This window comes from Zea mays, chromosome 1 (assembly GCF_902167145.1).
Source record: "Zea mays cultivar B73 chromosome 1, Zm-B73-REFERENCE-NAM-5.0, whole genome shotgun sequence".
Taxonomy (NCBI): Eukaryota; Viridiplantae; Streptophyta; class Magnoliopsida; order Poales; family Poaceae; genus Zea; species Zea mays.
In genome coordinates this window covers 11,011,657-11,155,835 of record NC_050096.1, presented here as the reverse complement: position 1 = coordinate 11,155,835, position 144,179 = coordinate 11,011,657, and the positions used below count along the sequence as shown (strand labels likewise).

The 144,179-nt window shown below is 44.8% G+C and overlaps 6 protein-coding genes across 6 annotated transcripts; 3 read left to right on the top strand and 3 right to left on the bottom strand.

Annotated features, from left to right (window-relative positions):
- Window positions 1-10,367: 10,367 nt before the first annotated feature.
- LOC109943592 (uncharacterized) lies at window positions 10,368-11,448 on the bottom strand. Its single transcript, XM_020547094.1, has 3 exons — window positions 11,288-11,448; window positions 10,911-10,969; window positions 10,368-10,559 (listed from the first exon to the last, which is right to left on the bottom strand). The coding sequence occupies exons 1-3, from the start codon at window positions 11,408-11,410 to the stop codon at window positions 10,451-10,453; spliced, it is 291 nt and encodes a 96-aa protein (XP_020402683.1). The 5' UTR covers window positions 11,411-11,448; the 3' UTR covers window positions 10,368-10,450.
- Window positions 11,449-70,406: 58,958 nt separating this feature from the next.
- On the top strand, window positions 70,407-77,270 carry LOC100283546 (proteasome subunit alpha type 5). Its single transcript, NM_001156446.1, is given in 9 exon segments — window positions 70,407-70,628; window positions 70,749-70,830; window positions 73,427-73,507; window positions 74,049-74,162; window positions 74,248-74,349; window positions 74,832-74,890; window positions 76,057-76,159; window positions 76,839-76,904; window positions 76,983-77,270. Coding segments are annotated over 9 exon segments (714 nt in total). The 5' UTR covers window positions 70,407-70,614; the 3' UTR covers window positions 77,076-77,270.
- A 1,988-nt stretch (window positions 77,271-79,258) lies between these two features.
- LOC103631727 (ethylene-responsive transcription factor ERF096) lies at window positions 79,259-80,044 on the bottom strand. The gene has a single exon (XM_008652880.2). It carries the CDS (start codon window positions 79,765-79,767, stop codon window positions 79,375-79,377), a length of 393 nt encoding a protein of 130 aa, XP_008651102.1. The 5' UTR covers window positions 79,768-80,044; the 3' UTR covers window positions 79,259-79,374.
- Window positions 80,045-90,050: 10,006 nt separating this feature from the next.
- Window positions 90,051-91,790, top strand: LOC103631726 (RING-H2 finger protein ATL1). The gene has a single exon (XM_008652875.3). The coding sequence runs from the start codon at window positions 90,437-90,439 to the stop codon at window positions 91,343-91,345; it is 909 nt and encodes a 302-aa protein (XP_008651097.1). The 5' UTR covers window positions 90,051-90,436; the 3' UTR covers window positions 91,346-91,790.
- A 5,273-nt stretch (window positions 91,791-97,063) lies between these two features.
- On the top strand, window positions 97,064-98,340 carry LOC100273252 (putative RING zinc finger domain superfamily protein). Its single transcript, NM_001147694.1, has one exon. The coding sequence runs from the start codon at window positions 97,196-97,198 to the stop codon at window positions 98,135-98,137; it is 942 nt and encodes a 313-aa protein (NP_001141166.1). The 5' UTR covers window positions 97,064-97,195; the 3' UTR covers window positions 98,138-98,340.
- A 6,480-nt stretch (window positions 98,341-104,820) lies between these two features.
- On the bottom strand, window positions 104,821-108,803 carry LOC100274432 (uncharacterized). Its single transcript, NM_001148791.1, has 2 exons — window positions 107,222-108,803; window positions 104,821-105,078 (listed from the first exon to the last, which is right to left on the bottom strand). The coding sequence occupies exons 1-2, from the start codon at window positions 108,751-108,753 to the stop codon at window positions 104,874-104,876; spliced, it is 1,737 nt and encodes a 578-aa protein (NP_001142263.1). The 5' UTR covers window positions 108,754-108,803; the 3' UTR covers window positions 104,821-104,873.
- Window positions 108,804-144,179: the final 35,376 nt, after the last annotated feature.

Here is a 144,179-nt window from a genome sequence, read left to right as displayed (position 1 = left end):
GAGTTTGGAAGAAGCTCAGTCAAATGAACGGGTACACATGGCCTTATGACCTAGATTTATTTTGATCTTATAAAGAAATGGCCTACCTTGATGGCTTTCTAGACAATCCGTGCTCTCTTTCTGATTTGCATACACTTCTATTCTTGCTCTCTGTAGACAGAGCTTATATGTCCATCATATTTGGAGGGTCTGTGTAAACTGTAATTGTAGTTGTTGAAGCCTTTGTTAAATTATTGTTTAACATTTCTTATTTTTAGGGAGATAATGATTATCTTGATATGGTGTTTACTCAAGTGTCCTTGGAAGGTTACCTGTTTATTTGTCTTATTTGAATGTAAATGTGAAGTGAACATTTTTAGATAACTGAGTTAAACCATGTCTAAGTTCTAATCATTTTCATCTCCTTTATCGTAATAAGGTCTCTACTGACCATGTTATTAATAATTACCACATATATATTTCTTTGACTTAGCATGACCAAGTGTTCTCTTTCGCAGAAGTAGAAAACTTGTGCCGGTATGAGCTTCCTAATGAGAGCTGGGAAGTAAATTTACCTGCTGAAAAGGTGTCTCCTGAACTCCTAGAACCAACATTAGGCATAAACTTTGCAAGAGATGGAATCCAGGGAAAAGAGTGGTTGTCCATGGTTGATGCACACAGTGATGCATGGTTACTTTATGTTGCATTTTACCTTGCTGCTCGATTTGGTTTCAATAAAAATTAAAGGTTAATTTTCATTCCATCTTTATGGAATATGTACTACAGTCTCTTTATCTTTTACTGCCTGCCTTTTTTTGTTTATCCGTGATGTTTTCCTACTTTATGCAAAGCTTTCCTACATGCTTGCTTTGTCCTGCAAAATATTAGACCTATTTTGATAGGCAACGGGTATAGATAATATAGTATAAATTATAAGTACTACTTAAGAACTGTGAATAAAAATGAATTTGCACAATATCTCCACTTGGAATTATTTGTCTCAGTGAAGGAATAAGATAGTCAAATCACATAGAGTCTGCACTGCTCATACTACTCACCACATCTAATGTGCTAATTACTTTAATGTTCTCATTTATGCCTTTTCAGTAATGATGTTGCCAATCTCAACAAGACGCTATGAGCGATTTCCTTTAGCATGAAACAATGTTGAGCAATTGTAGCCATTTTTGGATTAGCCTTGATTATTTTATTATGTTTAGCTTTATCATTTGTTTTTCTAAAAACTACATATTTCAGTGACTAACATGACAATGCAACCGAGGATGATAAATGGTGAGCATGCGGCACTTCGTCACACTGCCCAACTACACCCAATTTCCCTCCTGGCTTCTCTGATTATCGAATTTTTGTCTGAGCGCGTGCGAACGCTGGAGCCGGAAGAGTTCCTGTTGAGGAGAAGCTTGTCGCGGTCCAAAGAGAGAGGAGGCATACATGTGGACGCGAGATGGCTAGAGCCAGAGGAGGAGTGCGCACGCAGAAGAGCGAGGAGGACAACGAGTCCTCACACCTCACCGCTAGGACGTCGTAGGTACAATTCTCATCCCAACCCAGTTCAATTAATCTGTTTAGGTCCACTTTGACCACTGCTTATTATTAGTATGTTACAATCAATTTGTATCATCTATCTCAATGTATCTGTGTGTGACTCGATTTGAGTTCTTATCTGAAGAATGTCCAGTGTTGCTCTTACAACTTAAATTAAAGTCTTTTCTGATCTCTTTTACTATGCTTTGTTCTCAAATTTTAGTTGGTAGTACCCTAACTTCGGTCTCTAGGAACAATTTGCACCAGCAGTGCTTCTCCTGAAACAAAGACAATAGGGTCATCATCAATATAATTTCGCATTGCAAATGTTTAACTGGAGGCAAATTCTATTTATGATTTCTATGCAGCAACAATAATTTCATAATGCAAATGCTATGTTTATTATGTATTGTTTGCATTTCTTAGTACACTGCTATAGTTTGTTTAATTATTGGATCTCTTAAATTGTTGTATATTAGAGCGTTGGCTTGTGTTTTTGTAGTAGCCAAATAAGCATTGAATTTATAAGTTCTAGAAAACTGAAGTGGTAGACTAGACAAGTTCCACATGACTAAATAGAGCGAATTGAGTTACAGTCGAGAAGTATATTCACCTTGTATAGTGACTGAATCATAACTTTCTCATCAAAACACCAGCTACAGTTTGCGTCACTTAAATCTACATAAGCAAAGATGAAGAACTGTAAGACACTTCTGCGCCATATAGTCCTATAGTTCTACTCTAGCAAGAAGTACTACTGTATTATGTTTATTTTTTAAAAAAAATGTACTACTACTGTACTAGCACCCTACTATTCCATTCAGACATGTAAAGATTAGCAATTAGTATGTGAGACTTTGATGCAATTTCGTCCAAGAAAACAGAGAGTGGATATAACACATGCCATTTATACGACAAAACTAATATCGATATGAGCATAATCATTTTAGCTTTACAACATTAGGATATAAAAATTATAACCAATTAAGACAAATTTAAAACATAAACCAAACTATTGCAGATGCTTAAAAATGTAGAGTGTTTGGGACAGAGACTGGTCATCTGCAAAATGGTCAGTTATTGACTATTTCAATCAGACAAAAATCACAAGCTTTAAATTTATTGTAGGGAGGAGTGTTTCTTGTGTTTTTTGTAGTAGCCAACTAAGCATTGAATTGATAAAACACTAGTTGACTCGCTGTGGTTCCACTACCACCATCGCCCACTTTAGTGACCCATTCATTTAGGCTATCCTTGAGATTGATAATTTCAATAGCGCTTGCTTCACTAACGGCCTCCAGGATACACCCTTGCTTGCTCTAATAATAGATGTGTTTGTGTCTTTACACACGTTTTCATACTCCTAATGGGCATGCTTATGGACCGTGAGGACTAACATTCTTTGTCTATTTTCTCTCTCTTAGGAATGGCTTTGTGATTTTATAGTAGTTCTTTAACATGAGTGGATTAGGCGGTGGCGAGGATTTGGCTGCGTTGATTGGTTTCTCGAGAGAGTAAAGCACTTACGTTGTTCCCGATTAGCACAACACCATGCGACCCGCACTCATAGATAGAGATATTATTGGTAATCTGAATAATTATTAGTGAACTAGGGTTACTACATTAAATTTTCTTGTTAAATCTTATATAATACATTGTCCTATTATGGAATCAACATGTTTTTATTTGAGATGTTGATTAATATCGCTACATATTTATTATTTTTTTATCAACAAAGCATAGGTACAACTTTATATATATCTTTTAAGGTATGTAAACATCTACTTTTAGTGATGCGAACAAAAGTATAGAATAACAATTAGTGTTTTGGCATATCAATATATTTTATCATCGCTCCTTGTCATAGACCACGCTACGACTTTCTGCTCGTGCTTCGGCTTCCATGCTACCCCTCGTCTGAAGACATCAATCGCGTCGTCCAACCTTCCTTTTCAGATTGTGCTATCGGAGAAAGTAACTGGGCTGATGGTCCAACCTTCCTTTGTAGTTTGTGATATCGGAGAAAACCACTAGGTTAATGGTGCTGGCATAGAGATTGTGAAAGGAAGTTTGATTATATTATTGTTGGTTGTACGTGGGAGGAAACAAATGAACTATGTAATTATGGAATTGTAGATAGGGATGCAATAGACAACTATGTAGGTTTTGGTATATGATGCTTTATAGTAGTGGAGATTAGTTGTTGCCAAAGAATTGTTTAGATATTGAGGTCGATGATTATCTTGTTTGTTTTCATGTATTCGTTTTGCACCAACATCTTATCGAATAATTTGTATACTGTTGCAACGCACAACATTGCACTATGTAGTGGTGAAATAGCTAGATTAAAATAACAAAATTTATGCATGGCTAGGATCACAAACGGGTTACGAAATATTTTCTCATAACAATATAGTACACATTTATACACAAGTTATCATGATATTATATGTTTCCGTTGTAACGCACGAGCACTTACCTAGTAATATATGAAGCATTTTATTACTTTAAAATATAAAAAGCTAAGGTTGATAATCAATTAGATAAATAATCAAAAGGTTAAGGTTAGATAGTGGTGGAGAATATTTGTCAAATGATTTGTCTCGGTTTTGCTCTGAAAATGGAGTCATACATGAGAGAACACCTACTTATTTGTCCTAGTTAAATAGGGATATCAAAAGGAAGAACCACACTATTATCAACTCAGTTAATGCTATGTTGGTTGTTGGATACTGCAGGTTTATCTAAGGCATGAAGGAGGCTATTCTAATAGTGAATCATGTATTGAATAGAGTTCCCATGAAAAATAGTGAGGTAAGTCAATATGAAGGGTAGAAGGGGAGACCACCGACTCTTTCATATTTGTGTACATGGGGTTGTTTAGCGAAAGTCAGTGTCGAAAGCATCTAGTTCCTATTTGGTTTTGGTAATTAATGGCATCCCACGATTATTGTGAATATCATATGTTTTGTAGAGATATGGTAAGTTAATTCACAGTTATGTAGGATGATTGGGCTTAAAAGGTTTTCATGTCCTTGTTGATGAACATCAACAATCCATTTTAAAAAGAATGGTTAAAACAATTAAGGATTAGTTAGTTCTAAGTGTTAATGGAGATGTCGTACACTTAGAGTAGTGATAAGATATTTATTTTCTTTTAGCCATACTATAAAGGGTTGTATGAGATGAGTAACTTGACCTAGACAAGTTTAGTTAGAATTGGTCATGCACACTTGTGAAAAAAATAGTGCTTGTAACCCAGGAGAGCCCATAGGAAGTTTGTAAGAAAAAACAATTAAAAATAGTTAAAAACATAATCTGGAGGGTCTGTAGTTGTAAGTGCAATCAAGCCTTAATTGTGATTTTTTTGTGATAACAACCATGCAATTAGGGAAACAATGAGATTTATCGAGTGAAATGGTAGATTAAATGAAAAGGGGTTAATATGTTATATGGTGGATCCCCCAATCATCAAAGGATACGACAATCAAATTAAGAAGATTTAATTCCATTTTACATCTTGAAATTGAGTATAAGAAAGCCATAATATCAAGGTGGATAACTCACGAGATTGAATTGCAATTATATGCTTAATCTCCACCACAAATATCTTAAAGGACCTAGCAGCAACAACATGTGCCAGTCAATACAGACTTAGCTTAGCGGCACTACGCCTCGTAGACGTCGGTGAAGAAGCCCATGGCCGCCATGATGATCGCCGTGAAGTGGTATGCGTCTTGGCGGCGTCGAGGTCGAGCGTGGTCAACACCTGTCGCTGTCGTTCTTGCCTCCTGCCTCGTCATGGCACTGCGCGGTGTTGACGTGCTGCCACCATCGCCAAGCGCTTCAATGCATTTGCCTATTATAGATCATGATTCGAGATATCGCAAAGGCAGATCCGGGGTGTGTTACGCATAGGAATGGCAATGGGTTGATTTTGGGTCGGGTGGTGTAAAAACCCTCCCACCGGATACGGATATTTTTGTTCGGATTGCGGATACGGATATGGTAGGACTGATATCCGTCAGATATCGAATATTCAGAAATTTTCTCGGATTTATCCGACCAACTATACGAAAATTATCCGGTCCATATCTCAACTCCACTGGAAATTCCATTCTCATCAGTAGGCCCACGTCTCAACTCAACTCAACTCTCACTCATGGTCATGTACGAGACCCATGTGGTCGAGTCCAAGTTTCCAAGGCCAATGGCCCAACACCGCACGGACTCCTGTCTCTGCCTCTGCCTGCTTCTGTCTTTAGTCCAGCGTGTGGGCGGAGAAGCACAAGCCACAACCCTAGCTCGTGTGGCGGCCGGGCGGCGAACTAGCAGAAAGCCATACGGTGGTGGCTGGTGGGTGACGGCCAACAGACGGCACCACATCCACCTCAACACATTGTGCCCTTCGCAGCCGCTACAGCGTCAAGATGTGTCCCCGCAGGAGCTTCGCCGACTCAACAACCTTCCTCGTCACCCATCAGGCCATCACATCGGCGCTACACTACATCACCGGTTCGCCACCATCACATGCACCTGGCAAGTGTAGTCCTTATTTCCCCCCATTTTGATTAACACAATGTGCTTTCTTATGTTGGTTCGTATATTAGTTGTGTGAACCAAGAATTTGATCTCCAGGTTATTTTCTCTGCTCAGATCATTTCTTTCGTTGTTTGGTATAGGATGGCTTCTAGAAGCGGTAGTGTTTGTGCAAGTTACGGGCGCATCACCTGCCTCTCATGGAACACCGGTTGGTACTAGTCAATCAGCACCGAAGCCACCACTACCTATTGTGATGAAGGAAACATCTACAGATCCCACAACAGTTGTTGTTGGTGGAGGCTCAGCACCTGTTATTCATGTTGATAAAAATGTCGATGAACCATTAGAGCCTGCTGCAAAGAAAATGAGAGAGAAAAAGGCTACATATGAGGTTTGGGAGCACTTCACCAAGTCCATAGTGGAAAAAGGGAGATAATGGCTACGTTGAGAAGGAAGTTTGGGCAAAATGCAAGAAGTGCTCGTTCAAAACTCGTGGTGAGTCCTCAAGGGGCACAACTGTCTTCTGGAATCATATGAAAGCAAAGCACCAATTGACTAGAGGGCAACAAGAATTGCATCTTCAGAGTGGTGCAGGTAATAGCACAATTATTCAAAATTTCAAGTTTGATCCTGAGGAAAAACTAACTAAATTCTATAAGGCAATCATTATGCATGACTACCCCTTTAAGATGGTTGAACATGAGTTCGTTGTTGATTTCATCAAGTCGTTGCATCCACACTTTGCATTCAAATGTCGTACAACAACTAGGAATGATATAATGAAAATATACTTGGATGAAAAGAAAATGTTGTTTGACCATCTTAAGTCGCTTTCTTGTCGATTTTCTGCAACTATGGACATGTGGACATCCAACCAAAATAGAGGTTACATGTGCATTACCATCCATTGGATTGCTGATAGTTGGGAGATGCAAAAACGTATAATTTGTCTCACTCATGTTAAAGGACATCACACAGGAGAAATATTGGCTCATGAATTTGTCAAGGGTGTGATGGATTGGAACCTAGAAAATAGTTTATTTTCTCTTACCCTAGACAATGCTGCAACCAATAATAAATGTGTTAGAGTAGTTGTGAAGGAGCTGAATAATCTTGCTAAGCTTCGAAAGTCTCCTCCCTTGATATGTGGTGGTGTGTTCTTTCATGGGAGGTGTTTGTGTCACATATTAAATTTGGTGGCTCAAAATGGTTTGTCGGTTATTTCAAAATCAGTTAAGAACATTAGAGCAGTTATTGTTATTGTGAAGAACTCTACAGTGCAATGGGAGGAATTTCAGAAGTGTGCAGAACCTTTTGGTTTAGATAATAAGTCTAGACTTCCACTGGATGTTGCTACAAGATGGAATGAACATATGATACATTGAGCCATGCTATATATTATAGGAGTGTTTTTGATAGGCTAGTATACTTGCACAAGGATAAATATGGTTATTGTGCTCCTACAAGTGATGGATGGGACATGGCTGATTCATTTTGCAAATGTTTGAAGGAATTCAATGATGCTACTACGTTGTTTTCTAGTTGTCAGTATCCAACGACAAACTTATTTTGGTGGAAGTTTTGTGAGATAAAGTTAGCACTTAGAGAATGGTGTAGAAGTTCTAATATAAATATTGCTTCTATGGTTGTGGCCATGCAAGAGAAATATGACAAGTATTGGAAAAGGTCAAACATAGCTCTTGTTGTGGCTTGCTTCCTTGATCCTAGGTACAAGAAACTGCTGAAGTTAGTCGCTTCATGGAAGTTGTGACACATTTGTTCCAAGCATATTTGGATAGTGCACGTGAAAGCACACTTGTTGCTCCAAATGAACCTATTGCAACTAAGACACTTGGTGTAAATACAGTCGTTGAAGATTTTTTATATGAGGATGGAGATGCAACCAACTGCGAAATAAGTGAATTGGATGTTTACATAAAAGAGAAACCATTTCGGTGGGTTGATCCTAGTGGTAAAGGTGCACGGTTTGACATATTGTCATGGTGGAAAGTCAATCAAGTGAAATATCATGTTCTCTCGTTGCTTGCTCATGATGTACTTGTTGTTCAAGTCTCTACTGTCGCCTCAGAATCTGCTTTCAGCTCTAGTGGGCGCATTGTTACCAAATTCCGCAGTAGTTTAGAGCCTGAGGTCGTTCAAGCACTAGTCTGTACCAAGGGTTGGAATATCGCATCTAGGAAAGGTAAAATTTGATGCTTCATAGTTCATAATTTTGATATATGTCAATTATTGTTGTGGTACTAATTATTGAATAATTTTAGTCTTAGATCGCAGGGTTGTGATAGGGTCAATTCTTGATGAGTTAGATGATACAAAATCTACCTTGACAAATGAGGGTTGTTGAAACAATGACATTGTTTAACAAGTTGTAAACCTTTCGTACTTGACAAATGAGGTTTGTTGACATTTTGTAGGAGGAGAACCTGGCTGATGATGAGGACAATGGGAAGGACAGTGACATCGACGACTACATGGAGATGGATATTTGAAACTCTAAGGACCTGTGATGGCTATTACTAGCTCTCTGATTTTTTGATGGCTCTAGTTCTGTAGACTTTAGCCTCTTGTTTTGTTGATGGCCTTTCTTTTGTAAAATATTAGAGTGTTGGTGGTTTTGCCACCATGCTGTTGATGCCTTCATGGCCTTGTTGTTCATACTAGTAAGGTTTGAGTCCCTTGGAACAATTTTAATAGTAAGACTTCATGGCCTGACTTCATGGCCTTGCTGTTGAATGTTGATGCCTTCATGGCCTTGTTGTTGATGCCTTCAAGATGGATTTATAAACCCGTTTTGGATGACATTTGTAATTGTTTATTCTTAAGTTTTCTAGTAGGCTGCAATTGCTTCCCTGTAGACTGTAGTTGGGTCTTGTTGTGTTTAGCTATTTATTTGTCTATACTACTAGGATGTGTCAAATGATGTATTACTCGGTATCCGACAAAAATATTCGCTACCGATATTATCCGTGTCCGATAAGTTCCGTATTCGACACACATCTATCCATATTTGCATCCGAGAATACTCGTATTTGTATTAAAATCCGAAGCTATCTGTATTCGAATTCGAATCCGAAGAAAAATATGAAAACAAATATGGTTTTAGTGATATCCGTCTGTATTCGATCCGATTACACCCCTAAACCACCGGGTACATGATTACACACATATTTCATCAATATGTACATAAATATATTTATACACATATATAAACATACACTAGATGTTTTCAAGCGTGGTCAACGATGTTCATTCACCAAGACAGGAACGAGTACTACACAAACATGCAGTGCAACAACAGAGGAGGAGACCAGAGCTCCTAGTTCCACATCTAGAGGTGGTAATGGATCACGCAGGGATGGACACTTTTTTACCATAAACCAAAAACTAAACCGAACCAAAATTTCGGTTTTTTCGTAGTTCATTTTGGTTTTGGCTTTTTTGTCTAAGAAGTTCGGTTTTCGGTATCGTAATCAGTTTTCACCATATACCGAACCGAAATACCAAAAAAACTGAATATCAAACTTTATCAATTCTAAACTTTGACTATTCGATTATGTGAACTAAATGTGTGATGCAATTAAATTGTTATTCACTTATTTATATGTGGTGTACGATGTATCCCTAAATATTTGTACCGATATAATTTTTATTTTTTAAAATTATGTGTAATCTATCATGTAAACTTGTTGTATGTGTTGTCTTGAGTATAAGTTTGGTATTCGGTTTTACCGAAAAATCGAAGTAAAAAACTGAAATCAAACATCTCGGTTTTCCATTTTTTTAGAAAATCGATCGGTTTCTAATGTCTAGAAAACCAAAGTTTTTAAAGCCGAAAAACTGAATCGATTTTTTTTAAAAAAAATTGAATGCCCAGTCCACGTTCCAAATACCCCTTCACAAAAAGTTATGACCCTTAAGTAATTTTAGTTCTAAAATGAATAGAAAATAGAAATAGTGCCCAACCCTAATTCGATTCGATCCTTAAAGTTTATAGTGTAAAATCTAGAGTACACCACCCCTATCCATATCACATGAGCAGCAGCAGATAAGGATACCGGGGCTCCCAGTCCCGCATCACATGTGCCTGTTGTGTCTGTATCCTGACTAGTGTTTAGCGCGCGCCTGGGCGCGCGTGACCACATATGGCTTAAGGGTTTGGTGTGAGTACCCAGGTATGTAAAACAAATTTAAACATGATATGAGTAGATAATGCGTAGGCAAGAAACCAAAATATAAGTAGATAACATTGTTTTCCCTAATAGTTGATACCAGTTGTAGAGTGAATTTAGACTACAATACATACTAAGTAGCATTCAACCACCATACATCAACACTTAGCAACAGTGTGCTTGCAGGTGTTAAGTCAATATGTACAGATCCACAAATAGTCTACCAGTAGGTTCATATCTACAGGGAAGCATTCATGGTCCAAAAGTGATGGTGCTCTTGATAGGTGCGCAAAAAGCAAATACCTGTGTACAAAGGAGGAAATAATATTAGAGTTGTTGGAAGTTTTTTCCGAATAGTTTGCTAATGTTGCTGGGTAAAAGGGTGAGTGGAATACATTATGTTGATTGCGTATAAGTATATTTGCAGTGTATGAATATGGTTTGCACATGGTGTTATACCTTCATGAAGTTGATGACGATCTAGGAGGTTTTCTTTTTGGGGTCTGTAAGATCTGGTATGCCTTTGCTAGTGTGGCTATGTTTATCCTATATAATATCATGAATGTTGTATTAGCGTGGAAAATAAGATCTAGCATTTAAAAGAAGGTCGTCGTTGGTACTGCTATTATGTCCAACTATCTTTGTAATACATACCTTTTCGGTGGTGACGATAATTCTTGATTGTTGAGTTCACTTATGCGTTGGTCATCACCCTGTGGTTAAGTGCATAAAATCTATGAATGTAGTTTGCTATGACAAAGTGAAAGTTCATTTTGCCTTGGTTTATTTATTCTGTGGGTATTGCTTGTATTAATTTATATCTGGTATTAAAATGCAATAGATATGTAACTTTGTGAGTGCATGGAAATTAAGTATTTAGTAGTACTAAAGGTACCTCTGTGTCATGTGGCATATCTGGATATATTAAAACGTGTCGTGCCTGTTGAATAGACTTCATCAAGTTGTATGCATGAAGGAATGATACGTTTATAATAGGTTGTACATGGCAAGAAAAATAAGAAGTTTCATACCTCGTTTCTTTCGTTGCTACAGGTAGATAGTTTCACCATTGATGTTGCTGGAGAGTCTTGTGTGGTCGGAAGGCTAGGTATTTCATCTTGTGTATGCAACTCTTGTTGAGGATGGCTAGGCATGTTAGATGGTATGAAGGTCTGTCTTCCATGATTTGTTAAAATAGACATAATAAAGAAGACTCTATTTGTGACTGAGTAGGCTGACATATTGATGGAAACTGCAAGGGTAAATTTCAGACACATAATAGTAGCTAGGGCTGCTGTGGGACCCTGAGAAGTTGTAACTGCTATAACAAGGTTGTCACAAGGTTTTCCTACTATTTTTCTGGCTATGTTATCAAAACAAAAGAGCTCTTCTTCACATGTCCCATCAGTAGCAATGAAGCTGAGCTTGTATCTGTCAATTGAAATTATGAGTATTTCGAAGCAGCAATTAAGTTTGTAGTAAAGATAAGACTTTATCAAGATGAAATAAATGGTAGTAAATCAAGTGTGTGTGCTAAGATTTACCTAAAGTTAATATTTGTGCAGCCACATGATGTGTAGTGATATCCAGTTGAAGTTTGAGATGAAGATTTGTGGCACCTGGAGCAAGGTGGGTACCACCATTTGCTATTTTGCACAATGCGTGAGATAGTAACAGTGCATTTGTAGCCTTCTGGCTGCAGTATAAAAGAGAAAAAAGATGTAACAAGTCATAAAAGCATATTGTCGATGTGTTAAATAAGTAAAACATAAGAGGATTTAGTAGTGAATACGGGAAACATGTCCGGATCTATGTTGAGCAGCTCTTCAACAGTCTTGTGTTCCAAATTTGGGGGTTGAGAAAGCTGGATTTCTTCTTCGGCTGTTGTGGGTTGTATTAGTTGGAGGTCATTGTTTTGCAACCTTCAAGTGATGTCACAACCATGATCAAATAAGACTTTGTTTTAGTATATATTTTTAAAAAGTTTCTCTTATGTTTTCTATTTTGACGTAAACTATGTGATGTGAACGATTGGCTCTACATCTAAATATTTTTTTTTGGTTTTCTAAAGAGAATAGAGTACCCTAAGTGTTAGGAGAGGGTGTTTGAAGGAATTGTACCCAAATTTTATTTTGTTTTACCCGTTGCGGTAGGTCTGTGCCTCAGGAATTCCAGGATTGAAGTACCATGAACTTGTTGTAGTACCGCTTAGGTATGGTTGACCTACATTACATGTAGAATATGTGTTATCATATTTGTTGGAATAAATAATTCAATTGTTCTTTTGAAAAGCTTGGATCATAACCTTTGAATCGTTTAGCAAGAAATCCAACGAGCAGTATGACAATAGACTGGTTGTTGCTTTGATTGTAAACATCACTAATAGAAAAGTTTGATGCTTGATTTCCCCAAAGAGTAATTTTCAGAGACATGTCACTGAAGAAATAAGAACAATATAGCTAGTATGAATACACAATCTGATATAAGGATTAGTGGTGCAAATATTTTGTAGTACTTGTCACGCATTTTATGTGGCAGGATTTTAGCAGTAATACATAAATGAGAATTGTGTACCTTGTATTCTTGATGAAGACGTCTCTGATGATTGTTGAGTTGTAGCCAACTAGATGTGGAGGATCAATTTGTGTCAACATTCCAAGGACATCTATATTATTGGAGAAGTAAATTATTCATTTGTAAATGATGTGTATATCGTTGTAACCTAAGTGAGTGTACTATAATTTATCAAAATGTTTCTTAACAATCAAGTAAGTTCTATTATCAATGTTATCTTCAATGTTTTCAAAGGATGTGAGCTTGTAGATATATCTTGGAAACATTTGTGGTGGATCTTTGACTACTTTGGCTTGAATGTACAGAGTGAATTGTATCATGAAGTTATTGTCAACAGGTTTAAAATAGTTTCTGGAAGGCGTGACACGAAAGCGTTTGAGCTCATATACTTTTTCAATTTCTATCAGTGAGCCTTTGTCAACTGCCAGAGCCGCTGCAATCTCAGCGTGGATGGGTGTACCCTGTCATCATAGTAAGATAATAAGAATAGATGACATGACATTGCATGTCAAGTAAGTATTGTGGTTACTTATCTTGAAACACATCGAACTTAATTATATATAAAATCAATGAGGAAGTGGCCTAAATTTAGGGAGAAGACTATGAGAGACATTGTTTCTTTTACACATTCAATTCATAACATCTCTTTTCAATCCATAATCAAGAATAATTAGGATTTCTAAAAAAATAGATGGTCCATTCATAGGAAAACCTAACCTTTCCCCACATTAGGCACTAATCTATTTTAACGTCTAATTAGATCGGGGAATCCTTCCAATTAACCAATTAAGAAGTTAAGCTCGTTGATTTTTTTATTTTACCAGAATTAGAGCCAGGCTCTATCCATTTATTCACTAGACCCAGAAAATCAGGATTTTTTTATTAAAAAAAGAAATTGATTTTTCCCCTAATTCTAATTGGGTGGGGTATAAAGGAATTTGCACTCTTCATATACCCCTATGGCTGGATAGCAATTTTCAGTGATATACTTCTTATCTGTTTTGGTGAGAGATTGAAACAATTTTTAACAGGCATCTTTTGGAAAAACTTTCGATTCAAAACTTTTTCATTTTTCTTAAAAAGTTTTGGACGGATTTGTTGAAACGATTTTCAACAGGTACCCCTTGGAAATGGGGTACTTGACTATTCTACAAGGTAAGTGATATTGTATGTATAAATAATATGAGGTTTATATTCATCATTGTACCATTGTGGAGTACAATTGCATATTTAGCATCATGGCATGTTGCTGCATGGGAAGGTGATAATGTTGTTTTAAGTTTAAAAATATTTGATCTAACTATTTATTCAATCATTGAAAAGATAGCCTAAATGCATAAAGAAATTTATTCAATCATTTAGTTTATTAAAAATGTTCTGAATAAATAACATGCAAATGTTCTCCACGAGGATAGCATGTTGTTTAGGTGTATAAGTTGTAGTTTACGTGCAAATGCTCTGAATAATGGCAATGATATGGAAAACATATAGAAGAATTACATTGTTTTCATGTAGTTTTGTTTAAAGCAGATTATTTAGTTTAGTATACGCACTCGTTAGCTAGTATTAGTATATGTGCAAATGGCCTGAATAATGGCAGTAATTTTGAAACATTTAGTGTAGTACATGTTCGTCAGCTAGAACCAAATTAATGTGTTGCAGAGGACCGTCATTTGTTGCACCTCGGAATTCCCATTTTCTGATCACACACACTCTTTTGACAACATTGGTAGATTGAGGATGTAATTCTGCCATAGGTGTGAATAACATTGTGTAACGCCCTGAATTTGGGGGTAGAATTTTTTTCTTCTTTTCTCTCACCAAATTCAGGCGTTACCCTTTTCTTTTCTCGTTCCCTCGCTAAACCTTGATCTTTTCCAAAGTTATAGCGGAGTTTGGTTTGGAATTTCCGTGTAAAGAAAAAACCCTAAATCACTTTATGTTGTTTGATGCACCATGCCGAACTATGCATTCTTTGATTGCTTAGAAATATAAGTGCATTCATCTAGGAAGATCGGATTTCGAAAAGGAGAAAAACCCTTTTTTCCCTTTTCTTTCTTTTTCTTTTTCTTTCTATCTCTCCTCTTTTTTTCTCTCTCCCGCGCCGTGGGCCGCCCCGGCCGGCCCAGCCGCCCCCGCGCGCCCCCCTTTGGGCCCATTGGCCCAGCCGCCCCCTCCCTTCCCCCCAATTTCCCCCCAATTCCCCCAATCCCTCTCCCTCCCTCTCATTCTCTCTTCCCCGCCCAAGCCGTCGCCCCCTGCCCTAGCCGCCGCCCCCTGCAGCTCGGCCGCCCCCTGCAGCTCGGCCACCCCGCCGCTCGGCCGCCCGTCCCCGTCCCCGGTGAGGTCCCCCTCCCCCTCTCCTCCCTCCCCCATTTCCCCTCCCCTTTCCCCTCGCCGCTCGGCCGCCCCCCGCGCCCCGGTCCGGCCGCCCGCCGCCCAGCTCGGCCGCCCTTGCCCGCCGGCTCGGCCGCCCCCGCGCGCCCTGCCCCGCCCTTGGCCGGCTCGGCCGCCCCTGCCCGCCGGTTCGGCCGCCCCCTGGCCGGCTCGGCCGCCCCTGCGCCCCCTGCCCCGCGCCCCCGCCAGCTCGGCCGCCCGCCACCGGCTCGGCCGCCCCCGCCCCTGCCCCAGGCCGGTTCAACCGCCCCCCCTTTTATTTATTTATTTATTTTATTTTATTTTATTTTCTTTCATTACTGTTATTTATTTTATTTTAGGCAGGTTAATCATTGTTCATATTATTGAAATAGGAAACTTAATTTAGAATTTCGTTACACTAGTTAGTTCATATAATTAATTGTTATCCAGTTCCATGTTGATCAACTACAAATGACTAGGTTTCCATTAGTGCATATAGCTAAATTCTTTTGTTAGAACCAATTGTAACTAATCATTAGTGCATAAGCTTTAAACCCCCCCCCCCCCCGCGAGACCTTTTCCCGTTTCTTTCTAACCATAATGAATGCGATATCGAATGTCATACTTGATGCATATTCACTTTATTTGTTCCCCTGTATGATGTACTGTTTGTTTCCCAATTTGAATGGATGAATGTATGTATGCTTGCAATCGCATAGAGAACGATCCGGTTGAAGAGCCCGAGGAACTCGCAGGAGAAGCCCCTGAGCAGCAGTCGGTTGGTGGAGGCAAGTGTCCCTTGACCTATCTCTGTCCTATTCATTATTTAATTCACCTCCCGCTTTACACATTTATACCTAAGGATTGACTAGCTTTTGTTATCCATGTCCTTGTTTACCTATTTGGGTTGGATTATTACTGTTTAGCTTTATGCTATTGCTTAACTCTAATCAATGAACATGATGAGATTACCTATGATACGCTGTTTTCCCTTCTCTTATTTATGATGTTGTACTTGTGGCCTTTAAGGGGGCTCGAGCGGTTTCTCGAGTGCCTCTCCGTAAGGACCTGTTCTATGGATGACCGCCCGGGAAAACAGTGCAACCATGAGGGTGGAATGGGGTGCCCTTAGCTGAATAATTAGAGGATCCGGGGTGTAGTTCACTTAGCCGTCGTGCCGTCAATGGGGCTCGGTGTATGCGGCTCGCTCTGCCAAGTTTGGGTTCGCCCCTTGGGGAGGAGTGCGGTGCATTTAGGAAACCTAACGGGTGGCTACAGCTCCGGGGAATCTTTGTAAAGGCTACGTAGTGATGCCCTGCTGGGTCACCTTGGTAGTGATCAATGGAGAGTCATGATCTCCGGGCAGAATGGGAATCACGGCTTGTGGGTAAAATGCACAACCTCTGCAGAGTGTTTGAAAACTGATATATCAGCCGTGCTCGCGGTTATGAGCGGCCAAGGGAGCTCCAGTGATTAGTGGTACTTGATCAGAGATACTTTGGTTTACAGGTGGTTATGAGATTGATGGTTTTGGTTATGACTATGGTGCTGGTAAGTGGTACTCTTTCCGTTTGGAAAGGGGTACGTTTGGGTTAATAACTTGGGTTAATGCTAAAACTTGGCTTTCTACTAGTAAATAATAATCTGACCAACTAAAAGCAACTGCTTGACTTATCCCCACATAAAGCTAGTCCACTACAGCCAAACAGGATACTTGCTGAGTATGTTGATGTGTACTCACCCTTGCTCTACACACCAAACCCCCCCCATCCCCAGGTTGCCAGCATTGCAACCACTGCTCAGGCGAAGATGAAGCTGTGGAAGGAGACTTCCAGGAGTTCCAAGACTACGACGAGTTCTAGGTGTGGGTTAGCGGCAACCCCGAGTCGGCTGCCTGTGAAGGCCGCGGTTATCTACGTTTCTTTTCCGCACTTTGATTTATTGTAAGGACTATATGGACGTCTCAGACGTATGATGTAATCGACTATTTCCCTTCTTAATACTATTTGAGCACTGTGTGATGATGTCCATGTTATGTAACTGCTGTGTACGTGAATAACTGATCCTGGCACGTACATGGTTCGCATTCGGTTTGCCTTCTAAAACCGGGTGTGACATAAGTGGTATCAAAGCCGTGCTGACTGTAGGACCGCTAACCTAGAGTAGAATGGTCGTTCTAAGGACTATAGACCTCTGTCTCTGCCTTGACTTTGATATCCCTTCAAAAGTTGGTCATACCGACCAAACCTATGTTCTACTATATATTATACCTTGCTGAAAATCACGTTTTATTCTAATCCTTCATTTACTTATGATTCATTATTTGTTGGTCATATTAATTCTGTTCTTACCCTTTTGCTTGCGATGTCTTTTGTAGATGGCTCGACTTAGACACACTGCACGAAAGTCAGTCATCCCCTTCTTACCCTCCCGCCTTGCTGAGCGTCCGCTTCGCCGTCCCGTGGCCGGACAGTCCAGCCACTTGGAGAGACTGCACCACCGCCTGCATGAGGAGCAGGAACGTCGACGACAGGAGCAGCAGGGCTCTTCTTTCTCGCTCCACCAGGAGATAGAGTCCGTGAGGAGCTGCTCCCCCGTGCTTCCCCTGGAGGCGCCCCCTGCACCACCACTAGGCGTCCCAGCTTCTGGAGTAGCTGCTGGAGGAGACCCAGACGACGGAGGTGGCGACGACAGCTCGAGCCACGACACTGACTTCCCTGCTAACCTTGAGCCGGAAGGATGGGTTGCTCGACCCATCACTCGCGACGCTGCTCGCGGGTGTCACTTCCACGATGCGCTCGACACCCTGCTACGTCGGGCATTTGACCGGCATACTTGGTCCGTCGAGTATCGCTGTGTGGTCTACCAGCATAGTCGCGGGGTCTACCCGGACCGCTGGGAGGCAACCTGCTTGGTGCGCTGCCTGGAGAACAGTCTCCAGGGTGCAGAGGCCTGCTCAGAGCACTATTCTATCTCTGAGCGGGACTCAGCTGAGGCAGCCATGCAAGATGCTGCACGGCGTGCGCTTTCGCACTACTGCTCGGTTTTCGGTGGGGCAGCCGATGGTCTTGACCTGAAGTATTACCCCCGCCGTCCATCTGGCAGCACAGGAGGCGTGATTGTCTCACCTGTCGGTGAGGGCAATCCTAGGTTGAGCAGCACAGTCAACCTAGCCGCCGTGCTAAACACGGAGCTGGACCATGCATTAGACGAGCTGAGTAGGGCTCGTGCTGAGATCGCCCTGCTGCGGGCTGAGCGCGCGGAACGTCGTCACCTGGATGGTGGTTCCCCCGCTCCCGTCAGGACTCAGCACCCGTACCGCTCACCTCAGCGTGGACACCAGTCTTATGGCAATCCCGACTGCAAGACCAAGATAACTCTAGAACCATAGATCGTTAGAGTTGGATCTTGTAATTAATACGAAATATATACATAGAAGCTTCAGTCTTAGCGTTAGTCTCAGTCTTAGTTAGTCTTAGTTAGACAGGGTAGTTTGCTATATCCTGTGCATCTATGTTTGTCATGATGAACTATGTTTGGTTTGGATCTTTGTAATGACTGTCACCAGAGTGTGGGTATCCCCTGCATTTTGGTTTACCTATTATGTTAATGGAGTTAGTTATATAGTTGGGAAACCCTTTATTCCACTTTCCTCTTTATCTGAGAAGCTGTGTGGTCTGTGTTGGAGATCAGTGAAGATGCTCATCTGTTCAGTGCTGTTGAAGGATTCTATTCTCTTTTCTTATGCTGCAAGATTTGCCAGATCAGTTCTGATGTGTGGTCGCATTCTGCAGATGTCAGAGAACAGGCGCAGAGGAGGAAGGCGTGCTCAGCAGGAGCGAGCCGCTCAACAGGAGGAGGTGCCCCAGCAGCAGCACCTGCCGCCCCCGCCCCCGATGTCGATCGAGCAGATGTTTCTGATGTAGACTCAGGCAGTTCAAGCCATCGGTCAAACTTTGGCCGCCATTCAGCAGCAGCAGCAGCAACAGCAGCAGGCCCCACCTCAGCCTCAGCCTCAGATGCCCAGAGACAAGCGTGCTGAATTCATGAGAGGTCATCCACCAACGTTTGCTCACTCTTCTGACCCCATGGATGCTGAAGACTAGCTGCGCACTGTGGAGCGGGAGTTGCATACCACTCAGTGCGATGATAGGGAGAAAGTCCTGTATGGTCCCCGTCTGTTGAGAGGAGCAGCCCAGTCATGGTGGGAGTCTTACCTCGCCACCCATGCCCACCCTGACGCCATCACCTGGGAAGAGTTCAGAGGTAGCTTTCGTCAGTACCATGTACCTGCAGGTCTGATGACAGTGAAGAAGGAGGAGTTCCTGGCTCTCAAGCAAGGGCCATCGTCTGTCAGTGAGTACCGGGACAGGTTTCTGCAATTGTCTCGCTATGCTCCTGAAGATGTCAACACCGACGCCAAGCGGCAGTACCGTTTCCTGAGAGGCCTGGTTGACCCTCTGCAGTACCAACTGATGAATCACACCTTCCCGACATTCCAGCACCTGATTGACAGAGCAATCATGACAGAGAGAAAGCGTAAGGAGATGGAGGATCGTAAGCGCAAGATCAGTGGATCCCAGCCTGGAAGTAGCAGTCGTCCTTGTTTCTCAGGCAATCAACCTCAGCAGTTCAGGCAGAATCAGCGTCCACCTCAGCAGCATCAGCAGTTCCAAAGGCAGTATCCTCAGCCTCGGTATCAGAACCGTTAGAGCAATCAGTCAGGAGGTCAGTTTCAGAGGCAGAATCAGCAGGCACCTCGTCTTCCTGCCCCAGCAAACCAGCAGAACAATCAGGCAGCACCAGCTCAGGTTGGAAACAGAGCATGTTTCCACTGTGGAGAGCAAGGCCACTGGGTGATGCAATGTCCGAAGAAGGCAGCCCAGCAGCAGTCAGGCCCCAATGCCCCAGCAAAGCAGAATGTGCCTCAGCCTGGAGCAGGCAATCGCTCTCAGCCGCGCTATAATCATGGAAGGCTGAACCACTTGGAGGCTGAAGCAGTTCAGGAGACCCCCGGCATGATAGTAGGTATGTTCCCAGTCGACTCCCATATTGCAGAAGTGTTATTTGATACTGGAGCAACACATTCTTTCATTACTGCATCATGGGTAGAAGCACATAATCTTCCAATTACTACCATGTCAACCCCCATTCAAATTGACTCAGCCGGTGGTAGAATTCGAGCCGATAGCATTTGTTTGAATATAAGTGTGGAAATAAGGGGGATAGCGTTTCCCGCCAACCTTATAGTAATGGGTACTCAGGGAATAGATGTCATCCTAGGGATGAATTGGCTGGATAAGTATCAGGTAGTTATCAATTGTGATAAAAGGACAATCAAGTTGGTGTCCCCACTAGGAGAGGAAGTGGTGACCGAGTTAGTCCCGCCTGAGCCAAAGAAAGGAAGTTGTTATCAGATAGCTGTTGATAGCAGTGAAGCAGACCCAATCGAGAGTATCAAGGTTGTGTCCGAGTTCCCGGATGTGTTTCCAAAGGACTTACCGGGTATGCCACCAGAGCGGAAAGTTGAGTTTGCCATAGAGCTTCTTCCTGGAACCGCCCCTATCTTCAAGAGAGCTTACAGAATATCTGGACCAGAGTTGGATGAACTTAAGAAGCAAATTGATGAGCTGTCAGAGAAAGGTTACATTCGGCCAAGCACCTCGCCTTGGGCCGCCCCTGTCCTATTTGTGGAGAAGAAAGATGGCACCAAGAGGATGTGCATCGATTATCAAGCTTTGAATGAGGTCACGATCAAGAACAAGTATCCCTTGCCCAGAATAGAAGATCTGTTCGACCAGTTGAGAGGAGCCAGTGTGTTCTCCAAGATTGATCTGAGGTCAGGTTATCATCAGCTCAGGATCCGACCTTCGGACATTCCGAAGACGGCATTCATTACCAAGTATGGTTTGTATGAGTTCACAGTGATGTCTTTTGGTTTGACCAATGTGCCAGCGTTCTTCATGAACTTGATGAACAGTGTATTCATGGATTACCTTGATAAGTTCGTGGTGGTATTCATTGATGACATTCTGGTTTATTCTCAAAGCGAAGAAGAGCATGTAGATCATTTGAGGATGGTATTGCAAAGATTGCGAGAGCACCAGTTGTATGCAAAGTTGAGCAAGTGTGAGTTCTGGATCAGTGAAGTCCTGTTCTTGGGTCACATAATCAACAAAGAAGGATTGGCTGTGGATCCGAAGAAAGTGGCAGACATTTTGAACTGGAAAGCGCCAACAGATGCTCGAGGAATCAAGAGTTTCATTGGAATGGCCGGATACTATCGGCGATTCATTGAAGGGTTTTCGAAGATTGCGAAACCAATGACAGCGTTGCTAGGCAACAAAGTTGAGTTCAAGTGGACCCAGAAATGTCAATAGGCCTTTGAAGCGCTGAAAGAGAAGTTGACTACAGCGCCTGTCCTAGTCTTGCCTGATGTGCACAAGCCCTTCTCGGTGTATTGCGATGCTTGTTACACAGGTTTGGGATGCGTGTTGATGCAAGAGGGAAGAGTTGTGGCTTACTCATCCCGACAGCTGAAGGTTCATGAGAAGAATTACCCAATCCATGATCTAGAGTTGGAAGCAGTGGTTCACGCACTGAAGACATGGAGGCACTATCTGTATGGACAGAAATGCGATGTTTACACAGACCACAAGAGTCTGAAGTACATATTCACCCAGTCAGAGTTGAACATGAGGCAACGAAGATGGTTAGAGTTGATCAAAGATTATGAGTTGGAGATTCATTATCATCCAGGCAAAGTAAACGTAGTGGTAGATGCTTTGAGCAGAAAGAGTCAAGTCAATCTTATGGTCGCTCGTCCGATGCCTTATGAGTTGGCCAAGGAGTTCGACAGGTTGAGTCTCGGATTTCTGAACAATTCGCGAGGAGTCACAGTTGAGTTGGAACCTACTTTGGAGCGCGAAATCAAAGAAGCGCAGAAGAATGATGAGAAGATCAGTGAAATTCGGCGACTGATTCTAGATGGCAGAGGCAAAGATTTTCGAGAAGATGCAGAAGGCGTGATATGGTTCAAAGACCGCTTGTGTGTTCCCAATGTCCAGTCCATTCGGGAGTTGATTCTCAAGGAAGCTCATGAGACAGCCTATTCAATTCACCCTGGCAGTGAGAAGATGTATCAGGATCTGAAGAAGAAATTTTGGTGGTACGGAATGAAGAGGGAAATCGCAGAGCATGTGTCTATGTGCGATAATTGCCGAAGAATTAAGGCAGAGCACCAGAGACCTGCTGGATTGTTGCAACCGTTGCAGATCCCTCAGTGGAAATGGGATGAAATTGGTATGGATTTCATAGTCGGATTGCCTCGCACTCGAGCCGGCTACGATTCCATTTGGGTAGTAGTGGACCGCTTGACCAAGTCAGCCCACTTCATACCTGTCAAGACCAACTACAGCAGTGCAGTATTGGCAGAGTTGTATATGTCTCGGATCGTTTGTCTTCATGGTGTGCCAAAGAAGATAGTGTCAGACAGAGGAACGCAGTTCACCTCTCATTTCTGGCGGCAGTTGCATGAAGCCTTGGGCACGCATCTGAATTTCAGTTCAGCTTATCATCCGCAGACAGATGGCCAGACCGAAAGGACCAATCAAATTCTTGAAGATATGTTGAGAGCATGTGCGTTGCAAGATCAGTCCGGATGGGACAAGAGATTGCCTTATGCAGAGTTTTCCTATAACAACAGTTACCAGGCCAGTTTGAAGATGTCACCATTTCAGGCGCTTTATGGAAGGAGTTGTAGAACTCCGTTGCAATGGGATCAGCCTGGAGAAAAGCAAGTGTTTGGGCCAGACATTTTGCTTGAAGCCGAAGAGAACATCAAGATGGTCCAAGAGAATCTGAAGATAGCGCAATCGAGGCAGCGAAGCTATGCAGACACAAGAAGAAGAGAGCTGAGTTTCGAAGTCGGAGACTTCGTCTATCTGAAAGTGTCACCGATCAGAGGAGTCAGAAGATTCGGAGTGAAAGGCAAGCTAGCACCCCGCTACGTTGGCCCGTACCAGATTCTTGCAAGATGTGGAGAAGTGGCCTATCAGCTCAGTTTGCCAGAGAATTTGTCTGCTGTGCATGATGTCTTTCATGTGTCTCAGTTGAAGAAGTGCTTGCGTGTGCCAGAAGAGCAGTTGCCAGTGGAAGGTCTTGAAGTCCAGGAGGACTTGACCTACGTTGAGAAGCCAGTGCAGATCCTTGAGGTTGCAGACAGAGTCACCCGAAGGAAGACCATCAGAATGTGCAAAGTTAGATGGAATCACCATTCAGAAGAGGAAGCAACCTGGGAGCGTGAAGATGATCTGATGGCTAAATACCCTGAGCTCTTTGCTAGCCAACCCTGAATCTCGAGGGCGAGATTCTTTTAAGGGGGATAGGTTTGTAACGCCCTGAATTTGGGGGTAGAATTTTTTTCTTCTTTTCTCTCACCAAATTCAGGCGTTACCCTTTTCTTTTCTCGTTCCCTCGCTAAACCTTGATCTTTTCCAAAGTTATAGCGGAGTTTGGTTTGGAATTTCCGTGTAAAGAAAAAACCCTAAATCACTTTATGTTGTTTGATGCACCATGCCGAACTATGCATTCTTTGATTGCTTAGAAATATAAGTGCATTCATCTAGGAAGATTGGATTTCGAAAAGGAGAAAAACCCTTTTTTTCCCTTTTCTTTCTTTTTCTTTTTCTTTCTATCCCTCCTCTTTTTTCTCTCTCCCGCGTCGTGGGCCGCCCCGGCCGGCCCAGCCGCCCCCGCGCGCCCCCCTTTGGGCCCATTGGCCCAGCCGCCCCCTCCCTTCCCCCAAATTTCCCCCCAATTCCCCCAATCCGTCTCCCTCCCTCTCATTCTCTCTTTCCCACCCAAGCCGCCGCCCCCTGCCCTAGCCGCCGCCCCCTGCAGCTCGGCCGCCCCCTGCAGCTCGGCCGCCCCGCCGCTCGGCCGCCCGTCCCCGTCCCCGGTGAGGTCCCCCTCCCCCTCTCCTCCCTCCCCCATTTCCCCTCCCCTTTCCCCTCGCCGCTCGGCCGCCCCCCGCGCCCCGGTCCGGCCGCCCGCCGCCCAGCTCGGCCGCCCCTGCCCGCCGGCTCGGCCACCCCCGCGCGCCCTGCCCCGCCCTTGGCCGGCTCGGCCGCCCCTGCCCGCCGGTTCGGCCGCCCCCTGGCCGGCTCGGCCGCCCCTGCGCCCCCTGCCCCGCGCCCCCGCCAGCTCGGCCGCCCGCCGCCGGCTCGGCCGCCCCCACCCCTGCCCCAGGCCGGTTCAACCGCCCCCGGCCGGTTCAACCGCCCCCCTTTTTTTTATTTATTTATTTTATTTTATTTTCTTTCATTACTGTTATTTATTTTATTTTAGGCAGGTTAATCATTGTTCATATTATTGAAATAGGAAACTTAATTTAGAATTTCGTTACACTAGTTAGTTCATATAATTAATTGTTATCCAGTTCCATGTTGATCAACTACAAATGACTAGGTTTCCATTAGTGCATATAGCTAAATTCTTTTGTTAGAACCAATTGTAACTAATCATTAGTGCATAAGCTTTAAACCCCCCCCCCCCCCCCCCGCGAGACCTTTTCCCGTTTCTTTCTAACCATAATGAATGCGATATCGAATGTCATACTTGATGCATATTCACTTTATTTGTTCCCTTGTATGATGTACTGTTTGTTTCCCAATTTGAATGGATGAATGTATGTATGCTTGCAATCGCATAGAGAACGATCCGGTTGAAGAGCCCGAGGAACTCGCAGGAGAAGCCCCTGAGCAGCAGTCGGTTGGTGGAGGCAAGTGTCCCTTGACCTATCTCTGTCCTATTCATTATTTAATTCACCTCCCGCTTTACACATTTATACCTAAGGATTGACTAGCTTTTGTTATCCATGTCCTTGTTTACCTATTTGGGTTGGATTATTACTGTTTAGCTTTATGCTATTGCTTAACTCTAATCAATGAACATGATGAGATTACCTATGATACGTTGTTTTCCCTTCTCTTATTTATGATGTTGTACTTGTGGCCTTTAAGGGGGCTCGAGCGGTTTCTCGAGTGCCTCTCCGTAAGGACCTGTTCTATGGATGACCGCCCGGGAAAACAGTGCAACCATGAGGGTGGAATGGGGTGCCCTTAGCTGAATAATTAGAGGATCCGGGGTGTAGTTCACTTAGCCGTCGTGCCGTCAATGGGGCTCGGTGTATGCGGCTCGCTCTGCCAAGTTTGGGTTCGCCCCTTGGGGAGGAGTGCGGTGCATTTAGGAAACCTAACGGGTGGCTACAGCTCCGGGGAATCTTTGTAAAGGCTACGTAGTGATGCCCTGCTGGGTCACCTTGGTAGTGATCAATGGAGAGTCATGATCTCCGGGCAGAATGGGAATCACGGCTTGTGGGTAAAGTGCACAACCTCTGCAGAGTGTTTGAAAACTGATATATCAGCCGTGCTCACGGTTATGAGCGGCCAAGGGAGCTCCAGTGATTAGTGGTACTTGATCAGAGATACTTTGGTTTACAGGTGGTTATGAGATTGATGGTTTTGGTTATGACTATGGTGCTGGTAAGTGGTACTCTTTCCGTTTGGAAAGGGGTACGTTTGGGTTAATAACTTGGGTTAATGCTAAAACTTGGCTTTCTACTAGTAAATAATAATCTGACCAACTAAAAGCAACTGCTTGACTTATCCCCACATAAAGCTAGTCCACTACAGCCAAACAGGATACTTGCTGAGTATGTTGATGTGTACTCACCCTTGCTCTACACACCAAACCCCCCCCATCCCTAGGTTGCCAGCATTGCAACCACTGCTCAGGCGAAGATGAAGCTGTGGAAGGAGACTTCCAGGAGTTCCAAGACTACGACGAGTTCTAGGTGTGGGTTAGCGGCAACCCCCAGTCGGCTGCCTGTGAAGGCCGCGGTTATCTACGTTTCTTTTCCGCACTTTGATTTATTGTAAGGACTATATGGACGTCTCAGATGTATGATGTAATCGACTATTTCCCTTCTTAATACTATTTGAGCATTGTGTGATGATGTCCATGTTATGTAACTGCTGTGTACGTGAATAACTGATCCTGGCACGTACATGGTTCGCATTCGGTTTGCCTTCTAAAACCGGGTGTGACACATTGTTACTTGGTATATCTGCACATAGAGAAGTAGAATTGCTTAGCAAGTTATTGGCAATGTAGAGTGACAGATACAAAATTGCATTGCATAAAGCGGATAACGAGATTGTTAATGTATGCGGTACAAGGCATACCTGTCATGTATATAATGGTCTGTCCGTACATGGTTATATATACATACACATGATTGTAAACAAAATTTTGTGTATATATATATGTACATATATGGCATTATAAACACGTCTTGCTATTGGTCGGAGCTTTGCTCAGCAATACGTGCGAAAACCTCTTTGTACACTATGTTTTGGGTCTTATAACTGCATTTGCCTAAGTCATCTTCAATAAGCATTGAAAGACCTTTTTTAGATGTAACTCTTGATATGGCAACATAGAGTTGTCCATGTGTGAAAACAGGTTTTTTCAAGTATACACCAACATTTGAAAGTGTTTGCCCCTGACTTTTGTTAATTGTCATTTCATAGCATACCTTTATAGGGTATTGGCGTCTCTGAAGAACAAATGGTCGTTTTGTATTCTTCAGTGTTAATGATATACGGGGAATAAGCACATTTTGTGACTTAAATATCTGTCATAATTTGACCTTCAATCACTTTGTCACACAAGGAAGTTATGAGCAATCTTGTACCATTGCATAGACCTTCTGATTGGTTCAAATTTCTGAGAAGCATGACTTGTGTACCTTTTTTGAGAATTATTCGATGTTGTGGAAAGTTGTTCCCGTTCAATGTATTCAAAAATTCAATAGGATATAAAAGACCATAGGATTCATGAGTGTTGGGTGCTTTGATTACCTTGTCACAACTTAGATACTCTTTTGCGTCTCTAGGGTTAAGAGAGACAATGTACTCATTTATCGAGTCAACTATATCATTTGTTGGAGTCAATATGGCACGACTTTTTAGATACTCAAGTCTCATATAATTTCCATTAAGTTTTTCATAAATTGTATGAACTATACAAGCGATTTTGTCACCATGAGGCATTAGGAGCAATTCTTGTGGAATCTTTATCCATGTTTGCTCATCTTCACCTTCTTGTGATGTGGCGTCTATTTTGCCTTCCCCAACATCGAGCATCCACTTGCTAAATTGAGATAGTTCTTGTCGTTCTTCTTGTGACAATGATGGCATTAGAAGTCTCATATTCTGTGTAAGATGTAGGATGTGCACATGAGACCAAAGAGAAGAATTGATTATTGCTGAATTAACAATTTGTGAGTGGTTGCCTCCTTCAATCACAAGCAATGTTTGTCTGAGATCACCACCTAGAACACCAACCTTTCCACCAAAGGGTAAGTCCTTAGCCATAGGTGATGAAGATGCCAAGATATCACGGAAGGACCTTTCTAGAGCCTCAAAAGCAAATCTATGTGTCATTAGCGCTTCATCCCATATTATTAATGATGCAACTTGAACTAACTTGGAAAGCATCGTGCCACGTTTGATGTCACATACTGTTGTTTCTTCTAATTCACATGGAATTTTGAAACGAGAGTGTGTTGTTCGTCCTCCTCGTAGAAGTAAAGAGGCCACACCAGATGAAGCTACAGATAGAACTATTTGTTTGCGACTACATAGGAATGTTATGATGGAATTCCATAAATATGTTTTCCCTGTACCGCCATAATCCAACACGAAATAGAAGCCTGCTTTGTTTGCCAAAACTGTTTCTGTAATAGTCTTGAATGCATGCAACTGGTCATTATTTAACCTTGATGTCAACATTTCGGACTCAGTTTGCATAATGGAAATGTCATATGATAGTTCATCATCAATAAAGCGATTTGAATTCACTAAACAAGGTGAGTCAGATCTAGTTGATAAATTGAAATCATGTATTCTACTTCCTCTTCTGCTGAATAATGTAGTGAGTTCTTCTATCAACTGATTTTTAGGGCCTCATCACTCATTTGATAGGCTGAATGATTTAGTATTTGTCTCGCGTTGTACTGAATATCATCAGCCAATAACATCCAGACTTTCAAAGAAAGTAAATTCATCACCTACTTCACAAAAAAGAAGCATTGTGACAAATAGATCACGAAGTTGACTGGACGTTGCCTACGAAGCGGCCTCATCAAAGGCATTATACCACTCTTGGTCAACCTCGAGGAGCCCATGAGCTCTACACGTCTCTTTGAAGCTGGGGTATAAAACATTATTGTATGTTCGTAAGGATTCAAAATTTTGGGCTCCTTTTGCAACCATTAGAAGCATTCTAAGATAATATATTTCCCCTCCAGATGGATGCACAAAGTGTATGCGACCTATGTTACCGTGTCTATGTATTTGTTCCCATGATCTTTTTTCGTCCCATCTCCACTCGGATGGAAAATCAAGGTAAGTTAGGGACCTAGCACTTTCATGTAATTGGTTAGCAACAAACCACTCTGTTAGCATTGTTCGGCGTAGGAATTCTTGTGACAAGATTTGTGACATGTTGGCGCTGGCATGATATGTAATGTAATTCTCATTAGGCAAATGAACTGACAATCTAGCAACAGGAGGAAAGTGCCTATGGATTTCGTAACCAAGAATTCTCCAACATGAATCATATGGGCATATGAATCTAGCATCTAAATATTCTTTGACCTCATTCCTTATGTTTGTCTCCTCATCAATAGGAGTGTCTTGACCATCTAAAACTCGTTGTAGGTAAAGTTTGCTCCGGTCCGGACCTTTTTGTCACGTACTTGAATAGATATTTAATGAATATGCTTTTGTTACACCATTCTACATTGATGTGTGCTTGATATTTCTTGAGCAATGTCAAGTTATATGGAACAATCCATCTGTTATCTAGTTTGATGTTAGACTTCATGACAAATCTATTATTGTTCGATCTTTTGTAGACCGCAAATCCATTTGTATCAACTACAGTTTCATTTTGAAATTTTTTGGGATAGTGTTTTGAACATTGACCCTTTTTCACGCAAGGTGAGCTCTGATTGTAAGATCCACATGGCCCGTGAACCATATGCTCTGCAATCAAAGCATATCCTAAGGGATCAATGGTTGGATCTGGTATCCCAGCAGTGATAAAAGAGTCTATAAATCTAGTAGTTGGTTGTGCAGTGTTGGTGGAAACCCAGAAAATAATATGTGCATGGGGGCAATCCAAGTTTCTGGAACTCTATCGTGTACAAAACTGCATAGGGCAAATAATAAGTTGAATCGAAAAAAGGATAAAATTTTCGTAACTAAGGTGGCAGGTGCACTACAGTAACAATATATTAGTAGGGAAGGTACTACTGGAACCATGTCTGACAATAAAGCAAGCAACATTTTTCCATTGTAATTCTAGAAATATCTATGAAAAACCTATTGTGAATGTTTTATAAGCCCATTATTTATTCTCTTATAAAAAGAAGAGGGTGCATATCTTCAATTAATTGAAACAATAAACTTGTGGACAAGCAATATAAGCAATAACTTCACCAAAAATATGTTTTTGTAAGTACTAATTGTGTGTAGCAACATATCTTTGTTGTTGTAAAAGAAATCTATGATAAGCCTGACATGAATGTTCTATAAGCACATTATTTATTCTTTTATAAAAAGAAGAGGGTTTGTATGTTCAATCAATTTTAACAGTAAACTTGTGCACAAGCAATATAAGCAATAATTTCACCCAAAAAAATAAGGGTTTCTTGTAAGCACTAATTGTATGAGGCAACATGTCTTTCTTGCTGTAAAAGGAACATGTGTATGTGATTATTTCCCGAAGAAGGAATATTACGTGTGGTGGTTGTAATGGAACAAAAAAGACCATTTCACTACAACTGACAAGCTATAGTAGAAATTATGCAATATCAATTTCAAGCAAAGGAAAATAAAATGCCATAAGAACCAAGGAAGCAAAGGACAAAGATGTTATTAAATGTGTTCCGGAAAGCTAATCACAACAACTTGTAAAAGAGATGTGCGGATGAGCAGCATGGGCGGTATTAGGCATACAGTTATGTCTAAATCCCAATTGAAAAAACACAATGCTATAGGAATGAGCCTTTTAAAACATATTGCAGAGATGAAACCAATGTTTATAGTACGACCAATAATCCAATTGATGAGCAGTAGGATCAATATTAGACATACAATCATGCTGAATTTGATAAACACAATGTTAAAGGAATCAACCTAAACATAAGATATAGAACCGAAGCCAGTACTCATAGTATGATCAATAACATACCATCCAAAATTTTAGAAATGGAAATGTTATTTGTAGGTAATGTTTGTGGATAGATATGTGAAAAAAAGAAATGGAGGGGATAAAAAACTTTTTAATCATGAAACATGGCAGAACGATATCCGCACCTGCTTTGCATGGAGCCATGGACCAAATATATTACCGGATTTTATGTCTTGTAACAACTCCTCCAACTTCATATGTAATATTCTTACTGCAATATCCGGTGCATCTAAATTTTTTGGCCTGAGTGATAAAGACTTTCAACAATTTCAGGCCACTTTGCATTACATGTGAATGTTACGAAAAAATCTGGTGGCCCATGGACTCTACATATGGCTATGCTATCATGGTAATTTTGAATCATATATCGTCTTCCACCGATATGTGAAGCTGGAAGTACATTTGTTTTTCCCATTTCATCACCATTTATGCAACCTCTGCTAACAACATCTGATATACCTTGCAAGTTTTCTATTCACAATCTATCCTGATTGTGCAAAATGTATGTAAGTCTATTCTCATCAATGCAGGCACGAGCATCAACCTTAGCTTGGTTTGACAATGTCCCGTACGACAGAAATGGATTTGGCTGGTTAGACTTGCAATGAAATTGATAGCAATAGTAGTCTTGCATGGTCATATGTGTTCTTGAATTTGTTTCTCTGGCCTCTAGACCACTATACACAACACCAACTTGGAATCCACGTTCTCCATATGGGAATAGAAAGTGGATATTGAAGGGCCATATATGCTGGATGCAATGATGAAATGCGCCTCAATTCTGAATTCCTTGTCTCTATGATAATGTCTCATTTAAAGGTATCAAGTGAGAAATCACCAATAACAAGCATGGCTAAATCATCAGTTGTTGGCATATTGTACTGCACGGGATCTCCCTCTCTAGCTCCAACAATTCTGATGATGAATTCTTCGTTTGTGTGTTCATTAAGTCTTTCTCTAGCAAGTCTATTTTTTTAGCAAAGGGATTGTGCTATCTAACATCTTTAGCAATTCATGAACAATTTCTGGTCGTATAGGAGAAGCAGGAGCATCAATACTGGATAACGATTGTATTCGATTGTTAACCTCATGTGCCATATCATACACGTAAAGCTGAAGAAACTTCGGAGGATCATTAGTCATCGGTAGCAATGATCCTATTCGATGGTGGACCTGACCACATACCTTAAAAATGGTGGACCATGGCCGTCATTCATTGATCTATCAACATGAGCACCCATGAATGTAAATGCAAACAAGTAGTTGTATTGCCTAATATTTTGCATGAAGGCCTTCGATATCGAATCTCCATCAAATCGCGCTAATGATAGTAATGGATCAGGTCTAGGGCCATAAGGAGGAAGACAGACTTTTTGCCATTTTTACAACAATTGTTGTAGACGATCGCGCGGGATCCACCTAATGATCTTATTCTTTCGTTATACCAGAAAAGAGCAGAGCAGTGACTACACTGGTATGATGGTGCTCCATAGTAGGATCGAGAATGGTATGAAGCTGCATTTTGGCGCACAAATTAGGAAAGACAGCGAAGTATAAATAGAGGATAATGACATTTTTTGGTTCCCTACTTTTCACAAATTAGGAAAGATAGCGAAGTATGCCTAGTAATGTAAACGTTTAATGGATTATATGTCCATACGACCGTACCTTTGAGTGTTTTAATAAATTCTGGGTCAAAGTGACCACACTGCAATGTCGGAGCCTATTGAGCAGATATGCCAGTACCTAATACAATTTATTCCCTTTCTCATCACTAGATAGTCATGGAAATCCTATTTAAAAATTATTTGCTGATGATGCCACCTGCGGATAATAACCTTTGTTCATTCAATAAATGCCTACGTATACGACGAGCTTCGCCAGGAGGTATAGCTGATGGGGCACAATATGCATTACTATGATCTGTTACATTTAATGTGCCATGAGCATATCACAATCCGTATGGTGGAAGGGAAAAAAGTTTGTGGAATAGTTCTAAGGCACTTACTCCTTCTTTTTCTGATATTTGGATTATTATGCCCCATTTTGGATACCACGTTGTAAATATGGTTGTAAATTTTTTATCGTAGCAGCATACACTGCCTATGATATGAATCTTCAATTTACTAAGATTATGTAAATTAATTATATGGTTTAGACATATAATCAGATGTCCATATAGGAATGCGGTAGATGAAACATAGGGCAGTCTTGTACACAAGATTCATGTGGAGTGGACATATTTCAAACAAACCAAAAAAATCTAGAATGATATCTCTTATTTTTAAAAGTGTTGTGTATAAATGTTTATGTACGCCATACAAGATTGATTGCACGTATGACAAATCTAAAATGTTTAGGATTAAAAAAATGTGGTATGGGCCAAATGAACACTATGTGTTCTGGACAACTTTTAAGAAAAATGTGCCAACTAAAAAATACGTATTCTAGCCAATACGTGTTCTAGACAGATTTTCAAAGAAAATATATGTGCCGACTAAAAATATGTGTTCTGGCCAACAGGTGTTCTGGACAGTTTTTTTTAAAATGTGCCAATTATCTCTGCGTCAAAGTTCTAGAAAAGAATTTGCAGGAGAAAAAATTGTGTGCTAGGTCAAATGAAACGCAAGTTATAGTCAGATTTTAAAATGAAGCAAATAAATAGGAGATTAAATAGAACAACTAAAAGTAGAAAAATAACTAAACCCCAAACATGGGTGGATTTCAGGAGTAGAGACCGTCAGTCAATGAGCAACACATCTGAAAGCATCTATGCCCCTGGTTGGTTTTAGTAATTAATGACAACGTAATGTTATATGTGACTAACGTGTGTTTTGCAGAGACAAATGGTAAGTTAGGTCGCATTACAGGTAAATGTACTACAACGGTGAAAACAATCCCGGAGATAAGAACTTGAAGCGATGGCTAAAGCGACAAAACAAAAAGTGAAGGTCTTCGTATTCCGAGTGTCAAGGAGTTGTGGACACTCATAATATAGTTAGGTCTTTTATTTTGTTTTAGCCGTACTATAAAGAGGGGTTGTCGATGAGTAGTTTGACCAAGAGAGTTCTAGTGTAGTGTTGGTGCATATTCACACTCACATATAGTGCTAGGTGTCACTCTAGAACATACTCACGAGTTAGAACGAAAATCGAATTGAAAAACAACATAAAATAGAAACTAGAGTTTCTGTCTTTGGGGCACCAAACTGTCTGGTGTGAACTGGACTATCCGGTGCACCCTCTACAAGTGGGGCCAGCCTGGAACAGGGAAGGTATTTCCTTCTGCGCAGAAACTTGAGAGCACGCTGTTCACGAGTGGAATTTTAGTGGCACACCGGACAGCGCACCGGACTGTCCGGTGCGCACCGGACTGTGATTGTTCACTGTCCGGTGTGCCATCTGTCCAATGGCTAGCTGTCAGAACTAGCCGTTGAAGTCGATCGGTGGCGCACCGGACTGTCCGGTGCGCCCGTGCGCAGGAAAGTTCCTATAACGGCTAGTTGGTGGGTGAGTGCTATTTATACCCCCTCCACCCACCATATTAATTGTCTTGCTGCCCACATTTACTCCTACACATTGGTAGAGCATTGCAAGCACCACAAAGCCTAGTGAGGTGATTAGAGAATCTTAATCCCATATTTGGACCTCATTAGCGCTAGCGAGAGCCACCTAGAACACACACCGCATGCATTAGGCTTCTCTTGGTCAAGTGAAAGTCTACGGCTTGTTACTCTTGGTGATCGGCATCACCTAGACGGCTTGATGGCATTGGGAGCTCGATGATCACCGTGGAGATCTTGTTGGTGACCCGACTCAAGTTTGTAAGCGATCGTGAGGGATCCACCGCGTCGGAGTGACAAAGGATCATCTCGTAGTGAGCACTTGGTTCTTGCAAGGACCAAGGGGGAGCGATACCCTTGCACGGGTGCTCCAACGAGGACTAGTGGAGAGTGCTGACTCTTTGATACCTCAGGAAAAATTGGAGGAGTCTTCTAAACCTTTCTTTACATTCCGCACTTAATTCAAGCATTTTACATTGTGTATTTGTTTAGCAAGTATTTGAAGCATTGTCTTAGCATTGTTGTATTTCTAGTATTATTCTCTTATTGCTAGTTGTCGTGGTGAAGTTGGGCTCTTGCTTAGGTTTTAATTAGTGTTGATTTTTAGAAAAGCCCAATTCACCCCCCCCCTCTTGGGCATCATGATCCTTTCAATTGGTATCAGAGCCTTGTTGCTCTTAGATTAGCTTAACCGCTAGAGTAACGATGTCCGGTGGGGATGGACCTTCTCCCGTTTTTGATGGTGACGATTTTCCATATTGGAAAATTCGTATGGAAGCTTATTTAGAGGCTATAGACATTGGTGTCTACAAAGCCGCCGCACAAGGTTTCCTCGAACCTAGAGATCCCACAAATCTTGTAGGAGAAGAGTTTAACTATGACAAATGGAATGCTAAGGCCAAAAACACTCTCTTTAGAGGCCTTTGCAAAGATGTGTTTAATAGAGTTAGAAACCATAGAAATGCTCATGATTTGTGGATGGACATATGTGCTCTACATGAAGGAACTAGAAGTGAGCGTGAGGAGAGATATCACATTGCTATGAGGAAGATTCTCAGTGTCCTCCCAATTGACAAATATGGACACATTGTCACAGTGCTTCATTAGATGGATCTTTCAGTTGCCACTCCTACACAGATATTGGGAAAGATCAATGCTCATGAGATGTACATGCACATCAATGGCAAGGATGAGTCATCTTCCAAGAGAAAGGATTTGGCTCTCAAAGCAAATCAAGAAAGAAAAGGAAAAAGCTAAAGTACAAAGTGAGGAGGAATCCTCAAGTGATGATGATCTTGATGCTAACATTGCCTTGATGGTGAAGAAGACCACCAAGACGTTAAAGAAGCTCAACAGAGAAGGCATCAAATTTGACTCAAGAAAGAAGAAATTCTTATCCAACAAAAGAAAGCTCATTTCTGAAATGGATTGCTACAACTGTGGAGAGCTTGGTCATCTTACTCATCAATGTAACAAGCCTAAGAAGAACAAGTTCAAAGGCAAGAAAGAAGATGATAGTGATGATGAGAAAAAGGAAAAGAGATTCTTCAAGAGGAAGGATGGGAAGCACAAGAGGTTCCACAAAAAGAAAAATGGAAAGGCATACATTGTTGGTGACTGGCTCACTGACATTGAGTCATCAAGTGGATCTTCTTCAAGTGAAGAAGAAAATGATGAAAAAGTTGATGCCATCGCTGGGGACTTCTCTTCACCACCACCATCGCCATCATCGACTTCTCACCTATGCCTCATGGATAGAGGTGAACGAAAGGTACAAAATGATAATGATATTATTGATGATAGTGATAGTGATAGTGATGATGAATTTGCTTCACCATCCTATGATGAACTAGCTGACTTGCTTAAAGAATACACTCAAATCATTAGAAAGTCAAAAGCTAAATGTGATAAGTTGAAAGATGAAAATGAATTTTTGAATGCCAAATATGACATAGTTATGAAAGCTAGTGATGAAATGAAAGAAGAAAACAAAACTATGTCATCCACTGTAAATGAGCTTACATCCTCCCTAGAAGATGCTAAGGATAAATGTGACAAGTTAAATGAAGCTAATAGGGAGTTGAAAGGTAGACTAGTAAAGATTAAGAAAGACTATACTAAGATTAAATTTGATCATGATAATCTTCTTGTTGAAAATGAACTTTTATCTTGTAATACACATGAGGCTATTAACCCTGTTGTTGAGATTGATGTAGCAACCTCATGTGATGATTTGAGCCAAGATGATCAAACTAGTCATCATGATGAACTGACCGAAAAAGTTGAAGTCTTGACATTAGACAACCAAAAATTGAAGAGATACTTGACTGATGCAACTACTAGAGGAAAGGTTGCCATTGAGAACAATGACTTCAACAATGAGTTGGGAGTGGATAATGAAAGGCTTAAAAATAAGGTCAAGAAACTTAAGAGTGAAAATGAACATCTTGCAACAAGTGTGCAAAAGTTCAACAAGGGCGAATACCTCCAAAATGAATTGCTCATGAACACTGTCATGAAAAACAACAAGAGTGGTATTGGATATAATTCTTTTGTGCAAAAGAAAGCTACAACTCAATACAAGCCAAAGCAGACTCATAAGCCTATCAAATTCTTTGAGTGTGGAAAAGAAGGTCATTTTCCCACAACTGCAAAGCCAAGCCACCAACTCCCTTGCCAAAGCACTCAAGAGTCAAGACCATTTGCCTGCTCATTATGTTCTAAGAAAAGTAGCAAATGGAAAAGTCAAAGTTACATTCCTAGGTCCATCAAGCAAGAGTAGACCTAGACAAATTTGGATTGCAAAGTCCTTGATTAAGAAAGTCATTGGTCCTATGCAATATAGGGCCCTCAAAACTCAAGCTTGATTTATCTGTGGATGTAGGTGAACTACAAGACCGGTGGGAGCCATTGGGTTATTGACAGTGGATGCACACAACATATGACAGGCAACCCACTGATGTTCACCTCACTTGATGAGAATGTTGATGGACAAGACAAAATCACATTTGGGGACAATTCAAAGGGAAAAGTTCAAGGACTTGGCAAGGTGGCAATATCAAATGATCTATCAATTTCAAATGTTCTCTTGGTTGCACCTTTGAGCTTCAACTTACTATCAGTGGGTCAACTCTGTGATATTGGCCTTCAATGCTTATTCACTCCAACAGAGGTTATTGTATCAAAAATGGATGATGAATCAATGGTGTTCAAAGGATTTAGATACAACAATCTCTACTTAGTGGATTTCACCTCTGAAGATGCAGACTTAAGAACTTGCCTCTTTACCAAAGCATCACTTGGATGGCTATGGCATAGAAGGCTTGCACATGTTGGAATGAGCACACTCAAGAAAGTATTAAAGGAGGACATGGTTAGAGGATTAAAGGATGTTGTATTTGAGAAGGACAATCCTTGTAGTGCATGTCAAGTTGGAAAGCAAGTTGCTAACACACATCCCACAAAAGCTTTCATGTCAACATCAAGGCCACTGGAACTACTTCACATGGATCTATTTGGACCAGCAACTTATGCAAGTGCTGGTGGCAACCTCTACTGGCTGGTTATAGTTGATGATTTCTCAAGATACACTTGGGTGTTCTTTCTCCATGATAAATCTGAAGTTGCATCTATATTCAAGAAGTTTGCCAAGAAAGCTCAAAATGAATTTGATTGCAAGATCCAGAAGATTAGAAGTGATAATGGAAAGGAATTTGACAACACCAACATACATGAATATTGTGATGAGATTGGGATCAAGCATGAAGTATCAACAACATATACACCTCAACAAAATAGAGTTGTTGAAAGGAAAAACAGGACCTTGATCACATTTGCAAGGACAATGATTGATGAGTATAACACACCGGAGAGGTTTTGGGCCGAAGCTGTCAACACTGCATGTTATGCATCAAACATACTATTTCCTCACCACTTACTTGCAAAGACTCCCTATGAACTGCTAAATGGGAAAAAGCCAGATGTCTCCTTATTTCGGGTGTTTGGATGCAAATGCTACATCTACAAGAAACACCATCACCTAGGGAAGTTTCAAAGACGTTGTGATATTGATTTTCTACTTGGGTATTCATTAAAGTCCAAAGCATATCGAATATTCAATCATGCCACTGGCGTGGTAGAAGAAACATATGATGTGGAGTTTGATCAGACTAATGGCTCCCAAGGAGCACTTGAAAATCTTGATGATGTAGGTGATGAGCCACTTAGGGAAGCCATGAAGAGCATGCCAATTGGAGCTATCAAACAAAAAAAGATGAAGAAGAGGTACAAAACATTGACATGCCTTCTTCATCAAGTGTACCACAAGATGATGAAAAAGATGAGAGGCATGCAAATAAAGATACATTTGTCCCTCATGAACAAGCAAGGGTACAAGCCGAAGATGTTGATGCTCCAGGATCTTCTTCCCAAGTGGTTGACAGGAGAAACTCATCACTACATCAAGCACACCCACAAGACCAAATCATTGGGAGTCCTTCACAAGGGGTTATTACTCGATCGCATAAACATGCTTCTTTTATTGAACATCACTCCTTTGTTTCTTGTGTTGAGCCTACATGTATAGATGAGGCGCTACAGGATCTGGACTGGGCGAACGCCATGCATGAAGAACTAAACAACTTCACCCGTAACCAAGTTTGGACTCTGGAGAAGCCCCCACAAGATGCAAGGATCATTGGAACAAAGTGGGTGTTCAGAAACAAACAAGATGATCAAGGTGTGATTGTGAGGAACAAGGCAAGACTTGTTGCAAAGGGCTTCTCTCAAGTTGAAGGCTTAGATTTTGGAGAGACCTTTGTGAAAGGGAATTAGGCTTACACCTAGTTCCTAAATAATTTTGGTGGTTGAATTGCCCAACACAAATAATTGGACTAACTAGTTTGCTCTAGTGTATAAGTTATACAGGTGTAAAAGGTTCACACTTAGCCAATAAAAAGATCAAATATTGGATTCAACAAAGGAGCAAAGGGACAACCGAAGGCACCTCTGGTCTGGGGCACCAGACTGTCCGGTGTACACCGGACAGTGTACGGTGCACCAGAGGACTCCATCTCAAACTTACCACCTTCGGGTGTTTCCAGAGGCACTCCGCTATAATTCACCGGACTGTCCGGTGTACACCGGACAGTGTCCGGTGCTCCAAGGAAGAGCGGCCTCCGGAACTCGCCAGCCTCGGGAAAACGTAGCGGCTGCTCCGCTATAATTCACCGGACATGTCCGGTGTACACCGGACTGTCCGGTGAACCAGCAGAGCAACGGCTACTTCGCGCCAACGGTCACCTGCAGGCGCATTCAATGCGCGCCAGAAGCGCGCAGAAGGCAGGCACGCCCATACTGGCGCACCGGACAGTGAACAGTACATGTCCGGTGTGCACCGGACATCCAGGCGGGCCCAGAAGACAGAAGCTTCAACGGTCGGAATCCAACGGCATTGGTGACGTGGCTGGCGCACCGGACATGTCCGGTGTGCACCGGACTGTCCGGTGCACCATACGACAGACAGCCTCCACCAACGGTCAAGTTTGGTGGTTGGGGCTATAAATACCCCAACCACCCCCACATTCATTGTATCCAAGTTTTCCAACTTCCAACCACTATACAAGAGCTAGCATTCATTGCAAAGCACACCAAAAGAGATCAAATCCTCTCCCAACTCCACACAAAGCCTTAGTGACTAGAGAGAGTGATTTGTAGTGCTCATTTGAGCTCTTGCGCTTGGATCGCTTCGTTTCTTTCGCATTCTTTCTTGTGATCAAACACTCACTTGTAATTGAGGCAAGAGACACCAATTGTGTGGTGGTCCTTGCGGGAAGTTTGATTCCCAAGTGATTTGAGAAGAGAAGCTCACTCGGTCCGAGGGACCGTTTGAGAGAGGGAAGGGTTGAAAGAGACCCGGCCTTTGTGGCCTCCTCAACGGGGAGTAGGTTTGCAAGAACCGAACCTCGGTAAAACAAATCCGCGTGTCACACTCTTCATTTGCTTGCGATTTGTTTTGCACCCTCTCTCGCGGACTCGTTTCTTTATTTCTAACGCTAACCCGGCTTGTAGTTGTGTTTATATTTGTAAATTTCAGTTTCGCCCTATTCACCCCCCCCCCTCTAGGCGACTATCACTTGGTATCAGAGCCCGGTGCTTCATTAGAGCCTAACCGCTCGAAGTGATGTCGGGAGATCACGCCAAGAAGGAGATGGAGACCGGCGAAAAGCCCACTACAAGCCACGGGAGCACTTCATCGGAAGAGTCCCGCACCAAGAGGAAGGAGAAGAAGAAGGACTCCTCCAAAGGGAAGGAGAAGAAATCTTCTTCACACAAAGAGAAGAAGGAGAAGTCTTCCTCCCACAAGCTACAACGGAGTGGGGACAAGAAAAAGAGGATGAGGAAAGTAGTCTACTACGAGACTGATTCTTCATCAACCTCCACCTCCGGCTCCGACGCGGCATTCGTCACTTCTAAGCGCAAAGAGCGCAAGAAGTATAGTAAGATCCCCCTACGCTACCCTCGCATTTCTAAACATACACCTTTACTTTCCGTCCCATTAGGCAAACCACCAACTTTTGATGGTGAAGATTATGCTAGGTGGAGTGATTTAATGCGATTTCATCTAACCTCACTCCACAAAAGTATATGGGATGTTGTTGAGTTTGGTGCACAGGTACCATCCGTAGGGGATGAAGACTATGATGAGGATGAGGTGGCCCAAATCGAGCACTTCAACTCTCAAGCAACAACAATACTCCTCGCCTCTCTAAGTAGAGAGGAGTATAACAAAGTGCAAGGGTTGAAGAGCGCCAAGGAAGTTTGGGATGTGCTCAAAACCGCACACGAAGGAGATGAGCTCACAAAGATTACCAAGCGGGAGACGATCGAGGGGGAGCTCGGTCGGTTCCGGCTTCGCAAAGGGGAGGAGCCACAAAACATGTACAACTGGCTCAAAACCTTGGTGAATCAAGTGCGCAACCTCGGGAGCAAAAAGTGGGATGACCACGAGGTGGTTAAGGTTATTCTAAGATCTCTTATTTTCCTTAACCCTACTCAAGTTCAATTAATCCGTGGCAACCCAAGATATACACTAATGACCCCCGAGGAAGTAATCGGGAATTTTGTAAGTTTTGAGTGCATGATCGAAGGCTCGAGGAAGATCAACGAGCTTGATGATCCCTCCACATCCGAAGCTCAACCTGTCGCATTCAAGGCGATGGAGGAAAAGAAGGAGGAGTCTACACCAAGTAGACAACCAATCGACGCCTCCAAGCTCGACAATGAGGAAATGGCGCTCGTCATCAAGAGCTTCCGCCAAATCCTCAAACAAAGGAGAGGGAAAGACTACAAGTCCCGCTCCAAGAAGGTTTGCTACAAGTGTGGTAAGCCCGGTCACTTTATAGCTAAATGTCCATTATCAAGTGATAGTGACAGGGGCGACGACAAGAAGGGGAGAAGAAAGGAGAAGAAAAGGTACTACAAGAAGAGGGGCGGCGATGCCCACGTGTGCCGCGAGTGGGACTCCGATGAGAGCTCCACCGACTCCTCCGACGACGAGGACGCCGCCAACATCGCCGCCACCAAGGGACTCCTCTTCCCCAACATCGGCCACAAGTGCCTCATGGCAAAGGATGGCAAGAGAAAGAAGGTTAAATCCAAATCATCCACTAAATACGAGTCTTCTAGTGATGATAATGCTAGTGATGAGGAGGATAACTTGCGTACTCTTTTTGCCAATCTTAACATGGAACAAAAGGAAAAATTAAATGAATTAATTAGTGCCATTCATGAAAAGGATGACCTTTTGGATTTTCAAGAGGACTTCCTTATTAAAGAAAATAAGAAACATGTTAAGGTTAAAAATGCTTATGCTCTAGAAGTAGAAAAATGTGAAAAATTGTCTAGTGAGCTAAGCACTTGCCATGACACTATTACCAACCTTAGAAATGAAAATGCCAATTTATTAGCTAAGGTTGATTCTCATGTTTGTAATGTTTCAACTTCCGATCCTAGAGATATTAATGATGATTTGCGTGCTAGGATTGAAGAATTGAACATTTCTCTTGCTAGCCTTAGAAATGAAAATGAAAAATTGCTTGCTAAGGCTAAAGATTTTGATGTTTGCAATGCTACTATTTCCGACCTTAGAAGTAAAAATGAAATATTGCATGCTAAGGTTGTAGAACTAAAATCTTGCAAACCCTCTACATCTACCATCGAGCACACTTCTATTTGTACTAGATGTAGAGATGTTAATGTTGATGTTATTCATGATCACATGGCTTTAATTAAACAACAAAATGATCATATAGCAAAACTAGATGCTAAAATTTCCGAGCATAACTTAGAAAATGAAAAATTTAAATTTGCTAGAAGTATGCTCTGTAGTGGGAGACGCCCTGGCATTAAGGATGGCATTGGCTTCCAAAAGGGGGACAATGTTAAACTTACTGCCCCTCCTAAGAAATTGTCCAACTTTGTTAAGGGCAAGGCTCCCATGCCTCAGGATAACGAGGGTTACATTTTATACCCTGCCGGTTATCCCGAGGACAAAATTAGGAGAATTCATTCTAGGAAGTCTCACTCTGGCCCTAACCATGCTTTTATGTATAAGGGTGAGACATCTAGCTCTAGGCAACCAACACGTGCTAAGTTGCCTAAGAAGAAAACTCCTAGTGCATCAAATGAACATAACATTTCATTTAAAACTTTTGATGCATCTTATGTGTTGACTAACAAATCCGGCAAAGTAGTTGCCAAATATGTTGGGGGCAAGCACAAGGGGTCAAAGACTTGTGTTTGGGTACCCAAAGTTCTTGTGTATAATGCCAAAGGACCCAAAACCATTTGGGTACCTAAAGTCAAGAACTAAACTTGTTTTGTAGGTTTATGCATCCGGGGGCTCAAGTTGGATCATCGACAGCGGGTGCACAAACCACATGACAGGGGAGAAGAAAATGTTCTCCTCCTATGAGAAAAACCAAGATCCCCAACGAGCTATTACATTCGGGGATGGAAATCAAGGTTTGGTCAAAGGCTTTGGTAAAATAGCTATATCCCCTGACCATTCCATTTCCAATGTTTTTCTTGTAGATTCTCTAGATTACAATTTGCTTTCCGTTTCACAATTATGTCAAATGGGCTACAACTGCCTATTTACTGATGTAGGTGTCACTGTCTTTAGAAGAAGTGATGATTCAATAGCATTTAAGGGTGTGTTAGAGGGTCAGCTATACTTAGTAGATTTTGATAGAGCTGAACTCGACACATGCTTAATTGCTAAGACTAACATGGGTTGGCTCTGGCACCGCCGACTAGCCCATGTTGGGATGAAGAATCTTCATAAGCTTCTAAAGGGAGAACACATTTTAGGACTAACAAATGTTCATTTTGAGAAAGACAGGATTTGTAGCGCATGTCAGGCAGGAAAGCAAGTTGGAGCCCATCATCCACACAAGAACATCATGACGACCGACAGGCCGCTTGAGCTACTCCATATGGATCTATTCGGCCCGATTGCTTACATAAGCATCAGCGGGAGTAAGTATTGTCTTGTAATAGTGGATGATTATTCTCGCTTCACTTGGGTGTTCTTTTTGAAGGAAAAATCTCAAACCCATGAAACCTTAAAGGGATTCTTAAGACGGGCTCAAAATGAGTTCGGCTTAAGGATCAAGAAAATAAGAAGCGACAACAGGACGGAGTTCAAGAACTCACAAATTGAAGGCTTCCTTGAGGAGGAGGGCATCAAGCATGAGTTCTCTTCTCCCTACACGCCACAACAAAATGGTGTAGTGGAGAGGAAGAATCGAACTCTATTGGACATGGCTAGAACCATGCTTGATTCGGATCGGTTTTGGGCGGAAGCGGTCAACACCGCTTGCTACGCCATCAACCGGTTGTATCTACACCGAATCCTCAAGAAGACATCATACGAACTCCTAACCGGTAAAAAGCCCAATATTTCATATTTTAGAGTCTTTGGTAGCAAATGTTTCATCCTTATTAAAAGAGGTAGAAAATCTAAATTTGCTCCTAAGACTGTAGAAGGCTTTTTACTAGGTTATGATTCAAACACAAGGGCATATAGAGTCTTTAACAAGTCCTCAGGACTAGTTGAAGTTTCTTGTGACGTTGTGTTTGATGAGACTAACGACTCTCAAGTAGAGCAAGTTGATCTTGATGAGATAGGTATTGAAGAGGCTCCATGCATCGCACTAAGGAACATGTCCATTGGGGATGTGTGTCCTAAGGAATCCGAAGAGCCTCCAAATGCACAAGATCAACCATCCTCCTCCATGCAAGCATCTCCACCAACTCAAAATGAGGATGAAGCTCAAGTTGATGAAGTAGAAGATCAAGCAAATGAGCCACCTCAAAATGATGGCAATGATCAAGGGGGAGATGCAAATGAGGAAGACAAGGAGGATGAAGAGCAAAGGCCGCCACACCCAAGAGTCCACCAAGCAATCCAACGAGATCACCCCGTCGACACCATCCTCGGCGACATTCATAAGGGGGTAACTACTAGATCTCGTGTTGCACATTTTTGTGAGCATTACTCTTTTGTTTCCTCTACTGAGCCACACAGGGTAGAGGAAGCACTTCAAGATTCGGATTGGGTGGTGGCGATGCAAGAGGAGCTCAACAACTTCACTAGGAATGAGGTATGACATTTAGTTCCACGTCCTAATCAAAATGTTGTAGGAACCAAATGGGTCTTCCGCAACAAGCAAGACGAACATGGTGTGGTGACAAGGAACAAAGCTCGACTTGTGGCCAAGGGATACTCTCAAGTCGAAGGCTTGGATTTCGGTGAAACCTATGCACCCGTAGCTAGGCTTGAGTCAATTCGCATATTATTGGCCTATGCTACTTACCATGGCTTTAAGCTTTATCAAATGGACGTGAAAAGTGCCTTCCTCAATGGACCAATCAAGGAAGAGGTCTATGTTGAGCAACCTCCCGGCTTTGAAGATAGTGAGTACCCTAACCATGTCTACAAACTCTCTAAGGCGCTTTATGGGCTCAAGCAAGCCCCAAGAGCATGGTATGAATGCCTTAGAGATTTCCTTATCGCTAATGGCTTCAAAGTCGGAAAGGCCGATCCTACTCTATTCACTAAAACTCTTGAAAATGACTTGTTTGTATGCCAAATTTATGTTGATGATATTATATTTGGGTCTACTAACGAGTCTACATGTGAAGAATTTAGTAGGATCATGACACAAAAATTCGAGATGTCTATGATGGGGGAGTTGAAGTACTTCTTGGGATTTCAAGTGAAGCAACTCCAAGAGGGCACCTTCATTAGCCAAACGAAGTATACTCAAGACATTCTAAACAAGTTTGGGATGAAGGATGCCAAGCCCATCAAGACACCCATGGGAACTAATGGGCATCTCGACCTCGACACGGGAGGTAAGTCCGTGGATCAAAAGGTATACCGGTCAATGATAGGTTCTTTACTCTATTTATGTGCATCTCGACCGGATATTATGCTTTCCGTATGCATGTGTGCAAGATTCCAAGCCGACCCTAAGGAAGCTCACCTTACGGCCGTAAAACGAATCTTGAGATATTTGGCTTATACTCCTAAGTTTGGGCTTTGGTATCCTAGGGGATCCACATTTGATTTGATTGGTTATTCGGATGCCGATTGGGCGGGGTGCAAAATCAATAGGAAGAGCACATCGGGGACTTGCCAGTTCTTGGGAAGATCCTTGGTGTCTTGGGCGTCAAAGAAGCAAAATTCGGTCGCTCTTTCCACCGCCGAAGTCGAGTACATTGCCGCAGGCCATTGTTGCGCGCAATTGCTTTGGATGAGGCAAACCCTGCGGGACTACGGTTACAAACTAACCAAAGTCCCTTTGCTATGTGATAATGAGAGTGCAATCAAGATGGCGGATAATCCTGTCGAGCATAGCCGCACTAAACACATAGCCATTCGGTATCATTTTCTTAGGGATCACCAACAAAAGGGAGATATCGAGATTTCTTACATTAACACTAAAGATCAATTAGCCTATATCTTTACCAAGCCTCTTGATGAACAAACTTCTAACAAACTTAGGCATGAGCTCAATATTCTTGATTCGCGCAATTTCTTTTGCTAACTTGCACAGATAGCTCATTTGTATACCCTTGTTCATGTCTCTTTCATATACTATGACTAATGTGTTTTTCAAGTCTATTTCAAACCAAGTCATAGGTGTATTGAAAGGGAATTGGAGTCTTCGGCGAAGACAAAGGCTTCCACTCCATAACTCATCCTTCGCCGTCGCTCCAAGCCACTCTCCATCTTTGGAGGAGAGAGCAAAAGGACTTCATCTTTGGTATAATCTTCACTCATTTATTTATAACCAAAGGGGAAGAAAGTAATGCAAGGGCTCTAATGATTCCGTTTTTGGCGATTCATGCCAAAGGGGGAGAGAGTATGAACCCAAAGCAAAAGGACCGCACCACCACCAATTTCAAAAACTTAGTTTTTCAAAGAGTATTTTCAATAGGTATCACATTGTGTTCAAAAGGGGGAGTAAGTAGTATTTCAAAAAGGATCTCTCAAAACCCTCTTGAACACTAAGAGGAGGATCTCATTTAGGGGGAGTTTTGTTTAGTCAAAGGAAAAGCATTTGAAACAGGGGGAGAAAATTTCAAATCTTGAAAATGCTTTGCAAAATCTTATTCATTTACCTTTGACTATTTGCAAAAGAACTTTGAAAAGGATTTACAAAAGAGTTTGCAAAAACAAAACATGTGGTGCAAGCGTAGTCCAAAATGTTAAAAACGAAGAAACGATCCATGCATATCTTGTAAGTATTTATATTGGCTCAATTCCAAGCAATCTTTGCACTTACATTATGCAAACTAGTTCAATTATGCACTTCTATATTTGCTTTGGTTTGTGTTGGCACCAATCACCAAAAAGGGGGAGATTGAAAGGGAATTAGGCTTACACCTAGTTCCTAAATAATTTTGGTGGTTGAATTGCCCAACACAAATAATTGGACTAACTAGTTTGCTCTAGTGTATAAGTTATACAGGTGTAAAAGGTTCACACTTAGCCAATAAAAAGGTCAAATATTGGATTCAACAAAGGAGCAAAGGGACAACCGAAGGCACCTCTGGTCTGGGGCACCGGACTGTCCGGTGTACACCGGACAGTGTCCGGTGCACCACCGGACAGTGTCCGGTGCACCAGAGGACTCCATCTCAAACTTACCACCTTCGGGTGTTTCCAGAGGCACTCCACTATAATTCACCGGACTGTCCGGTGTACACCGGACAGTGTCCGGTGCTCCAAGGAAGAGCGGCCTCCGGAACTCGCCAGCCTCGGGAAAACGTAGCGGCTGCTCCGCTATAATTCACCGGACATGTCCGGTGTACACCGGACTGTCCGGTGAACCAGCAGAGCAACGGCTACTTCGCGCCAACGGTCACCTGCAGGGGCATTCAATGCGCGCCAGAACCGCGCAGAAGGCAGGCACGCCCATACTGGCGCACCAGACAGTGAACAGTACATGTCCGGTGTGCACCGGACATCCAGGCGGGCCCAGAAGACAGAAGCTTCAACAGTCGGAATCCAACGGCATTGGTGACGTGGCTGGCGCACCGGACATGTCCGGTGTGCACCGGACTGTCCGGTGCACCATACGACAGACAGCCTCCACCAACGGTCAAGTTTGGTGGTTGGGGCTATAAATACCCCAACCACCCCCACATTCATTGTATCCAAGTTTTCCAACTTCCAACCACTATACAAGAGCTAGCATTCATTGCAAAGCACACCAAAAGAGATCAAATCCTCTCCCAACTCCACACAAAGCCTTAGTGACTAGAGAGAGTGATTTGTAGTGCTCATTTGAGCTCTTGCGCTTGGATCGCTTCGTTTCTTTCGCATTCTTTCTTGTGATCAAACACTCACTTGTAATTGAGGCAAGAGACACCAATTGTATGGTGGTCCTTGCGGGAAGTTTGATTCCCAAGTGATTTGAGAAGAGAAGCTCACTCGGTCCGAGGGACCGTTTGAGAGAGGGAAGGGTTGAAAGAGACCCGGCCTTTGTGGCCTCCTCAACGGGGAGTAGGTTTGCAAGAACCGAACCTCGGTAAAACAAATCCGCGTGTCACACTCTTCATTTGCTTGCGATTTGTTTTGCACCCTCTCTCGTGGACTCGTTTCTTTATTTCTAACGCTAACCCGGCTTGTAGTTGTGTTTATATTTGTAAATTTCAGTTTCGCCCTATTCACCCCCCCTCTAGGCGACTATCACTTTGCACCAGTTGCTCAACTTGAGGCCATATGTATCCTACTCGCATATGCATCATGCTATGATATAAAGCTTTATCAAATGGATGTAAAAAGTGCTTTTTTAAATGTCTTAATAAATGAACTTGTATATGTTGAGCAACCACCCGGGTTTGAAGACCCTAGATATCCTAACCATGCTTACAGGTTGTCCAAGATGTTATATGGGTTAAAGCAAGCTCCAAGGGCTTGGTATGAGCATCTTCACGACTTCCTCATCGAAAAGGGCTTCAAGATTGGGACCGTCGACACAACTCTATTCACAAAGAAACATAACGATGATATTTTAATTTGTCACGTATATGTTGATGACATAATCTTTGGCTCGACAAATGACTATCATTGCAAGGAATTAGGTGAGTTGATGTCGAAGAAGTTCGACATGTCAATGATTGGTGAACTCACATACTTCCTCGGCTTTCAAGTCAAGCAAATGAAAGATGGTAACTTCCTCTCACAAGAGAAGTATACCAAAGACTTGTTGAAAAGGTTCAACGTGGAGAAGTGCAAACCAATCAAGACACCTATGCCAACAAATGGACATCTCGACCTAGATGAGGGAGGTAACCCGGTTCATCAAACTCTCTACCGTTCTATGATTGGTAGTTTATTGTATCTTATCGTATCTAGGCCCGATATCATGTTTAGTGTCTGCATGTGTGCTAGATTTCAATCAAATCCTAAGAAAGCTCATATTCGCGCTGTTAAAAGAATTCTTAGGTATCTCAAGCACACCCCAAGCGTTGGCCTTTGGTATCCCAAAGGAGATACTTTTGACTTAATTGGCTATTCGGATTCGGATTATGTCGGTTGCAAAATTGATAGAAAAAGTACTTCTGGGGGTGCCATTTGCTTGGGAGATCACTAGTATCATGGACATCCAAAAAGCAAAATAGTGTTGCCTTGTCAACCGCCGAAGCAGAATACATTGTCGTGGGTGCTTGTTGCACACAGATTTTATATATGAAACAAACTCTTCTAGACTATGGTGTAATTCTAGAAAAAGTACCTTTGTTGTGTGACAATGAGAGTGCTGTTAAAATTGCTAATAATCCTGTACAACACTCTCGCACCAAGCACATTGATATCCGTCATCACTTCTTTAGAGATCATGTTGCTAAAGGATACATTATTTTAGGAGTGAGGTCGGAAGATCAATTAGCGGATATTTTCACTAAGCCACTTGATAAAACCCGCTTTTGCATTTTGAGAAATGAATTAAACATACTTGATCTCAGAAATTTTATTTAAGATCTCAAAATGGTGTTGTCAAGCCTGCATTGCATATTTAAATTTCTTGTATTGCATCTAGGGCTTGACTAACCTAGTTAAGATAACCATCAACAAAGCGAGTGAAAAAGCTTAACTCGGGCTCAAACTTGACAAGTCTTAGTTTTAAGCTTTTAGTACTTAAAATTCCTATTTACTATGCAATTGTTGGTTCTTGAGATATGCATAAGGTACTACACTTAGGGGGAGTATTCAAAACTCAAATCGTTCATGAAAAACCCCTAGTGCAAAGCCAAAATGCAAATATCACCATTTGGCTATTTTCTCTAAAAATTATCTAGCCTATGGCAAAATATTTTGAAAATTATGGGAAACTATATGAGGGTGCCAATACTTGTCCCAACAGATGTTCTTTTGTGTGATTATAAGTTGGGATTTGGTTTGGTTAAAATCTAGATAGAAAAATTTGAAAATTTTCAAAATCCCCTCTGTCTGGGCTCACCGGACAGTCCGGTGTGCACCAGACACTCCACTGTGCACTGTCCAGTGTGCCGGCCGCGCGCGGGCAGATCCCCTTTCTGTTGTGTGCTGTCCGGTGGTTCACCGGACAACTACTGTGCGCTGTCCGGTGTGCACCGGACATACACTGTAGACTGTCCGGTGTGCCCATAATCGGTTTTTAAAAAACATTTCCCCCGCCCGAGCCCGAGGCCAGACACTTTTCTTCTCCTGGCTCTCTCTGTTCTCGGCGTTCTGGCGGCGATCTCCACCACCACCACTGTCGTTCACCGTGCCTGAGCTCCAACAACCTCTTCCTGTGCCCGTGCTCGGTTTCTTTCCTCTCGGTGAGCTTCCCCCCTCTGCTTTCCCTCTGTGTTTTTCTCTCTGTCACTTTGTCCAGCCCCTCTCCCTTCCACCCCTTTGGTTTCAAATCAATATCTATCCAAATTCCTATGAATCCAATGCATGAATAAGGTTCCTATGTGCCTCTTGAATCCTCTTGCAGGTCTTGAGCTCCTTAGGGAGGGTTTCTGAAAGGGAAATGTGCCCTTGGGCCATTTCTAAGTATTTTGGTGATTTAGTGTCCAACACAAGTGCTTAAGTGATAAACTGTGCCAAATGATGGATAAGGTACAAATCAATACAAAGGTATGATTCTAGACTCAGTACATTGGTTTTTGTGTACTAACATGGTTGTCTAAGTGTTAGAATCAGAGAAAATACAATTGGAAAAGTGTGGCTCGAAGCAGCCAAGAGTCTGCTCAGTCTGGGTGCACCGGACTGTCCGGTGGTGCACCGGACAGTGTCCGGTGCGCCAGGCTGGCGTTTGCGAACTGGCTGCTCTCGGGACTTCGATGGCGGTGTACGGCTATAAATCACCGGACTGTCCGGTGGTGCACCGGACTATCCGGTGAGCCAACAGTCGGCCCGGCCAACGGTCGGCCGCGTAATCCGCGCGCGACGCGTGGCAGAGCCAATGGTCAGAAGGGGGCACCGGACTGTCCGATGTGCACCGGACAGTGTCCGGTGCGCCAACGGCTCAGAATCTGCAACGGTCGGCTTCGCCAAATAAGGAAAGAGATCCGCACCGGACAGTGTCCGGTGGTGCACCGGACTGTCTGGTGCGCCAGGCGACAGAAGGTAAGAATTGCCTTCTTGAAATGCTCTCAACGGCTCCTAGCTGCCTTGGGGCTATAAAAGGGACCCCTAGGCGCATGGAGGAGGACACCAAGCATTCTCTAAGCATTCCTAAGCACCAAGACTTCAATTCCGCGCATTCGATTCTTTGTGAGAGCAACTAGAGCTCCATTTGAGTAGAGAACTCTTTGAGTTGTGTTGAGAGCTCGTGTTGTAACTTGTGTGCGTATTGTCGCTCTGATTTTGTGTCTTGTGTGCGTTGCTCATCCCTCCCTTACTCTGTGCTTCTTTGTGAACATCAAAGTGTAAGGGCGAGAGGCTCCAAGTTGTGGAGATTCCTCGCAAACGGGATATAGTAAAAAGCAAAACACCATGGTATACAAGTGGGTCTTTGGACCGCTTGAGAGGGGTTGATTGCAACCCTCGTCCGTTGGGACGCCACAACGTGGAGTAGGCAAGTGTTGGACTTGGCCGAACCACGGGATAAACCACTGTGCCATCTCTGTGTTGATATTCTTGTGGTTATCGTGTTTTGCAAGAACTCCTCTCTAGCCACTTGGCTATATTGTGCTAACCTCTAATCAAGCTTTGTGGATTAAGTTTCAAGTTTTTACAGGATCACCTATTCACCCCCCTCTAGGTGCTCTCAATTGGTATCAGAGTCGTTCTCTTCAAGAAAGGGACTAATCGCCTGAAGAGATGGATCCTAGGGGTAAGGGGATGGTGGTCAATGGTAAGGAGAAGGAGTCCTTCGTCAATGATCCAAAAGATGACAAGCCTACTGACTCGGGCTCAAGCCACAAAAGAAAAAGACGGGAAGAAGAAGAAAACAAGACGCATCAAGGAGATCGTCTACTACGACGACAGTGATGAGTCCTCCTCTTCCCAAAAGGACGACGACAACTACGAGAAAAAGAAAACGGTCAATTCAAACTTTTCTTTTGATTATTCTAGAATTCCGCAAAATACAAATGCTCATTTACTCTCCATTCCACTTGGTAAACCTCCTCACTTTGATGGAGAGGACTACGGATTTTGGAGTCACAAAATGCGTAGTCACTTGTTCTCTCTCCATCCAAGCATATGGGAGATAGTAGAGAGTGGAATGCAATTTGATAGTACTGATAGTCCCACATTTATCAATGAGCAAATTCACAAAAATGCACAAGCTACTACTGTTCTTCTAGCATCTTTGTGCAGGGATGAATACCATAAGGTGAGCGGCTTGGATAACGCCAAGAAAATTTGGGACACCCTCAAGATCTCTCATGAGGGAAATGACGTCACCATGCTCACCAAGATGGAGTTATTGGAGGGCAAACTTGGGAGATTCGCAATGATCAGGGGCGAGGAGCCAACCCAAACGTACAATCGGCTCAAGGCCCTCGTCAACAAAATAAGGAGCTATGGAAGCACGCGATGGACGGACCACGACGTCGTCCGTCTAATGCTAAGGTCTTTTACTGTCCTTGATCCGCATCTTGTGAACAATATTCGTGAAAATCCTAGGTACACCAAGATGACGCCCGAGGAGATACTTGAAAGTTCGTGAGCGGGCGGATGATGATCAAGGAGGCTAGGTACGTTGATGATGCTTTGAATGGTCCAATCCACGAGCCTCAAATTGTTGCTCTCAAAGCAATGAGGAGCAAGGAGGCGCTACCTAGCAAGGTGGCACAAGTTGAGGCGGCGGGACTCAATGAGGAAGAGATGGCCCTCATCATCAAGCACTTCAAGACGGCGCTAAGGGGTCGCAAGGAGCATCCCAACAAGACCAAGACAAAGGGGAAGCGCTCATGCTTCAAATGTGGTAAGATTGGTCATTTTATCGCTAATTGTCTCGATAATGATAGTGACCAGGAACAAGGGAACAAGAGGGAAAAGAAGAAGGCTTACAAGAAAGCTAAGGGCGAGGCACACCTTGGAAAGGAGTGGGACTCGGATTGTTCGTCGTCCAACTCCGACAACGAAGGACTCGCCGCCACCGCCTTCAACAAAGCGTCCCTCTTCCCCAATGAGCATCACACCTGCCTCATGGCAAAGGAGAAGAAGGTAAACTCTCGAAAATTCACTTATGCTTCTTCTAGTGAGGATGAGTCTAGTGATGATGATGAAATAGACTATGCTAGTTTATTCAAGGGCCTAGATAGAACTAAGATTGATAAAATAAATGAATTAATTGATGCTTTGAATGATAAGAATAGATTGTTAGAAAAGCAAGAGGATCTCTTATATGATGAGCATGATAAGTTTGTAGAGGCACAAAACTCCCTTGCGTTAGAAATTAAAAGAAATGAAATGCTCTCTTGTGAATTGTCTACATGCCATGACTCTATTTCTAGCTTAAAGAGCATAAATGATGATTTGAATGCTAAGTTAGAAATAGCCAATAAATCAACATCTTGTGTAGAACATGTTGCAATTTGCAATAGGTGTAAAGATTTTAATATTGATGCTTGTAGTGAACACCTAGTTTCAATTTCTAAATTGAATGATGAAGTGGCTAGTCTTAATGCCCAACTTAAGACTAGCAAAAATGATTTTGATAAACTAAAATTTGCAAGGGATGCCTACACGGTTGGTAGACACCCCTCAATTAAGGATGGTCTTGGCTTCAAGAGGGAAGTCAAGAACTTAACAAGCCATAAGGCTTCCATCTCCATCAAGGAGAAAGGGAAGGCCCCTATGGCAAATAGTATTCAAAAGAACCATGCTTTCTTATACCATGATAGGAGATATTCTAGGAATGTTCATCATGATAAGAGTTGCAATGATGTTGTTTCACATGCTTATGACTCAAATGCAATGTTTGCTTCTAGTTCTTCTATGCATCATAGAAATTTGGCTAGGAAAAATGCTATGCCTAGAAGAAATATTGTTCATGTTCCTAGGAAAGTAATGAATGAACCTTCTACAATTTATTATGCTTGCAATGCTTCCTTTGCTATTTGTAGAAAGGATAAGAAGGTAATTGCTAGAAAATTAGGGGCCAAATGTAAGGGAGACAAGACTTGCATTTGGGTCCCTAAGACAATTGTAACTAACCTTGTAGGACCCAACATGAGTTGGGTACCTAAGACCCAAGCCTAAATTTGCCTTGCAGGTTTATGCATCCGGGGGCTCAAGCTGAATTATCGACAGCGGATGCACAAACCACATGACGGGGGAAAAGAGGATGTTCTCTTCCTACGTCAAGAACAAGGATCCCCAAGATTCAATCATCTTCGGTGATGGGAACCAAGGCAAGGTGAAAGGGTTAGGAAAAATTGCTATTTCATCCGAGCACTCTATTTCTAATGTGTTCTTAGTTGAGTCGCTTGGATATAACTTGTTGTCTGTGAGTCAACTTTGTAATATGGGATATAACTGTTTATTCACAAATGTAGATGTGTCTGTCTTTAGAAGAAGTGATGGTTCATTAGCTTTTAAGGGTGTACTAGACGACAAACTTTATTTAGTTGATTTTGCAAAAGAGGAGACCGGTCTAGATGCATGCTTAACTGCTAAGACTAGCATGGGCTGGCTGTGGCATCGCCGTTTAGCACATGTGGGGATGAAGAACATTCACATGCTTCTAAAGGGAGAACATGTGATAGGTCTAACTAATGTAACTTTCGAAAAAGATAGACCTTGTGCAGCTTGTCAAGCAGGTAAATAGGTGGGAAGCTCTCATCATGCCAAAAATGTGATGACAACATCAAGACCCCAGGAGTTACTTCATATGGATCTCTTCGGACCCGTCGCCTATCTGAGCATAGGAGGAAGTAAGTATGGTCTTGTTATAGTTGATGATTTTTCCCGCTTCACTTGGGTATTCTTTTTGCAGGATAAATCTGAAACCCAAGGGACCCTCAAGCGCTTCCTAAAGAGAGCCCAAAACGAGTTTGAGCTCAAAGTGAAGAAGATAAGGAGCGACAATGGGTTCGAGTTCAAGAACCTTCAAGTGGAGGATTACCTTGAGGAGGAAGGGATCAAACACAAGTTCTCCGCTCCCTACACATCACAGCAAAATGGTGTGGTAGAGAGGAAGAACAGGACGCTCATAGACACGGCGAGGACAATGCTTGGAGAATTCAAGACACCCGAGCGGTTTTGGTCGGAAGCTGTGAACACGACCTGCCACGCCATAAACCGAGTGTACCTTCATCGCCTCCTCAAGAAGGCTTCGTATGAGCTTCTAACCGGTAACAAACCCAATGTGTCTTACTTTCGTGTATTTGGGAGCAAATGTTACATTCTAGTGAAGAAAGGTAGGAATTCTAAGTTTGCTCCCAAAGCTGTAGAAGGGTTTTTGTTAGGTTATGACTCAAATACAAAGGCGTATAGGGTCTTCAACAAATCATCGGGTTTGGTTGAAGTCTCTAGCGACGTTGTATTTGATGAGACTGATGGCTCTCCAAAAGAGCAAGTTGTTGATCTTGATGATGTAGATGAAGAAGACGTTCCAACAGCCGTAATGCGCACCATGGCGATTGGAGATGTGAGGCCACTGGAACAAAATGAGCAAGATCGACCTTCTTCCTCAACAATGGTGCATCCCCCAACTCAAGAAGATGAACAGGTTCATCAAGAGGAGGCGTGTGATCAAGGGCGAGCACAAGATAATCATTCAATGGAGGAAGAAGCACAACCGGCACCTCCAACCCAAGTTCGAGCGACGATTCAAAGGAATCATCCCGTCGACCAAATACTGGGTGACATAAGGAAGGGAGTAACTACTCGTTCTAGATTAGTTAATTTTTGTGAGCATTACTCCTTTGTCTCTTATATTGAGCCTTTTAGGGTAGAAGAGGTCTTGCTAGATCCGGACTGGGTGTTGGCCATGCAAGAGGAGCTCAACAACTTCAAGAGAAATGAAGTTTGGACACTGGTGCCTCGTCCCAAGCAAAATGTTGTGGGAACCAAGTGGGTGTTCCGCAAGAAACAAGACGAGCACGGGGTGGTGACAAGGAACAAGGCACGACTTGTGGCAAAAGGTTATGCCCAAGTCGCAGGTTTGGACATTGAGGAGACTTTTGCTCCTGTGGCTAGGCTAGAGTCAATTCGCATATTGTTAGCCTATGCTACTCACCATTCTTTCAGGTTGTTCCAAATGGATGTGAAGAGCGCTTTCCTCAACGGGCCAATCAAGGAGGAGGTGTACGTAGAGCAACCCCCTGGCTTCGAGGATGAACGGTACCCCGACCACGTGTGTAAGCTTTCTAAGGCGCTCTATGGACTTAAGCAAGCCCCAAGAGCATGGTATGAATGCCTTAGAGACTTTTTAATTGCTAATGATTTCAAGGTTGGGAAAGCCGATCCAACTCTTTTTACTAAGACTTGAGATGGTGATCTTTTTGTGTGCCAAATTTATGTCGATGACATAATATTTGGTTCTACTAACCAAAAGTCTTGTGAAGAGTTTAGCAGGGTGATGACTCAAAAGTTTGAGATGTCGATGATGGGCGAGTTAAGATATTTCCTTGGGTTCCAAGTGAAGCAACTCAAGGATGGGACCTTCATCTCCCAAACGAAGTACACGCAAGACTTGATCAAGCGGTTTGGGATGAAGGACGCCAAGCCCACAAAGACTCCAATGGGAACCGACGGACACACCGACCTCAATAAAGGAGGTAAGTCCGTTGATCAAAAGGCATACCGGTCTATGATAGGGTCCTTACTTTATTTATGTGCTAGTAGACCGGATATTATGCTTAGTGTATGCATGTGTGTGAGATTTCAATCCGATCCAAGGGATTGTCACTTAGTGGTCGTGAAGCGAATTCTTAGATATTTAGTCGCTACACCTTGCTTCGGGATCTGGTATCCAAAGGGGTCTACCTTCGACTTAATTGGATATTCAGACTCCGACTATGCTGGATGTAAGGTCGATAGGAAGAGTACATCAGGGACGTGCCAATTCTTAGGAAGGTCCCTGGTGTCGTGGAGCTCTAAGAAACAAACTTCCGTTGCCCTATCCACCGCTGAGGCCGAGTATGTTGCCGCAGGACAGTGTTGCGCGCAACTACTGTGGATGAGGCAAACCCTCAGGGACTTTGGCTACAATCTGAGCAAAGTCCCACTCCTATGTGATAATGAGAGTGCTATTCGCATGGCGGATAATCCTGTTGAACACAGCCGCACAAAGCACATTGACACCCGGCATCACTTTTTGAGAGACCACCAGCAAAAGGGAGATATCGAAATGTTTCATGTTAGCACCGAGAACCAGCTAGTCGATATCTTCACCAAGCCTCTAGATGAGTCGACCTTTTGCAGGCTGCGTAGTGAGCTAAATGTCTTAGATTCGCGGAACCTGGATTGATTTGTAGCATACATGTGTCTTATGCTTTGATCATGTTCTTTAATGCATTTTGTTGTTTATTTATGGTGCTCAAGTTGTACAAGCACTCTCCGGACCTCACAAGTCCATTTGCAAGTGATGCACATGTTTAGGGGGAGATGTGCTACAACTTGACCCTTTGAGGCTAACTGTGTGTTTGAGTTTGCTTAATTTAGTCTCAAAGGAGGATTGAAAGGGAAAAGGTGGACTTGGACCATGCAAGACTTCCACTGCACTCCGATGAAAGAGTAACTAATTCCAAGTTCATATTTATACTCTTATTGCCTTTATACTCTTAGTTGAAGATTTTGGTGAGACAATGAGGTTAAAGGGCCAAGATTGATCCCGTTTTGGTGCTTGATGCCAAAGAGGGAGAAAATAAGGCCAAAGCAACAAATGGATCAGCTACCACTTGAGAATTTTGAAAAGGTAGAGTTAGAGTTTTTGTTTGTCAAAATACTCTTGTTTGTCTCTCATTGTCAAAAGTTGGCCTCTTATGGGGAGAATGGGTGATTATGGAAAAAGGGAGAGTTTTTGAAATCTGTGATAAATTTCTTGGAATACTTCTCTCTATGCCTCTACAAGTGATTTTGACTTAGAGATAGGAAATTGAGTTTGATTTTCAAAAACAAACCAAGTGGTGGCAAAGCATAATCCAAATATGCCAAATTTGAATCAAAACAAATTTGAGTTTTCATTTGCATTGATGTTGCACTTCTTTTAGTTGTTTTTTATTGTGTTGGCATAAATCACCAAAAAGGGGGAGATTGAAAGGGAAATGTGCCCTTGGACCATTTCTAAGTATTTTGGTGATTCAGTGTCCAACACAAGTGCTTAAGTGATAAACTATGCCAAATGATGGATAAGGTACAAATCAATACAAAGGTATGATTCTAGACTCACTACATTGGTTTTTGTGTACTAACATGGTTGTCTAAGTGTTAGAATCAGAGAAAATACAATTGGAAAAGCGTGGCTCGAAGCAGCCAAGAGTCTGCTCAGTCTGGGTGCACCGGACTATCCGGTGGTGCACCGGACAGTGTCCGGTGCGCCAGGCTGGCGTCTGCGAACTGGCTGCTCTCGGGACTTCGACGGCGGTGTACGGCTATAAATCACCGGACTGTCCGGTGAGCTAACAGTCGGCCCGGCCAACGGTCGGCCGCGTAATCCGCGCGCGACGCGTGGCAGAGCCAACGGTCAGAAGGGGGCACCGGACTGTCTGGTGCGCCAACGGCTCGGAATCTGCAACGGTCGGCTTCGCCAAATAAGGAAAGAGATCCGCACCGGACAGTATCCGGTGGTGCACCGGACTGTCCGGTGCGCCAGGCGACAGAAGGCAAGAATTGCCTTATTGAAATGCTCTCAACGGCTCCTAGCTGCCTTGGGGCTATAAAAGGGACCCCTAGGCGCATGGAGGAGGACACCAAGCATTCTCTAAGCATTCCTAAGCACCAAGACTTCAATTCCGCGCATTCGATTCTTTGTGAGAGCAACTAGAGCTCCATTTGAGTAGAGAACTCTTTGAGTTGTGTTGAGAGCTCATGTTGTAACTTGTGTGCGTATTGTCGCTCTGATTTTGTGTCTTGTGTGCATTGCTCATCCCTCCCTTACTCCGTGCTTCTTTGCGAACATCAAAGTGTAAGGGCGAGAGGCTCCAAGTTGTGGAGATTCCTCGCAAACGGGATATAGTAAAAAGCAAAACACCGTGGTATTCAAGTGGGTCTTTGGACCGCTTGAGAGGGGTTGATTGCAACCCTCGTCCGTTGGGACGCCACAACGTGGAGTAGGCAAGTGTTGGACTTGGCCGAACCACGGGATAAACCACTATGCCATCTCTGTGTTGATATTCTTGTGGTTATCGTGTTGTGCAAGAACTCCTCTCTAGCCACTTGGTTATATTGTGCTAACCTCTAATCAAGCTTTGTGGATTAAGTTTCAAGTTTTTACAGGATCACCTATTCACCCCCCCTCTAGGTGCTCTCAGTTTCACCACCTGAAATGGTCGTTTCACCCAAACCCTAATCCACCGCACGCCACGTGCTCGGTGAAATGCCCAAACCAGCCAAAAATGCTCCAATCGATCCCAAATGTTTTAGGCATCTTCACGATACCTCCAGTAACATATTCGCAATATCTCACGCCAATCTGATATCCTAGGCTTCAATTTTACATAAATTCACCTTTATGGCCATTGATTCCGAGCCGAGTGCCCAAATTCCATTTTCTTCGCCTAAAATCAAACCAAGCACACACTTCACTCATATTTACCCATATAAACCTATTCGTGAAGTATCGGCTCAATTCCAAGTCATTTCATGCCTCATTTCTAATTTCAAATCTCCTATGGCACTATTCCTCGTTCAAACACCGTTTTCGCGTCGTTTGACCTCTCGATCGACATATCTCTCGATTTCTGTGTCATAACGCTCTGTGTATGTATTTATTCATATTTCATATACTTATGACTATGTGACTCATACATGCTCACCTCTTCTGTCATTTCAGTGACCTCGCCTGCCCGTGAGCCGTCTCCTGTCCTGCCTGGATTCCCTCCCTCTCTCGTGAGGTTTCCAGGTCATTATCCATTCCTTTGTCATCTTATTGGTTGCTACCTTCTTGTGCTTAGCTTCTCTCTCTCATATGCAGTCTTCAGGTCGGGATGGTGCGCACGAAGAATGTTTCGGCGCCAGGGGGAGGAGACGACGAGGATCCTCCTTGCCCATTCAGGCAGGTCAAGGGGAAGACTGTCTACTTGGAGCAGCAGGAAGGCCGCAAGAAGCGGTGTTTGGATAGAGCAGCCCGAGCAGCTCTAGCAGCAGCATCAGCTGAGCAGGCAGAGAGAGGTGGTCAGCTACAGATATCATCAGATCAGATTGCCTACAGAGTTCGTCGGCTCGCCTCTCGGCCTTGCTCCTCTGCACCTACTACTCCCGCCACTGCTACCACTCCACCTCCCACTTCGCCCGCTCCAGTCACTCCTGCGCCATCCTCCACCTCAGCCATACCTACCACCTCCACCGCCCCTGCTTCCACTGCTCCTCCTCCCGCTCCCTTTTCCGCTCCACCCATCCCACATGCCCGCTTCCGGGAGCGAGATGAGACCGAGGTGCGACCACTGGCTGCCGATCCCCGGTTGATTGATCTTCAGCGTGCTACAGTAGCCCGGGTATATCGGTTCAGACACGTACCCGTGGAGACTTGGCTACCAGCTCAGAGAGACCCTGTAGCAGCAGATCTTTTCAGCACTAGGATCCAGGAGTCTTTCTTTAGAGCATAGATGTCAGCCCAGATTGCTCTGCGAGCACACCGGCTTTTGGATCTCCCTGCGTTTCTGCTAGCTGTCGGTGCAGACTCTGAGGTGCATCTCTCGTATCTGCCTGGACTTCTCACACTTCTGACTACCAGCGACAGATATGTTGAGGAGTGGGTCCGAGTTTTCTATGCTTCTGTATGGATTGACCCTGATCACCAGTGGATGAGGTTCCGCTTTGAGCGAGAGGATGTTACACTTCATGCTAGCCAGATTCGCAAGCTGTTTGGATTCAACGAGTCATCGACTCGTCTTCACAGCTTGTGCTACGGTACCTCTGATCCTCCTCGTCGCCCTCACGGTGGAGTTGCTCTAGCTACAGCTCATGTCGCGGCTTTGTTCCGACCGCCCTACTCAGATGGGTTGCGACGTTCTCCGGCAGATTTCACTACAACGGCCAAGTACTTATATCAACTCATGAGACAGACACTTCTGCCTCGGATGGGTTATAGGGAGGCTGCTACTCATATCCAGCTCTAGCTCCTTGGTGCCCTGATCTCGCATTCAGAGTTTGATGTTGTTGACTTCCTTATATGTGAGATTGAGGACACGGTATTGGATGGACTTCATGCCCGGCGACAGCTGCCATATGCTCACTATCTCTGCCACATCTTCGCACAGCTATTCCGGCCACCACAGTTCTAGGGCACTCTTGAGGCCTCTCGCCTCCTCTTTGGCTCCTACCGTCCAGCCCCTGAGGACCCAGTGCCGACACCTGATCCAGTGCTTGACACTCAGGCAGAGGATACAACTTTTCATCAGTTCGAGACTCAGGGCACAACAGTTCCTGATGATGATGATGATTTTGGGATTCCGCCTCCGCCTCCGCCTCTTGTGCCTCCACGCTCACATGACCATGAGGCCGGAAGTTCTCGTGCTGCCCCTCCTGCCATTGACCCTGCTCTGGCTGCGATCCTCCAGACTCTTACTCAGCAGCAGGCTCATCTGACAACGGTTCAGCAACAGATGTTCGAGAGAATGCTATCGATGTTTTAGACTATTCAGGAAAGACAGGACACTCTACAACAACAGCTTCTGGCAGACAGGGCTGAGAACCGGGCCTTCATGACTCACATACTTCAGCATACTGGTGCTCAGATACCTCCTGTTCAGTCTGCCCCCTCCTGCTCTTCAGACCGCTGTTGTGCCAGCCCTTCAGGCAGGACCCCCACTTCCTTCGTTTGGTCCTTCTTCCTCTCTGCTCTGGCCGGTCACCCTGGTTTTCTCGTCGCCGGTCATCAGCTCCGTCAGCGCTCAGCCGCTAGTGCCACTAGATCCTGCTGTTACCACTGCTGCTGTGGCGGTGTCTGTGACCTCTTCAGCTCTGGCAGCTCCTGTAGCACAGCCTCTGTCTGAGTCAATACCAACTCCAGCTTCTATGGCAGATCCTGGATCCAAGACTGACTCTGACCCTCAGCTGGCGTTTGCTCTTCTGCCACGATCGTGACCGGATGCGCCCCCGCCACCTCCTTCCTCTTCTGGTCTGTAGGTTCGGGTTCCCTTTTGGTGTTTGACGCCAAAGGGGGAGAGATATCAGAGTTGTGAGAGCTAGGGGGACTTAGGGAGTTAGTAGAGAGTCATTTTGATGTAATATATGTGCTTGATACTCTCTGTACTAGCTCCACTTTTGTATGACGATTTTGGCTCACAAACTCTATTATATGCTCTCGATGCTTATGTTGACTGTGTGTGTATTGTGTTTTCACCTAATATGTTATCACCAGTCTTCTAGTTCTTGTTCATCGATTTCATTTCACTTTCATATGAACAAGAAACTTACGTTGTGTATGCGCTCATTATTATTATTATGTTACACACTCTTTCTGTCAAAGATTATTGAGTACAACTAACCATCTTCTCTATTGACAGAAATTTCAAAACAAACTACTCTCACAATCTTGTAGGGTTGTCATCAATCACCAAAAAGGGGGAGATTGAAAGCATCTAGGCCCCTGGTTGGTTTTAGTAATTAATGACAATGTAATGTTATATGTGACTAACGTGTGTTTTGCAGAGACAAATGGTAAGTTAGGTCGCATTACAGGTAGATGTACTACAACGGTGAAAACAATCCCAGAGATAAGAACTTGAAGCGACGGCTAAAGCGACGAAAAAAGTGAAGGTCTTCGTATTCCGAGTGTCAAGGAGTTGTGGACACTCCTAATATAGTTAGGTCTTTTATTTTGTTTTAGTCGTACTATAAAAAGGGGTTGTCGATGAGTAGTTTGACCAAGAGAGTTCTAGTGTAGTGTTGGTGCATATTCACACTCACATATAGTGCTAGGTGTCACTCTAGAACATACTCACGAGTTAGAACGAAAATCGAATTGAAAAACATCATAAAATAGAAACTAGGGTTTCTGTCTTTGGGGCATCAGACTGTCCGGTGTGCACCGGACTGTACGATGCACCCTCTGTCAGTGGGGCCAGCCTGGCCCGGGGAAGGTCTTTCCCTCTGCTCAGAAACCCGAGAGCGCGCTATTCGCGAGTGGAATTTTAGTGGCACACCGAACAGCGCACCGGACTGTCCGGTGCGTACTGGACAATGACTGTTCACTGTCCGGTGTGCCATCTGCCCAATGACTAGCTGTCAGAACTAGCAGTTGGAGTCGACCGTTGGCGCACCGGTGGCGCACCGGACTGTCCGGTGCGCCCATGCGCAGGAAAGTTCCTATAACGACTAGTTGGTGGGTGAGGGCTATTTATACCCCTCCACCCACCATATTAATTGTCTTGTTGTCCACATTTACTCCTACACATTGGTAGAGCATTGCAAGCACCACAAAGCCTAGTGAGGTGATTAGAGAATCTTAGTCCCGCATTTGGACCTCATTAGCGCTAGCGAGAGCCACCTAGAGCACACACAACATGCATTAGGCTTCTCTTGGTCAAGTGAAAGTCTACGACTTGTTACTCTTGGTGATCGGCATCACCTAGACGGCTTGGTGGCATTGGGAGCTCGGTGATCACCGTGGAGATCTTGTTGGTGACCCGACTCAAGTTTGTAAGCGGTCGTGAGGGATCTACCGCGTCGGAGTGGTAAAGGATCATCTCGTAGTGAGCACTTGGTTCTTGCGAGGACCAAGGGGGAGCGATATCCTTGCGTGGGTGCTCCAACGAGGACTAGTGGAGAGTGCCAACTCTTCGATACATCGGAAAAATTGGAGGAGTCTTCTAAAGCTTGCTTTACATTCCGCACTTAATTCAAGCATTTTACATTGTGTATTTGTTTAGCAAGTATTTGAAGCACTGTCTTAGCATTGTTGTATTTCTAGTATTATTCTCTTATCGTTAGTTGTCGGGGTGAAGTTGGGCTCTTGCTTAGGTTTTAATTAGTGTTGATTTTTAGAAAAGCCCAATTCACCCCCTCTTGGGCATCGTGATCCTTTCAGCATCCTAGAATAGAGCTAAGAACCAGGGAATAGATCGACAAGCGAAAATCAGGGAAGACCCTAAACCCTGAACTTTGGGCAAAAATTTGAAGAACAGAAATAGTCAGTGAATGAGCTAAAATAAAACAAAGCAAGAAGTTTTCAGTTACAAGACGTCGGATCTGCAATCTAGAACTAGAGAAATGTGGAACTAGAGACCTACCGAGACGAAGCAGATGACAGGGAACAACGGAAACCGTATCTCACCAAACAACTGGAGCCCAGATGGAAGCCGGTACTAGATGAAGCGTCTATGCTGAAGCGGAGTAAACGAGAAAGCCCACATCAACAAGACCAAAGCGTTGTAGAGAAGAGAAAGGGAAGGAAGACGAAATAGATCGGAAGAGAAGTGATGCGCGGTGGAAGGAAGCGTGTGCTGGAATTCTCTGGATGGACTGAACGGAGCACCTTTTCTCTCACTGTTTTTTTAATCCAACGATGTCGTGGTCACTTGGACGCATAATGAACTTAGATAAAAAATCGAACGGTCCACATTTTAGCGTATGACGTGGATTGCAGTCGTTTTGAACCGTCTTTGTAAATAAGGAAATTCCTAGCTTGCTCACTCGCGTAGTGCATGCCCACGATGGTGACGATGGTATGTATAGGTATAGCAAACCGCACCCCCATCGGCTGCTAGTACAATCTCTACTAACTATTAAGAGAGCAGTGTAGACTGCCCCCGCCTCTCTACACCGCTCGTCCACCAGCAGCCACGATTCGCCCGCCCGCCCGCCGCAATCCCCGCTGCCCTCCGCAATCCCCGCCCGCCATGTGAGGCATGCTGGAAGTCCATCAACCACCGGATCCTCTCCAACCGCCTCGCCCCCGCGGTCCTCCCCGATGAGCACGCGCTCGTGCCCCGATGGCGGGGCGGCGGATGGGCCGCCGTGCTCGTGCGGCGCCGCGTCGGAGTCGTCCTCCGAGGAGTCGCCGCTCGGCAGCCCCATGTCCATCTCCAGGTTCACCTGCCACGATGGAGGCAGGACGGCGCGGCACATCGACCGGCCCGTGCGCGCGTCCAGCCGGATCTCGTCAGCACGCCCTCGAGCCGCTCGTCCGACTCGTTGAAGATGGAGTCGGCAGGGGTCATCGGAGGACTAATCAGAAGTACACAGTGCAAGGCTTGACACCCTTACCTGCCAGCCAGATGGCCTTTGTGGATACTAAATCCAGACAAACAAAGTGTCTTATGGAGTATTATGCTCAGAAACATGGCATTGTTATTGAGTATCAGATGCTGCCATGCTTGGATTTGAGCAAGAGCAAGGACAAACCGAATCATGTCCCAATTGAGCTATGCACTCTTCTTGAAGGACAGAGGTTTCCAAAAGCAAACTTGGATAAGAATTCTGGCAGGATACTAAAAGGGAAGGCTCTAATTCCTGCATCCAATCGGAGGAATGAGATTCTAGACTTGGTGAGTGCTTCGGATGGACCTTGCATGTAACTAACTGTTTTTCCATGTGTTCTCTTGTCGACTTCAGTGCTGAGCCGTCTGACCCCAGAAGGAGCCCCTCAATTGAAGGATGTTTGTTGAGAAGATTGTGAGGAAGTGTTGTGAGCTTGGTATCCGTATGAACTCCAAACCATGCTTCGTACACAAATCTAAGATGACAGTGCTCTCCGATCCGTATCGACTACACGAGGAGCTAAACAAGGCAAAACAGGCTGCAGTGAGCAAGAAGCAGAGGTTGCAGCTCCTTTTCTGCCCGATGTCCAAGCAGCATCCAGGGTACAAGACACTGAAGCTGATTTGCGATACACAGCTGGGATCATGACCCAGTGTTTCCTGGGCGACCCGCAAACAAACCAAATGGGCAGGACCAGTACATCACCAACCTTGCCCTGTCCAGCACCACGGGCGAAGCGCGATGTCTTCTCCCTGTCCAGCACCAGGGGCGACCCGCGCGCAGCATCTCCTGCAGCTTGAACACCACCTGGTGGTCGGGAACCACGACCAAGTTCTCGGTGATGGCGAAGTCGTGGATCATGGTGGGCTAGGCCAGCGGGATCTCCACGTTGTCGGCGTCGGGCTTGAAGTAGAAGTACTTGAGGTAGGGCCTCCTCACGACCTCGTAGCTGAGCGCGTGCAGCTCCCCGGTGGCCGGGTCCAGCTTGGGGTGCGCGATCATGGGGCAGCCGAGCTGGCCGTCGAAGTCGTAGCGGCCGACAGTCTCGAGGTCACCGTCGTCTGCGACACGGACGTGGTATGGGAGGTCATCCTCGGACATGGCGAGGAGGCGGCCGTTGAAGTAGACGAGTCCGGCGTTGGCGACGCTGGTGCCGGCCGAGGGGTACACGAGGCCACAGGAGGCACTTACGGGCGGGGCAACGGCGACGCGAGCAGAGTAACGACGCTGAAGACGGGAACGGTGGCCACTCTAACTGATCCTCACAGTGGAGGATTAATCACTGTCGACCGTGACTAAGAGAGAGCTCGAGTCCATATCAGCGTGTGTGCGTTGTGTGAATCTTTAAATCATCGAAGCCCTCGCCTACGCCTCTGTTTCGTCGAAGCCGAGCTTGTCGCGTTTCATAATGGCAAAAATCTCCGAGGAGAGCGAGTCGAGTAGGACAACTCTTCCCATCGTCGTCCGCCCGCTCACCACTGACCGCCCGCTGTATCGCTCGGCCTTGGCCCCGTTTCTGCCTGCGCCTGTCCGAGACCGACGTCCTCGCTCCATCTAGTCAGTTGACCAGCTCGACTACTCTAGCTCGTGCTCTCCGTCCCCGATTTGATTTCTTCCTTTCAGCCCAACCCAGCCCAAAGCCGTCAGATCGCGGCACTCCGTCCAACCCTCGCCGCCACCGATCCCCTTCTCCGCCCTCTCTCCTCCTCGTCGCCGGTGGAGATGATTCCCTAGAGCCAGAGCAGCTCCCGGCAGCGCCTTCAACACGTCGAGAAGGTAACCTTCCTGCCCGTGCCCCGATCTCAATGGTTGTCAGTTTGGTTCCTTACGCTGGCTAGATGTTTGTTGTGCGTGTGTAGCGGATAGTGCGAGTGTTGGAGCTTGCGGGAGCGGTGATGGAGGAGCTGGGATACTCTCAGGGCCCTCGCACCGATGCAGTCGGCGCACACTGCCGCGAGTTCATGATGGCTATGAAGGTACTAGCCCACTGCTTGCCCTCATATCGTTAGGCTATGAGTTCCTGTTATTATCCGTTATGCGCTGCAATCCTCTCTAAGTCTCTATTCTCATGCTAGAGACTATTGGAAAATCAACAGTCGTTTTGAAGTGTTGTTTGCAAAATTTTGCTCTAGCCAATGTTACTTTGTTTCCATCAAATTGACTATGTAAATATATGCATCTTCTCATAAATTTGTTTTTATTTAACACATAATACGTGCCACAGATTGTTCATGGTAACTCACTGCTTAATTATGTTTTGATTGGAGTAGGAAATTCAAACGACACTGCGTGAGGAAATCAAAAGTGCTTGCGAATACCGTCCATTTGAAAAGTGTGATTACAGCGCAAGGATTGCTAATGAGATATGTTGCAAGAAGCTGGAGTATGTACTCGAGAAGTTGGATACAATAACAATTGCTTTTCCCTGCTGTTCTGTTATTTTCTCAGTTCCCTTATTTGGAACTTGATATGATCAACATGGATCTGCTACTACTGTATGTTTCAATGGATCACAAAGCACATGATTGGTTTCCTGCTTCAGCATAGTCTAACTCGTATCAGTGAACCAGGCCCAAATAGCCAGCATATGTACATGTAATAGCAGTTTGATTGGTTGCTTGTTTTCATTCAGCCATGATACAGAGTGACGTGTCAACGCTGACCTATTTAAGTTCTGTCAAACTACTCAGCAATCTGCATATTGTGTTATTGAGGACCATTCTTGTGTGAATCTTTCTTGAAGAGTTCCTTTTTCCTTGCAAGCAATTGCCTTGGCCATACATGAACTGACATTTTTCAATATTGAACTCTAGCTTGTTTTGAGATTTTTACTATCATGACAGTTAGGGCTGGACAAAATGCTCGTGGCTCGCTGGCTCGCTCGTTTCAGGGTCAGCTCGGCTCGGCTCGGATCGGCTCGTTTGAATTTTTTCACGAGCTGAGCTGACATCCTAGCTCGGTTCGTTAACGAGCCAGCTCGATTCGTTAACGAGCCAGCTCGCGAGCTAAACGAGCTACCATCTTCGAGCAAAACGAAACTATATACATACCATTTACAGAATAATTGATGAACATGTTATATATATGTGATGTGTCTATGGCCTATGAATTAAACTAATGATTAATGAACTATGTTTATGTGTTAATTTGGTCTATGCAAATATAATTATGGGTTAAACTGATGAACATGTATGTGAATTGTGAATTAATGAGTGATGAATTGTGCTAATTTGGTGTTACATTGACGTGGTTTGTGAAACTATGAGTATAATTACTAATTTCTATTGTTAAATTAGTTTAAAATTAACTAAAAATAATTATTATGTATATATTAATTTTTTTCTGCTCTGGCTCGCGAGCTAAACGAGCCAGCTCGAGCTCGTAAACGAGCCGAGCCGAGCTGACTCTGTGGCTCGTTACCTTAACGAGCCGAGCCGAGCTGGCTCGTTAGCTTAATGAGCCAGCTCGAACTCGGACGAGCCGAGCCGAGCTGGCTCGTTATCCACCCCTAATGACAGTGCTACTCTTCTTACAGTTTTGCTCTTTTAGTGGCACAAATAGATTGTCTGCCCCTTCAATTTCCACACCAGCTGTAGCAAGAATTGAAATGCATATAACAAATTTTCTTAGACTGACATTTCAGCTATGCATCTATCATCGTCTTTGTTGATGTGTATTAATTTTATTTTTTTTATCTTAGTTTCAGATGGAAAACCATAATCCATTACATTCTCAGATTGCTGAAGTGAAAATGGACATCTCAGCATCAGCTTCTGTTGCAGCAGGGAACAAATTTTGCAAGGGTGCTGCCTGTTATTTCTTTGATTCCAGTAACTCCTCGAAAGATGCCAAGGAGAGATCCATGTCCATGAGGAAGCTTATAATCACAGTTATCCTTTGCATCATATTCATGACGGTGGAAGTGGTCGGGGGGCATCAAAGCAAACAGTCTTGCCATCTTAACTGATGCGGCACACCTTCTTTCTGATGTGGCAGAATTTGCCATTATTGTAATTCTCTCTCTGCGCTGCTGGATGGGAAGCAACACCGCAACAGTCATATGGGTTCTTCTGGATTGAGATTCTTGGTGCCTTGGTCTCCATTCGGCTTATATGGCTACTTGTTGGCATACTGTTATATGAGGCTATTGTAAGGCTCATTAACGAGAGTGGCGATGTGCAGGGCTCCCTCATCTTTAACGAGAGTGGCGATGATTCGTGGGATTGCACGAGGGGGAGGACGGGCAGAACCACGGTGCACTTGTGAACGCCTACAATAGGGTCTTATAGAGTAGTAATAGATTTGTGAGTCGTCGCAACGCACAGACACCTAACTATAATATATATAGGTCTACATGATATTGATGGTTGCAATGTAGTTGTGAAACAGGTAGATTGAAATAACAAAATTTATATGTATAGGCAGGATCACCAATGGATTACAAAATCTTCTCATAACAATGTAACACATTTATATATAAGTTATAATGATATTATATGTTCCCGTTGCAACGCATGGGCACACATCTAGTAGAAGATTATGTACAATATATGTGTACCCGCATTGTATATAATATACACACATAAAAAATATATATGGGTAAACGGGTTAGCGGACACGGATACACTTTTTATACCTGCGAGAAAAAAAAACTTTGAGTTGAGAATCAAACTCGCATACTCCCTACGGTAATAAACCCATACATAAACTCGTAGTTTTTAAAATGTGACCGTGTGATCCTAGATTCCTAGTTCAGTGATCTCGAAGACTCGGACGAGGGACGGCATGGTCTGCGGTCCACCTGCTCGGCCCACCCGCGCTTTCCATGTTCTGTCACGGCCCAACTCCTCTCTGCAGCTAGGAGCCTAGGACCGTCTGCGGGGCACGTGGGACCCGCCTGAAATCTTCACGATGCGCCGTCTCCGTTAACATCTCGCCGTCATCACGTCTCTCTTTCAACTTCGTTCGCAAGAAGCTCAGAACAGAACCCATCAAAAGCGAGGCTGCGAGAGAGAGAGAGAGAGAGAGAGAGAGAGAGAGCGAGAGAGAGAGAGAGAGAGAGAGAGAGAGAGAGAGAGAGAGAGAGAGAGAGAGAGAGTGAGTGAGGGAGGCGCCGCCGCGCCGACGCCGAGTCCTTTCTCCATCCTGCATCTGCCGCTGTTTCCGACAGGATGTTTCTCACGAGGTACCCGATCCATCTGGTGTTCTGCTTTTCGTTTCTCTAAACCCTACCTCGATTCGTTCAGTCGGCGGCGCATCTGGTGTCTGATGCGGCTGAGATTTCTCTGCGTGCGAGTTCTTGCAGGACGGAGTACGACCGCGGGGTGAACACCTTCTCTCCGGAGGGGCGGCTGTTCCAGGTCGAGTACGCCATCGAGGCCATCAAGGTGAGATTTCTCTTGCGTCTCTGTTTGGGGGTCGTAGCTAGTGTCAGCCTAAATGCTAAACAGGACTGTTGGTCACATGTTTACATTCATGTAGAGAACCAAAACAGGGCAACACAATTAAAGTAATAAGGCCTTCCTTCCTTCAGTCTACCCCCTTATGGAGAGATAGATTAAAGGAAGAAGGACATTTGTGAATGCTTGATGAGCTTAACACATCTGAGACACCTTTTATTTATTTTTCCATAGTTGCAAATGGTTACAGAGATACCTTTTGAAACTCAGTCGACAATTCGAAGGTACAAACGTTATTTATCTTCAGAGGCTGAGTGATCCTGCAAAGAATGCTCTCTCCTCCAATGCATAACACTGTACCTCTATTTATAGACTTATAGTGGCAACCTGACGCATAGCCTCGTTTAAAACTACAATCATGTCCTTAAACCCTATACATACAAATTACGAAATCCACTAAGGGTATCTCCGTCATTTCCTCTTGTAACCGTGACGTGCATGCTGCTCAATTCCTCCTTCGTCTCCCTGTTGCTTGTTCCACGCACTAGAGAGTGCTTTGGCTAAATAATATTGTCGAAGCTTTCATCTGCTTTGGTGACAAAGATGACTGGTTATCCCTGAAACGAATCATTATATCATTAAAACTGGTTAGTTTTGTGGACCTTCGGCAGAGGCTCACCCCCAACAAGGACCTCACCCATTGGTTAGCCTTTAAACATCGATTTTGCATGGTGTCAATAATAAAAATGTAAAGATAAGTATTCTAGCAACTAGAGAATTATAAATAGTGACATAAAAAGACAAATGATGGACATAGCTGATACTACCCTTGTCCCTGGCATTCTAGGATTCGAATTTGTCCCACAAAACATGTCATCGTGGCACTTAGGCAGGCAGTGGGGGCATGTATAAATCAACCCTCCTCCACAGCCCTTTAATAATCAAACAACCCCTAAATAGGGGCATCCATGTTCATTTCACTTCTTCAATCTCTGAAATATCCTAGACCGTTTGCATGGCCATTTATGGCCTATTGGCCTAAACTGAATAGGTGTCCGTTGTTTACTGTTTAAATGCTGTTTAGGTGAACACTTGTAGGTAGAGGGCGAGGTGCTGGATTGAATCTGAGCAGCGAGGGTGCCAAGATGCCGACTGGCTGTGTGCGGGTTCACTGTGTGTCATCAGAAGTATATGTTTTTTTTTGTGTCGGGACGGGGCTAGATTTGGGGGTTTGACAGCTGTGTGAGTGCAGAAGCTGAAAGGGAGTAGGTGGGTTTCTTAGGATTAACAAATTACTTGGATTTATGAATGGAGAGTGTTATATGATGAAGTCTCAACTCTGGAGATGTCTCACTTGTTCTTACTAATTTAGGTTTGTGATTTGTAATGTTTTATGGTTGTGTGTCTTGTTAGAGCAACTCCAACAAGTCTCAATATCCAATTCCTAAACCATATAATAGGAAAAAAAGAAAAAGAAAACAGAGCTCCAATAGCTCCCTAGACCGGCACCCAATTGCTTCGCACACGTAAACTGGGCTTCTCCCTGCGCATATTTCCGCCGATGTGATTGCTCCCAATCCATACGAGTTTTCTTTTCCCGCGCTATGCTTTGTATTCGCGCCTCTGCTGCATGTCCACCTGCGTCCGTCCACCCGTAGGCTTTACACGTGGTAGGGCAGTGGCCTTTCGCTTTGTCAAAGCGCAGCAGAGTGGTGGCTGTTGAGTTTGAGATCCAAATTCTTCAATCTTCATATGGAGGCTGTGTTGGAGAGCGTAGCAACGCCAACTGGCCCATCGGCCAGCAGCCCAGCACGCCAGGGGGTGCGGGGGCCGGAGCCCCCGCGGTCTACGGACGGCGTTCTATAAACACTCCACATATAGTGAAGGTTTCGCATGGCTGGTGTCTGTGGTTTTTCCCTTCTCATTGAAGGGTTTTCCACGTAAATCTGTGTGTCGTGCTCTGTGATTTGTTGGTTGATCTACTTCATTTTTCCTGCCTTTTCTGCTAACGGTGGCGGCATGCTTGCCAGCCAATGCCTTTGTTCAAAGCACTTTGGCATTTCTTGATGCCTCTACGGATTTGAAGGTGTACCAATTCTTGGCGTAGTTGCAGTACTACGGTGGCGGCTGCATGGCCTCTTCCTGCTGCTGCAGCTGCTCTTGGAGTATAGCTGTAGCCCTCCGTACTGTCCGGATCAGAGCTCGATCAGAAGCAAAGACGCAGACACATAATGAAACATTCAAAAGGTTTTTAGGAAAAATATTGTAGTGTTACCTTTATTTTTGGATATAATACTTTTAAGGAGATCCCAATTTTTACGTTTTGGGAGTTATATTTTTGATACTTGTTGGAGTTGCTCTTAGTTTATTACTGTATCAATTTCATCCGAGATGTAATGCCATGCCTTTTAAAAAAATTTATTTACCCTTTGTCAGGCAGGTTGTTGTGTGCCATTGGCATTAAGTAGAGAATAGCTCAAGGACAAATACCTGCAATAAAATGCCAGGACCTTTTAGTTGTGGGAATCATGTGGGGTTTTGTGACGAAGTGATGCTTATGTTGCTGTTTGTTTTGCTAATACAGTTGGGATCCACTGCGATCGGTTTGAAGACAAAGGATGGTGTTGTACTCGCCGTTGAGAAACGTGTGACCTCACCACTGCTGGTACTTACTGAGTCACTTCTTCTTAACTGGTCATAGTGCTAAATTATATGGCTACAAACATCAGGATATTAAACTAGGAACATTGCTTGCTGCCCAAACTTATTTTTTGTATGATTATTCTCTTAGTTGGTCTATGATTGGATTCTCAAGATTTCTTGAACAAGATTTATCTTTAGGTAGCTCACCTCATCTTTCACATAGTTGTTATCTTGTTGGTGCAGCCCTGCACTCTATGCATTTTTTTTTGCAATATATTGTCCTCCATCTGATGGAATCTTAGGGCCTATTCGGCAGTCTGTTCCAGCAGCTGCTGCTGTGGCTGTCTGCCATCTCACATTTTGCTGTAGCGTTGAACCAGCAGCAGCGGTTGAGACAAGCAGTCAAACAGGAATTTTGTGGCTTCATGGAATTTTGTGGTTTGATTACAGGAATCAGAGGATATAGCAGCTTCACTTAGCCTCTGGTTTTCATGTTATGGTCTGTTTCATGTTTAAGTTGTCAATTATTGAATTCGATGTTTCTTTGCTCTTTTATGTCATAGGAACCAAGCAGTGTGGAAAAAATAATGGAAATTGATGAGCACATAGGCTGTGCCATGAGTGGACTTATTGCTGATGCTAGAACACTAGTGGAACATGCTCGTGTTGAAACTCAGGTACTTTCTTGTGTTATATACTTACATACATATTTATATATTGGGAAGCTTTTCTGTTAATCTGATTTGCTATGTTTACAATCAGAATCATAGGTTCTCATACGGAGAGCCAATGACTGTAGAATCTTCGACACAAGCTATCTGTGACTTAGCTCTGCGTTTTGGCGAAGGTGACGAAGAGTCAATGGTGAGCCTCATTTATTTTGTTATAACCATCTCCAGGATGTAAGAAACCAGACTAATTAGCTGCATACTACCTCATTTCTGCCTCTTCAAGGGGTTTACACATATATCTTGGGTTTGCTGCATTCTAAATGGGGCTTGACGATTATCTGCTTATTTTATTTCATTTTATATTTACTGTGGAGGAAACTGAATCTAGCAGAACATTTAGGTGTTCTGGTTAGCGCTAGTACTCTCATAATGAGCCCTAATGGTGATCCAAAGTTCAGTTACAATAAGTCCAAAAATATTCCCATTTGCCAACTATATTTTGATGTTGCCAACCCACTACTAGTTATCTTTGCAGCATTTATACGGCCACAGTTTCCTGTAGTGCCCCATCTACTTTTGTGTTTCCATCAAAATAATTTAGAGGCGTGTGCTAGAGTTGTAATCACTCTATGTATTATATGGAGCCGGTCCTGATGTACTTTTTTGTTTGTGCAGTCACGGCCATTTGGAGTCTCTCTCCTAATTGCTGGACATGATGAGAATGGACCTAGCCTGTACGTATGATCCAATTAGCTAACTGAACTGGGTTTTCTTTAACTGCAGGTTTTAGAATCCATGTTTTTTTTCTTGAAGCGTGCTGTTTTACTTTTTTTAATGTAAAGTCATTGACTACCATGCATTGTAATTGCTTTTTCATGTTGCCTTTTTTAGACTACTCCAGTACAATCATTGAGCTATCATGCAGTTTTATTGCTTTTTTTCTGGCATTGACATGGTTAACACTATTTTATTAAGCGGCCTGTCTCTTTTCTGTAGAGTTTAGAGTTTCCATTTGTTCAGCTCCCATGAACTATGGTTGTCTGTTAGGCAGTTTTGTCCTAGGTCGTTATGTGTCCTTGACAGAAAAAATGTCAGAGAAGTAGAATTTCTGTACAAATATGATAAAACAGAAAATCATGGAACCTGTGACCAAGATTTTTCCAAACGGATTTTTTCATCATGTATTGAGTTAATATCAGAAAAAGATTGTCCTCATTTTTATGTGCTAAGCAATTTTGTTTTCTAGTTGAACTATCTCTCCATTCTTCATGGCCTCTTTACTTATAACATGCATAAGGGCTATACTCTGTATAGACAAGTCAACTTTGATCTTCTATGTTTTTATGTGCTCATGCTTCATGTTTCACGATTTGGTAGATGTATTTATATTAAGTAGAAAAGCATCTCTGTCCCTGCTTCCAATAAATTTGTGTGCTGGGGGCGGGGTGCTGGGTGTGTGTGGGGGTGGTGGGGTGGGGTGGGTGTGGATTTCTTTGTTTACCACTGGAAGTTTAGCCTAGTCTCAGACATGAGTTTATTGGGTGTCACCTAGTGACGTATCTAGCTGGAAACAACATCATGGTTATCTTCAATTCTTCATTACAGGCTATATTTTTTCTTTAGATTGAACAATATTTTGCTGAAGGGCTTACAAATTTCGTGGCTCTGATAAACCCACTTAGATCCGCCCCTGGGTTTACATGTTGGCAGATGCTTTTCTTTACTTAATGGAATGTTGTGTGGAGATCAGGCACTTAGAACAGGACCTTCGTATGTCCTGCTCATTCTGCAATCATGGCATCTTTTATCTCGCCATGTTTGACCATTCCTTTTGCCAGGATCAAATTACACAGCCACTGTACTTCTTAAGAGTTCATGGTTTGCCTCTTGTGTGCTGCAGGTACTACACTGACCCATCTGGTACATTTTGGCAATGCAACGCAAAGGCAATTGGATCAGGTTCTGAGGGAGCTGATAGTTCCTTGCAGGAACAGTACAACAAGGTACAGTACAAGATAATGCTATGATACACGATAAACACTAAGCCAATGAACTAGTAAGTGTACAATTCCAAAGAGATATTCTACCTATGAACCGTAGTTACATGAAAGATCAGATAAGTCGTTATGAACTCAATCTGGTAAAGAAATGTACTATAGTTTAGTCAGTTAGTAGTGCTGCTTAGAATCTTTAAATACGATATTGGAAGATTTTGTTTCACTATTCCACAAGGATACAAAATTGGGATGATAATATCTCCCTTTACGGCCTGTCAAAAACATTTAGGGCTGGTTTGGAAGCCATGATACCGGAGGAGATTGGAGAGACTAAATTCCCCTTATTCAAAATTGAATAACAAGGGGAATTTAGCCCCCCTCCGATCCCTCCGGTTTTATGACTCCCAAACTAGCCCTTACAAGTATGTGTAACTATAATGTTTAGAGCATATCCGGGAAAAAAACCCATATACAAAAGAAAGGGGAATTGCATGGTTGTTCCTACTCAGATAATTTTGGACTGAGTTAACACCGTTAAGTGTTGATAACAGAATAGAGACAAACTGTCCGTTCGTTTTTTTTTAAAAAAAGCAAGGGAAAAACAGTTGCATCCCGAGGGTGAGGCAAATATGCAATAGCCTCATAAAAGGAAATCGAGACTAATCCTACTGACTTCTTAATGCAGGAATTGACCCTCCAGGAGGCGGAGACCATAGCCCTTTCTATCCTGAAGCAGGTTATGGAAGAGAAGGTATGGCATGACCTCTTCATTCTCGAGCTCCATCGAGCCATTCATCAAATATGTGATCGTATTTCCCGTTCTAAACAGGTGACCCCAAACAACGTCGATATTGCCAAGGTTGCCCCCAAGTACCACCTCTACACCCCTGCCGAGGTGGAAGCCGTCATCGCGAGGCTGTGAAACGCTTCCGAGCTCTTGCTATCCACGTCATCAATCGGTAATAGACGACCCTTGTACGAAGCGTGGGCACCATGGTCCTTGATTATGGCTTGATTATGGCAAGGACAGTCGATGTTAGTTTGATTCACAGCTCAGCCGGGCTCACTTGTCTTTTTAAATTTTTATGAATTAGCGTTGAGAACTTTGTACTGCCAAGAAAGTTCATTTTTTTTACCCTTTCGGTTTCTCCGTTTTTGTGGGCAATTAGCTGGTGCTCGTGATGTGATTGCAGCCTGGAATTTCCAGTCCTGCGTGAAACGGCAGCGGCGGTATCCTCTGCTTTTCACGCGCCAGTCATTTATTTTTGAATGAAAAAAAATACACGCCCTGCGGTGGGTACCCGTAAAAGTCGTCCGTCGCCCGACGGAGGCGGCGGCCCTCCAGTCTCCAGTTGAGGCCGCGGCGGGTGGTGGCCGCGACCGCGAGGGGTTTGGGATGTGGGTGGGTGTGGCCGTGTGCCGCCGGTGCGTGACGATCTTGCCCAGGTTTGGCATGTAACGCGGATTCCTCTTGGCGTTCGGGGAAGGATGGTCTCCTTTTCGTAAGGAAGCTCGCGCAGGGGTTTCCAGCGCCCGCAGTGGAGAATCAGCATTCGGTCCCATCAACCTTGACTATGGATGGCTAGTGGAGATGTCGAGTGGAAAAGCTAGCCAAGGGATCTTTGTGGTACAAGGACACTTTGCGATGCATTTGTCGGTGGATGGAGACAGGTGTTGGCGTCCTTCCCCGCCAAAAAAGAAAAGAAAAAAAAATCTCTGCCAAAAGTTCGTTCGTTTGTTGTGCATTGAACTAGTTAAGAGAATGCAATGACTCCACGATCCACATTGCTCCTATACCACCAGGCACCAGCCTCGATTCTATTTTGACCCGATGTGTTATGTGTATATATATTATGCCGTGTGCGAGTCCGATGCTCTATATTCCTTGGGTATATATCCTCAACGATGACAAAAAGAACACAACGTACGCTGTACGAAGAGAGAAAACAACTATTTTCCAAACAGCTTGTGGTGGCCACGGTTTGATCGTCCGCTGTGTGCCAATGCAAGTTGAAAGTTTATATTTTTTTCTTTTTTTTAAAAAAAAATGGATTTGGCTCAGAAAACACAGCGATCACCAACTGTGTCTACGACCGTTCAGCTCTATTGATTCAAACGGCGTGGTTTTTGCCTTATGACTTGCTAAATAAACAACACCACGTGAAGATTGTTCAGCATTAGTGTTTCGGTGAATGTTTTGCCTCCACTACTACATGTACACGTTGCTGCCGAAACTAACCCTGAGTATATATGGAGCTCGCTGTGGTTTGGTATTTATGTTTCTAGGCCTTCTCAAGGACATTCGTGCACAACACACATATAGTTATGTACATAAAAAAATATGTTTATTGCGTGCAGGAGAAAAACCTTAGATCTTACAATAAGAATATTCCCACCAGCGTCGTTTTCTCATTATCATTGTTTTTGTTTTGGAAGTAGGGTCGTCCAGACAGCATCGATCTGCAGTTAGCACTCTTTTCATGCACATCAGCCAGCAGTGTCGGAAAAATCATTTCTTGAGACTTCCATGCACAAACATTTTCAGGAACACACACACATATATTTAAGTAGCTAGACAGAACTTTTCAGGAACATATATATATGCGTACGTGCTTGGACATGCATGCATGTATATTTTTTCACTGAGAGGACGACGAACTGTAATTTTCGAGAGAAAAGAAAAACAGTTAATTTGTCTGCATCTGATCATATGTATATAATTTTCATCTTCGAGACAATGACTAAATATGCTTATATAATCAAATACAGATTTACTGGCGCTTTCTTTTTATAAGGGAGAAATGCATACGCATGTCAGCATGTGCATGGCCTTCCTGTCTTGGTACGTTGGTGACGAGTGTGACGACAGGTAGATCGAGCACGCTGCATGATGGAGCTTGCCGGAACAATGACGTACGTGTAAGGCTGTAAGCTGTTCAGTGTGCACACGTACGTATGCCCATGCACGTCATCGCCCCGGCCGGCAGTAGGTATATACGTCCATGCTCCAGGGCCGGACGGAGGGCCCCCAGCAGGCACCGAGTTGAACAGGAGAAGGGGGGTATATATTCTTGAAACCCTTAATTGGTAGTGAGTATAGTATAATTAAGTTAATATAGTTCTTGTCTCCTTTAATAAAATTTACTGGAAGCGGCAGCGAAGAGCTAGCTCTAGCAGCGCGTTGCGGCGGCTATGTATGTTGTGCATCAGCTAGCGTTTCATTAGTTCTTGTTGTACTTGTCCTCCGCGAGCAGCTCCTCCAAGACCCTGTCGTCGAGGCACTCCAGCTCCACCTTCTCCGAGTCGGGAACACGGGCCCTCCCCCTGCTGGCCGGAGCCGACGTGGTGGACGAGGAGGAGCCGCCGCTGGTCCGGCCGCCGGGAGCCGCGCCAGCTGACGATCCTCCGCTGGCGGGGAAGTTGAGCACGGCCGTGGCGCCCTTCATGGCGAATGCGGCGCGGTCGTAGGCCCTGGCGGCCTCCTCGGCGGTGTCGAAGGTGCCGAGCCAGACGCGGGAGCCGCCGCGCTCCGGGTCCCGGATCTCCGCGGCGAACTTGCCCCACGGCCGCTTCCGCACGCCGCGGTACTTGCCCTCCTTCTTGTCGTCCTCCATTAATCTTAGTAGTTCAGCTTGATTCAGCAAGCTATAGCGAGCAATAGACTATATATAGTACGTATATACTACTAGCTAGCTCTGTGATATATTGTATAGTCGTGCTACACTCTCTATATAACCGGGCTACTCCTGCACTGGCTGCTAGCTACCTAGCACTGTGTCTCTGTGGATATGAGATGTTCCTGCTGCTGCCTGGCCGGGGTTCTCTACTGCACGGCAGCTATTTATACACACGCTAGCTGGGCGGCATACCGATACTATACTATACGGTAGGTATTGCATTGCATGCAGATACGCTAGCTAGCTAGCCGTACGTGGTATATATACAGTACAGCTAGCTCTGCGGCGGCCAAAGATGATTTTTGCCGTCATGCATGTCGTCCATGCATCATGTTTGTGACGGCGCTGCAATCTACATCGTCATCGTCTATACTAGCTAGAGCCTAGAAGCAACGAACGAATGCTCAGGCGCGCGATGTGGAGGTCGCTGCGCGGCGGAATCTCCGTCACGTGGGTTGCACGGCCTGACAGCGGACTAACGCGAGAAAGAGAGAAAAATGCCGGCGTATTTTCACCGTGCAGGGCCGGCAAGGGCAATTTCCAGCTCGACAGCTGGTCGATAGATCTTATATATGCTTACGTACTACGTTGAGATCGAGCTCGTCGTCGTGGATCAGATGATGAGCTAGCAGAATGATTAATTGACTCCTATCGCCGCCGCCGCCGCGCGAGCGAGATGGATCCATCGCTCTCCGATCCGGCTGCGCGCGCGTGGATCAACTTGCTCGTACGTACTATGCCTCTCGATCCATCACCGCCGGTGCCCGGCGGCCGGCCGTCCTCTGTGGATCGCATGACCAAAAACGAACGAACCTTATGCTTTGATCTCGGTCGAGCTGAGCGTATACGTCCACGGCCACCGGTTGGTAGCTGCCGCGCCGTCGTGTGCGCGCGCGAGACCATACGCAGGATTATATTCTCGCGCTGGCCACGTCAGGCATATATCTCCAGTCCTCTCCCCAGTATAATAATCTAACGAACCGCTGCATGCTGCATGCACCTTCCTAGCAAGCTACTTGGTATCTCTATTTTATCTTGTATATCTGTATAGTGTAAGGTGTTAGGCTTAAGGACCTTGCTCATAAATCTTAATTGGTAATTAGATGATTCACGGTTGGTTTTAGTACAAATTTTAAATACATATTAATTCACAAATTCATATAGATAAACATGACATATGCTATTGTTGTTTAACAAAATTAATTTATTTATAATCAATTGATAGTGTATCACTAGGATGAACTCACAATAATAAAACACTACCGAACACAACTGCTTTGCCGAGTGCTTGTAAAACACTCGGCAAACTCTTTGTCGAGTGTGACTCTCAGCAAACCCGGCGAACTATACATTGGCAACAACTTCTTTTCTGAGTACTTTTTGTAGTACTCGGCAAACGAGGTCGGTGCCGAGAGTCTTAGTTCATCGAGAGTGGCACTCGTCAAAAAATGCTTTGTCAAGTGTCTGATAAATTGCACTCGATAAAGTGTTGAGCACTCGGCAAAGAGCCGGATTCTGGTAGTGAAAGAAAGAAAAACATGAATAAGCTAAGGATAAAGGTATACCCTAAAACAGAACTAGCGCCAAGGGCATCAGAGGCGTTGTTCTACAGATCAGTCAATCGACATGATCGATCTATTTGATGTAGTCCACCAAAATTAATGCGGTGCCAACGTTGATGCAGTACAGACCATGAACGACACCAAGCATATGAAACAGTCATGACGAGCACTCCCTAAAAACCTAATTGGCCGCCTATCCAAGCAGGATTGCAAAGGATCAATATGGTTTCGAAGGCCTGCTTTCTCTACTCGTTTTACGCGTAGAGGCAGAGACGGGAGCATTAGAGAGCAGTGAAACATAGAAAGTATATGTGTTGTGTTTTTCGAAAGGGAGACTAGAGACTTATAGATGGAGGGGATAGTTCAACATTCACCACTTGTACCGAAATGGAAGTAGGCACGTGGGGTCATCACAAAGCTTGCATCAAGGCAAAACAAAGCATGAAGAGTGTGTGGCCATCATATGCACAGATGTTGAGTTGGACCATTTGCCCCCTAGATTAAGTGGTTTAACCAAAATATCTAAGGATGTGTTGGGAATATGTAATAACTCTATAAATAAGATACGAGGTTGCCCCAACTAGTTATCTCTCCTGTTTTCATTTTCTAGCATAAAACTCTAGTTGCAGTAGTTTAAGCCTTCCTAAGTTTTTGCGATTGAGTTCATAGTGTAAAGAATGGTGACTTTTTTGTGTTTAATCTTTCCTTTGCAAGAACAAGGCATGGTTAATCTCATAAATAAAGCAATCATCCATCGAATGCCTGAGTCTATGTTCTTACTTTGAGTTCGACTCGGTTTTACCTTCCCTTTGTTCCCTCCCTTCACCATTTTGCTTGATCTAGAGTTCCTGAGGTTTTGGGTTTGTTTTGGTTGGTTGAATTCGGGCAAGGACCCTAGATAAACATCCTCGCCATGTGAATCGTGCAGATTCATCTCAAGCATGAATTGTCACTTTTGGAGGGATTTCTTGAGAAACCCCCAACTCTCTTGATGGAATTTCATATTTGTTGTGCTTTGGAATTTTGTGGGCATTGTTTTTAGGGATACCGTCCAATACACATAATAATTGTATATGCAAAATTTGGTAATTTTTGGAGGCCATTTGATCCATTCCTGGATTTGTGAAGTTGAGCTTGGGGTCCTTGCCAGTAAAACCAGTGAGGCCGACTTTCCCAACTCACTAAGCCGCTTTGATTGACCCTCAGTTAGTCACTAGCTAAACCTAGATGGCTAGGCCACCTCTCCTACTGGCCACACCAAAGAACCTATGAGGTCGATCTCTTGACCGGTTTGGCTGCAATTGTTGCACCTATTTGGACGTTTTGGTGTGCTTCGTTGTGTCTATTGTTGTTATCTATTTCGCTTTGCTCCATGTGTACTAATATGTTTTCTTAGTCCTCAAGTCACTAGTTAAGTTAGGAGATTTTGAGTCTGACTTCATTATGACCCGTCGTTTTATTGTCCTAGTTGGTTTTCTATTGTTGTTTACTGTCCCTCTATTTGGCCATCATCAACAGCATTTAGCCACCAGTTAGCTTGAGGGCATCAGTGTTGTGAGTTTAATAATTTTGGAGGGTGATTTTCGGACAGTTGCTATTTCAGAAGAAATTTGAATTTGGTTCTCATTCACCTCTATCCATTCACTTTTCTCGGTCCTTCACATTTCTTTAAATAACCAAGATGCTAAAGAAAATCACACATGCAAGTAAAATACAAGATGCAAAACATATATCGTTTTCTCATTATAACTGTATTTAAAAAAAGAAAGGCAATACTCTAGGGTATATAAGTGTTCAATTGGATGTAACTGAACTTTTAACCAAAATATAAATGAGGGAAAGCTCAATGTAGGAAAACTAAATGTTTTTTAGGTTATTACAAGAACAAAAATCATATAAATAGTAATGATCTAGATTTATCAAGTTATATTTAAATAAATAAGTGAAGACCAATATAATTCATACTAGCAAAGTGTATGTACATTGTTATGATTTCTATTTATGCTTGAGTATAGAATATAAAACATAAAGATGTGTGTTATATTAGCTAGGTGGATGTGAATATAGGTTTGGAACCTACGACTATGGTTTGAATCCCCATTTGTGCATATTTTTAACTCTTTGCCATTTAAATGTTGGGGAGGGAAGGAGTTACTTACGACGATGGTGGAACCACTGAAACTGATGGTGCTTTATGTAATAGTACTAGTAATGGAAACATACGACAATTGTGTAGATTTCAATCAACATTACAATTGCATTTTGTGACGATACTAAAAAGCTAGGGAGCCATATGGAATGTCTATGCTAGGGATTACTCGTGTACACAAAAGTTAATCAAGCTATACGCAATAATGTCTTTGCACACCAATGAAAATTCATTGAAAAATTATGATCGCCAATTCGCCATAGCTTTATTTAAACTTGCCAAGTCAACAATTTCTTGTGTTTATAGCCAACAAAAATTCATAGAAGCGATTAGTACCATTGTAGCTTTAATGTACTTAATTGAGTCAATTTTCTTTTATTTTTCATACTTACTTCTTTATTGCACTAACATTTATTGTGGATCTAAAAATTTATCTGATTTAAAGTTTGACCAATCTCATTTAGATCCGAGAACGGAGGTAATATATTATTTGTACAAATGTGCATATTGTACTAGTCTAATATTTAATATATTATTTGTACAAATGTGCATATTGTACTAGTCTAATATTTAAAACATAAAGGATTCTTGCATCTGCCATAATTTACTTCTCATCTCTTCTCTCTCACATGTGACCTGGACTCTCATACAAGTTAGCACACGTGTCGTGTATATATTGCCATGATGCATACTCTGATTCCAAGACGTGTTAGAATTTAGAATAGATACATGCTATGGTAAAGACATAAATCTCTTATTCATTGAAATATGTTCCTATACAATTTGTTGAAATGCATGAACAAATATGCAAGAACCAAAGGGAGAATAGAACTGGACCCAATAGTTGTTTCGAAGAGCTTTGATTTGAACACCGAGATGTCCTTCCTCTTTGCTTTCTTGTATGATCTTGGTGCCATGTTCCTTGACGCCTCACCTTCAACCCAACCTGGTCGTCAGAAATCAGCCATTTTCCCATTACCAATGTACATGTACTATTCTAGATGCATGAAAAAGGTCAACATCTGTTTTGTCACATGGCAATTGAAGACCAGCCCATGCACGCATTATCTTTGATATTCCATCTTAAAGCTCTTGCAAAACGTTCTAGGTCTAGGATGCCAAGACCCCCTTATTCTTTGGCAAACAAGTCGCGGAATAGTCTTTACTCCAAAAATTACTTGGATGGTGAAAGCAAAGATGTCGAATAGTCCTTGTTCTTACGTATGGGTATGGGTAGCCGACCGCCGGTAGGAATCCGTCTAATATTCGTCCAACTGCTGCCTTGCGTTGGCGATGGATTCATATAGAATCAGGCATGCCCAACCTTTCCAATTTCTAGTACGGTGCCGGGGCTCGTAGCCAGTCTTTTTTGTACAGGTTCATGTGGGTACCTGCCGCTTTAATGATGTTTATTTGCCGCCATAGTCATCCTGCGTTTGCCATGTTTTTTCCACTTTTTATCACTATTGAATATAATATGGACCGATCCCGTGCATATTCTCCTATGTAGGGATGACAACGGATAAACTATCTGCGGATAGTATCTCTGGACATCCATATCCGTGACTTATATCCGATATCCGAACCCGTACCCGTTATCCGCTATGGATAAAAAACAGTATCCACGTCTGTTACCCCGCGGGTAATGGATATCCGCGGATACATCCGTTTGCCCACTACACATACAACATATTTAAATCCAGTAAATTCTAGGCGACAGTCGCGGTAGGAGTGGGAGAGGAGAGATGGAGAGGGTCTGGAGCGAGAGCGACCGAGCGAGGGCTTCGCTGGAAGCCTGTAACCTAGGCTTGTGGCCTTGTGGGCCATGGCCCGTGGGCCTGTGGGACGGGATTACGAGATATTTTAACGGATATTCGAGTATTTGGGTATGGATACTGATTTTTCGTACCCGTTTTAAAAATATCCACGGATATCAAGTGCTACCCGTATTCGTATCCATGAGTATAGACTCGTACCCAAAACCGTGTCCAACAGATTTTTTATCCGCGTGTACGCAGATAAATCACATCCATTGCCATCCCTACTCCTATGTGCGTGTATACTATTCGGTGGGGCCGGCCATTTTAAAACCGAAACCCGAACCGAACCCGAATAGACCGAATTATTGGTCTATTCGGGTTTTCGGTTTCGGTTCCTATATGTGCTATATTTCGGGTTATGGATTCGAGTTCGGTTCCTAACCTTTAAAACCGAATAACCCGAAATAGAAAAAAGCTCTTAATATACGATGATATTGTTATATGATTTATGAGTTTATTAGCTAAAAATTATGATATCATCTTAATAGTATATATATTTCATTATACTATTTTTATAGTCACTTTTTTAATAATAGTATTTTCAATTAATTATTAATTATACATATTTTAACAAAAGATAATAGTCTCTTTGCTATTTGAGTCTATTCGGTGGACCGAATAGACCGAACTGAAATTGTGGGTCTATTCAGGTTCGGTTTCGGTTCTCATTTTTAATAACCCGAAATTTCAAAAAACCGAATAGACCGAACCGAATTACCCGAATGCCCAGCCCTAACACTCGGCGAAGGGTCGCGATTGATGCTGACGAGAGCGCAAATGGACTAACGCCCTTGCATTTGCATGCATGACCAGCCCTGCCGGTGTCGTAATACTACGTGTGGTTCGTCGAAACAGGCCGGCCGGATGGAGGGCAAAAAAAAAGACGACGAAGAAGTGGAGCTTGGATCTCCATCCGCCGGTGCAGGCAACAACTTGTTTGCCGACTGCCGAGTAAAAGTGGACAGGGATCGATCGGGGTCGGGGCGCGGGCGACGCGGACGCACGGCTGCCGGGCGCGGCAATGATTTGGAAAGCCGCGCGATCTCGCCATCGATCGACCGCGCGTCGCCGTCTTGGTCGTCCTTGTCCGTCCCATGCATCTCTCTATCGTCTCCCGGCCGGGCCGGCGCGCGACGCGATCACCTGCGCAGGTGGGGGACTGGGGGCCCGGCCTGGCGCTGCGGGCGCCGCGCCGTCGATCCCCGCTGCCAAGCTGGCGGCGTCCATGTGAAGCTCGGGTGGGCTGGTCGCGCGCGCGCGCCGCCGCCTGCATGCAGGGAAGCTGCCTGATGCCGATGCCGAGGCGTACGTGCACGCGCACTCCCCGTGCCGGTGTCCACGCGGCCACGCGGGCGACCGCACTGTGAGTAGCATAGCAGGGGGCAGCGCCGCGACCACCTCGCCGCCGTGCCGAGGGGGCAGGGGAGGACGTGGCGCAGCGCGGCGCCAGATGCGCGTCAGTTCTTAGCAACTAGCTAGTACGACAGAATGCTCGCGCTGGTACACTGCGCTCTCTAATCTATATGCGCTGCTGCGATCGAGATTGGAACGAACAATATGGCTAGTGGATACTGATCTTTTAATTTTTTTTTATTTGCCCCTTTTCGTTTCGTTGGTCCATCGGAGTACGTCTAGTGTGGCTCCAAGAGCCAACATAAATGGAGTGGACGTACGACGTAGCGCGTGGCTCCGCTCAAGGCCAACATCAACGGAATGGACGCAGAGCTCTTGGTGGTACACGTCTTGGCAGTTGGGAGTGGACGGATGGTATATAGCACGCTTTGCTTTGTCGTCGGCAAGTATAGGTCTGGACAGTGCATAGAGCCCCCTAGACTAGGGCCGGAAACGACCATGAGCTGACAAAAGAGGCTCGGTTCGGCTCGACCTTGGCTTGCGAGTCATATTCTGATACTTATCGTTACATTATTTGGTGAATTAATATTATATAAATTTGAAATATAAAATCATCATTCACATTATGAGTAAATTAAATTATAACTTGTAATATATTCATCATCAAAGACTAAAAATGAGCTATTATCCATAAAATTATCTAACATTCATTATTATTCCATAAATTGATCATTTTTGCAAGGCTCGCGAGCTGGAACGAGCCGACTCGATTCGGCTCGCTGCAAAAACGAGCTCAAAGAAGGGGCTCGGCTCGGCTCGCGAGCCGCTCCGAGCTCGAGCCGGCTCGCGAGCCTCGAGCTTATTTTCTAGCCCTACCCTAGACATAGTGCATATGCTTGTAAAAAAATAGGATGGACTTCTACCACTGCAACTCACATATGTTTGTATTATATAAAGGAAAGATGTTGTAAATAAATAAATATATATTAATAATTTAAAAATAAAAAATATAATCGTGTCTGAATAAATATGTAATTTAAGCAAGGTTATACCTATATGGTATATAGAACCCGTAGCAATGTACGAGCAACTAACTAGTTCCAACAAATTACGAGTGTGGATAATAAAAGAGAGGAGGTATCACCGACCATTGTCCATCATGTTAACCGTCGTGTCGGTGTTGTCGACGCGCGATCAAGCTCCACGTTAGATGTCGAAGGCGATGGCATGGAGCCCATTAGCAGCCTCTGGCGAAGGCAACTGCTTCGAGTCCTTGGGCGAAGGCGAGGATGACGACTGCGCTGTGGAATATCGTAGAGGGCGGCAAGGAAGGCTCCAGGTGAGGAATGGATGTGAGAGCACAATCACACGCGCAAGGGGGTGCGACATCTATGGAGAGGTGAAGTGAGAGGTTATCTGGTGGTGTAGCGTCTGCACTGATGGTGGGAGATATATAAGGCACATATTAGTACCGGTTCTTGCAAAACTAGTACTAAAGAATAAGATTTAGTGTCGGTTCTTGTTCGAAACCGATACTAAATACTAAGATTTAGTGTCGGTTCTAAAAGAATCGGTGTTAAACTCGTTTTGGTGGGAATTTTAATTGCGTTGATAGGAAAGGAAAATCACTTTTAGTACCAGTTGTATATAATAACCGATACTAAAAGTCTCTGGTAATTTATGAACCGGTACTAAAGGTTTTAGAACCGTCTCGTGTATTGAATCTATACATCATATTAGTACCGGTTAGAGACAACAACTGATAATAATATCTTTTGTATGGATCTCCACATTTAAAATAGACACTGAAGTAGTGTCAATACCAGTTTTAAATCAATCGGAACAAAAGTTGTTGAACTGAAACCTGTTCTCCAGTGGTGGTACCCTCACTACTCACGAGTAGAGGTAGTAATGGATCACGATTCAAACGTTTCTTCACAATAAATTAGGGCTCTTAATTAATTTCAGTTCAAAAATAAATTAGTCTGATTCTAATTTAATTCGATCCTTAAATTTTATAGTATAAAATCTATAGCCCGTTATCACCCCTACTCATGAGTCACGATGTCTCCACCAATTGAGCATTACCCAACTGGTCAGATTCTCATTGTGGAATTTGTCTATTTTGGTTCAAGTTGCCGACTTAACGTGTGTGCTCGTATTTTTGATGATTGATTCTAGGATATACTATTTTTTAGTGATAGACAACGTAATAGTCCATTTTGCTTCTTGTTGTCGACTTAACGTGTGCTCATATGTATTCTCCATAAGTATTCTAGGCTGCACCTTTTTTTCAAAAATAGGCAACCTAACCATCGTCAATAAGACATCTGTGTTGATTCATTAGTCTGAAAATCCACGTCCAAACATGCTTGTCACACAACAAGTTCAGGTCGCTGTAGTTTGGATTCTGCGGCATGAGTATGCTGTTTGGTTGCCACGCATGCCCAGCCCTCCAAGAAGACAATGTAGTGTGTAAATGAATATGAATACAAACCCATCATCTCAAGTGTGACGCGTGAATAATACATCTGCGCAGGAGCGGGATGTACCTCTGAAATTTACTTCTGCTCAAGCACCAATTAACACGGTCTGTTACTCCTACTATATGAATCCACATCGGAAAAGTAGAACTTAGAAAAGAAAAGGAAAGTACAAAAGAGAAAGAAAGATCTGCTGCTCAGTTTTGGGCCTGAAAGCAACTATCCACGTAGCCTGAATGGCAAACCAGGCTTCACTGGATGGTATGCTGAAGCCCCAGAAAAGGGCCCATTTAAATGCCTCAAAAGGGCCCAGATTAGAGTCCCTGTTGTTGTTTTTTTTTTAATGAGAGGAAGCTTTCTTTATGTTTCTTAACAGTTTTACTATGGTGACCTCACCAATCTCGTCCTGAGGATTTGCCGCTGCAGTTTTTTAAGGTGGTCAATCTCGTCTCGATAAATTGTTAGCACAGCAGCTAGCGCCCCAGCCATCGAAGGTGCTTATTATAGAAGTAGGGTTTACGTTCATGCATTTGTAGAGGTAAATATGCGTGTATTATGAGCGTCTGTATTATATAGAGTAATGTCACAAAAAAATTTACTAAGAATATCATTAAGCAGGTGCACGTTCTTTTCAACGAGTTACTTATGAAATGGAATCAGTTTGGACGGCCTGTGACGTGGTTACGCCATCTTAACACCGGATTTTCTAACGCGTGCGTGTGATGGATCAGTTTGGACGGCTGGCTGTTCCTTACCGGAGCAGCGCACTGGGCACGAGGGTGGAGCGGAAGAGTTGACCTGGGCGAGGCAGCTAAGCAACTAGGGAAGGGGAAGCCATAGCCATGCATCCTCCCACCGGGTATAGAGACAGGGACAGGGGCCAGCCCGCGCGTCCGCTCTGCAGCTGAACCGTCGCAGTCGCCGTCGCCCGCTGCGGTTTCCACGCCACTCGCGCGCACGTATAAAACCGTTTCAAACTTCGCCCCACCGCTTCCTCGGCCTCGGCCTCGCGTACCGACAGGCACTCATCTCTTTCGCGAGTTGGCCTGGCCTGCCGCAGTTTTCTATTAACCGACCCGGCCGCGCGCACTAGCTGCTGCGAGACGGCGCTCCCGCTCGCTCGCTTGGATAACCTATTTCTTGCTCGTGCCGGTCGGTTAGCCGCCCGAGAGAGGAGGCTGATCTGTCCTCGCGAAGGCATTGACTTCGCCTGCCCCAGTCGCGCGCGCGTGCCTGGCGATGGACGCGGCGGCAGGCGCGCCAATACCAGCGCCGTCGGACGCGGGGCAGGGCACGGCGGCGGCGTTCCCGATCGCCATCGTCATCGCGATCGGGTTCATGGTCACCACGCTCATCCTCATCAGCTACTACTTCCTCGTGGTCCGCTGCTGGCTCCGCGGCGGGGGGCCCGGCGGCCTGCTCCACCGCGCGCGCCGCGAGGACGACCGCGGCGGCCTGGCGGAGCGCGTGTCCGCGGTCTTCTTCGCCGACCACGATGCCGCTGAGCTCCCGGGCGGGCTCGACCCGGACGTAGTCGCCGCGCTGCCCGTCGTCCGGTACTACCGCCGCCGGGCGAGGTCCGCGTCCGAGTGCGCCGTGTGCCTGGGCGAGTTCGCGCCCGGGGAGCGGCTCAAGCTGCTGCCCGGCTGCTCCCACGCCTTCCACATCGACTGCATCGACACCTGGCTCCACCACAACGTCAGCTGCCCGCTCTGCCGCGCCGTCGTCACCGCCGTCGGCGTGCTCGCGCGCCACGACCACGACGCCTCCTGCCGCGACCTGCTGCAGCTCGGCGGCGGCGACGCGCGGCGCGTCGTCGACGCCGCGGCGAGGGTCGGGTACGGGAGCTCCTGCAGGTTCCCGACCAAGGCCGCCCCCGCCGTCGCGCAGGAGCCCATCGCGCGCTCCTTCTCCATGGACTGCTTCGCGGGGGGGCTCGGCCGGAAGCCGCAGGAAAAGGAACCAGCTGCCGGCAGCTGCGGGGAGGCCGGCCCGAGCCTTGCCGTTGCCGCCGCCGGCGGCAGCAGCGACGTCGCTGACCGCGGCGCTGGCGAGACGAGCGGCCGGTTCCGGCGGCTCCTGTCGTCGTTCGGGCTGGGTCGGAGCTCGCGGAGCACGGTGCTGCCGATCCACCTCGACAACCCGTGACGGTGGCGGCGGCACCGGCCGGGTTCGTGTCGCTCAACGATCGATTAACCTATTCCCGCACACTGCTTGTTCGCTTCATTCATGATTATTAATTGAGCCGTGTCGTTTGCATGCAATGTACAGCTAGCCACATAGAGGAGAGGCTTTGCTTCTTTTTTTTTTTAGTTTTTTGTTTTGTTTCGCATCAACCTCGCATGTCTCTGTGCGCATTGTTGTCCTCGTGTTCGTACTCCATGGATCCGTGCTTGTTGGTGCACCAGATGTCGTCGGATGACATGTCAAGTAGCGCAACATTGTCATTGCCATGTCGTCCTCCTTCCGTGCTCCTGATCGTTGACGTACACTATCTCATCAGGCTTGTTGTGTAACATTGATTAAGCCAGGACTTTTGAAAGTAAGTGAACTGTGTAACTTTGCTATTAGTGAACTGTGTATCTTTCCTGTATAGGCGTATAGCTCTGCATGCACAATGTGCAGCTCCACCGCCACCTGCCCTGTCGTTCGCCTGAATGCCTGATTACCTTCTATATAGCATGGCTTCCTGTACCCTACCGCTCTACGCACGACTATCCCTCTCTATGCCTGGTCCTTTTTCTCCAACTTTAGTGTCACCTAACCGAGAGTCCGAGACCCTAGAGTTCTAACCCGGCACAACCATACACTGGTCCATGAGAGAGAGACCAGGTCGATTCCCTCCCCAGAAATGTTGGACATAGCTAGATCCGCAGCCCTAAGTCGAGGGGGAAAGTAAGGGCGTGTACTAGCCCATTTTAATAGGGAGTCCCTTGAGAAGTATCTAAGATTTTAACTCAAACAAAAATAAGAAATGGGCTCTTTGCGAATAAACTCGTCTCTACACAATTCTGCTGCATATGTATTGTCTCTTAACTGTATTTATCATTTAGCCATTTAGGGACTTAGGGTTGTATCATACAATTTCTATTTCTTTATTGTCTCCTATACTTAGAAAACAGTTCTAGCTACCATCTCAGATTTGTACATGCCCTAATTGTTGGACAGTGGGGCAGCATATACTGTCATGCTCTCGTCGTGCTGGCATAAGCACACGGTCATGGAGGAAACTTTATCCTGTTTCCTGATTAATTTGCCGTCCTTTGAAAAGTTGACACAAATGTTTGCGCTGCTGGGCTTGTAAATCACGCGTGGACGGTGACGACGATAAGATCAGCGCAGGGGATCCTCTCCCACTCGCTTACCCCATTGGGTGCAGCAATCGCAAGGCCCCCACAAGCAGTCAACATCATCGAGGTAGGTTTGTGTAACCCACCAAATTTGCAGACATCGCCAAAGCGATTAACTTTAAGTGTAGTGCACTGTCATGCAAGCCACCATCTGTCCAGCAACACCATGCAGGTTTGGTTAACCGAACCGCCTTTTTTATTTTGTCTTCACCAGCAGAAGCAGTATATGATACTATCAGCCATAATTAATGTGGTGAGATGAGCTGAAGGCCGATACTTTTCTTTTTTGTTACCTGAGGGGATAACTATTATGTGATGTGACCCGTGACCGTGAACGTCCCTCCACACAAAGCGATAATAAATTGCAGGGTTGACCATCGACGGTGGCAGTGGCACGGCGGCCAGCTTGCGTCGCCTGACGGTGATCGTGTAAAGAAATGGAGGCTTGGAAACGGCCGGATTACGACGATTGCTTGTTGCCCAGGTGCGCCGTTCCATGTGCCTCTCTCTCCACTTGGTTAGCGCAGCGCGTCACGGGGGGGGGTTGACTTGCGTCTGGCAGCATGCGTGCAACGGTGCAAGCAGGCCTTGCTCCGTGGCGGCGAATGATTCGCGCACATGAACGGCCGCTGGAACGGAATCTGTCTTGTTTATTCCGCGTCGGGCAAATCGAGAGGAAGCATGCATGCGGCTCGCTCAAGTCAGCGCGGCGTATGTGTGTATGCCTGCCCGTAGAGTGGGCAGCGGGCGGGCATGGCTGGTCGTTGACAGGGAAACGAATGCACACAGAGCTTAGTGCTAGCTGTTGATGTATATACGTATACGTTCCAGCAGTCTAGCTCGTGTTCAAACCTCATGCACCAAAGTTCACGGTACTAAGATATTAAAAAAAAACATAGGCATCGGACGTCCCTGTCCGGCCGACTAGCCGTGGGTTTTGCTTGGAAGCTAGCGCGCGGTCCTGTGACATGCAGTCGCAGCGACCGCCAACTAGTCGATGGAGCGGCGGCCCGGACCCGGAGGGAGTCGCCATTTTGGGCACTGGCCAAGTTGGCGCCAGCTCGGCCTCTCCCGTGGCGGCGTCACTTTCTGAGGCCTATATAGCCCAACAGAACCGGGGGGCACCGCCACGCCACCGCGTACCCGGTCCGCTCGCCCTCGTGTTGGGCCTCTAATTTCGGCCGATATATATGCTTTCGCTGCCGGGGCCCGGGAGGGAGGCGGGAGCGGACCACCAGAACTGCGTCTGCGTGCGTGGTTTGGTTGCGCGCGCCACGGCGGGCGGCAGTGCGGCACAGCGGAAGCGCACGCACGTCACGTCCCATCCGCCGTCGCAGTCATTCATTCGCGACATGCGCTGCTGGTTTACATGCTCCCGGCTCGGTCACCGCCACCACCGCGGCGGCAATGCCACCGACTGTAAGTACTACTGAGTAGCCACGGCACCAACCGCACGGTCATCAGATCACATCGCACGCCGGGCGGGCGACCGGCCTGCTGGCTGCTGCTGCTGCTCCTGTTGGGGGGCACTGTTGGGCTGTCGCGGCGATCCACGGCCGGCGCCGGACACAGCCGCATGGACGGGTGGCCCGCCCGCTGCGCCTTTTTTTTTCCCTTTCCTTTTAACCGCCCCCGCCCCGGCGACGACGACCAACGGAACGAGGCCGCACGCCGGGCAGCAGTGCAGGCGATGTGCGGTGTGGGGGCGGGCCGAGGACGTGAAATGGTGGACGGCGAGACGCGGTGCCCGAACGAACGCAAAGTTACACGAGAGGAGGGAGGGGGGCTCTACAAGTAGGAACTACTACCACTCTAGGAAGGGGGAGAGACAGAGCCTTTCTAGTTTTGCTGTCGCTGCTGCTGTCGGTGAGGTGAGGGCCGGCCGGCCGGGGCGACAATGATTTTGGGCTCTGTTGTTTTACATCTCTCCCCCGTGCCGTCTCCTCGGCTGTGTGGGCAGTACCAAGTAATGCACTGCTCATGTCCGATCGGTGATCACGGCGCGGCAGTATGTGTGCAGGAGGCGTATCTCGTCTCGCTCTGTCTCTTTTTTGCGGATGGAAATACCCGACACAGACAGGAGCGCGTGCATTTATTTTTGGGGCGTGGCGCACGGTCTCTTTTTTTTCCCGTGCAAGTATGGCCTACGGGAGAAAAGGGAGCACGACCGAGCACTTGAATAGAAGAAGAAGAAGAAGAGACGGAGAGCAAAAGAGATTGCACGGACGCCCAACCCTGTCTGTACCTGTACGTCCAGGTTAGGAGCAGGACTGCACACCGAACCTTCGCCGTTTCTACAGGCGGACCCAGGGAGAGTTACTCCTGCACGAGGCGTGTACGAGAGGGGGTGCTATGCCAATCGCCATGCGTGCGCTCCACAGTCACAGTCACGAGGGAGGCAGCAGATGAGCAGAGGCACGTCTTTTCGCCGTCTACAACTGCCCTGCGACTTCGATGCTGCTGCTGCACAGACGTCAGTGACTCGCCAATTCACTCACCGGTTCACCGCCTCCTCGCGTATAGTAGTGCTAGTAATATAGACCAGGTTTTGGACTTAGTAGAAATTCTTAAAGAAGCCAAAAGAGTAGGCTGCAAATGGGTTTACAAAATGAAACATGACTCTAAAAGGAATATGGAAAGATTTAAAGCAAGGCTTATGGCTAAAGACTTCACTCGGATAGAAGGAATCAATTATAATGAGACCTTCTCACACCTATTTTGACAAAAGATTCCTTTTGAATAATTATGATGCCTATCTCTCATCATGATTTAGAGTTGAATCAAATGGATGTAAATACAATGTTTCTTAATGGTGAATTAGTTGAACATGTCTACATGGCTCAATCCAAAGTTTTTGTCTTGACGGGCAAACAAAAAACTAGGATGTCATCTAAAGAATTTCATATATGGATTAAAACAAGTGTTGACACACTGGTATCTCAACTTTTATAAGACTGTTAACAATTTTGAGTTTAAGGAAAACATATAGAACAATTGCATTTATGTATAGTGTGATATCCTGGCCCCTGGGATGGTGATTTTCTGGTCCAAGGTTTAATATAATTAATAGAGTATTCATACCAACAAGATTCATCTTATTTTTTGGAAGTCTATCTCGAAAGAACCTCCAAGTTAAGCGTGCTTGGCTTGGAGCAATTTAGGATGGGTGACCGACCGGTAAATTTTCTCGGGTGCGCATGAGTGAGGAGGAAGTGTGCACAAAAGACTCGTGTTGATCTGTGGGGACGATATATGATCCTAGCGAGCTGCCAGGAGTAAGTATCGCCGGTCCAGGAATTGGACGGGGTGTTACATATAGTTTAAAAATGGTAGATTCATCTTTCCTGTACTATAAATGGATAAAATCTGTCGGTACCCTGAATCAGGGGTACCCTCTCCTACAGTATATACAAAGTGTATGGTAAAATACATATATACAAAGTGTTCTCAAAATGAGTATGTGTGTAACCGCCAGAACTGCTCCAACAGTTAAGGACAATAAGTTGGGGAATGATGAAGGCTCCATGGACCAATAACAAAGCAACTGAAGTCGTATTGTGATAGTGAACTAGCAACATGTCACTCCTATAACAACAAGTGTTGTTGTCAAACACATTGACATTAAGTATTATGCTATAAAGGAGAGAGTTCAGGATGAAAAAATTGAACTTGAGCATATAAACACAGAGCAAATGCTTATGAATCTACTCACTAAAGGGCTTCCACCCAGCACGTTCGGAAACACACGTAGCCAATATGGGTTTAATGAAGCACATATGGTTCTGGAGTAAGGTATTGTCAATGTAACTATCTATCTCAAGAATATGTTCTATGCTTTGAGATAGAAAGATGTCCTATCATCATTGAGTTTAACGGTGCATTATTGACAACCGCAACATTTTGGTCTTAATGTTACTAATGAGGACTTGGAATTGTATGTAGGTTAAGAATTTAAGTTGTAAGTATACGAGAGTAAGTATGAGATGAAGAGATAATGTTGGGTGGATCTCATCCAACTCAGGGCTTGTTCGGTTAGCTCTCAATCCATGTGGATTGAGTGGGATTGGATGGGTTTAAATTCCAAACAAGTCAAACTTCTTAAGAATTTTTTCCAATCTCATCCAATCCATGTGTATTGGGAATAACCGAACAAGACCTCAGGTGTCGTTCGGTTGTTTGGGATTGGTGGATGGGAACGATTCCTAATCGGACTGTTTCTCTAATTTATATAAATTTTGATTAGCTGGAATGATTTTAGGTGCAACCCGACACAAACGAACAAGATCAATCAACGGATCAGGTCGAACACTAGGCTCTGCCCTGATCGGAGGTGCAAAAGTTTGTTGTAAAGGTATTTTTGTTCTAGAGTCGCGATGGTGACCTATGAAGAGGTAAGGTCCTATAACTAACGTGCATTTAGCTGCGCTGTTGACCCACAAGCTTGAAGCCTGGTCCGCTGGTCGCTTCGCTTGGTATAATAGTGGTGGCCGCCGTCCGTTGGATGTCACTGCTACGTCTCCGCTCTACGTCTCTCTCACAAGTCACACAGCCTTTGCTTTCCCTGCGCGTACGCTTCTCTGCCCACAACTGTTCCGGACTAGCAGCCTTGATATCTCGGCCGGGACCGGGAGGAGGGCGGTGGCTAGAAATGGATCCTCCGCCACCACTGGCGCTATTCGCCTCCAGCTCGTCCTCGTCCTCGCCCTCGCCGCCGACGTCGTCGTCGTCCGGCGCGAGCATCACCATGGTGATCATCACAGTCGTGGGCATCCTCGCGGCGTTCGCGCTCCTCGCCAGCTACTACGCGTTCGTGACCAAGTGCCAGCTCCTGCGCGCGGTGTGGTCGCGCCAGCCGCCGTGGCACCGGCGCGTGCGGGGGGCCGGCGGCGGCGGCTTAACAGGCAGGCGGGACGAGCCGTCGTCCGTCGTCCGCGGCGACGGGCGGCGGGGCCTGGGCCTGCCGCTCATCCGCATGCTCCCCGTCGTCAAGTTCACTGCCGCCTCCTGCGACGCCGGCGCCGGCGCTGGTGGCGTGGCGCCGAGGATATCCGTGTCGGAGTGCGCCGTGTGCCTGAGCGAGTTCGTGGAGCGCGAGCGCGTCCGGCTGTTGCCCAACTGCTCCCACGCCTTCCACATCGACTGCATCGACACGTGGCTGCAGGGCAGCGCGCGGTGCCCCTTCTGCCGGAGCGACGTCACGCTGCCGGCGATCCCGTCGGCGCGGCGCGCCCCGGCGGCGGCGGCGGCGGTCCTTCCCACCAGCAGGCGCCGGGACGACGCGCTCGCCAGCGAAAGCATTGTGATCGAGGTGCGAGGGGAGCGCGAGAGGTGGTTCAGCAGCAGCCACGGGACGACGACGACGACGCCCCGGCGCCAGCCGCCGAAGCAGCCGGCGCCGCGGTGCAGCAAGGCGGCGGAGAGCGTCGGCGACGAGGCCATCGACACGAGGAAGACGGACGCGGAGTTCGCGGTGCAGCCCTTGCGGCGGTCCGTCTCCCTGGACTCCTCCTGCGGCAAGCACCTCTACGTGTCCATCCAGGAGCTCCTCGCCACGCAAAGGCAAGTGCGCGACCCATCCGTGCGTTCGTGATCCGCGGATGCCATGCCATGGCCGTGCGCCTGTGCGTGCAGTCAGAAGGAATACCCCTGCTGTGCCTGTGCTGGCTTGGCTGCTATACCTTATAGTACTGTAGCTGTAGATGGTTGTGCTCAATTCTTTTTTTTTAATTCCTTGTCACTACTACTACTACTAGGCGCTACGTAGCTGTGACTGCAAAAAAACATTTTACGACGCGCGCGTGGCTTTTTGTGCCTGCCCACGGTGACGAGTACGACACCGTGCTCTGCTGCGCTGCGTCACTGCCTGCCTCCCACTCCCATACGGGTTGCGATCGCGGGTCTCTTTCTTGCTTGTTTTCTGGTTCCCGGGGAGAGATCCGCAGGTGTCTTGGTTACCCCTCCACAGGCACAGGGGAAGATAGCATTTCAACCATACAATACAATACAGGGTGGGAATCCGTTTGTTAACCGTGTTCATGATGGCATTGGCCGTCCAGGTGGGACGACGGCGACGTCGGTCGACCGTGAGCCCGGCCGGCCGGCCGACCGCCAGCTGCGCATCATTCCAGGACGGACGCCCACTACCACTACGTACAAGACGAAGCAGCGATTTGTTTTGCGCGCCAGATCAGGCAGCCATCAACGACGCTGGTGTTGGGTGACCCAACCCCCAGTCCCAGTGCACGCGGATTGGACATTTCCGGGGCGAAAAAGGTCGCTCGCTGCATGCGCGCCGAGAGCTTACGACGGGCGCGCTGGGGCCTCTCAGCCTAGATCGGGGCCACAGAGCCGTAGGCCAGCGCGGCGAGCATGCAGGTGTCGCGCGGCAGCCCCCTCCCCCTGGGCGTGTGCGCGCGAGTGGCCACGCACCGCCGACTGCTGGGGGCGAGGGCCGGCGCGCGCGCGCCACCGGCCACGCACGTACCGGCCATGTGCGCGCTTCGCTTTGCGGGTACGTAAGCCGAAGTGGACGTGCCCTGGATGCACCACCAGCTCGATCCATCCATCCGCCCGCCGCCGCCTCCGGACCGTACGTGTCTTGCGACGCTTTTCTGCGTGTCCGCGTGCGCCAAGGCATGGCAGCTCGGCTGCCGGGACCGTACCGGAGCCGGCCTATGTCTGGTCCCTGCTGCGTGCCTTAAGCTTGCCGCCGGCCCTGTGTGAATTTGGTGCGTGGTGAGCTCACCTCGTGTGATGCGTGCGTGCGTACGTACAGTACGTGCTGCCGTTGCTACGATCTGGCTCGTTTTCTTTGAGCAGGCGAGCAGAAAAGGTTCTCCCCTTTTCTTTTATTTACACACTCACGCAACGCAAGCGACGACGATACGAGACAGGCAGGACGCACGGCACGGGGGGTGCTTTCGCTTCGTGGGTAGATAGATTTGGTTAGCTGGTCCAACCAATCATCAAGGGCTGGGCCGGGACGTGGAAGGTGGGGTGTCAACGTTGGTGCGTGCTTTCTTTCGGGTGCGGCGGCATCGATGGGTCACCGGCGATGTTGCGAGGGGACCGGACCTGCAGGCCACCAGGGTCCAGGAGGAAACTAGCGAACCAACCCCAACCGGAATAATTGCGCGAATCGGCAGCAGCGCTAGCTAGCTCTGCACGTTTGGGTGCTTCCGATCCGCTTCTTCTTCTTCTACGTCGCCCGTCTCCACTCGAGTCGGGACCCCTACCTAATCCGCCGAGCCTTGCGTCGCATCGCGTCCAGCAGCATGGCTGGCGACGGCTCGCATATGCTTATGCTGGGCCTGCTGCTGCGCCTAGGGCCGGCCGTAGGCGGCAGGAACGACGCGATGGCTCTGTGGCATGGACTTCCTTGGTTTGGGAACACTGCACTTTTCGAGCAACAACCGGACAGCACCTCTTTCGTGAAGGGAAAACCCCGCGTGGGTCGTGTGGTGGTAGTGGTAGGGGCCTGCCCCCGGGGGGGACTCTCTGAAACACAGAAATTTCACAGCGAACATGTAAAAAATTCCAGAGAAACCAGTTCAATTTTATAGAAAAGAACACACAGAAAATAGGCTTCTTTGCATATACATACATATACATATGATTGATCTGTGTAAAAAATGTATCATTAAGATGCTACTCTGAACATTTGAGACCCCATTATCTATCCAAATATGACACAGGCAACCGAATCACGAGTAGGCCCAAGATAGTAAACCCAGTAACACACACACACACACGTACGTGCAGTCGAAAGAGAGCCATGCTCCTCCGATGCACAAACCAAACCAAGTATGCCTGCCAATGCCATGCATGCACGAACATGCATGGCGACACCGTCACATGTGCATGCAGAACAAGGCCATACGGATATACAATTTTTGTCCACAGGCGGCCACAGCGCCAAGTCACTCACAACACAAGGACAAGGCCGCTGGATTTCCTGACAGGATATACGAGAGGGACCTTGGGAGGTTGGCACTGCACTGGGACATGTTGTTCATGTCATAGCTGTCCTTCCCCTGTAGCTTATGCATGGATCTGCCTGCGACTGCGAGGAAACAATGTTGACCACTAGCGACGTACGTACATACATACATGGCCGGCCCTTGTGTTGTGTCCCTCGTTCAGATTCATAAAAGCAAACAAAGGACAGCTAGCCACGGCTACAGAGCTTCACCACCTGACGGTTTTACTAGCACACAAGCACCTGGATTGTGGATCGATCGTACTCTTACAGTAAACATACGCATGACAAGTAGGGGTGGTAATGGATCGTGATCCAAATAGTTCTTCACAAAATGTCAAAGCTCTAAATAAATTATAGTTCAAAAATGACTATAAATAGAGCTCGATCCTAACCCGCTTCGATCCTTAAATCTTATAGTGCAAAATTTATAGCCCTAGGTATCTGAAGGTTGCCGCCAAGAAGATATGCCGTGTTCCTAGTTCTGAGATCCAGTAATATATAAACCACTTGTGCACGGCCTCTCTCTATTATCCCTACGCCTTCCAGTTTTTGTCATCACCACCACCAAAGGCCGGAGAATGGGCCGGCTACCGAACAGCGCTGACGACGACGACGACTACGGACTGTACTGGCAAGTGATGCCAAGGGGACCAGAGAGAGAGGAGGGCTGCTCTGCTTGGGTTCCAAACACCAGCATATCGACCACCAGACAGATACATAACGACCTCACGCTCCACTTAAGGACCTGGGCCTGACAGCGGCAACTGTGCGTGACCATGGAAAGAGAACAACCCATCAGCCAAGCCAAGCCAAGCCAGTCGGAGGAGGAGGGGGGGATGACAGAGAAACAATCAGACAAATCACTTACCCCGATGCAGCAGAAGCAGCACTCACTTGACAAGCCTCACAAGACTTGGCCCCCCAATGCAAGGTAGCAGAGATAGCGATGGCATGAGATGAGGTAGCCGCGCCCATGCGCAATCCAGTAGCACAGCTGAGGAATCAAGGAAACTTTCTGCAGCCACTGAAGAACAGGCAGGGTTGCCTACCCACCCGGTTTCCTCCACTCCAAACTGGAACTAGTTCTGCCGCACTCTGAGGCGCGCGCAACTGTTGAGGCAACGAAATGACGGATGCAGTAGTAAGTACTACGTGAAAGAGACGGCCGGGCACTGCAAGTTTTTGGAGAACATGACCGACGCAGTCATCTCTGGGGATGTCTGATGTTACCGGACGGTCAACCAGCGCTGCCGCGGGGCAGAGCAGGGCGCCCATTAACTGTCGGCGCAGCCATCTCTGATGCGTATGGCGGAGGAGCTCAGGACACCCACGCAACGCATGACCGCAGCCTGCAGGCCGATGAGCTCATGAACAGAAACGTACTACCACCCATTGGGATTCCAGCCGGTAACACACTCACTCTTCTGTTGAATGCCTCTCTCGTCTGCCACTGCCAGCCTCCATCACTTGGACCAGCTCCTGCCTCCTCCTCCTCCTGCCAACATGCGTGGCCATTGCCCGATGCTAACATTAATACACTTGCAACCAGCAAACCACGATTAACAGGCATCTATTAACTCCTGGGAGCTAGGAAATGTAGCAGCCAGCGTTTTTTTGGCTATCTAGCCCCTTCAGAGTAAGGTGCATGAGCTCTTTTTCCAATGTGATGCAGCACATGCACATCAGACATCAGAGTCAGAGCGTTGCCGCCAGGATAACTGAATAGCTGACGAGCATACTTGTTAAACAGAACGCTGCCACTTGTAATCTTGCATAACGGACTGCAGTGTACAATGCATCAACAACTGTTCACGGATCCACTTCAGTGAAGTTAGGTTAGGCAGTGTTTAGTTCCGGAGTATGTCGGGACTAGGACGGAGCTCCTCCACTCCAAATTCGTTGTTGTTTGGATTGGAACTATACATGATAGAATGGCTTAAAAAAGAAAGAAAAATACACTCAAATGTTAAACTATTTTGCTTTCCAAAATGTTCCGGATGGAACCACTCTCCTTAGGATGGAGCTGCTCTATCCCAACTAGCTCCGGAACCAAACAGTACCTTACTAGATGCATGCTAGCCATGCTACCAACTTGTCAAACATATAAATCCAGTTGCCATCAAAGAAATAAACTGAAGGTGACATCACTGGACAACACTGCAGGTTGACTTCCGGTCTTTATTCACATCACATTATTATGCACCATGTTCTACCTGGCAAAAATACCTCAAGACAAGACCCATGGAAAATTCCAAAACAGCTAAAGATTGAATTTCCTGTATATTAAAGTGCAGAATCTTCCTGAAAATGTGCAGATTTGCTGCTTTGGTTACAGCCCATGACGTGCAATATATAGGTCTAGCTTCACCACTTTACAAGGCTTATCTTTAACGGGAGATAGGGTCAATATCATAATCGAGGGACCACCAGCTACCGCCATAGGGATAGGATGGATTCATGAGCTTCCTGAATCAGTTCAATTGGAATACGAAACCTTCAGGTCATATTTTTCGCAAGCAACACTCAGAATGCAGTTGAGTATGTATAATGATGATGTCTTCCTGTACTCGGAAAATGCAAGGACAGGCAAACAACCTTTGAATGCCACACGAAAAGAATAATAATGAAATCGAAACCAAAGGAAGGACAGACACGCATGCATTTACTGACCGAACTATTTGGCTATACAAACAGCGTCAGAATAGTATAAGTGCAGGGACCTTTTCTAGGACGATGATTTGTCATGTAGCAAAAGTAGAATTAATCACAAAAGAAGGTGAGCACACCTGGCTGAAGAGCAGTTGCCCACATAATCTGGAACTCAGGAAACAAAATTGTAATTTTCCAGATGCCAAAAATAGAGCTCTTTGGATGTACTCTTTCCGTTCTTTTTTACTTGTCGCGTTTTAGTTCAGAAATGAACTAGATAGCAACAAATATTCGCGAACGGATGTAGTATTTATTTATCGAAGTCTTCAGAAGGATTATCATCCTTGTGCATGTACTTCTGTCCGCATTTTCTCAGTATGGTCGAATGGTGATTGATGAGCTCTAAAAATATGAAATGTGTTACGTTGATAGGCTATGGACCTGGTCACCTGGCTTGGGAACCTAGCATCTAAACATGTTTTTTATAATGAGAAATCAAAATTTTATTACCATTCTGCAACAAAATTACAGAGATTTAAACACGTCAACTCTGACCATACAAACGACGCTTCCACAGCTAAGCATCAAGTGCTTTGGCTGTTCACCAAGCAGACTTGAAACGGTGATGGTTAGAACCAAAGCTAAAGGAGCTAGCCACAACACAACCGGAAGAATACAAGTCGTTTAGAACAACAACATGGTCTCCAAAATATAGTTTTGACCAATATTTTTTCTTAAAATAAAAACAATCTCTTAATATATTTATACTTTTGTAAAGGTACTTTTAAAGATAAATCTATAAGTATGACTGTTAGATTTCAAAACTAAATAACAAAACTATTATTAGTACTCAAAGTTTTATATGTTTGACTTAAACCTTGTCCAAAATAACTTGTTTTTTATGACTCAAGGGAGTAGCTAGCATCTAAACATCTGGCCGAAACATTTAGTGCTACTGGTCAGATGCCCGTAGTCGAAGCCACAAATTCCATATCATAAAGCAAACGAATCTGTAGAAGATTCTATCACATACACATGCATAGTTTCGTACAAATCAGTCCTAAAAAAAATCCTCCAAAGTGGATTGGTAGAGATGGCAAAAACCGACCACCAACTCATGGATTTAAGGTCGTGTTTGGCGTAGGGTGTGATTGACTGATTGTGCAGACTCTGGTTTTTTTTTAATAAGTTGGCGAAAAGCAGACTCTTCTTCCTCAGTTCATTATGAGGTAATTATGTACCCAATGATGGATAGCACGTATGGGTAAGGGGTATTTTGTCTCTAATGGGTATGGATATGAGTTTGTGTGCCCACCAGGCACCAGATATCCTACCCACTAGTTGCACAAACAGGCTACAATTCTCTGCTGTCCACACCTCATTCAACTGCCAATATTCTGATTTTCTGTATTGTAAAGTACAAACATCATAAGCATAGCCTATTTGTTTCTCAAATAGAAATTCTGGCATGGTCAACTCGTCATTTCTATTGTAGGGTAACATAAAATATACTCCCTCCGTTTCTTTTTATTAGTCGCTGGATAGTGCAAAATTGCACTATCCAGCGACTTATAAAAAGAAACGGAGGGAGTATAAGAATAAGAATGAAAAGGACCCTAAATAAAAAACTTGAGGGATCACTTGTAAAATAACAGTTTACCATTAACTCATCTAAGTTGGCACTGATACAGAAGAACTAATCGTCTTTGTTGCGTTGAGCTAGAGCTAGAGCTGAATCAGGCAATGAATTTGCAGGAAATACTGCATGACGCAATCCTTGAGCCTTCATCTTGATCTGCTCTAAAAGCCTTTCAGCTTCCTTGAAATCATCCAAGGCACCATGGCCACACCTACTGTAGGCATCCATGACTTGTTCTTGAAACTCCATAGCAAGTTTGTAGCTGCAACCAAAGTAGCATACTAGCATTAAATGTAAAAATAGCCAAAAATGATATCTGTGGCGTAAAAAGTTACTCTACAAGGCTCCATGCTACACATTCCCACAAAACAAATGTTGCATTCAGTTGCATATATTGACATTATCAAGCATAAAGGCACTGAGAATTACTATGCTAAAATGTGTTTACGGCAAAAGAAAGTAGTTATAATTACAAAATATAAGCAAAGAAGTTAGGATAACAGGTGCACCATCCAGGCTCTATTATATTCATGCACTAAAACAGAACATTGCCACAGAACATCGCTAGTATCAGAAAATGTAAAGACAACAGGTATTATTTACAGCATTGCAATAACATTAGTTTCTGGGTCAGTGGGTCATTTCTTATACCATTAGATTTTTCATTGGGTTAAAATCCATCCTGACATGTACGTAAATAACAGAAGAATTGTATCTAATCAGTTAATCAACATCTTATTACAGTACTATACTAATTTTCAACTCCATTCAATCATTCTATTCTAACAGATAAGCAGGCAGTGGTCGAGTTTTTTTATCATATAAGCAGAAAATATAAGATCAGGTATGCCACAACAAATTGGGTAATGACCCAAGGGACACTTGGATATCAGGATATCACAAGAGCAATAAGGACCTGTTTGGATCCAAGCTAGTAGCTTCTAAAAATTAGCTGGGGTGGATCCAAAAGGACTCAGCTAATTGTTTAGTCAAACCCTCTTAAGTTTGACTAAATTTGTTTAAGCCGTGTAATTACAGCGTCGCGCCTAGGCTCGCCATGGCTTGGCGCCTCGACTGAAGCCAGCACGGCAGCCACCTGGAAGACTAGGCATCGCGGCCAGGACGCCTAGGCGTCGAACTGGGCGCCATGGTGAACGACTAGCATGGACGAGGTGAACCAAACATGTAGTATTTAGGAATAAATCGAACGACTGTGTGAACTTCACGCCATGGACAAACCCTAATCTGTTGCCGCCGCTAGCAACTTCTCCGCCGTCGGAGCTTCCATCACCGGTAATCCTCTGCCTCCGCTTCCCCACCCGCTGCTCTACTTTCCCCACCCGCTGATCTGCCTTCCCCATCCTCTGCTCCACTCTCCGCTCTGGTTGGCGGCTCCGCTCCACCCTCTACTTCGGTCGACGGCTCCGCTTCGCTCTGCTCATCGCTCAGCTCCGCTCGGGACTCAGCAGGAAGGGCTAAGGAGGATGAGAGGAGTAGAAGACTGACCGATCGAGGACTGATGGTTGTGTCCTATCTCCTGTGGAACTGGAGTAGAGTAGCACTAAGCCGTTAAGTATTGAATCTGTTGATTGCTTGGTACTGAGTACTGATTGATTAAATGCTTAGTATTTATTTGATTACATGGTTGTCACCTAACTGTCGCCTAGGCGTCCAAAGTCCAAACGTCCCAGAGGCGACTCGCCTCACCGTGGCGCCGTGATAACCATGATAAGACATGGATATTTATGATTTATCATATTCAATATATATCATTAAATTCACCATGCAACATGTTTTCATAGTATACCTATTTGAAGTCATAAGGCTATCTCCAACAGCTCTCATATCCTATTCCCTACCTCAATTCCTATTTCAAACTCTACAGGCAGTGCTATCTACAGTGCAAAACAGTGTTTTGCACCACCATATGCACGATCTGCTGGGCGCAGCCTAAATGTCGATAATATTTTCTCTAGACTTAGTCAAATTAAAATAGTTTGACTTAGACAAAACCTAGAATCACGTCCTTTTTGGGGTGGAGGGAGTATCTCTATAGCTATCCTAATAGCAGCTCATATATTGCAAAAATACACCTTTGCCCTCCACCCTACTTTTACCCATGTGGCCTACCAATAGCAAATAGAAAAGAAAGGGTGTTATAAACAAAACCACCAATTCGTCCACCTTTAGCTAGTGGATCCGAACAGCACCCAGCTAATAGTTAGCTAGCTAATATTAGCTGTGAACTAAATGCCAGCTAACTAGTAGATGGCTAGATGCTAGTAGATTCAAATAGAGCCTTACTTACAGGCAATAGTTGAGTGTTAAGATTGCATGTCTATATCATTAAAAAAGATACATTAACAATGAAAGTCATCAAAACGTAAGCATGCAGAATGAATTACCTTTTCATCAGTCCGTATGCATTTGCAATGCACTGTTTTGTGTCAATGGTATCATCATGTAGCGGTCCAAATGTAGCTTCAATAATATCAAGCGCAAGTTTGAAGAACTCCACAGCTGATTGATGTTGGTTCATTTCAAGATAGGCCTGCCCCAGATTCCTATAAGCAAAACCTAACCCAAAGTGTCGTGGTCCAAAGCAATTCTTCAATTTATCAACCGCTCTCTCCAGATATTGGACAGACTCATCAACATTTTTAATATACAGGAGGAGCCACCCTAGCCTTGCTGAGATGCTGCCTTCGATGTGATGCATCTCCTTGGCGCTCTCAAGAATTGCCAGTGTTTTCTTCATCAAGTTCGAAGCCATTTCAAACGAGCCCGAAGACGTTTCAAAATTTGCCAACGACTCATACAACATTGATATCTCAGCATATGCCTCAGCAAACCGACCAGGGTCGATGGAATCCTTTGCATCTATGATCCCCTGAGCGATCTCCAAGCACCGCTTTGAGTCCAAAACCGTATCCTCGGACATCAATATCTTTGCCATTGTGACATATGCTAGTGCACGCTCCTCGCTCTCCTTGTCTGCCCGCTGCATTACCCTCTTAATGTTATTCAGCGCCTCCTCCGATCTCCCCAACAAGATACGGATATTAGCCCCATCAATTTCAGCCTGAGAAAGTTCAACATTCAATCCCAATCGCTCATATACCACCTTAGCAAGCTCAATTTGAGCCAGAGCCTCCTCATGGCGACCCAAACCAGTATAGACAGACATGAGAAGCCGCCGTAGCTTAGCCACTTCTGCCGAGTCCTCACCAAACCGTCTCTCCGCAATCCCCAATGCCTTAGAACACAATGGCAGCGCCTTGTCGAAGTCCAGCACACCCGCATAGGCCTCGGCGACGTCCCTGTAGGCGTTCCCAAGCTCAGCACTCCCGGCCTCCAGGAACAGAGTCTTCAGGTCCAGTGCACGCTGGAGGTCGCCCACCGCGTCCCACCGGCGCCCGATGGCCATTTTGGCGCGCGCCAGCTGCTCGTACACGGCAGCGCCGACCACCGCCACCTCCGCAGGCACCCCCTTGCGCCGCGCGGGTGCCAGGTAGTCGACGATATCCGCGGCAGCGCCGAGGGACTCGAGCCCGTCGCTGAGGCTGCCGGCGCGGGTGGCCGCGGCGCCGGCGAGACGGAGCGCGCGCGCGACGGGGAGCGACCACCCGCCGTGGGACGCCTGCAGCGGCGCGAGCGCCTTGAGGGCGAGGCCGAGGGCCTCCTGGTGGTCCCCCTCGGACTCGTGCAGCTCCGCGGACTCTAGAAGCGCGAGGCCTGTGGGCTCGCCCGTCGACGCCGCAACAAGCGCAGGCGGGGGAGCAGGGCCCGGGGCTAGGGTTTGAGTGGAGAAGGGGAGGAGGCGGGGCTCCGGGCGACGGGGCTGGGGAGGCCAAGGGTGAAGCAGCGGGAGCTGGGGGCGGTGGCGGAGGGTCCTGGAGAGGGAGGCGAGGAGGAGGGATTTCGCCAGCCGCCGCATCGCTCGCCGGGGGTTTATTACAGGGAAGAGAAGGGGCCGCCGCGGTGGCAGGAGATAGAGGGTTTTAGCGGTTGTCAGTGAATCACCGATCACGGAACGCAGACACAATGACGTCTATACACGTTCAACGGGGGTTCATTAACTTGTACAGTACTGTAATCTCCTAGGCCTTTCACCGTGTGAAAATAAAGTTTAAAAATTAAACCTTACCCTAAAAGCAAATACTACAGTGTAGGCTCGCAGCGTCCGTGGCGGCAGCCGCGACAGCGCTGCTCGCAAGTGCAGCGGATGGTCACATCACAGTGTCGCGACTGATGCCCTCGCTGTGGATAGAGATAGCAATGGTCAATTTATGTATTGACTTCAATCCACATACGTTAAAATGCGTTGGCGTGTACTAATCTAACTTAATACATGTGAAATGGGGTAATACACTAGGCTTTAAGGTGCATTGAGGGAGATAGGAGGAGATTAAATCCCCTCCTAGGTCTAGTTTGGGTACTCTATTATTGACATCAATCCATATGTATTGAGATGGATTAGAGTGTAACTTAAACTAATTTACACCCTAATATATCTTAACACAAGTGTATTGGAGGCAATACTATAGTACCCCAAACAAAGTCCTAGGGGGTGGAGGGGATTAAATCTCCTTCAATCCCTTTCAATCCACCCCTACCGAATAAGCCGACGGGGATGGGGAAGTTACTTCCCCACGGGGATGTAAACAGGGAAAATTCATCCCACGGGTAAATGGAGAAAGGGACAGACAAGCATTCCCTGATCTCCGTGGGGACCCGTTAAACCTGCACGTGACGATATTTTTGTGTACTAGTTAATGGTAAAAATAAATAACTACCTTGTCAAAAGATCAATCATTGTACAAATATGTTTATTTTGATGTACACATAATGATTTCTTACATCTAACAATATGTATAAGCGAAAATATTTTGCATTAATAACAAAGGATGTATGATCTAATTATAATTTAAACAGGGGACGGGGGTCCCCGACGGGGATTTATCTCCGCAGGGAACGAGAACGGGGAAGAAATGTCCCACGCAAGCCTTCATGGGGATCCCCGCGGAGAGGATTGGACTAAGGCTCTGATGATACAACACCTCAAAAGAAGACCTAAAAGATACTTAGAAGATCAACAATTATCAAAAGAGCAGTCAGCCAACGCACTGGTGTCACATTGGACTGTTCGGTGTGAGAGCACCTGGAGGGGGGTGAATAGGTGATCCTGTAAAATCAAACACTAAATAGCCACAAACTTGATTATTAAAGTGATAGTGTAACCAAGTGGCTATGGAGCGAGCTCGTGCGAACAAAACAGTCACAGAAAAGCAACACACGAGACACGCGATTTTTATCCCGTGTTTCGACCAAGTAACACTTGCCTACTTTCACGTTGTGGCGTCCCGATGGACGAGAGTTGCACTCATCCCCTTTCAAGGGATCCAATGATCGAATTGAATATCACGGTCTTTTATCTTGAGTATTCTTCCCGTTTGCGAGGAATCTCCACAAGTTGGAGCCTCTCGCCCTTACAAAGTTATGATCACAAAGAAAGCACAAGAGTAAGGATGGGAGAGCAACACACGCAAGACTCAAATCCACAGTACAACCACGCACACAAGTGAAGAAGTGAGCACACAAACACAGCGCAAGGAGTTTACAACTCGAACAGTACTCAATTCTCAAGAACGATGATCCGATTGCGTGAATGCAGAGTCTAGGTGTATTAGGATGTTTCTTGTATGCTTGGTATATTGCTCCATGCGCCTAATGGTCCCTTTTATAGCCCCAAGGCAGTTAGGAGCCGTTAGAGATCAACTTGGAAGGTATTTCTTGCCTTCTGTCGAGTGGTGCACCAGACAGTCCGGTGCACCACCAGACAGCCACTGTAGCGGTCCGGTGCGCGATCTCCATCAATATCGGGCGCAACCAACTGTTGGTCCTCGGGATCGGTTGGCGCACCGGACAGTCCGGTGTACCCAACCGACCGTTGACGTGGGCCACGTGTCGCGCGCTGATCGCGCGGCCGACCGTTGGCCGCTGGCGTCATTAGCTCACCGGACAGTCCGGTGATTTATAGCCGCGTCGCTCCGCTGTTTCCCGAGAGCAGCCGGTTCACCGTCGACCAGCCTGGAGCACCGGACACTGTCCGATGCACCATCGGACACTGTCCGGTGCACCACGGACAGTCCGGTGTGCCAGGCCTGAGCTGATTTTGGCTGTACTTAGCCAACTCTTCTCCAATTCAAATCTTCTTTTCTTGGCACAGTTTCTAGCACTTAGATAGACATATTAGTATCCAAAAGCAATTTACTAAGTCTAGAAACATACCTTATTCTTTGACGTGCACTTTTCACCTACTTGGTACATGTGAGTTTAAATCAATGTGTTGGGCATTTAATCACCAAAACAATTATAGAAATGGCCCCAGGGGCACGTTTCCCTTTCAATCTCCCCTTTTTGGTGATTTATGCCAACACATCAAAAAGCAACAAGAGAAGTGCGACATCAATCCAAATGAAGACCAAATTCTTTTTACTTAAGATTTGGCATATTCGGATCACTCTATGCCACCACTTGGTTTGTTTTTGCAAATCAAATTCTTTTTCTTATCTCTAAGTCAAACACACTTGTTTGGGCAGATCGAGAGATATTCCAAGAGTAAAATTGATCAAGTGCCAAAAACTCCCCCTTTTCCCATAATCAAAATTCTCCCCCATAAGAGACCAAATTTTGCAATAAGAGTATTTTGACAAAAAACAAATTATAACTCCTCAATTTTCAAAATTCACAAGTGGTTGGCTGATCCATTTTGCTTTGGCCTTAATTTCTCCCCCTTTGGCATTAAGCACCAAAACGGGATCATTCTTGGCCCTTTAACCCCATTGCCTCACCAAAATGTCAAAAAATAGCAAAAAGGCAATGAGAGCACAAGTATGAACTTGGAATTAAATACACTAATACCAGAGTGCAGTGGAAGTCTTTTTGTTGTCCAATTTCATTTTCCCTTTCAATGTACCTTCGAGACAACATCAAGTGTACTTAACCAAACAAGTTAGTCTCAAAGGGGTCAAGTTGTAGCACATCTCCCCCTAAATATGTGCATCATTTGCATATGGACTTATGAGGTCCGGGAATGATTTGTACAACTTGAGCACCATAAATAGACAACAAATAATGTAAATGCTCAAAGTAACATGATCAAAGGCATAGACTACATGTATGCTATAGATCAATCCAAGTTATGCGAATCTATAGGTGTACATTTAGGCCGGGCCTGATGGGCCGGCCCGAAGCACGGCCCAGGCACGGCACGACCCGAAATAATTTAGTGTCGGGCCGGTACGGCCCGTTATATCGGGCCGGGTTTGGGCCGAGGTCACGGCCCATGGGCGGGCACGAGCACGGCCTGTTTAAGGCAGGCACGAAATGGCCCATATAGAGGCACGAAAAGGCCCATATATTTATTAAAACCTCACTTCATTCCACACTTTCATATACTTGATAAAGAACACAAAGCTAGAGATAATGCTAGTTAGATGTTTTTTTGTAGCTTTGAATTAGAGTGTGTGATGTAATTTTACTTTTGTTATGAACATTAGACAATAAACTGAATTTAGGGCTCTCATGTGAATTTTGGGTCAAAAACTGAATTTCGGGCCAAAAATTGAATTTCGGGCTTTTATAATTTCGGGCCGCCCGAAATGAGCCCGACACGTTTAAGCAATTATGGGCCGGGCCGTGGGCCGAGGGCTAGGCCCATGGGCCAGCCCGGCACGACCCGAAATTCAAACAATACGGGCCTTTTTGGGCTTGGGCCGGGCCGGGCCGGGCGGCCCGAATGTACACCTATAGCGAATCTAAGACATTTAGCTCACTACGCAACCTACAAAACCTTTTCTCATCTAAAGGCTTGGTGAAGATATCGGCTAGCTGGTTCTCGGTGCTAATGTGATACACATTGATATCTCCCTTTTGCTGGTGGTCTCTCAGGAAGTGAGGATGGATGTCTATGTGCTTAGTGCAGCTGTGTTCAACAGGATTATCCGCCAAGCGGATTGCACTCTCATTGTCACATAGGAATGGGACTTTGCTCAGATTGTAGCCAAAGTCCCGGAGGGTTTGCCTCATCCAAAGTAGTTGTGCGCAACACTATCCTGTGGCAACGTACTCGGCCTCAGCGGTGGATAGGGCAACAGATGTTTGTTTCTTGGAACTCCAGGACACCAGGGACCTTCCTAGAAATTGGCACATCCCTGATGTGCTCTTCCTATCAACCTTGCAACCGGCATAATCGGAGTCTGATTATCCAATCAAGTCAAAGGTAGACCCCTTTGGATACCAGATCTCGAAGCAAGGCGTAGAAACTAAATACCTAAGAATTCGCTTAACGGCCACAAGGTGACATTCCTTGGGGTCGGATTGAAATCTAGCACACATGCATACACTAAGCATAATGTCTGGTCTACTAGCACAAAGATAAAGTAATGAACCTATCATTGACCGGTATGCCTTTTGATCAACGGACTTACCTCCTTTGTTGAGGTCGAGATGCCCGTTAGTTCCCATCGGTGTCTTCGCGGGCTTGGCGTCCTTCATCCCAAACCTCTTGAGAAGATCTTGAGTGTACTTCGTTTGGGAGATGAAAGTGCTGTCCTTGATTTGCTTCACATGGAATCCAAGGAAGTAGGTCAACTCGCCCATCATCAACATCTCGAACTTTTGCATCATTACCCTGCTAAACTCCTCACAAGACTTTGGGTTAGAAGAACCAAATATTATGCCATCGACATAAATTTGGCAAACAAAAAGGTCACCATCACAAGTCTTTGTAAAAAGAGTGGGATCAACTTTCCCAACCTTGAAAGCATTAGCAATTAAGAAATCTCTAAGGCATTCATACCATGCTCTTGGGGCTTGCTTAAGTCCATAGAGCGCCTTAGAGAGCTTATATACATGGTCGGGATACCTGTCATCCTCAAAGCCAGGGGGTTGTTCCACGTATACCTCCTCCTTGATTGGCCCATTGAGGAAAGCGCTCTTCACGTCCAATTGGAACAGCCTAAAGGAATGGTTAGCAGTATAGGCTAATAATATCCGAATTGACTCTAGCCTAGCCACAGGAGCAAAAGTCTCCTCGAAATCCAAACCTGCGACTTGGGCATAACCTTTTGCCACAAGTCGAGCCTTGTTTCTTGTCACCACTCCGTGCTCATCTTGCTTGTTGCGGAACACCCACTTGGTTCCCACAACGTTTTGCTTTGGACGTGGCACCAGGCTCCAGACTTCATTTATTTTGAAGTTGTTGAGCTCTTCCTGCATGGCCAACACCCAGTTCAGATCCTGCATGGCCTCTTCTACCCTAAAGGGTTCAATAGAAGATACAAACGAGTAATGCTCACAAAAAGTAGCTAATCGTGAGCGAGTGGTTACTCCCTTGTTGATGTCACTCAAAATCTGGTCGACGGGGCGATGTCTTTGGATTGACGCCCGGACTTGAGTTGGAGGGGCCTGTGGTGCTTCTTCCTCCATAACTTGTTCTTCCTGTGCTCCCCCTTGATCCTGCCCCTCTTCTTGAGGTACCTGTACATCGTCTTGAGTTGGGGGATGCACCGGTGTCGAGGAAGAAGGTTGATCTTGTTCCTGTGGTCGCACATCTCCTATCGCCATCGTTCGCATTGCAGCCGTCGGAACTTCATCTTCATCTATGTCAGCAAGATCAACTTGCTCTCTTGGAGAGCCATTAGTCTCATTAAATACAACGTCGCTAGAGACTTCAACTAATCCCGATGATTTGTTGAAGACCCTATACGCCTTTGTATTTGAGTCATATCCTAGTAAAAACCCTTCTACTGCCTTAGGAGCAAATTAAGAATGTCTACCTTTCTTCACCAGAATGTAGCATTTGCTCCCAAATACACGAAAGTAAGAGACATTGGGTTTGTTACCGGTAAGGAGTTCGTAGGAGGTCTTTGAAAGGGAAATGTGCCCTTGGGCAATTTCTAGTATGTTTTGGTGATTAAGTGCTCAACACATTTAATTAAGTTCCTTTGTCCTAAATGAAGAGAGAAGTGCAAAACAAAGAGAAGGTATGTTTCTAGACTTGGTACATTGGTTTTTGTGTACTAACATATATGGTCTAAGTGCTAGAAACAGAGAAAAGAAAAGAAGAAAAGAAATGCGAAAGAGTTGGCTGAGTGCAGCCAAAGGTCAGCTCGGTCTGGCACACCTGACTGTCCGGTGGTGCACCGGACAGTGTCCGGTGCGCTAGGCTGAACTCCGGTGAACAGGCCGCTCTTGGGAGAAATTGGCGCCGTACGGCTATAATTCACCGGACTGTCCGGTGGTGCACCGGACTGTACGGTGAGCCAATGGCCGCCAGCGCAACGGTCGGCCGCGCAATCCGCGGGCGACGCGTGGCCCGCGCCAACGGTCGGCAGGGGGCACCGGACAGTGTCTGATGCGCCAACCGCCAGGAATCTGCAACGATCGTCTGCGCCAAATTAGGAAGGAGATCCGCACCGGACATGCTACAGTGGCTGTCTGGTGGTGCACCGGACTGTCCGGTGCACCACCCGACAGAAGGCAAGGATATCCTTCCTTGTTGGCCTCCAACGACTCCTAGCTGCCTTGGGGCTATAAAAGGGACCCCTAGGCGCATGAGGAGTCACCCAAGCACACTCTAAGCATTCCAAGACTTCTAGTCCTCACTCTCATGCAATTGTTCATCGTTCTTGAGATTGGAGCACTTTTCGAGTTATAAATTCCGCGCATGTTTTGTGTGCTCATCTTCTCACTTGTGTGTGTGTTTGTGGTGTGGATTTAATTCTAGTGTGCGTTGCTTATCCCAATCTTACTCCGTGCTTTCATTGTGATCTTTGTTGTAAGGGCGAGAGACTCCAACATGTGGAGATTCCTCACAAACGGGAAAAAGAGATAAGCAAAGAAAAGTCGTGGCATTGAAGTTGATCACTGGATCACTTGAAAGGGGTTGAGTGCAACCCTCGTCCATTGGGACTGTTGGGGACTTGTTCTCAAATGCTAAGAGTTTAAGAACAAGGCAACATAGAAAATGTTAATCGTTAATGCCCTTCGTCCTCCGAAGCACTATTTCCCTTAGGACATAATGACTTGCGGACGAAGGTTATGAAGGACATACCTTCATAAATTAATCAAATAATGACGAAGGATGAAATATGAAGAATGTAAAGGAAAACATGAACAATCATTTATTATTATTGAACATAAACAAAAATATTATTGAACAACAAGTGTACCTTCAATCGGAAAGAAATGATTGTACAGACGTGACGCAAAAAGCGAATGCCAAGTCAGCGTGAACAGTACGGGGATACTGTTCACCTATTTATAGACACGGGACACAGCCCTTACAAAATTACATTCATGCCCTTTACATCTGACAATAACTCTATAGTAATCTATTGAGGTCTGAATAGCCTTTTCATCTTTAAGTCGGTTCCACTCTCTGCTGTTACGCCGAAGCTTTCCTGCTCAACACCTTCGGCTCTGTATCAAGCTTCGTATTATTCCGGTCTGCTGCAATGCCGATTTTAGTCTGAGGGTACCTGTTCACATATTGTACTACAGAAATACTGTTAAATCCTGTTTTTGAGGACCTTCGGACGCCGAAGGTCCCCAACAGTAGCCCCTCGCAATATTAATTTGTTTGAAATAATAAATTCAGATTGCGATATGAACGAAGGCTTTATGCCGAAGGTCCGAAAAAACACCTTCCCTTTGCTAGAATAGCAACATTCAATGACAAGTGGGGTCTTTCAACTTTCAACGCATCAAGCGTATAAATACGGCCATACCGCAAACTTATTTTGCACGCTTTCTGGCCAACCACTCCTGCTCACTCATTTTTTAGCTCTTGTGCACTGTGATCTGCTAAGCTTTTAGCTTTGAAGCTTCGGATTTGAAAACAGTTTTTTAGTGTTTCCGAAGATGTCTGAAGCTGCTAAGAAGGCTGCTGCTGAGATGAAGCTGAGTCTTGATGAAGAGAAGAACTTAGGGTTTCTTATAGCAATGTCGAAGACCAACACAGAAAAGATCACCAGGGAAATTCTGGAAGGGCTGTCTGAAGATACTGGTGACAGTGAAAGTTATGATGTGGACAGCGGTGGCGAAGACTCCGAAGATCGCCCCTGGCGACCAAGCCATTCAGTTTATGGTAAATCAACTATCAAAGAGAATCATCTTGTTAATATGAGATGAAGGTATTTCCGGGATCTGTCCGTTGTGAGGGCCGACAAAGGGGAGAAGACTTGCCCAGACCCCGAAGAAAATGAAGTCGTGGTATTCCGAAGCTTTTTGAAGGCTGGGCTGCGATTGCCCTTGAGCAGCTTCGTCGTGGAAGTGCTGAAGATCTTTGAAGTCTATCTTCACCAACTTACCCCCGAGGCAATCATAAGGCTGAATATCTTCGTGTGGGCCGTGCGAAGCCAGGGTCTGAAGCCTGATGCAAGAAGCTTCTGCAATATTCACGAATTATCATACGAGACAATACCTTGGGGTAAGGAACAATATCACAATAACTTTGGCTGCTACAAATTTGTTTCTCGGTCTGGGTCAAGCTGCCCCGTGCCAACTTTTCGGAAAAAATGGCCCAGCGGCTGGATGACAGAGTGGTTTTATGTAAAAAATGATCTGAAAGCACGAGAAGACATCAAAGGTATAATCATGCGTCCTATTTGGCAAAGCTTCGGCCTTCGGAGGCCGAAGGTTGAAATGAATGAAGCCGCCGAAGAGTGCCAAAGAGCCTTCGGCGTTGTCTGCTCTTTTATAGGAACAAGGGACTTAGTACAAGAGCATATTGCCTTCAGGGTGTGGCCGCTTGCGGAGAAATGGGAAATGCCACAAGAAACCATTAAAGAGGCCGACGAAGGTGGACTTATCAAGTTTAAGTACACTTTTAAATTTGGAGATAAATTTATTGAGCCAGATGATGAGTGGTTGAAAAGCATTGACAATTTAAGTGATGAGCTGCTTGGGACCTACTCGAAGGCCGAAGATACTGCAATGTCAGCAGCCTTCGGAGGCCGAAAAAAGAAAAGGCTGAATCGGGTATTTGATGCCATCGGGTTTGTCTACCCTGACTATTGCTACCCCATTCGAAGGCAGAAGAGAAAAAATACAACCTCTGCAAAAGAAGAAACTGCAGCTGCTCCTAGCGAGCCAGAACCGAAAAGGAAGAAGATAAAGGTTCTTACGCATCGGCCGCGTTATATTGAACCAGCTTCGGTGCCTGAGTTTACCGGAGAGACTTCTTCGGCCACCGAAGCTGAAAAACCAGCCGAGCCAACTTTGCTGCCAGAAGTCGCAGAAACAGCCGAAGTACCAACGAAGACAAAATTGGAGCAATCAAAAATTTTGTTACCAGAAACGAAAGAGAAGGCCGAAGCGCCATTCACAGAAAAAATGGAAGGGGTAAAGGAAGCAACCGAGGACTCCAAAACATCAGAAGTTTTGAGTCCTTCAGCAATTATTGGGACATCAAAAAATGAAAAAGTGCCAGCTGCAACTCCGAAGAGAAAGAGAATGGCTAATGTGCTAGATGTACTGGAAACGATCATATCTTCGAGCACACCTCCGAAGAAGGCTGCTGTTACTTTTGAAACAACAGCTGAAATTTCTGGTTCTGCAGCTCCAGAGCAAGAAATTGAAGTCGAAGCTGGGCCCTCAGAGCCCACAAAGGCAAAAACCTTGGAAAGTGAGGCAGAAAAAATAACAAAGCCAACTTTTGCTGAAGGAACTGGTGTAGTTAGCCCCGAAGCATCCCCCAAAATTCGTGATTATATTTTTCGTCATGCTTCGGGGAAAAAATTATTAGAAAAAGAAGAACAAGAGGCCCAACACTATGCCCAAAAGTTGAAATATCCAAAGGGGGCGTTGATATTTAATGGCAGTGGAGAAGAAGATTTCTTGTATTGCCTCCCCGACAGCAAGGAAATTTCTGTCTGTCGGGAGATGAGCAGAAGCTTCGGATTCCCAACTTTAGAAGACGGACTTTCGGTGCTGTCAAAGAACGATCTGGCTGACAGCCTAGCTTACAACAGTTTAAAGGTGCGACAAATGGAATTCTTATATTTTTGTTGAGTTCAAAATTTTTCGTTTGTTTAAAACTATTGACACAAACATATTCCTGTCTGCAGGGCCTGATACTCAGCAATGCCCTCAGAGCACAGAAAGATGCTGAGGACGAAGGATGTACTATAGCCCTGAGCAACCTTCGTTCCGAAGTAATTGAACTGAGGAACGAAGGTCTCGAAAAAGACAAAATATTATACTCATTGATAGATAAAATAAAGGAGGACGAAGCTGCTTTCAAAAGTCAAGCTGAAGCTCAGAAACGCGAAATTGAAGACCTTCGGAAACAACTGGCCAGAGCCAAAGAAGAACGTATACTTGAAGAAACAAAGCGTGAACTCAGCGATCAATGGGCAGATCACCTAGAAGTGACTGTTGAAGAGCTTCGTTCGTCCAAAAAGAAATGCTACAATAAATCTGTAGATTGTGTTAAAAAATTAAAGGCTAGCTTCGCCAAGGTCGGCGCATTCTCAAGTGAAGAAAATTTTTCGAGGGGCAATCCCGAAGGTGTCATTGAATGGATTGACCACGAAGCTGAAGCCTTCAAAGAAATTTTAAATAGCCGAGGAGATATATGTGCCTTCTCTGGCGCCAGAGGGATTGCCACTATCTTAGAGAAGAAGGGTTGCGAACATGTAAAAATTCTAGCACAGTCCGAAGCTGCCTTGTCCTTTGAAGATACAATAGATCCTTCGGCCGAAGCTAGCATAATTGGTGGAAAGTTTTTTACCGATATCTGGGATAATGGTGGCCGAGAAATGGCCGGAGAAATTATCCGAAGAAGTGAAAAGGGCATCCACGATGCTAGAGAAGTAGCTGAGGCTGCTGGCAAGAGCGCAGAAACCGAAGGTCAATTAGGTACTAAATAATAGTTTTTATCGTGTTGTAATCCTTAGGCTTTTAAGATCTGTTTGCGATCTGTAATAGTAATGTGGCCGTGTCCTGCTTCAGATCCGACTAAAGCGCCTTCGGGCCCTCAGCCGAAGGGGGACGACGAAATTAAAAAGATGGCCGAAGATATTATGGATGAAGTTGTCGATCGACTGTTGAACGAAGCTGCAGAAGTGGTACTTAGGGAAGACTAGATGCTATTTGTAAAAACATTTTAAATGTAACATGTGTAATATCTTGTAATCCTGTATGTAATATATTTGTTTTATTTTTCTTTATGGTTCAATTCTTTACGATGCATGAAACCTTACATACGTACCTTTTTTGAGTCTTTGACGAAAAAAACACCTTCCCTTCTTTTCATGCTTCGTGAAGAAAAATTTTTATGTATCACAACAATGTCCATAGTGCTCAGATGAAGAATATCCAAGCTTCGTGAAAAATTTCTCCGAAGCTATACTCCGAAGATGAAGATTGTGTCTCCTTGTGACCACGATTTTCACTCTTTCAAATGATACTTCCGAAGATCAATATTGTGTCCCCTTCTTGTGCCATATGCAACATGATGTATGATGCTTATGCTATGCAAAATGATGTGATGATGTTATGTTACGTAGATGACATTTGCTCCGAAAGATACACACATATCCCCACACAATATTTTTGTATCAGCACTGATTCTTCGCTGTAAGCTCTGCATTCCCTTAGGAACGTCTTTGGAGCTTCTTCGCCTTTTACTTAGGCGGTATAAGCTCTGCATTCCCTTAGGAACGTCTTTGGAGCTTCTTCGCCTTTTACTTAGGCGGTATAAGCTCTGCATTCCCTTAGGAACGTCTTTGGAGCTTCTTCGCCTTTTACTTAGGCGGTATCAGCGTTGACTTTTCGCTGTATGCTCTGCATTCCTTTTGGAACGACTTTGGAGCAGAAAACTTACACTGCGCTCCCTTCGGAACGACTTTTTGTGACTTCGTCAGACTTACTCTGCGTTCCTTAGAACGACTTTTTGTTGCTTCGAAGGATTTTCGGTAGTCCGAAGGTCCTTTTTATTATCACAAACCTGTGAAGAAAACATATTTTTCTTGTAGGAATCAACGAAACTAATTACATGAAACCTAAACAATGTCCTTTATTACAGAAAATAAAACTGAATGAAAAAGATTGCTATTAAGGTAGGATATTTGTCAATAGATGTGCTTTGACTCTGGCACGGTGCTGTTGACCGTGCGAGCTTCGGACTGTTCTCTGAAGTCCCTTTGATGTGGAGCATATTGGCTCCCTTCTGGCTGCTGACCTTGTTGCAACGGAGGTGGAGGCGGAGGCTGTTGCCAGGAAGCTGAAGGCTGACTTGCCGAAGCAGCAGAGACTGCAGGATGGTTGCCCACATATTCTGGGATGTAGGGCGAATGATACGAAGCTGTATGCATGACCTGCTTCGGCTGGGCTTGTTGTGCTGCTGCTTCAGCTATTTCCTTTTGCTTCTGTATAGTAACATGGCACATCCTGGTAGTATGGCCTTTGTTCTCACCGCAGAATAAGCAAAAAATTTTTCTCGGTTGATCGCCAAATCTTCCTCCGAAGCCCCTGGCGCCTCTGCCTCTTGGAGCTGGTGGCCGGAAGGAGCTTTGCTGTTGTCCAGAAGCCTGTGAGGAGCATTGTGGCCTTTGCTGTTGGCTTCCTCTGTCATCATTTTGTGTAGAATTGTGAATTGATCTCACATGCCTCGGATAAAACCTTCCTCCGAAGCCCCTGGTCATTTCAGAAAACCTGAAAGCCTCCTCCCTTCTTTGGCGAAAATCATTGTCAGCCCGAATGTATTCATCCATTTTCTGGAGAAGCTTCTCCAAAGTTTGAGGAGGCTTCCTGGCGAAGTACTGAGCTGACGGACCTGGCCGAAGCCCCTTGATCATGGCCTCGATGACAATTTCATTGGGCACCGTTGGTGCCTGTGCCCTCAGACGCAAGAACCTTCGGACATATGCCTGAAGGTATTCTTCGTGGTCCTGAGTGCACTGGAACAAAGCCTGAGCAGTGACCGGCTTCGTCTGAAATCCTTGAAAGCTGGTTAACAACAAATCCTTCAGTTTCTGCCATGAAGTGATCGTTCCTGGCCGAAGGGAGGAATACCAGGTTTGAGCAACACTTCTGACAGCCATAACGAAAGATTTGGCCATGACTGAAGCATTGCCACCATACGAAGACACTGTTGCTTCGTAGCTCATCAAAAACTGCTTCGGTCTGAGTGGCCATCAAATACAGGGAGCTGAGGCGGCTTGTAGGACGGGGGCCAAGGTGTAGCCTGCAGCTCAGCGGACAGAGGAGAAGCATCATCAAAAACAAAATTCCCATGATGAAAATTGTCATACCAATCATCTTCGTTGGGAAAACCGTCCTGATGAAGGTCTTGATGCTGAGGCCTTCGATATTGCTCGTCCTGAGCAAGATGACGAACTTCTTCAGAGGCTTCGTCTATCTGCCTCTGCAATTCAGCTACCCTGGCCATTTTTTCCTTCTTGCGTTGAACCTGCTGCTGAAGGATTTCCAGATTTTGAATCTCCTGATCTAGATCATCCTCTGGAGGTGTTGGACTGGCAGCCTTCCTCTTCTGGCTTCGTGCCTCTCTAAGAGAAAGGACGTCTTGATTGGGGTCCAGCGGCTGCAGCGTGCTAGCCCCTGGTGCTGAAGCCTTCTTCGGCGGCATGACGAAGGTGATGCTTGCCGAAGATGTTAAAAAGCTCAAGAAATGGAAGTGAGTTCACCGGAGGTGGGCGCCAATGTTGGGGACTTGTTCTCAAATGCTAAGAGTTTAAGAACAAGGCAACATAGAAAATGTTAATCGTTAATGCCCTTCGTCCTCCGAAGCACTATTTCCCTTAGGACATAATGACTTGCGGACGAAGGTTATGAAGGACATACCTTCATAAATTAATCAAATAATGACGAAGGATGAAATATGAAGAATGTAAAGGAAAACATGAACAATCATTTATTATTATTGAACATAAACAAAAATATTATTGAACAACAAGTGTACCTTCAATCGGAAAGAAATGATTGTACAGACGTGACGCAAAAAGCGAATGCCAAGTCAGCGTGAACAGTACGGGGATACTGTTCACCTATTTATAGACACGGGACACAGCCCTTACAAAATTACATTCATGCCCTTTACATCTGACAATAACTCTATAGTAATCTATTGAGGTCTGAATAGCCTTTTCATCTTTAAGTCGGTTCCACTCTCTGCTGTTACGCCGAAGCTTTCCTGCTCAACACCTTCGGCTCTGTATCAAGCTTCGTATTATTCCGGTCTGCTGCAATGCCGATTTTAGTCTGAGGGTACCTGTTCACATATTGTACTACAGAAATACTGTTAAATCCTGTTTTTGAGGACCTTCGGACGCCGAAGGTCCCCAACAGGGACGCCACAATGTGGAGGTAGGCAAGTGTTATACTTGACCGAACCACGGGATAAACCACTGTGTCTCTTGTGTTGTCTTTCTCTGTGATTATTGTGATTCGCAAGAGTTTGCTCTATAGCCACTTGGTTCTATTGCACTAACATCTTTATAACCAAGCTTGTGGCTATTTAGTATTGAATTTTACAGGATCACCTATTCACCCCCCCTCTAGGTGCTCTCAATTGGTATCAGAGTCATTCTTTCACTTAAGGGTCTAATCGCCCGAAGAGATGGATCCTAAGGGAAAGGGGATGGTGGTCAACAATAAGGAGAAGGAGTCCATCTTCAACGAGCCAAGGGACGACAAGCCCACTGACTCTGGCTCGAGTCACAAGAAGAAGGACGGGAAGAAGAAGAGGCGCATCAAGAAGATCGTCTACTACGACAGCGACGAATCTTCTTCTTCACCAAGAGACGACGACGACGAGAAAAAGAAACCAGTTAATTCAAAATTTTCATTTGATTATTCTCGTATTCCATTCAATTCCAATGCTCATTTGCTTTCAATTCCTCTTGGTAAACCTCCACACTTTGATGGAGAGGACTACTCTTTTTGGAGTCACAAATGCGTAATCACTTATTTTCTCTCCATCCTAGTATTTGGGAGATAGTTGAAAATGGAATGCAATTTGATAGTACAGATAACCCTGTATTTATTAACGAGCAAATTCATAAGAATGCACAAGCTACCACTGTTTTGCTAGCATCTTTGCGCAGAGATGAGTACAACAAGGTGAGCGGCTTGGACAACGCCAAACAAATCTGGGACACCCTCAAAATATCACATGAGGGAAACGACGCCACCATGATCACCAAATTGGAGTTGGTGGAAGATGAGCTGGGAAGGTTCGCCATGATCAGGGGAGAGGAGCCAACACAGACGTACAACAGGCTCAAGACCCTGGTCAACAAGATTAGGAGCTATGGGAGCACGAGATGGACGAACCACGACGTCGTCCGACTTATGCTCAGGTCTTTTACTGTTATTGACCCTCATCTTGTGAACCTCATCCGTGAAAATCCCAGGTACATAAAGATGACGACCGAGGAGATACTCGGAAAATTTGTGAGCGGGCGCATGATGGTCAAGGAGGTAATGTATGTTGATGATGCATTAAACGGCCCCATGCCCATCTACGAGCCGCAGCCCGTTGCGCTCAAGGCAACAAGCAGCAGGGAGGCGCTACCAAGCAAGGTGGCACAAGTTGAGGCTGTCGGGCTAAACGAAGATGAGATGGCTCTAATCATCAAGCGTTTCAAGACCGTGCTAAAAGGACGCAAGGAGTATCCCAACAAGAGCAAAGTAAAGGGAAAGCGCTCTTGTTTTAAATGCGATAAAACTGGTCATTTTATAGCGCAATGCCCCGATAATAACAATGACCAGGAACAAGAAAAGCATGGGAAGAGGGAAAAGAAGAAGGCCTACAAGAAGGCGAAGGGCGAGGCGCACCTTGGAAAAGAATGGGATTCAGACTGCTCTTCTTCCGACTCCGACGACGAAGGACTTGCTGCCTCAGCCTTCAACAAGTCCTCTCTCTTCCCAAACGAACATCACACTTGCCTCATGGCAAAGGAGAAAAAGGTAAGTGTTTGAGAGACGCCTAAGTATACTACTTCAAGCGATGATGATTCTAGTGATGACGAAGTAGATTATATCGATTTATTTAAGGGTTTAGATAGAGCAAAAGTAGATAAAATTAATGAGTTAATTGATGCTCTAAATGAAAAAGATAGATTGCTAGAGAAGCAAGAGGACATCTTTTATGAAGAACAAGACAAATTTGTTAGTGTACAAAAGTCTCTTGTTTTAGAAACTAAAAGAAATGAAATGTTATCCTCTGAATTGTCTATGTGCCATGAATCAATCTCTAGTTTAAAGATTTTAAATGATGATTTAATTGCTAAACTAGAGAAAGCTAACACTAGTAAATCTTGTGTAGAACATGTAGTTATTTGCAATAGATGCAAGGATTTTGATATTGATGCTTGTGATAAACATCTTGCGTCTATTACCAAATTGAATGATGAGGTGGCAAGTCTTAATGCTCAACTTAAGACTTGCAAGATTGATTTTGACAAGTTAAAATTTGCTAGGGATGCCTACACCGTTGGTAGACACCCCTCAATTAAGGATGGACTTGGCTTTCGAAAGGAAGCCAAGAACTTAACAAGCCAAAGGGCTCCCATTCCCAACAAGGAGAAAGGAAAGGCCCCTATGGCTAGTAGCATTCAAAGAAATCATGCTTTTATTTATGATAGAAAATGTTCTAGGAATGCGCATTATAATAGAAGTTATGTTGATTATAATGATTCACATGCTATGTTTGCCTCTAGCTCTACTTTTGTGCATGGTAAGCATAGGAAAAGTAATGTTGTGCATCATGTGCCTAGGAGAGTATGTCATGAACCTACTACTATTTACCATGCTTGCAATACCTCTTTTGCTATCTTTTGTAAGAAGGAAAAAGTAGTTGCTAGGAAGTTGGGATCCAAATGCAAGGGAGATAAGACTTGTATTTGGGTTCCAAAGGCTATTGTGACTAACCTTGTAGGACCCAACAAGAGTTGGGTACCTAAAACCCAAGCCTAATTTGCCTTGCAGGTTTATGCATCCGGGGGCTCAAACTGGATTATCGACAGCGGATGCACAAACCACATGATGGGGGAGAAGAAGATGTTCACCTCCTACGTCAAGAACAAGGTTTCCCAAGATACAGTCATATTTGGAGATGGGAATCAAGGAAAGGTCAAAGGTTTGGGAAAAATAGCCATCACAAGCGAGCACTCTATTTCCAATGTATTTTTAGTAGAGTCGCTAGGCTATAATCTCCTGTCTGTAAGTCAATTGTGCCACATGGGCTACAATTGTTTGTTTACAAATGTTGATGTATATGTCTTTAGGAGTGATGGTTCATTAGCGTTTAAGGGTGTACTAGATGGCAAACTCTACTTAGTTGATTTTTCGAAAGAGGAGGCCGATCTAGATGCATGCTTAATCGCTAAGACTAGTATGGGCTGGTTGTGGCATCACCGTCTAGCACATGTTGGGATGAAGAACCTTCACAAACTTCTAAAGGGAGAGCATGTGTTAGGACTAACCAATGTATGTTTCGAAAAAGATAGACCTTGTGCAGCTTGTCAGGCAGGGAAACAAGTGGGAAGCACTTATCACAGCAAAAATGTGATGACAACGTCAAGACCACTGGAGCTTCTCCACATGGACCTCTTCGGACCCGTCGCCTACCTTAGCATCGGGGGAAGTAAGTATGGTCTTGTTATTGTATATGATTTTCCCCGCTTCACTTGGGTGTTCTTTTTACAGGATAAGTCAGAAACCCAAGGGACCCTAAAGCGCTTTCTAAGGAGGGCTCAAAATGAATTTGAGCTCAAGGTGAAAAAGATAAGGAGCGACAACGGGTCCGAGTTCAAGAACTTACAAGTTGAGGAGTATCTTTAGGAGGAAGGTGTCAAGCACGAGTTCTCCGCTCCCTACACACCACAGCAAAACGATGTGGTAGAGAGGAAGAATAGGACGCTAATCGACATAGCGAGGACGATGCTTGGAGAGTTCAAGACACCCGAGCGGTTTTGGTCGGAAGCTGTGAACACAGCTTGCCATGCCATAAACTGGCTCTATCTACATCGTCTCCTCAAGAAGACCTCCTACGAACTCCTTACCGGTAACAAACCTAATGTATCTTACTTTCGTGTATTTGGGAGCAAATGCTACATTTTGGTGAAGAAAGGTAGGCATTCCAAATTTGCTCCCAAAGTTGTAGAAGGGTTTTTACTAGGGTATGACTCAAATACAAAGGCGTATAGAGTCTTCAACAAATCATCGGGTTTGGTTGAAGTCTCTAGCGACGTTGTATTTGATGAAACTAATGGCTCTCCAAGAGAGCAAGTTGATCTTGATGATATAGATGAAGATGATGTTCCGACAGCCGCAATACACACCATGGCGATTGGAGATATGCGACCACAGGAACAACAATAGCAAGATCAACCTTCTTCCTCAACGATGGTGCATCCCCCAACTCAAGGTGATGGACAGGTTCATCAAGAAGAGGCATGTGATCAAGGGGGAGCACAAGAAGAACAAGTGATGGAGGAAGAAGTTCCATCGGCCCCTCCAACTCAAGTCTGAGCGACGATTCAAAGGAATCACCCCGTTGACCAGATTCTGGGTGACATAAGCAAGGGAGTAACAACTCGCTCAAGATTAGCTAATTTTTGTGAGCATTACTCGTTTGTCTCTTCTATTGAGCCTTTCAGGGTAGAAGAGGCCTTGCAAGATCCGGGCTGGGTGTTGGCCATGCAGGAAGAGCTCAACAACTTCAAGAGGAATGAAGTCTGGAGCCTGGTGCCACGTCCAAAGCAAAACGTTGTAGGAACCAAGTGGGTGTTCCGCAACAAGCAAGACGAGCACGGGGTGGTGATAAGAAACAAGACTCGACTTGTGGCAAAAGGTTATGCCCAAGTCGCAGGTTTGGATTTCGAGGAGACTTTTGCTCCTGTGGCTAGGCTAGAGTCTATTCGAATATTATTAGCCTATGCCACTCACCACTCTTTCAGGTTGTTTCAAATGGATGTGAAGAGCGCTTTCCTCAACGGGCCAATCAAGGAGGAGGTGTACGTGGAACAACCCCCTGGCTTTGAGGATGACAGGTATCCCGACCACGTTTTTAAGCTCTCTAAGGCGCTCTATGGACTTAAGCAAGCCCCAAGAGCATGGTATGAATGCCTTAGAGATTTCTTAATTGCTAATGCTTTCAAGGTTGGGAAAGCCGATCCCACTCTTTTCACTAAGACTTGTGACGGTGATGTCTTTGTGTGCCAAATTTATGTCGGTGACATAATATTTGGTTCTACTAATTAAAAGTCTTGTGAGGAGTTTAACAGGGTGATGACACAGAAATTTGAGATGTCGATGATGGGCAAGTTGACGTACTTCCTTGGGTTCCAAGTGAAGCAACTCAAGGATGGCACTTTCCTCTCCCAAACGAAGTACACACAAGATCTTCTTAAGCGGTTTGGGATGAAGGACGCCAAGCCCGCGAAGACACCAATGGGAACCAATGGACATGTCGACCTCAACAAAATAGGTAAGTCTGTTGATCAAAAGGCATACCGGTCTATGATAGGGTCTTTACTTTTATTTATGTGCTAGTAGACCGGATATTATGCTTAGCGTATGCATGTGTGCCAGATTTCAATCCGACCCAAGGGAATGTCACCTTGTGGCCATTAAGCAAATTCTTAGATATTTAGTTGCTACGCCTTACTTCGGGATCTGGTATCCAAAGGGGTCTACCTTTGACTTGATTGGATACTCAGACTCCGATTATGCTAGATGCAAGGTTGATAGGAAGAGTACATCAGGGACGTGCCAATTCCTAGGAAGGTCCCTGGTGTCTTGGAGTTCTAAGAAACAAACCTCCGTTGCCCTATCCACCGCTGAGGCCGAGTATGTTGCCGCAGGACAGTGTTGCGTGCAACTACTTTGGATGAGGCAAACCCTCCAGGACTTTGGCTACAATCTGAGCAAAGTCCCACTCCTATGTGACAATGAGAGTGCAATCCGCATGGCGGACAATCCTGTTGAACACAACCGCACTAAGCACATAGACATCCGACATCACTTTTTGAGAGACCACCAGCAAAAGGGAGATATCGAAGTGTTCTATATTAGCACCGAGAACCAGCTGGCCGATATCTTTACCAAGCCTTTAGATGAGAAAACCTTTTGCAGGCTGCGTAGTGAGCTAAATGTCTTAGATTCGCGTAACTTGGATTGATCTATAGCATACATGTGTTCTATGCCTTTGATCAGGTTACTTTATGCATTTATGAGATTTGTTGTTTATTTATGGTGCTCAAGTTGTGCAAGGGATCCCCGGACCTCACAAGTCCATGTGTGAGTGATGCACATATTTAGGGGGAGAAGTGCTACAACTTGACCCTTTGAGACTAACATTTGTGTTTAAGTGTACTTGATGTAGTCTCAAAGGTGCATTGAAAGGGAAAGGTGAACTTGGACCATGCAAAGACTTCCACTGCACTCCGGTATTAGTGTACACACCTCCAAGTTCATTCTTATGATCTTATTGTCGTTTTGCTCTTAATTGACAATTTTGATGAGGCAATGGGGTTAAAAGGCCAAACATGATCCTGTTTTGGTGCTTGATGCCAAAGGGGGAGAAATTAAGGCCAAAGCAAATGGATCAGCTACCACTTGAGAATTTTTGAAAACAATAGAGTTAGAACTTTTGATTTGTCAAAATACTCTTATTGCAAAATTTGGTCTCTTGTGGGAGATTTTATGATTATGGGAAAAAGGGGGAGTTTTTGGTACTTGATCAATTTTTCCATTAGAATATCTCTCCTTGTGCCTAAACAAGTGTGTTTGACTTAGATTTAGGAAAATGAGTTTGATTTGCAAAAACAAACCAAGTGGTGGCAAAGAATGATCCAAATATGTCAAATCTTGTCAAAGACAATTTTGTTCTCAATTGCATTGATGCTGCACTTCTTTTTGTTGCTTTTGGATGTGTTGGCATAAATCACCAAAAAGGGGGAGATTGAAAGGGAAATGTGCCCTTGGGCAATTTCTAGTATGTTTTGGTGATTAAGTGCTCAACACATTAATTAAGTTCCTTTGTGCTAAATGAAGAGAGAAGTGCAAAACAAAGAGAAGGTATGTTTCTAGACTTAGTACATTGATTTTTGTGTACTAACATATATGGTCTAAGTGCTAGAAATAGAGAAAAGAAAAGAAGAAAAGAAATGCGAAAGAGTTGGCTAAGTACAGCCAAAGTTTAGCTCGGTCTGGCACACCGGACTGTCCGGTGGCGCACCAGACAGTGTCCAGTGCGCCAGGCTGAACTCCGGTGAACAGGCCGCTCTTGGGAGAATTTGGCGGAGCACGACTATAATTCACCGGACTGTCCGGTGGTGCACCGGACTGTCCGATGAGCCAACGGCCGCCAGCGCAACGGTCGGCCGCGCAATCCGCGGGCGACGCGTGGCCCGCGCCAACGGTCGGTAGGGGGCACCGGACTGTTTGGTGTGCACCGTACAGTGTCCGGTGCGCCAACCGCCAGGAATCTGCAACGATCGTCTGCGCCAAATTAGGAAGGAGATCCGCACCGGACATGCTACAGTGGTTGTCCGGTGGTGCACTGGACTGTCCGTTGCACCACCCGACAGAAGGCAAGGATAGCCTTCCTTGTTGGCCTCCAACGGCTCCTAGCTGCCTTGGGGCTATAAAAGGAACTCCTAGGTGCATGGAGGAGTCACCCAAGCACACTCTAAGCATTCTAAGACTTCTAGTCCTCACTCTCACGCAATTGTTCATCGTTCTTGAGATTGGAGCACTTTTCAAGTTGTAAACTCCCCGCGCGTGTTTTGTGTGCTCATCTTCTCACTTGTGTGCGTGTTTGTGGTGTGGATTTAACTCTAGTGTGCGTTGCTTTTCCCAACCTTACTCCGTGCTTTCATTGTGATCTTTGTTGTAAGGGCGAGAGAATCCAACGTGTGGAGATTCCTCGCAAACGGGAAAAATAGATAAGCAAAGAAAATCCGTGGTATTCAAGTTGATCATTGGATCACTTGAAAGGGGTTGAGTGCAACCCTCGTCCATTGGGACGCCACAACGTGGAGGTAGGCAAGTGTTATACTTTGCCGAACCACGAGATAAACCACTGTGTCTCTTGTGTTGTCTTTCTCTGTGATTATTGTGATTCGCAAGAGCTCGCTCTATAGCCACTTGGTTCTATTGGACTAACATCTTTATAACCAAGCTTGTGGCTATTTAGTATTGAATTTTACAAGATCACCTATTCACCCCCCCTCTAGGTGCTCTTAGTCTTCTTGAGAAGGCGATGCAGATAGAGCCGGTTTATGGTGTGGCAGGCTGTGTTCACAGCTTCCGACCAAAACCGCTCAGGCGTCTTGAACTCTCCAAGCATTGTTCTCGCAATGTAAATTAGCGTCATGTTCTTTCTCTCTACCACACCGTTTTACTGTGGTGTGTAGGGAGCGGAGAACTCGTGCTTGATGCCTTTCTCCTCAAGAAACTCTTCAACTTGTACATTTTTGAACTCGGATCCATTATCGCTTATTATCTTCTTCACCTTTAACTCAAATTAATTTTGAGCTCTCCTTAAGAAACGCTTTAGAGTCCCTTGGGTTTCTGACTTATCCTGTAAAAAGAATACCCAAGTGAAGCGGGGAAAATCATCAATAATTACAAGACCTTACTTACTTCCCTCGATGCTGAGGTAGGCAACGGGTCCGAAGAGATCCATGTGAAGAAGCTCCAGTGGTCTTGATGTTGTCATCACATTCTTGCTGTGATGAGTGCTTCCTACCTGTTTTCCTGCCTGACATGCTACACAAGGTCTGTCTTTCTCAAAATAGACATCGGTTAGTCCTAACACATGATCTCCCTTTAGAAACTTATGAAGGTTCTTCATCCCAACATGTGCTAGACGGTGATGCCAAAGCCTACCCATATTTGTCTTAGCTATTAAGCATGCATCTAGATTGGCATTCTCTTTCGAAAAAACAACTAAGTTGAGCTTGTCGTCTAGTACACCCTTAAAAGCTAATGAACCATCACTTCTTCTAAAGACAAATACATCTACATTTGTGAATAGACAATTATAACCCATGTTACATAATTGACTCACAGATAAAAAATTATACCCGAGCGATTCAACTAAAAACACATTAGAGATAGAATGCTCGGATGTGATGGCTATCTTTCCCAATCCTTTGACCTTGCCTTGGTTTCCATCTCCAAAGATGATCGAATCCTGAGAATCCTTGTTTTTGACGTAGGAGGTGAATATTTTCTTCTCCCCCGACATGTGGTTCGTGCATCTACTGTCGATGATCCAGCTTGAGCCCCCGAACGCATAAACCAGCAAGGAAATTTAAGCTTGGGTTTTAGGTACCCAACTCTTGTTGGGTCCTATAAGGTTAGTCACAATAACTTTTGGAACCCAAATACAAGTCTTGTCTCCCTTGCATTTGGATCCCAATTTTCTAGCTACTACTTTTGCATTCTTACATGAAAGTACGAAGGAAGTATCGCAAGTATGGTAAACAGTAGTAGGACCATTGCAAACTCTCCTAGGCGCATGAGACACAACATGATTACGTCTAGGCCTATTTCTACCATAATCATAAGTGGAGCTAGAAGCAACCATAGCATGAGAAGTATGATAACCAGGTAGAACAGCATGATCATAGCATCTATCATTATGAGCATGCCTAGTAAATTTTCTATCATAAATATAGGCATGATTCTTTTGAGAACTTTTAGCCATAGGGGCCTTCCCTTTCTCCTTGTTGAGAACGGGGGTCCTTTGGCTTGTTAAGTTCTTGGTTTCCTTTCGAAAACCAAGCCCATCCTTAATTGAGGGGTGTCTACCAACAGTGTAGGCATCCCTAGCGAATTTTAGTTTATCATAATCCATTTTGCAAGTCTTAAGTTCAGCATTAAGACTTGCCACCTCATTGTTTAATTTAGCAATAGAAGCAAGATGTTCATCACAGGTATTAACATCAAAGTCCTTACATCTATTGCAAATAACTGCATGTTCTACACATGATCTAGTTGCATTTGCTTCCTCTAGTTTAGCATTTAATTCATCATTTAAATCCTTTAGACTAGAGACAGATTCATGACAAGCAGACAACTCAGAGGATATCATTTCATTTCTTTTAATTTCTAAAGCAAGAGATTTTTGAACACTAACAAATTTATCATGTTCCTCATACAAGATGTCTTCTTGCTTTTCTAGTAATCTATCCTTTTCACTAAGGGCATCAATTAATTCGTTATTTTTGTCTACTTTAGCTCTATCTAATCCCTTAAATAAATCAGTGTAATCTACTTCGTCATCAGATGATTCCTCATCGCTAGAAGAAGAGTACTTGGGGGTATCTCTAATGCGTACCTTCTTATCCTTAGCCATAAGGCAAGTATGGCGTTCGTTTGGGAAGAGCGAAGATTTGTCGAAGGTCGAGGCAGCTAATCCTTCATCTTCGGAATTGGATGAAGAGCAGTGAGAATCCCATTCCTTTCCAAGGTGCGCCTCGCCCTTCGCCTTCCTGTAGTTCTTCTTCTTCTCCTTCTTCTCGTGCTTTTCTTGTCCCTGGTCATTATCATTATCAGGGCATTATGCTATGAAATGACCAGTCTTACCGCATTTGAAGCAGGAGTGCTTTCCCCTTGTTTTATTCTTGTTGGGGGTATTCCTTGCGTCCTTTCAAGGCGGTTTTGAAGCGATTGATGATGAGCGCCATTTCGTCCTCGTTGAGCCTGGTAGCCTCCCTGCTGCTCGTTGCTTTGAGAGCAACGGGCTGCGGCTCATAGACGGGTAGTGGACCATTTAGCGCATCGTCCACGTATCGCGCCTCCTTCACCATCATGCGTCCGCTCACAAATTTTCCAAGGATCTCTTCGGGCGTCATCTTGGTGTACCTGGGGTTTTCACGAATAAGGTTGACAAGATAGGGGTCAATAACAGTAAATGACATGAGCATGAGTCGGACGACGTCATGATCCGTCCATCTTGTGCTCCCGTAGCTTCGGATTTTGTTGACCAGGGTCTTGAGCCTGTTGTAGGTCTGTGTTGTCTCCTCTCCCCTGATCATCGCAAACCTCCCCAGCTCGCCTTCCACTAGTTCCATCTTGGTGATCATAGTGCAGTCGTTTCCCTCATGAGATATCTTGAGGGTGTCCCATATTTTTCTTAGCATTGTCCAAGCCACTCACTTTATTATACTCATCCCTGCAAAGTGACGCTAGCAAGACAGTAGTAGCTTGGGCATTTTTATGAATTTGTTCATTAATAAGCACGGGATTATCCGTACTATCAAAATGCATCCCATTTTCCACAATTTCCGAAATGCTATGATGGAGAGAAAATAGATGACTACGCATTTTATGGCTCCAAAATGAGTAATCCTCTCCATCAAAGTGTGGGGGTTTTCCAAGAGGAATAGAAAGTAAATGGGCATTCAAATTATACGGAATACGGGAATAATCAAAGGAATAGTTTTGATTACCCATATTTTTCTTGGACGAGGAGTCATCGTCGTCGTCCCTTGGTTAAGAGGAAGATGCATCGATGTCGTAGTAGATGATCTTCTTGATGCGCCTCTTCTTCTTCCCATCCCTCTTTTTATGACTCGAGCCTGAGTCAGTGGGCTTATCGTCTCTTGGCTCGTTGAGGATGGACTCCTTTTCCTTGTCATTGACCACCATCCCCTTTCCCTTAGGATCCATCTCTTCGGGCGGTTAGTCCCTTAGATGAAGAGTACGGATCCGATACCAATTGAGAGCACCTAGAGGGGGGTGAATAGGTAATCCTGTAAAATCAAACACTAAATAGCCACAAACTTGATTATTAAAGTGTTAGTGTAACCAAGTGGCTATGGAGCGAGCTCGTGCGAACAAAACAGTCACAGAAAAGCAACACACGAGACACGCGATTTTTATCCCGTGGTTCGACCAAGTAACACTTGCCTACTTTCACGTTGTGGCGTCCCGATGGACGAGGGTTGCACTCATCCCCTTTCAAGTGATCCAATGATCGAATTGAATATCACGGTCTTTTATCTTGAGTATTCTTCCCGTTTGCACACAAACACAGCGCAAGGAGTTTACAACTCGAACAATGCTCAGTTCTCAAGAACGATGATCCAATTGCGTGAATGCAGAGTCTAGGTGTCTTAGGATGTTTCTTGTAAGCTTGGTATATTGCGTCATGCGCCTAGGGGTCCCTTTTATAGCCCCAAGGCAAGTAGGAGCCGTTAGAGATCAACTTGGAAGGCATTTCTTGCCTTTTGTCGAGTGGTGCACCGGACAGTCCGGTGCACCACCAGACAGCCACTGTAGCGGTCCGGTGCGCGATCTCCTTCCATATCGTGTGCAGCCGACCATTGGTCCTCGAGATCGGTTGGCGCACCGGACACTGTCGGTGCACACCAGACAGTCCGGTGTACCCAACCGACCGTTGATGCGGGCCACATGTCACGCGCTGATCGCGCGGCTGACCTTTGGCTGCTGGCGCCGTTGGCTCACTGGACAGTCCGATGATTTATAGCCGCGTCGCTCCGCCATTTCCCGAGAGTAGCTGGTTCACCGTCGACCAGCCTGGAGCAACAGACACGGTCCGGTGTGCCAGGCCCGAGCTGGTTTTGGTTGTACTTAGCCAACTCTTCTCCAATTCAAATCTTCTTTTCTTGGCACTGTTTCTAGCACTTAGATAGACATATTAGTATCCAAAAATAATTTACTAAGTCTAGAAACATACCTTATTCTTTGACGTGCACTTTTCGCCTACTTGGTACATGTGAGTTTAAATCAATGTGTTGGGCATTTAATCACCAAAACAATTATAGAAATGGCCCCAGGGGCACGTTTCCCTTTCACGGTGTGAAGCCGCCGGATGTCTGGTGTGCACCGGACAATCGACACAGAGAGTTCTGCAAACGGACTCTCGGACAACCTCACATGTAAGTTATGGCCAACAATTTACATCACCTCTCTAAAAAATCACCACACTAAAGACATAAAACAAAACAACTAAGAGAGCAAAAACAAACCCCAACATCATCTAAATGGAGTGATCCTATTCATGAATCTCCAGCCAAAATAAGCGAAAATCTAGATAGATGTCATCTCCAAACGCTGACATGTCGCCTTTATTATATCCTCTTCATCTTTTTGATGTTGAGCCCTAGTCTAAGATAGTGCGTCGTTCAAAAGATTACCTATAAATAAGTAATCATAGAGGATTTTTCAAAACTAATTCATCTCTACTAGTCTAGATAGCTCAACATATTGTTGCAACATCTGTAATAATTAGATTTTATGTTTTTGATGTTACCCAAGGAGCCATTAGTGTGCACTTGATTTTGAGCCCCTAAAAGTATCAAGAATCAAGAAACACAATTAGATCAGGTTACACCTTCGTCCTTTCAGCCCACCATTCTCAAGGAGGAGATGGACCGAAGGGGTAAAGACGACATAATACTTGTCTTTGACTCCTTCGGGTGTCTAAGACAAAGAAACACAATGAGATTAGAATTTTAACTTCATTTCTAGATTCTCCCTCTTCGAGGAGAAAATTATATTTAGAGATAAAGGAGTGGCAATAATCGACAAGGATTATACTGCTAAAGTAATAAATTGAAGAATGTAAATGAGAACATCGAACACAGCATACAATATACTAAACAATGTTTACTACCTTCGACTTCTTTTATTGTTAAATTCTTCTTTTATTGTTAAATCGAAAGTTACAATTATACCTTCAACCTTGCGAGGCTTACAAGACAAGGAAGAATAATAGCTTCGTAAGCGAGAATCAGTCGTCCTTTCTGTTGATCCCAAAAATGTCCAAATGAATGTCATTGTTCATTTATTTATACGCGCAGAGTACAACATTGATAGAATTACATTTACATCCTTAAACCTATACATTTGAACTATTTAGTATGATGAGGGTGAGGGCATCTTTTCCTTTTACATTCTTGACTAACGAACCTGAGAAGACTTGCTTCGGCTTCGCCATTTGTCCCTTTGTGATAATATCCTGAATCTTGTTCCTTCGTCCATGAGATGCTTTTGATAGAAGTACCTGTAATACTTAGAAATGCACCACAAAACAATTATTATCTTGATGTTTTGAGGGCATTCGAAAGAAAAAAGACCCCCAACAACCATGATCCAAAAAGCATGTTTCACATATCTAGGTATATTGAGGCCAAAACAACAATGAGCGAGCCTCCAATAGAAACGAGTATAATGACACATAAAAAACAAGTGTTGTATAGATTTATATAAATTGCAGAACACACATTTTTATTTTCTTGCCAATTACGCCTAGATAAGTTATCTTTTGTTAAAATAACATCACCGAGTAAGTATCACATAAAAATCTTTATATGTAATGGTACTTTAAGTTTCCATAAAGACTTGTTATAAAAAACATTAGCATTATTTATTAGAAAACTATATATGGACATATCATTCTCATCGCTAAGTTGAATATGAGCAATGATCAAACGAGATCGTTTCCGCCTTGGCATTATTCCATCTCCAAAGGGTAAACTTGTAGCCGCTTTGTGGATGTCATTAAAGGCGACCTTTTATGTATGTTCTATGACCTACACATAGGGGATCTTCCTCTTTTTAGTTTAAACTTTGAGGTCATCACTCTTATACCCAAAGTACAGGAAGCCAATTGAAAGGGAAATGGGCTTAATCATTTCTTATAATCGATTTTGGTGGTTGACGTCCATCACAAACCACGTGGACTAATTAGTTTGCCTAGATGTCTTTTGTATCATGTGCATAAGGTTCAACACAAGCCAAGAAAGAAATTCAGTTGGGGACTCAAATAAATTTGGAGCAAAGGACTTGAGAGTGTGCTGCAAATTGCGCACCGGACAGCGTCCGGTGCACCAGGCCGAGCTCCACTTGAACAACTCACTCTTGGGAATTTCTAAGGGATGCTCCGCTATAATTCACCGGACTGTCCGGTGTGCACCGGACATGTCCGGTGAGCCAACGGAGCAACGGTAACCTGGCGTCAACGGTCGACTCCAAAAGTGAATAGTGCGCGACAGAAGTCAGAGCAGAGAAGTCAGAGTGCACCGGACATGTCCGGTGTGGCACCGGACTGTCTGGTGCAGCTACAGGACAAGGGTTCTAACAGTCAAGTTGCTCCAAACCCCAACGGGTGTGCTGACGTGGCACACACCGGACAGTGAACAATACCTGTCTGGTGCGCCATCGGACTGTCTGGTGTGCCTATCGACAGCAAACTCAGCCAACGGCTAGGAAGTGGTTGGAGGCTATAAATTCCTCCCAACTACCTCCTTCAATGGCATCCAAGTTTTCTGAAGTTCCTATTCAATACAAGAGCAATATCATTCACTCCAAGACACATTCCAAAGATCAAATCCTCTCCAAGTCTCAAAATCAACTCAACCACTTTGTGACTTGAGAGAGAGTTTTGTGTTCATTTGTTGCACTTGTTGCTTGGATTGCTTTCTCCTTCCCATCCTTATTTCTCTAAGTGCTTTGTAAAGCTAGCAAGAGACACCTAAGTGTGTGGTGGTCCTTGCAGGGTCTTAGTGACCTAATTGATTAAGGAGAAGACTCATCCGATCTAAGTGTCCGTTTGAGAGAGGGAAATGGTAGAAATAGACCCGGCCTTTGTGGCCTCCTCAACGGGGACTAGGTTCTTTGGAACCGAACCTTGATAAAACAAATCAACGTGTTTACTTGCATTGATCTTCACTTGATTTGTTTTTCCCTTCTTTCCTCTCTCTAAAGTTCCCTTGCTAATTGAAAGGGAAATAGGGTCAAACCTTTTCCTAAATGATTTTGGTGGTTGAATTGCCCAACACAAATAATTGGACTAACTAGTTTGCTCTAGATTATATGTTCTACAGGCGCCATAGGTTCAACACAAACCAATAAAAAGAACAAGTTAGGGTTCAAAAAGAAAGGAGCAAAAGAAACCAAAGGCTGCCCTAGTCTGGCGCACCGGACTGTCCGGTGTGCCACCGGACAGTGTCCGGTGCACCGAGGTGGATCAACTCGAACTCGCCACCTTCAGGTTTATGGAAAAGCCACTCCGCTATAATTCACCGGACTGTCCGGTGTGCTAGCGGAGCAACGGCTACAGCGCAACGGTCGACTCCAACGGAAACCTAAAAAGCACTACAGTGCGCGGACAGTTCGCGCAGATTCAGAGCAGGCGCCTGAAGGCACACCGGACAGTGAACAGTACCTGTCCGGTGCACCACCGGACTGTCCGGTGGCCCAGGCTGTCAGAGCTCCAACGGTCGAACCCTAATGTTTGGGTGACGTGGCTGGCGCACCGGACAGTGTCCAGTGGCGCACCAGACTGTCCGGTGCGCCCATCGACAACAGCCCAACCCCAACGGTTGGTTTGGTGGTTGGGGCTATAAATACCCCCAACCACCACCACTTCAAGGCATCCAAGTTTTCAGCCATTGCATTCAATACAAGAGCTCTAGACTTCACTCCAAGACACAAACAAGAGATCAAATCCTCTCCCAAGTCCGGAATCACTTCAAACACTTAATGGCTAGTGAGAGAGAGATATTTGTGTTCATTTGAGTTCTTGTCGTTTGGATCACTTTTCTTCTTCCCCATTCTTGTTCTCAACACCTTTGTAATCAAAGCAAGGGACACCAAGTTGTGGTGGTCATTGAAGGGTCTAAGTGACCCAATTGATTGAGGAGAAAAGCTCACTCGATCTAGGTGACCGTTTGAGAGAGGGAAAGGGTTGAAAGAGACCCGGTCTTTGTGACCACCTCAATGGGGAGTAGGTTTGCAAGAACTGAACCTCGGTAAAACAAATCACTGTGTCATCCATTTTCATTTGCTTGTGATTTGTTTTTGCCCTCTCTTTCGGACTCGGCGTTATTTCTAACACTAACCCCAGCTTGTAGTTGTGCTTAAAGTTTATAAATTTCAGATTTGCCTATTCACCCCCTCTAGGCGACTTTCAATTGGTATCAAAGCCCGATACTTCATTAGAGTCTAACCACTCGAAGTGATGTCGGGAGCATCCGCCAAGAGAGAGATTGGGACCGGCGACGACAAGTCCGCAAGCTCAGCGAGAACCCACTCTAGGGAGTCCGGCCACAAGCACAAGGAGGAATCCTCTTCCTCCATCAAGTCACAACGGAAAGGTAACAAGAAGAAGAAGATGAAGAAAGTGGTCTACTACGAGACCGACTCTTCGTCACCTTCCACCTCCGGCTCTGAATCGGCGTCCGTCACTTCTAAGCGCCATGAGCGCAAGAAGTATAGTAAGATGCCCCTCCGCTATCCTCGCATTTCCAAATGTACTCCATTACTTTCCATTCCATTAGGCAAACCACCGGTTTTTTATGGTGAAGATTATTCTATGTGGAGTGATAAGATGAGGCATCACCTAACCTCACTCCATAAAAGCATATGGGATATTGTTGAGTATGGAGCATAGGTACCGAAGGAAGGGGACAAGGACTACGATTCGGAGGAGGTCGACCAAACCCGGCACTTCAACTCCCAATCCACTACTATACTCCTCGCCTCTCTAAGTCGAGAGGAGTATAATAAGGTGCAAGGGTTGAAGAGTGCCAAAGAGATTTGGGACGTGCTCAAGACTGCGCACGAAGGAGATGAGGTGACCAAGATCACCAAGCGGGAAACGATCGAGGGGGAGCTCGGTCGATTCATGCTCAACCAAGGAGAGGAGCCACAAGCCATGTACAACCGGCTCAAGACCTTGGTGAACCAAGTGCGCAACCTCAAGAGCAAAAAATGAGATGACCATGAAATGGTCAAGGTTATTCTAAGATCACTCGTTTTTCTTAATCCTACACAAGTTCAATTAATTCGTGGTGATCCTAGATATAAGCTAATGTCTTCCGAGGAGGTTATAGGAAAGTTTGTGAGCTTTGAATTGATGATCAAAGGCTCTAAACAAATCATCGAGCGAGGCGCCACCTCCACACCCGAGGTGCAACCCGTTGCATTCAAAGCGATGGAGGAGAAGAAAGAAGAGTCTATGTCAAGTAGGCTCCCCATCGACGCCTCCAAGCTCGACAACGAGGAAATGCCGCTCATCATCAAGAGCTTCCGCCAAATACTCAAGCAAAGGAGGGGAAGGATTACAAGCCCCACTCCAAGAAAGTTTGCTACAAATGTGGTAAGCCTGGTCATTTTATTGCTAAATGTCCATTATCTAGTGATAGTGATAGGGGCGACAATACGAAGGGAAAGAGGAGGGAAAAGAAGAAATACTACAAGAAGAAGGGCGGCGATGCCCATGTATGCTGGGAGTGGGACTCCGATGAGAGCTCCACCAACTCCTCCTCAGACGAGGACGCCGCTAACATCGCCATCAACAAAGGTCTCCTCTTCCCCAACGTCGGCCACAAGTGCCTCATGGCAAAGGACGGCAAAAAGAAGGTAAAATCTAGAGCTTCTACTAAATATGCAACATCTAGTGATGAGGCTAGCTCTAGTGATGATGAGGATAATTTGCTTAGCCTTTTTGCCAACTTAAACATGCAACAAAAAGAAAAACTAAATGAATTGATTAGTGCTATTCATGAGAAGGATGAACTCTTGGATAGCCAAGAGGATTTCCTTATTAAGGAAAATAAGAAGCATGTTAAAGTAAAAAATGCTTATGCTCAGAAAGTAGAAAAATGTGAAAAATTAACTAGTGAGCTTAGCATTTGCCATGACACTATCTCTAACCTTAGAATTGAAAATGCCAAATTAATTGCTAAGGTTGAGAAATTAAATGTTTGTGATGATTCTCTTGTCAATCTTAAAAATGATAATGCTAGTTTGATTGCTAAGATTGACAAGTTGAATGAATCACTTTCTAGCCTTAAGATTGAGAATGGTAAATTAATGTCTAAGGTTAAAGATTTAAAAGTTTGCAATGTTTCTATTTCCAATTTTAGAAATGAAAATGCCATGTTACATGCTAAGATTGATGAATTAAATGTTTGCAAACCCTCTACATCCGCTGTTGAGCATGTTTCTATTTGCATGAGATGTAGAGATATTAATGTTGATGCTATTCATGATCACCTAGCTTTAATTAAACAACAAAATGATCACATAGCACAACTAACTAGCAAAATTAATGAGCATGAGATAGAAAATGAAAAATTTAAATTTGCTAGAAGTATGCTTTATAATGTGAGACGCCCTGGCATTAAGGATGGCATTGGCTTCCAACAGGGAGACAATGTCAAGCTTAACGCCCCTAAGAAATTGTCTAATTTTGTTAAGGGTAAGGCTCCCATGGCTCAGGATAATGAGGGCTATATTTTATATCCTCCCGGTTATCCCGAGCACAAAATTAGGAGACTTCATGCTAGGAAGTCTCATTCTATTTCCCATCATGCATTTATGTATAAAAATGAGGCTTCTAGCTATAGGCAACACACCCATGTTAAATTGCCTAAAAAGAAATCTCATATTGCATCAAATGAGCCTAATGTTTCATTTAAGATTTTTGATGCTTCTTATGTTTTAACTAACAAATCAGGCAAAGTAGTTGCCAATTATGTTGGGGGCAAACACAAGGGCTCCAAGACTTGTGTTTGGGTACCCAAGGTGCTTGTTTCTAATGTCAAAGGACCCTAGACCGTTTGGGTACCTAAGAACAAGGCCTAAACTTGTTTTGTAGGTTTATGCATCCGGGGGCTCAAGTTGGATCATTGATAGTGGATGCACAAATGTAACATTCCAAAATCGTATCTAGGTGAGTTAAATTCCCTAAAGATTTAAAATCTCAAGCGTATTATAACAAGTTATGAATGGAGACTTTCTTCCCTAAAATTTAATAAATAGTAAATATAAAATGTTGGCTATATAAAAACTATAATAAATAGGATAGTGAGTTATTCTATATAAATTACTCCTATGGGGTATATATAACTATGTGAACTCCATGCTTATTAAATTTTATACACACAAATACTTATTTGAACAAAGTAAATAAGGAGTAAATAAATGTGAAATAATCATTTCATATTGGTGTTTGTTTGTGCATTCAAATAGGGTCTGGATTTCAAAACCTCACTTGAAATTGAATTTGAAATCTGAAAATAGGAAAGAAGATAAGAAAATAAATGAAAAAAATAAAAAAAGGGAAGATTCACTTGCGTTGCAGCCCACCCCTACATTCCCCCAGTCAGCCCACATCCCTATTTTGTATTATTTTATTCCCCTTGCCGCGGATGACATCACACCTTACATCATCATGCAAGCCAAATTCTATCTCCATCGTATCTGGGAGTCTGCTCCCCAGCATTCGTAACAAACACCGTGATTTGGAATGACCAAGCGCTGCGACCGTTCCGTATTTCGGGGTGATACACCGGGCGATTTTCCCGCGCGGACTCCACCTGTGATGTATAAAAGCCAAGCCTGAGTCCCAGCTCCGCTTCTCCCACTCCCAGGCCAGCCACCTCGACTCGCATCCGCGTCTACTCCGCGTGCTATCCCGTCGCAGCCTCAGCTGTACGCCGGCGATGAATTTCGCCTGCATCTGGACTTTGGTGTTGACACACGGCGAAAACTGGTCGGCCAGGCCGTGGTGAGTCCGCCAACTGGGCCGGCTCATCCCCGTCGTTGACCGTCGCACCTGCGCCTGCTGTCATGGGAGACCGAGGGGAGAGAAGGGAGTTGCCGCCGCCACAGATGAGGCTAGCCAGAGAATCCTCCTGGTGCGCGCCGAAGCGGAACAGCGCCTGGCACCACCGTGACCTTGGGTAAGAAATATCTTCCTGCCCCCGTGATTCACGCTAGATACTTAGACGCTAGGTGCCGGGCGGGTTATCTCTGGTGGGGCATGGCCACGGCGCGCCAGTGCTCTGGTTCTTGTTGCGTTGGGGAAGACGGCTTGGTAGCCGGAGATTTGAAGACCAGCGGTCGAGATCGGATAAGCATGCTGTTTGTGGGAACCATAATCTGGGATGTTGGATTGGGATCCAACGGTGGGGGATAGATCAGGCGTTAATACAACCCCGTCCATGGATCTCGGATCCTACGGACCCGATGACATACCGTTTCACGGGGTGGCCGGTAGAATCAGGGTCGTTGGCCTCTAATCCAACGGATCTCATTTGACCATACCCTTTCGGCCACACATTTTGCAAAAGAGCCCCTATACTTTCCTAAAAACAACCCGCAGTCTAGCCTTACTGTGCACTGAGACTTAGGACTTTTATGAGTTAGACCCCTGGGCTTCTTTGGTTTAGCGCGCGCAGACCAGGAATTGGATAATTAAAGAAAAGGAATATAAACTGATTTTTAATGCAATAGTAATTACTAGAACTTGTATAATTCATAGAAAATTCATATAGA

What these genes read in the sequence shown, in the direction of transcription:
- LOC109943592 (XM_020547094.1), bottom strand. Translation starts at nt 11,410, where the DNA reads ATGCCTAGCCATCCTCAACAAGAGTTGCATACACAAGATGAAATACCT. An exon ending in GTAGCAACGAAAGAAACGAG is followed by an intron (nt 10,970 to 11,287) that starts GTATGAAACTTC and finishes ACTTAACCACAG; the next exon opens with GGTGATGACCAACGCATAAG. An exon ending in TTATCGTCACCACCGAAAAG is followed by an intron (nt 10,560 to 10,910) that starts GTATGTATTACA and finishes CTTTGTACACAG; the next exon opens with GTATTTGCTTTTTGCGCACC.
- LOC100274432 (NM_001148791.1), bottom strand. Translation starts at nt 108,753, where the DNA reads ATGCGGCGGCTGGCGAAATCCCTCCTCCTCGCCTCCCTCTCCAGGACC. An exon ending in GCATACGGACTGATGAAAAG is followed by an intron (nt 105,079 to 107,221) that starts GTAATTCATTCT and finishes CTTTGGTTGCAG; the next exon opens with CTACAAACTTGCTATGGAGT.
- LOC103631726 (XM_008652875.3), top strand. Translation starts at nt 90,437, where the DNA reads ATGGACGCGGCGGCAGGCGCGCCAATACCAGCGCCGTCGGACGCGGGG.
- LOC103631727 (XM_008652880.2), bottom strand. Translation starts at nt 79,767, where the DNA reads ATGGAGGACGACAAGAAGGAGGGCAAGTACCGCGGCGTGCGGAAGCGG.
- LOC100273252 (NM_001147694.1), top strand. Translation starts at nt 97,196, where the DNA reads ATGGATCCTCCGCCACCACTGGCGCTATTCGCCTCCAGCTCGTCCTCG.